General features: G+C 37.6%; 5 protein-coding genes across 9 annotated transcripts; all 5 read right to left on the minus strand.

Annotated features, from left to right (window-relative positions):
* Positions 1-3,634: 3,634 nt before the first annotated feature.
* foxg1a (forkhead box G1a) lies at positions 3,635-5,996 on the minus strand. The gene has a single exon (XM_058399637.1). The coding sequence runs from the start codon at positions 5,760-5,762 to the stop codon at positions 4,542-4,544; it is 1,221 nt and encodes a 406-aa protein (XP_058255620.1). The 5' UTR covers positions 5,763-5,996; the 3' UTR covers positions 3,635-4,541.
* A 5,129-nt stretch (positions 5,997-11,125) lies between these two features.
* Positions 11,126-55,139, minus strand: sptbn5 (spectrin, beta, non-erythrocytic 5). 2 transcript variants are annotated; one of them, XM_058398929.1, is made up of 71 exons: positions 54,955-55,139; positions 53,859-53,984; positions 50,622-50,789; positions 50,376-50,492; positions 50,052-50,209; positions 49,729-49,957; positions 46,358-46,992; positions 45,765-45,903; positions 44,680-44,903; positions 44,351-44,504; positions 44,007-44,207; positions 43,685-43,891; positions 42,984-43,119; positions 42,741-42,877; positions 42,375-42,578; positions 41,790-41,942; positions 41,563-41,693; positions 41,163-41,414; positions 40,753-41,040; positions 40,393-40,627; positions 40,121-40,260; positions 39,932-40,031; positions 39,619-39,789; positions 38,793-38,957; positions 38,229-38,455; positions 37,761-37,947; positions 37,290-37,472; positions 37,086-37,199; positions 36,855-37,012; positions 36,645-36,777; positions 36,260-36,405; positions 35,997-36,111; positions 35,802-35,912; positions 35,510-35,689; positions 33,706-33,909; positions 33,040-33,189; positions 32,624-32,728; positions 31,990-32,166; positions 31,739-31,894; positions 31,428-31,619; positions 31,224-31,319; positions 30,875-30,993; positions 30,627-30,741; positions 28,206-28,319; positions 27,953-28,074; positions 27,711-27,873; positions 27,340-27,528; positions 27,157-27,234; positions 26,817-26,989; positions 26,642-26,732; positions 26,314-26,460; positions 26,090-26,227; positions 25,310-25,566; positions 22,625-22,811; positions 21,802-22,014; positions 21,368-21,564; positions 20,977-21,181; positions 20,658-20,834; positions 20,099-20,254; positions 19,767-19,984; positions 19,488-19,677; positions 19,154-19,330; positions 18,909-19,016; positions 17,800-18,729; positions 17,661-17,726; positions 17,255-17,338; positions 17,023-17,114; positions 16,062-16,175; positions 14,707-14,804; positions 14,520-14,624; positions 11,126-12,867 (listed from the first exon to the last, which is right to left on the minus strand). In XM_058398929.1, the coding sequence occupies exons 2-71, from the start codon at positions 53,982-53,984 to the stop codon at positions 12,734-12,736; spliced, it is 12,261 nt and encodes a 4,086-aa protein (XP_058254912.1). In that variant the 5' UTR covers positions 54,955-55,139; the 3' UTR covers positions 11,126-12,733. The 2 variants fall into 2 exon arrangements, with proteins under 2 accessions (XP_058254912.1, XP_058254911.1); XM_058398928.1 differs by having other exon boundaries at positions 54,949-55,139.
* A 146-nt stretch (positions 55,140-55,285) lies between these two features.
* On the minus strand, positions 55,286-73,188 carry ehd4 (EH-domain containing 4). Its single transcript, XM_058398930.1, has 6 exons — positions 72,801-73,188; positions 68,761-68,937; positions 66,420-66,517; positions 60,634-61,046; positions 58,939-59,103; positions 55,286-58,336 (listed from the first exon to the last, which is right to left on the minus strand). Exons 1-6 carry the CDS (start codon positions 73,028-73,030, stop codon positions 57,779-57,781), a joined length of 1,641 nt encoding a protein of 546 aa, XP_058254913.1. The 5' UTR covers positions 73,031-73,188; the 3' UTR covers positions 55,286-57,778.
* Positions 73,189-79,283: 6,095 nt separating this feature from the next.
* traf3 (TNF receptor-associated factor 3) lies at positions 79,284-92,988 on the minus strand. 3 transcript variants are annotated; one of them, XM_058399565.1, is made up of 12 exons: positions 92,606-92,988; positions 86,754-86,971; positions 85,831-85,882; positions 85,631-85,735; positions 85,141-85,299; positions 84,651-84,731; positions 84,453-84,527; positions 84,143-84,235; positions 83,786-83,926; positions 82,865-83,042; positions 81,866-82,459; positions 79,284-80,928 (listed from the first exon to the last, which is right to left on the minus strand). In XM_058399565.1, exons 2-11 carry the CDS (start codon positions 86,966-86,968, stop codon positions 81,888-81,890), a joined length of 1,671 nt encoding a protein of 556 aa, XP_058255548.1. In that variant the 5' UTR covers positions 86,969-86,971; positions 92,606-92,988; the 3' UTR covers positions 79,284-80,928; positions 81,866-81,887. The 3 variants fall into 3 exon arrangements, with proteins under 3 accessions (XP_058255548.1, XP_058255550.1, XP_058255547.1); XM_058399567.1 differs by having other exon boundaries at positions 79,284-81,058; XM_058399564.1 differs by having other exon boundaries at positions 79,284-82,459.
* Positions 92,989-95,225: 2,237 nt separating this feature from the next.
* On the minus strand, positions 95,226-106,912 carry rcor1 (REST corepressor 1). 2 transcript variants are annotated; one of them, XM_058399516.1, is made up of 13 exons: positions 106,069-106,912; positions 105,911-105,970; positions 103,725-103,805; positions 102,454-102,506; positions 102,125-102,286; positions 101,760-101,878; positions 100,795-100,873; positions 98,948-98,998; positions 98,377-98,574; positions 98,198-98,275; positions 97,957-98,014; positions 97,516-97,762; positions 95,226-97,107 (listed from the first exon to the last, which is right to left on the minus strand). In XM_058399516.1, the coding sequence occupies exons 1-12, from the start codon at positions 106,223-106,225 to the stop codon at positions 97,518-97,520; spliced, it is 1,341 nt and encodes a 446-aa protein (XP_058255499.1). In that variant the 5' UTR covers positions 106,226-106,912; the 3' UTR covers positions 95,226-97,107; positions 97,516-97,517. The 2 variants fall into 2 exon arrangements, with proteins under 2 accessions (XP_058255499.1, XP_058255498.1); XM_058399515.1 differs by having other exon boundaries at positions 97,524-97,762; positions 106,069-106,911.
* Positions 106,913-114,309: the final 7,397 nt, after the last annotated feature.

Below are 114,309 nucleotides of genomic sequence, written 5' to 3' on the forward strand. Positions count from 1 at the left end.
AACAACAACAACAATAATAATAATAATAATGTTTACTCACCAAGGTTTTCTGAAGGAACAGTATTCGCTAATATTTTAAATCAATTTGACTTGCACAGACTTAATATATTACATTTGCCATGTGCACTCGTTCATTCAAAGTAAAAAATAAATGTGACTAAATTTGACATTCAAGAATAAATAAATAACATAAAAAAGCCAGACTTTGGCCGGCCTGAATACCAAAAATAATTTGTTTAATTATTGGTCACTAACCTAATGGACTTGAGTATGTCTGATTTCTGGACTCAGTGGAAGAAGCGATGGATTGGAATGACACCACTTTGCACTTAAACAATCCGAATTCGTCTGGGGACAAATTGTTTGTTTCACCCGACAGATCGGTGCACCAACTCATTAAAATGATTATTTACGTTCTGTCGGGTGTCTTCTAAAATCGTTCATTAAAAAAGTTGATACAAAAAAGGAGCAGTTGAGATCTAGTACCCTGCTGCTTGAATGACAAAAAATACTAACGCGCATCTACCTTTGTATTACGTTTGAAGTGCGCGATTTTATGGCATTGAAGGTCATGTCCATACTGGCTATCTAAACAAACCTAAAATTAGTTATTATTATTGGCTCTGATATAAGATCACTCAGTGATCCTGAAACCAAGTCTTATCCTTATATAAATAAGGTGACAGTTTTTTTTATCTTTATTACAGATATACGTATAATCATAATTGTCATCATTGTAAGATGTGCCTTCTGACCGTAGCATATAAAATATATAAAATGAAGAAGAGCAACAGCACACATAATAATAATAATAATAATAATAATAATAATAATAATAATAATAATTGAAGTTGGTTTAATTTAGATAGATAACAATATTGTTAATGTAGCTTATATTATATTATATTATATTATATTATATTATATTATATTATATTATATTATATTATATTATATTATATTATATTATATTATATTATTTATGCATTAACCAAATTAAAGATGTCCTCAGTAGCCTTGCATCTTCATTCACACTTCTGTTAAAAATAGCTCCATATCGCTAAAAAGCAAGTTCCATTATGCATAATCCGTATCCATTATTGTTTGTTTGTTTTTTAAGCGTACAGCGTGCAGATTTATTTACATGCCATGGGGGTGAAACTTTGTGAGACGCATTGTAGGCTAGGTAGTGGTGTGAGGAGGTGGATGCCTGCAGCACTGCGTGTCATTCTAGCGCCCTCACTCTGCTCAGCTCGTATTACACTGAAGGAGGAAACGTCCATTTACCATTAAGGCAGGATTTACGTTGCTTACAAAAGTTCTCAACTCTTATAAACGGTTCTGATAAATGCCCCCTGTGGAAATGATCAATTTACATTACGCTTTGTTTCTTTAAAAAAGTAATCTTGGTAATCCGTCACTCAGGGTTAGAGACTGTTAACATTTCATACGGAAATTAAGATTTCATACGGATGCAGCCTGTAAATAAGCTCCCCGTGTGACAAGCTACAATAGATATGTGCGCCAGTAAAAGGCATCGGCTAAGAAAGTGCACATGAAATTTATTTGAAGCACCAACAGCTGCAAAGCCTCACAGGTGATGGTGACTTTCAAAAGTCGTTCGATATTTTACGCAAAGCCGTTTACACAAACCTAAACTAATTATTTACTGCTTTAAATATTTAAATTTAATGGGCCATGCTCCAATTTATAATGATAAATGCCGTATATTAGTATTCGCCTTGTTCAGAAGCTATGTAAGATATATCCTATGTGAACCAAAAATATTTAGTAGACCTATATATATGGTATTTCTCATTACACAACCAAAGAGTGTATTTACCTATATACATAAAGAAATGCTACATCACCCACCGCTCTCAAGTATCAGAAAAAAACTGAAAAATATTCGTACTATCGATTTCCAAAAAGTCTGAATTATAATCTGCAAAATCAAAGTGCAACACATCTTCAGGCATCAATATTCGCAACCACACACTGCACAGTAAGCTTACTGTGCTAAACACAATAGTATCGAGTTTATACACTAACAGCTGAGAGTACAGAGATCCAGCATTTCCCCATGCCTTAGGATAAACAGGATAAAAAATTGAAACCTGAAGTTGGGTGCGACTTCTAACATCATATAACAAACATTATAAAATACCTATATCGCTTCATTAACTCGCCTAAATGTACTAGACGACAAGCTTTCCACATGTAACACTTGTATTAGCTGAAGACCCGATGAATCGCTTGCAAATCTGTGCTGATGCTTTGTTTCTTAACGCCACTTGAGATTCAGGTATGAACTGATTGTTTATTGTCGCGGGGTGAAAGCGAACTTCCAGGCAGATGCGGCCTAATTAAGACGTCAAGCACAGAGGACAGCAATCACTGCTTCAAGATCATCGCTTTGTCCTCATTAAAGCCCATTGAAACAAGAGCAAGTGAAAACTCCATCACTGTTCTCAATTTCCTTCCACTACTAATGCACTGAATATGTCACATTATACAGTGTGCACTTTATAAAGGTGCGTGCATAGGCCAGGCAACTGAACTGAAATTATTATTATTATTATTATTATTATTTGTTATTATAAAAATATATTATTATTATTATTATTATTATTATTATTATTATTATTTGTTATTATAAAAATATATTATTATTATTATTATTATTATTATTATTATTATTATTGTCACTCGAAAAATTGTTACTCGGTCTGCTTTTTAATATTATCATCCTATCCGCTTGGTTGCCGAAAATGTGTAAAATCGAGACCATTTATATTTCCGCCGTAAGGTTCAGGTGTAAATGTAGTTCCTTTTAAAAGTAATAGACATTTTTATGATTTACAGAATTTTGTCTCCATTATCCTCGTTTTTCAGTTATTTTTCAGTTATGTCTTATGCGTGGTCACCCCATTTAACATTCTGAGTGATAACATCTTGCAAGGAGATATTAAATTCCACCGCTCTTTTGTGAAAAGCAGTGAGGTTCTTGCATTACAGCTGGCCACATTCAACATGATGCCTCTTTAAGAAATGGACAAATTGCTGTACATATAGTGCTGAAAACTCGTTGTTATTACAATGCTCACTGTCAACAGCTCTATTGTCTGTTGACAAGAAATACATATGATGATTCTTACAAATAGACTGCTTAGATATAAAAGTTAAATGAAGTACAACAAAACATTACAAATTACGGGGACATATTACTCGAATTAATTTGTCAAATAGTCGCAAAAGCAAGAAAAAAGGTGAAGCGCATACGAACACAAAATCTTTGTGGTCACGGGGAGCTTTGATGTTCTCGATTTAATGATAAATTAGAGATATTTCATTCCCTCTGTGATACTCTGGAAAGTGGCGAAGGCATTTTGACGGACTTATTTCGATGATTTTGGGAGAGGCCGAATTAAGAAAGCAAAATTCCCTCAGCATACCCGCAAACTGTCGCTTAAATGTCGGTTTAGAGACCAAACAAGTATTAGAGACCAAACAAGTAAATGTAAATTTTACCTTCAAAAAGGACAAAATGATCGCGATATATGGACGAAACCTATTTCTTTTATTTTGTTAGATTTAACATTTTAAGCGACAAACACGGGCATATAGACCACAAAATCACAACCATGGAATTTAAAGACGACATAAACATTCACTTAATATTTTATGAGGCATTTACTCAACACGGTTACACTTCGCAAAGTTAACCTATAATTACAACAGGAATTGACATTTCACTAATTACAAAAAGCATGTGACCTGGTGGTGACCACATACATTAGCCTAAAAAAGATGCAAAACACAAGCTAAAAGCATTCATTCATTCTGCTCCCTTTAAAACTGTCCGTCAGATAGTGAATACTGAAAAAAATTATTTCGATACCCATTCTTTGGTCTATAAAGAAATTGTACTTTAAAAATATGTATAAAAGAACGCATTATAAATGCATTTATTTCATTAACAAGAGCCTTTGTAAGGACAAAATAACAAGGAGCCATGGATTCGAACGGGTATTCTGCACTTAGAGCACATTTATTTAAAAAGAAAAAAAAAGAATGATTTGTGTTAATTTTGTAAAATCATATTTCACCAGTGTGCCCATGATACGTGTAATACTGCAAACATGAAGACTGGTGGTTGATGCGATGGTATTAGATATTTTTAACATTTAAAATTAAACAAATCTGCAACCACTATTTAAATACACATTCTAATGTAATTTTACTGCCTTTCCAAATAAAAAAAACGACGCTTCACCCTCTTTTTTTAAAACAAAAAAAATCTTGTCACATTGCACGTTGCTGACAGTGGAATAATAAACAATCTCGCGACACCCGACTTTTTCGTGTGTACAGAAATTAAGGAGAAGAATAATACAAAATACCTGGAGTTCGGCCGCTTGCATTTTTCCTTTCCCTTCTCAGTCTTTTTTTCTTTAAAGAATATTTATATATATATTTATATTACAGTGTGAATGGGGTGTAAAATGTTCACTTACAGTCTTCATCCTTCGGGATGACAGTTAGTGTATAAGGGGATTGGACGTAGAGCCTTGATTCTGATGTGTGAAGTAATCAGACAGTCCGGCGGAAAGTCCCGACGAGAAGCTCGGTAGTGTAGGCCTTAACGACTCGCATGGGAGAGACGCGGCCGCCTGCGGCGACGAAGAAGAAGCGGTGCGGGAGCTCATCGACGTGCTGCCCTGCGAACTCATGGAAGGATGCGGCACATGAGGAAAGAAATAGCTGGTCTGTCCCGCCAGCAGGTTCACTGAGCATGGGTTGAGCGAGTACGTCCCTGAGCAGGGAACTGAGAGGCCGCACGGCACAGATGCGGCCAGTGCGGCCGCTGTCAGGTGATGCGTGGCGTACGGGATCTCTCCGTTCACGAGTCTGTCCACGCTCAGGCCGTTCGAGGCCGGGAACGAGTGGTTGTTGCTCAAGCCGTTCTGCGTCAGCATGGTGCTATAGGACATTGGGTGACTCGGGTAGGCCGAGGAGGTGCCGTTGTAGCTCAGGGCGCCGCTTGCCCTGGGATGGTGCAGCGATAGGAAAGGCGACATGGGCCAGTATAGAGAGCCAGCTCTATCCATGAACGTCAGGCCAGTGGAGGTGAGCCGTGCGCCGCGCTTGAACGCCAACTTGGCCCGCGACGTGGTCGATCTCCGCCGAAGTTTTCCTGTTGTGCCGCCGATGAACACGTCGTCGCTTGAAGGGTCGAGCATCCAGTAGTTCCCTTTGCCCGGGTCATCGTAATGCCGCGGAACTTTGACAAAGCACTTGTTCAAACTTAAGTTGTGCCTGATGGAGTTCTGCCAGCCTTGCTTGTTTTCCCGGTAGTATGGAAAATTTTTCATAATAAACTCGTAAATGCCGTTCAGCGTTAACCGTTTTTCCGGACTTTGCCTTATGGCCATCATGATTAAAGCATTATAGCTAAAAGGAGGTTTCTCGTACTTGCCGTTTTTCTTTTCGCCGTCTTTTCCTCCTTCGCCCTCTTTGGAGTCTTTTTTTTCCTCCTGTTTTTCCTTATCGTCCGTGCAAGTTGGTTCAGGATTGTCACTTTTAGCGCAAGTGTTCTCCGACTTCGCCTCCTGTGCTATAGGTAAAGGGATTTTCTCTTCTTCTTCAGAGATGGTCCTGTGGTGGTTGTCACTCTGAACGGCTTCAGGCACCAGGCTGTTTATACTGAACGATGATTTGGGAATCATTTTCGCTTCTTTCCGTTCTCCCATATCCAACATCACACGTAAAGGTAGAAAAAGCAACCAGCAGCAGTAGCAGTAGCAGCAGCACAGTTGGATCTTTAATCTCTAAGGCCGACCGGTAAAGTCCTTTGATTAAAAAAGAAAAAAAACACCACAACACAACAGCTATTTCATGTTCCTCCCAAACGCATCGATAAGAGACGGCTAGCTACAATTAATTACGGTGCCACAGACACTAAGCTGTAAAAAAATTGCTTGAACCTTTACAGTCTGCAGCCAACCACAGCACCATAAGTATTAAAACGTCCTCCTTGGCTGCAGCCAATCAGCGTGCAGCTCTTAACGGCCGCTCGAGCGCGTAAGGATACACACGGAAACTCGCGCACACAGTCAACAGCGAGCTCGCATTTCTGCACCAAACCCCTACCATGAAAAACACACCACATAACCTCGATCCGTTCCGCAGCTTTAGATAATTTTAGAGTGCTGTTTCAACACACCCGCACGCCCTCACATTTGTTTCCATGCCGCGTGCGTGTGGGGGTGGACACAGAGGTACTACTTCCTGTATCGGACATTATTTTTTAATACAGCGCGTGCATGTACCTCCCTGCAGTAGCATAATTCATAATTTCACTGCGCGGGCCGGGCGGCAGTTTTGCTTTAATTTGGTACTTCTTCCCAGAGACATTATATCATAGCACAGCAGCTTCAATTTTCTTTACTGGAAAATTCACACGTTTTGACGCACGTCATTTGTTTATCATCAGCAGCACGTCGTTACATTTAGTATAGCCTACGCAGAGATTTTGCCTCTGTTTGACAAGAGTGTGTGTTTACACTAAACAATATCGCGTGGTGTTTTATATAACATCCTCCATGATTTCCAAGTAATAACAGTACACCTACTAAATCTGCCTAGGTGCAGAATCGCAGAAAATATCACCGATAATCATTTCAGTAACTGACATATAAGTATATTATCGGTACTAATCGGACATAATGACGTTTCATCCTATAGTCCACAATTTATTTGATGTTTAAGTTAAATTTAAGTGCTAACTGTAGTTCAAGCAGCATGTTAGAAAAAGCCAGAAATGATCGAACGACGTAGAATCAATTTCTTTGGTATTTGTTGTGATTATAAAATAAGTACTCACAATAAATGCTTCTTTGAATTTTATTTAATTGAATCAATATTACTAATCAGGCTCATTAGAAACCCAACCGATCGAAAAGTTTTTTCTTTATTTTTTAACCTCTGGCTACAGTCCGACGTAGCGGAAGGCAGAAGACAGTAGTAAAAGCCTTTCCTACAGCTTTTAATCCCGAAATTTGAAATCTAAATACCAAATGTTGGGTTTCCATATCAGGAATGCATAAAGTTCTCTTTATATGAAGACTTTACTAAAAAAAAAAAATAGGGACGTCAGTGCAAATCTAACTGGCTTTTAAAGTAGTTATACATTTATTCATTGAATTCCATTCAAATGTATACATTGTGTTAAAGATGCTGCAGGGTGTTTCATTGGCACATACATGAAAGTAAAAGACACACACACATAACAAACATACACACACACGTACGCACGCACACACGTACACGCTCTCCATGGTCCAACAAATTGTCCACACACATGCACGCACACAAACAAAGGATACACGCCCGGATAGTACTGCTAAATGTAGCTATATATAGATGAATCAGATATGCTCGTGCGTTTTTCGAAAAAGAGTTTATTTGACATTTGATAAGATTATATTGTTGATATACGCTTTAGATGTATAATGTAGAATAGATAGGAACTTCTTAAGATTTTAGCAGTGTTCACTAGAAAACTAAAATATGAACAACAACAGCTACAATCATCATCATCATCATCATCATCATCATCACCATCATCATCATCGGAAGTATAAGAAGCAGAAGAAGTAGAATAGGAACGCCTAAATTATCTGTTGTTTTTGGAAGATCATATTTTATTATTATTATTATTATTATTATTATTATTATTATTATTATTATTATTATTATTATTATTACAGTTGTTGCATATTTGTATATATATTAGAGTTACGACTTGTGTACAATGAATAAATAATTCCTCATGTAATTTCAATAAGTAAAAAACATAGTCATTTCAGATATCTTCGCTTCTTAATTTTGGACGTTGTAGATTGTCAGAAGACTTTTTCCTGCTGGTTTGTGCAGCAGCGCGTGGAGCATTATCAGAATATTTACTCAAAACAGATGGCTATAAGCATTCTTTCAAAGTTCAAAACAAATCAATAACAGCATGGATGTTTATGATTGCGCCCACATGTTGCTTTACATATCGACATCATTTGTCACCTATTTGACTCGGTAAGACAAAACATTTAAGAAAATCTTATTCGAGTTTTTATTGGCCTATGGGCTGTGTACCATGCTTCCTATAAAGCACAACACATACTTTTAATTTATTTTACCTCTTTTTGACTCTAAATAACAAACCATTATCGCATACTCGTACCGATGTAGACGATGTAGTAACGAACTGTAGTTAAAGAAATAGTCTTATATATGCCTGCATTTCTTTTTGTCAATATAAGTTGCTTTATTCCGAGGTTGTCATCTATTCTCATTGTGCCCATAATTCCCAGTCTTAGTTTAGACGACCAATGGATTTCTAAACACATCTAGAACATATTTTAAGATGTTAAACATTTTATATGTCTAAATATGTTCGGTGTAAATTGGCTATTTATTATTTTATTATATCATGCATATATATATATATATATATATATATATATATATATATATATATATATATATATATACATTTTTTTTTATATATATCTTTATATATATATAATGTTGTATGGTACTCAAAAGAAATTGAGTACCATAGACCTATTTGTTACTTTATTCCTGTATCATTGCGCAAATGAAGAATAATTTTGTCATGTGTGTGAAAGCAGTTACTTACTGTTTAACTAAACTAAATAGTTGTTTAAAGTTGTTGAGACAAACTAGGAAAAAAAATATCACATAAGTGCATTAAATAAACAGAGTCACCGTCCAGATCAGTGAACATACTCTAAGGCGCTGAAGTGATAACGCCTCTGTTAGTGGGGAACATTTAATAGTTTATAAATGCAGTAAGGGCTCCTCCTAGTGGTCAGAGAATGAATGCATGTCTGACGTCGAATGTGTATCCTATTGGGAATTATTTAAAGGAGGTGACTTTTCTAAAATAAGTCTAAAAAAAAAATGCTGTTGGACTTACAAATAATGCTATATGTAGGATTTTCATCCCCACTACAACGAAAAGCTCAAGTAGCATAAGAAATGTTGTCAAACGCTCATACAGGATTAAAACTGCAAGTAGTGTAAAATTACAAGTGTCACTAACTAATATATTCTCTTGGCTATATAACATCCTAAATTAAGACGAATTCGTTGACAGTAATTTATAACAGCAGTAATAGCAGTCTGATTTCTGGCTATTTTAAAGAATTTGAACGACGTTGGGCTTTTTGTTACTGTTCGAGAAACGTGCCCATAAACACCATTAGTTTAATATGTTATTACAATATTCGTGTAAAATATACATTCAATTTAAACATAGCTTCATAAAATAAATTACACAGATTAAGAACAGTTGCTAAAACAACAGTTGCTACAAAACCTTAAATTATAAACTTATGCTTGCAAATGAACGCTTTATCGGCGAAACCAAAAACAGCTACAATCGGAAGAAGAAGAAGAAGAAGAAGAAGAAGAAGAACAACAACAACAACAACAACAATAATAATAATAATAATAATAATAATAATAATAATAATAATAAGGAGGAGGAGGAGGAGGATATTCGCAGACGATAGTTAGTAATAGTAATAGTTAGTAATAGTTAATAGTAATAGTAATTTTAATCAAAGATATTTTTGTCTTTTGAGTTGTGTTTTTAAAGGCTAAAGATACACATCTGATAGCAATATGTATAGACTGCTCTTATAGTGAAGGTGTGATATTTTTACTTCATGATCATCAGGCTTTATATGTAATGTGAAATGTAGCGGTATATAAAACTTAAAAGATGCTACAATGGCGTCCAACAACAGCTAAGAGTCGCATCTGAAATGCGTCAGAAAATAAAGCTCTAAGAAACTGAATGCTAAGAGATTTTTAATCCGGTTTAAATATGTAAAATAATAAAGATGTAGCCTAAATTATTAGAGTCTCTTCCATGTAATTAGTCTGACAGATACATAGATATAACAGATACACGGTCTTGGACAAACCACTGGAACAAATTAAAAGCGTTGCCTTTAAATTGCGGTGTGTATTGTCTTTGGCGCCATCTTGTGCTAGAGCTCATTAACCGCAAAAGTCTGAAAAACCTTTCAGGCCAGGTTCATACCATCAATTTGTGTGGAGGAGAGCGGGCCACTTTCCCGTTTTCTCTAGTTTGTGGGAAAATTACTTCGGGTTCAAAGCATTTTTCTTCCGTCACATAATAATAATAATAATAATAATAATAGTTATTATTATTATTATTATTATTATTATTATTATTATTATTATTATTACTTAATTAATTAATTTTGTAACATATGTCTGGAACAAAAATCTGTGGTCTTGTTTTATGAATAAAATATATACTTTTTCATTATTTACCCGAAAAGAAATGAAGTGAAATGTTAGAATGTGCCCGATTATAACATGTGAGGGATGCACTGTAACATGACTAACATAAACTATGTAAAATAAATAAATAAGATCACAAAAAGGTGGTTTGTTTAGTTGTATATGTATTTACTTATTGCTTAATTATCTGTCTGTGTAGGTTGTGTAGTTTAGTCATTCATGATCCTTTTTACTGTTTTACCATCTGTTTTACCATCATGGCAAATGCGTTCTAGAGGTACTGTGAAGTAACCAACAGAATGGTTCTCCATCGCTTTGCTCATTTTTTTAAGTATGATACCTGTATGGAGTGTCCCTAAGTAAATAAAATCACAGAAGAAAAGTGTGAATTTACACGACTAACTAACTAAAGCCCTCACAACTGAGATTCGGACCAGACTACTTCATTCAGCAGGCTATCTAAACAAGTAGAGAATATAGAGAATTATAATTGAGAGATTATAGATTAAAATGGTGTGAAGTTTCCTCGTTTTAAATGAACAATAAGCACAGAGCTGAAAATGAATGTAATTTTACTTATGCTATGGTAAAATGAAAGAGAAGAAGCTGGTTGGGTAAAGATTTATTTTCTGTAAGGCTACACTATAGGCTACATGTCGAGATTAAGAAAGAGCTGAAGTAAAAGAAATCAGAGGCAGCTGCAGGAAATGTAAATTTTTATTCACATTTAGTTTTATAGCAATAACCTTTCTTATATGTTAATGGTTGTTATATGTAGTGGGTTTTGGCCTGGTAAAAATATTTTTTAACGCTAATTGCTAATATTAATTAAGGCCAAAAGTATGGCTGAGATAGACTCCATGTATTGGAAATTCAAATGTATTGGAAAAAAAGGTTATATTAAATAATTAGATATTTATCATACACATTATATATTTATCATATAACACTGCTGTGACCTGGTTTAAATTCCCCGGAATCAGCCCTGATAAAATAGGAGGTTTGCATCAGGAAGTGCATCCGGTGTAAAAGCAGTGCCACATCAAATATGCGGATCGGGTGGTCCACTGTGGCGACCACGGAAAGGGAGCAGCCAAAGGACAACAGCAACAACAACATATAACGTTAGCAATACCATATTTTGGACTGCTCCATAACTAATAACAGGTTTTCTGTGTCTTATCTCAGATTATTAGCTAGTACTGGAGTCATAAATGTAAGTGAATATACAGATATGATAACTTCTTTATGAATTCTGCATTAATTGTTCATTGTGAGGAGGGCAAAAAAACAACAACAGTGCTGCCACTTGTCGCCACTCTTAACAGTCTGAGAGCCTTGCAGTGAAATTGGTGATGTGAAATTGTACATCGCACACTGCAAACATAGACCTAGGAAAACAACAGCACAGACTTAGAAGAATACTTCTAGTTTAGGTGCACAAATGTTTCTCCCCCCACAAATATCTCTAACAAGTGTGGACAATTATACCTTTATTTGTTCTTTTGTTTGTTTGATTGTTTCTTCTTTCACAGATGGGCAAAGACAAGTGTTTTTTTTGTATATTGATTTAAACAAATCAACACTGACAAATGTGTTACAATCATGCAGGATCTCCCCTACCTCTTGTCCCACACACTGTAATGTTATAAATGAACTCACAAAAGGGTGATAATTTCCTGAATATTTAAATCCGGTGTTTGGGAGCAAGAGAAACATTAAAACGTGTGGTGCCAGAGGGTACACTAAGGAATAAAAGTGCATTTTGTCACAAAAGGGGTGGCTGCTGTTCAATAGCATAAATAGTTTACTTTACTAGTTAAGGTATGAAAAATGTAACATATTCACAAGTCCTATATGAGTCTTTATTTAATCATATAGGATTGTAGCATGCATGTGGAACGTTCACAATGATTAGGCTTTTGTTCTTAAGAGATAACTGATAAAATCTAAATCAACAAGCTAAATCAGTAAAAATCTAAATCAGTAAAATCTAAATCAACAAGCGAACTTCTATAGGTTTATTCTTTCATTAACATTTAATGGGAAGAATTAAGATACACAGCACTCATTTCAGTGTACACTAAGTAGTCTAATGTATAAGAGTGATCTGAATTCCAGTTAGGTGGAATTAAATTTGTAGTAAATTAACCCTAGGCATTACTTACAGTCAATGTGCAGAATGTATATAGAAACAAAATTACAGTTAAAAAGTAATAATGACTATTGTGAATAATGACTATAACAACTAGTGTGATTCTGTATAGCTATTATTGTTCCCGTTACATGTCTTGTAAGAAGACCTAGTCATCAATGAAACACCATCAATGAGTGGATTTTGATGGGTAAGACAATTTTTACTGAACAGTATAAATTATATTTTAAATAATTTTTTGAAGACATTCTTGTTTTTAGACTTTTCTTTGCTTCCGCTCTCCTGCTGGTTTTGTGGGGGAAGAGGTGGAGGGAAAGATGGGGGTTGGTTCTTCCTCAGACCTCTTAAACTCACTGAAAGTAAACAAAGAAAACAGCACTCATCATTAGAGATTGAATTCTATTCCAGTTTCCTAGTTTTGTCTGCACTGCCAAATGTTGCTGAGAAAGCATTCTGAAAGACTCACATGATCCAAAGTATAGTGCTTTTAGTCTTCACATAGTTACAACATTAGACACATTACATACTTACATCTACTGGTGTCTTAAAATTCAACTGTCTTATGGCACTAATATCTCAATCAAGCCAGTTAACAGGACTGTACTTTGTCAAATTGACAAAATATATTATACAGCAATAGTTATAATTGTGTAAATTAGTTCAAAATGTACTTGAATTTTAAGTGTATATATTATTTGTATTTTAATTAATCTGAAGGCATTTTAGCCAGCCCTAAGATTTGCCTTAAATCAAGCTCACACTCTGACTTAGTGGACTTTAGGAGCAGGACAATGAAAACTGTTTTTTCACTTTATAATATGAAACGGTTCAGTATTCAATATTATGATTTAATCTCTAAAGTTTTCATCCTTATGTGAAATGGTTTTTCTTTCATCCATTTTGCCTTACCAGTATGGGCCATTCCACATAATTCTTCTGATCTAATTATTAAATTGATCAAAATTGATCTTTACATATACAGCATACATATATAGGCCAAATCAACCATTTGGTAATTTACTTAAAGAATGAAGAAAGAATGGCCTAGTCATATCAGAGACACCAAAAACCTGTAGTAGATTTTTCCATGGTACAGAAAAACCTTAACAGTTGGCCAGATCAAGAGCACTCTCCAGGAGGAAGGCACATTTACATTTGCCTTTTTACTTCCTTCCTTATCCTTATAACTTACATTTATCTAATTTATACAAATGAGCAGTTGAGGGATAAAGGCAATGCTCAAAAGGTCAGCACGGGCAGCTTGGTGGTCCTGAGATTAGAAATTACAAGTTTCTGATCAGCAGTCAAACATCCGAACCACTGAGGGACCACTTGCCCATATTTATGCCAAAGTCAACAATCAAAACCTTCAGCATAGTAAATGCAGTAAATACAGTAAATTCCTAGATGTGGCTACATAGATGTTACTAGATTAAATAGATGTAAGTAATTATTAGACATAAACTATTGGTAAATCTCCAAAGCTTGTACATTCTGGAACAACATGCCATGAACAGAAGACAAGATCAGCTTGGACCAGTGTGATGGGAGTTTGGAGAAGGAAAGGAACTGCTCATGATCCGAAGCATACCATCTTATGGCGTGGGCAAGTTGCTACCAATGCAAACTGCGCCTTTGTATTTATTGTTGATGTGAATGCTGACAAAAGCAGAATAAAAATGCACCATGATCAAACCCCTCACTATATGTAGTGTGTCTATATAGCATGATGGACCTTTCTCAGCACAGAAAATCACACTGACAACGTGTTGCACTACTTGTACAATTTTATCAAGTCAAGCAGTGTTTTAAGGTGAATGATTAAACAAAGAAATTCTGAAGTCACTGAGATAAAAATACTTTTAAAAAAATCATCAATAGAAAAGCATTCAAATATGCACTTTTTGGGATGTCAATTACAGTGTCCAGTCTAAGTCAGTGTTACAGAAACAAAGCCTGCATTCCTCCTGAATCCCAAGTACTGATGCTCTATTTTTGAGCCCACCTGAGTCCTTGCCCTCTCCTCCATCTGGGTAACGATGTTTGTTGTAGTATGTGTGTGGGGGCTTGGGAGGTGGTTCCTTCTCCTTCTCATAACTCTCTGTGGAATCTGTTCATAAACTCTGATTAGAACACACCTAGTAGCAAAAATGCTTCGAAAGTCTTACAGGCTGCTTACCAGAGTTGCTTACCTTTTTCCAGCTCTAAGGTAGAAACTTGTGTATCCGGTTCATCCAATAATTCTGAGACATGATGCTTTATTGTCTCTGTCTTTTCTTCTCTGTGTAGCCTGAAAGAAAAACTTATTTAATAGCAGTGGTAAAGAACTAGATATACGATATATATACTGTATATGTACACAGATCAACCATAACATTATCACCACCCGCCTAATATTGTGTTGGTTCCCCTTTTGCTGCCAAAACAGCCCTGACCCATCAAGACATGGACTCCACTAGATCTCTGAAGGTGTGCTGTGGTATCTGGCACCAAGATGTTAGCAGCAGATCCTTTAAGTCCTCTAAGTGGTGAGGTGGGGCCTTGTTTGTTCAGCACATCCCACAGATGCAACACCTCAAACGCCATGTTGTGCTCATCAAACCATTCCTGAACCATATTTGCTTTGTGGCACGGCACATTATCCTGCTGAAAGAGGCCACAGCCATCACGGGATTACCGTTTCCATGAAAGGGTGTACATGGTCAGCAGCAATGCTTAGGTAGGTGGTACGTGTCAAAGTAACATCCACATGAATGGCAGGACCCAAGGTTTCCCAGCAGAACATTGCCCAAAGCATGACACTGCCTCCGCCAGCTTGCCTTCTTCCTATAGTGCATCTTGGTGCCACGTGTTCCCCTGGTAAACGATGAATACGCACCCAGCCATTCACATTATGAAAAAGATAACGTGATTCATCAGACCACGCCACCTTCTTCCATTGCTCTGTGGTCCAATCTGATGCTCACATGCCCATTGTTGCCACTTTCGGCGGTGCACAGGGGTCAGCATGGACATCCTGTCTGGTCTGCAGCTATGCAGCCCCATACGCAACAAACTGTGATGCACTGTGTATTCTGACACCTGTCTATCAAAACCAGCACATCTTAAGCAATCTGAGCAACAGTAGCTTGTCTGTTGGATCGGATCACATGGGCCAGCCTTTGCTCCCCATGTACATCACCGCCCATGACCCTGTTGTCGGTTCACCACTGTTCCTTCCTTGGACCACTTTTGAAAGATACTGACCACTGCAGACTGGGAACACCCCACAAGAGGTGCAGTTTTGGAGATGCTCTGATCCAGTCACAATTTGTCCCTTTGTCAAACTCGCTCAAATCTTTATGCTTGTCCATTTTTCCTGCTTCTAACACATCAACTCTGAGGACAAAATGTTCACTTGCTGCCTGATATATCCCACCCACTAACAGGTGCAATGATGAGGAGATAATCAGTATTATTCACATCACCTGTCAGTGGTCATAATGTTATGGCTGATCAGTGGATATTACCCATACTGAATGTGGTACTTCCATATTTGTTTGGTTACCCAGTATTCTCTGAGACATCCCTCTGACCGGTGCAGTTCTGCAGCTCCTCCAACCACTTCTGCTGTTCCTCTTGAGAAGGTGCAGCAAAGAGGTAGTGACTGCCGTCATTCAGTCTTAACCAAAGGGATCACAACAATTATATGTTTTTTCCCCCAATTCATCACTACACTACTTGTTGTAACTTTTTCTTCAGTTATAACTGTGATATGGGAAACTATCATTCTAAGAATATACTTAGGTGACAGCAATATTTCATCTCCAAAAAAATGGGTTTTATTTGTTGAAATCACTCAATAATGTACTCAGAGCAAAAATGATCATGATTCGTTAGTTAGGTGTTTTTAAGTATCTTTACTTGAGTTTTTCTTTCACTTATTACCTTGTCTCTACTTACTACATTTAGAATAAACAACTGACTTTTTAGCATCAAATCCAAACTTTAATGGATCTGACACACTCACAGGATAAGACTCTATATATTATATATACTAATTATAATATAACTATTGCTTACCATTTGTATAATAATAGTTATCAAGAAATTTCACAAAGATTGTCCCTATAATAGCATTCTACTAGTTTTTTTCCACAGAGATATTATATATTGATATTGTTATAATAGTTATTATGAGACACTAGCAATAAGGATGTAGTTAGTTAGCCTTAGCTAATGTTCTATATCTTCCTTCATGGGAAAATTTTTGTTTCATATAAAATCAGGGTATGATTTGAGGTAGGCATCCTTCTTTTATGTAAATTTTTCTTGTCTGTTATTTTACTTTTATAAGAGTTCTACTTTGAGTTAAGAAAAAGCATTGGTAGCAGTATTATAGGTTTAATGACAACTTCAGTTTTTGCTCTGAGAACACATTTCAAAACCTAAAACTCTATGTCTCTGTATCTGTCTGTCAGGTTGCATATATGATTGATCAGAAGGCTTAAGACAACTATTTTACATACATCAGTTTGAAGGTGTAGTTCTTTCTCCTGTAGTATGGGTTATCTCTACAAATTGCTCCAGCCATAGTGAGAGGTGGCCATCGAGTACAGTTCTGTAAAGTATGTCAAAGTTAGTGATAATATCAATGCAGGGGTATGGTAGCTAAAAATGGGGGCTTGTTGGTTTATAGGTAGTTAATGAGCGGTAATGTGTTTCCATGTTAGCTATCATGAATTTGCTATGTATTCATACCTCTCCAGCAGCATTCTGATTGTTAAACAAATTCAGTGTCTCTTCTTCCAGTAGTGCATAGACAGTTTCCCAGTGATCCACACCCTGATCCAAATCCACACACCACCAATATTCAGTTAATAATACACCGGATATATTGTAAGACTATTTATAACAGGAGTGTAAAATCTTAACCACAAAGGGCTGGTGTAGGTGCAGGTTTTTATTCCAGTTAAGCAGGATCTTCACTTGATTCCACATGTTTAATCAGTTGTTTTTTAAATAGACTCAGGTATAGTTTCTTGGTTGGTTAGAATGAGCACCGGACTTTTCTGGATGAGACTGGACACCCCTGATATAAAGTCCTCAAAATGTCTAAATTGTCTTGTAAGCAAAATCTCCATTTTATATCAGCTGAACAGCTTACTTTAATTCCTCCTTGTTTCAGTTTAATATCCAGTGGTCCCTCCATCTTGACCAAGCCTGCTCTGACCTAAACAGCACAAATGAAATGTTCAGAGCAAATATGCAATGAATAAATAAAAGTGGAATTTTAGGAACCATACCCTGTTAGCTAGAGGAGATGATTCTTCGGAAGCTTCCTCCGTAAAATCCTTAGCTTTCTCAGTGGATTTCCTCAATGTGGGTGGTGATGGTGGACAAGATTGTGGAGGTGATGGTGGTGTCAAGGTGGAGAAAAGTGGAGGAAGTTCACTCACTAGTGAAACAGTATTGATTGCTGCAAGTTTTCTGGGCTTGGCTACAGGAGCGTTAAGATGTATGGATGTATGAGGTTCCTCAATCTCTTCATTTGATTCAAGGTGTATGGAATCTGGAGGTTCCTCTATCTTTTCATTTGATTCAAAATGTAGGGATTTAGGAGGTAACTCTCTCTCTCCATTTGATTCAAAACGTATGGATTTAGGAGTTTCGTCAATCACTTTATTTGATTCAAGAAATATAGATTGAGGATGTACATTAATCACTTCATTTGAAATTGACAAATTCACTTCTGTGGAGTGGTCAAGAGGGGAAGATTTGTGGGAAAGATTTATGCTACCTGAGGTATTTACTTCATTTTCAGGTATAGATGTGTGGTCAGAATTTGTGCTGGGAACTAGATGGGGTCTGTAAACAAGGCTTGAATGAGATGTGTTTTGTGACTGAGAAGAGTCAGGGGACGAGTCAACAGAGGGTGTATTGGAGGTTATGTTATCGCCACTGTTGCTGGTGGTCTTCTGGAGCATAGATGCCACTCGAGGAGCTGTAGAAGAACTGTCACCCTTGCCACTGCTGTTTCTCCTCAGCTGTGCAGAGGTCAGTTTTATACCCTCTCTCCTTCCACTGCTGTTTCTTCTAATGATGTGTTTGGCTACAGAAGGCTGAGAAACTGAGGGAGGATGATCAGAATGGTTTCTTTTGAGAGAATTCACACGGAAAGGCTTCTTCCTGGAAGCACTATCTTCTCCATAAGTCTCTTGCAGCCTCTGCTCTTTCTGAGAGATCAGATTTTGTTATAAATTTAAGAGAATTTGTAAGAAAAGTGAATTACAAGACACAAGAGTCTTCCACCTTATATGTATAAAGGAATAAGTAGATATCTTGCAAAGAGTAATGATTTTATTAGTCTCTTATACTTATTTTTAAGAGCTCAACTGATCGTCTTTCTTTTTACCTCAGTTTTCCTGTTGTGTAAGGTGTTAAATCGGTCACTCTGAGCTTGTATCATTGCTTCCAGATCCTCCTGTTTTTTCATTAGCTCTAGAACATCTGAAACAGAGTCCTGTAAGACAAAGCAATCAAAGAGTGTTATAATTAGATTTAACTGATTTAGATAGTCAGCAACAAAACCTTTCAGCTATATTATCCCTTGGAAATAAATGATTTCATACTGCAGAATGTCTGTATAAGCATCCTCACCCCATAATCTTTGGCAGTGAGCACATTCTCATATGTGTTCAGCCAGTGTTCAGCTTGCTCCAGCTCTCTCTGCAACTGCTGCAGCTCCAGTTCCTCCTGATACAAATCTCTTCTATCAGCCCAGCCCTGTAGAACCAGGACTTCCATATCCTGAAGCTCTGCTAGACGCTCCTCCACCTGTATTTTTTTAAACCAATAAAGCAAACACAGAAATACATGCATATAAGTCAAAGGTCAAATTTCTTAGCTTTGTAACACTCATCTGTCTTGGTGTATTGTGTAAGAGAAACGTTGTTTCAAGACTGAGTGCTTTGTGTATTTTTTTTAACTACACCTCTTCACTCATGAAGTTTCTTTCCTGCATTAGACGCCTCCCTTCATTTTTCACCATTTCAGATTTGTCAAGTTGCCGCTCAATCTGGGTATGATACTCCTCGTGCCGTTTTATTAGCTGTGCCAAGTCTTTGACCTCACCTCTGAGTCCCTCTCCTGTTACCAGAGACAGTGACTCCCTGAGCCATGCCCTGTGGAGGTGTCAAGAGTATTTGACAGGTCCAATATCATATTATGCTGTAATAATATACAAAGTACAAAAAAATGAACAATGACTTACATGAGCTCCCTCCAGTCAGTAAGATACCTCTGGACAGCCATGATCTGCTGAAGTCTGTGTTTGCACTGGCTAGCTTTCTCCAGGAGGCTATCCCAGTTTTCTTCCACCTCCTGCATTCTCTCAGACAGACTTTCCCTCACCTGGGGACAGCGTCTAACCAGAGCCCTACCCTCTTCTTTTCTGCGCTGCATATCCTCTTCTATCACCACCAAATCTCTCTAGAGAAAGGAAATTGAATTATTTCACTACATCAAGATTTCACTTGTTTAGAACTTGGTACAGTGTTTATAGTTTCTCTTAGGTAACGATATATAATGATAGCTAGCCAGTACCTCAAGGCCTTCATGCTGTCGAATAAGAGCTTGAACACTGATCAGGTCGTTTTCCATGTCCTCTGAGTCCAACATAATTTTCTTCTCACTTATCCAGCTCTTCAGCTCATCCAAGTCATGGTCAAACTGGTGAACCTCATGGGCTGATTGTAAATTCTGTGGTAAATAATCAATTTTCAAAGAGCCATTTTAAGAGTATGCTAATAGTGCTAAAAACATACAATTAAGAGTAATGTCTCTTCAGATTTTGGCTGTTATTCAGCTGGATAAATATTTTTATTGGTGTAAATATTTTAATTTGTCCTCATTGTGTCTTTTAAGCTCTCTGTCAGCTTTTCATTTTAAGAAGTTTTATAGGCACTAAAGGCAAATCTGTTATGCCATGAATGTGTGATGTACTTTACAAATATCCATGAGTATGAGTAAATCAGAGTTCCCAAAGCTTTTGGAAATCTGGTGAGAAATTCCATTGGTTATATCTTATGAGAACCTCTACATATGATTTTTTTGCTGAATGAGGAAAAAATTCTAGTCTTTCAGAAATGTGTTGGACATTTACCTCTGCTCGTGTTTCCATAGCCTTTTGTAACTCCTCCCATAAATGTATTAGATCTTTCTCTCTCTGCTCAGCTTCTGACGATTTCACTTGCTGTTTCAGCTTTTGAACTGTGGTCAGTTTGTTCTGACCCAGAGTGTTGACTTCACTGGTGAAATCTTCAAATTTTTTCTGCAGGGTCTGGCAAAATTAAATAAGCAATGTCAGAGAATCACAACTCAGCAGGGCTTTAGGCATAGTAATTTGAGTTTGTACAAGTTTAACCTTTATAAACTCATACCATTGGTGACCATTGTTTTATAAAATTCACAAGCAAAGGTACCTCCACATCTTCAAGATCTTGGCCAAAATCATCTGACTGTGCGAGGGTCTTGTGAGAGATAAGCCAGCTTTTGAGGTCTCTGGTCTCTCTCTCAAACACATAGAGATTGTACTGATCCTCCAATGATGCACGGTAATCTGAAGACAGCTGCAGCAGATTTCCATACTGCTTTTCCATATTTGTGACACTCTTGCTCAGCAAATGGCTGCAAGCGCACACACACACACACACACACACACATAATGTCTTAATGAATATACAACTCCAAACAATGTTCTATAGTCAGTACCATGGATTTAAATCTTACATGGCAATCAGTTTAAGCTAATTTTTACACACCCACATACCAGGATGTAATAAGGCTGTTCTAGATTTGTGTTAAAGTCTGTACCTGTTGGGATGGCCACACTTTTCCATATCAGCCCCAGTCTCCTGCAGGGACTTTACTTTCACATGCTGGTTGACTAACTCCAAGTCCACTGCATCTAACTTCCTGAGGAGTGCCTCTGTGGCCTCCTCATTTTTCCCATAGTCTCTGGACTCCAGGACTGGCTTCAACTCCTCCATCCACAGCTCGATCTCAGACACCTGTAGAAAAACAGAAGGTGTCTAAGACAACCTAAAATAACCCTTAAAAATGTCTATTAATATATAAAGTAATTCCCTAACAATATATATTTGCAGCTTAGCAACTCAGCATTACATTTTAAGTCTTTATAGTGCAAAATAGTGCTGGTTAAATGTCATTATTTTTCAGCAAACGGGGTAGAATTATAGCTTAGCTGGATTAATTCTTAGACTGTTAATAATATGAACTGGACACACCTCTGAGAGGAAGGTCTGGATTTTCAGGGCTTCTTTTAGCAGGTGGCCTTTATTCTCAGACTCTTTTTTCAATGTGTCAAAGAGCTCCTTTAGATCAGCCAGTCTTTCACTGATCTCCTGTGAGGCAAAGTGTCTCCCTCTTATCAAGTTCCGTCCTGCCTCAAGTACTGCCTGCACCAGAGGGGTACGACCTGCGATTTCCTGCGTCATCACCTGAAGAGTACAGCAATCCACACTCATAAACTCACCATGTGTGTTTAATATTACAATGTCTTCTTTTCAAGAGAGGCACACCATTACAGCCATATGTACAGATGCAGGTTTATACTAGATATTTTCAAAGCTTCTTAAATTGGATTTGTTCTTATTAATTGTACTAATCATATTATTTGGGATTTACCTCTCTGAGAATCAAATCTGCACTAATACTAGTCTGAAATGTTGGATTGATGTTAGTTTGGTATGCAATCCACTGAATTCTTTTATGCAGTGATTTAAGAAGTGATCCTCGACACAGCACAAATTTCTGCAGATTACACAACTGATGCTATACATTACATGGAAACACTAGCTTGCACAGATGATTTAGTTGAATGGTCAGTACTGGATCAGTATCAACCAGTCTCAGATCTCTGATATTGGTTTAAAAGTATGTAAAATATCTACGAAATGCATTTTACTAGTGAAAATTTTAAATTATGTATGTATATGTCATTATTAATAAAGAATTTCTTGCAGCACTCATTCAACTACATCATATATGCTGAATACACCACAAAACCTATCCCAATAACTGTGAGCTGTAACACAGTTAGACACTGACCTGGTATTTTTTGACTGCTGCTTGTGTGCTTTCAAGTGAAGTGCCAAAGTCCTTTGAAGCTGTTGCCTGTAGCTTATCCTGAATCCATACCATTTCATCTTCGATGTCCCGATAGAACTGAAACAGTAGCTGCCATGATTCCAGAGTATCTCTACGAGTCTGCAGAGGCTCAGCCAGACCATTATACCTGAAAAAAAGGGATAAGTCAGCAATTTATATTTCTTTGCTGTTCTTTACATTTTCATTTTGTTATGTGCAGAGGTTCTGTTGTGTCACACTGTGCTTGCTTGTTTGCTTCCCCCCATCATCCAGAGTCTCAGGGTGCCTTAGAAACATTTCCCCAGACTCTCAAGTCTATGTTATGAAAGTTTTGCACAGAGAATGGTAGAGACCGCGTGGAAGGTCTACCACTGATGTTCGCAATAAGAGAAAGTGTTCAGGAGTCAGTCGGATTCTGTCCGGCAGAGTTGCTCTCAGAGTTCTACATCTATGCCTGTACTTGAGTATGTGACTTCTGTTGAAGAACGTCTGCACCAAGCTTCTCAGTTAGCTCAGACTCATCTAGCAGAGTCTCAGTCGAAGATGAAGACTATAAAGAGTGACCTATGAGTTTCAGCCTGGTGAACTTGTATTAGTCCTACTTCCTGTGCCTGGAGCAGCCTTGCAGGCTACGTTTGCTGGCCCTTACATTGTTGAGAAAAAACTCAGTGACCTTAATTATGTTGTCAGCACTCCTGACTGTTGATGTAAGAGTAGAGTGTCATGTAAATATGCTAAAGTCACACATTGCATGAACTACAAATGCTGATGCTCCTGTTAAACCTGTGTCTACAGCTGCTCTGCCTGTTGAATGTCCTGAAGATGATGGACTGGTGGACAAAGATGTTCAAACTTTGATGTAAATGCAGATCCTTCAAAACCACTGAATTCTGCAAGTGTGCACTCAGTCACATTTAACTGAAGAACAGAGTGAAGCTGTTTGTGATCTAATTGCTTAATTTCCTAATCTGTTCTCTGATTATCCTTCCCAGACTACAGTTTTGAGCCATGATCTTGATGTTGGGGATAGCAAGCCAATTAAACAGCAACCATATGGAATAAACTCAAAGAAACAGGAAACCCTGAATATAATGTATTTATTTGAGCATGGTTTAGCTATTCCTAGTCAAAACCCATGGAGCTCACAGTGTATTCTAGTGCCCAAGTCTGACTCTACATTCAGATTCTGTACTGACTTTTGTAAAGTCAATTCTGTGGCCAAACCAGACTCTTTTCCTCTTCCAAAAATGAAAGATTGTGTAGATAAGGTTGGTGTTGCTAAATAGGTTCCCAAGTTAAATCTTCTCAGAGGTTACTGGCAAGTACCATTAACTTCACATGCCTCTGAAATCTCTGCCTTTGTCATTCCAGATTCTCTGCTACAATACACTGTTATGGCTTTTGGCATGCAAAATGCTCCTGCTACTTTTCAGTGACTTATGAACCAGGTATTGTCGGGAACGACCAATACTGAGGTATACTTGGATGATGTTGTAGTCTTTTCTAACACTTGGGAAGAACATCTTAATCAGTTGTATGTGATTTTTGATTGGTTGAACAAAGCTTCTTTGACTTTTAATTTGGCTAAGTGTGAATTTGCCAAAGCTACAGTAACCTATCTTGGTAAATGTGTTGGTCAAGGGCAAGTGAAGCCTGTTGAAGCCAAGATAGCTGCTATGGTGTTTTCCACACCCAATAACAAATGTGAGTTGCACCATTTCTTGTTGGATGAGTGGCTACTACAGAAGTTTTTGTAAGAATTTTGCTGCTATTGTTTCTCCTCTCACTGATCTTTTAGGCACTTCCAGGAAGTTAGTGTTGACTTCAGAGTGCATGGAAGCATTTAATGCTGCAAAAGATCTTCTCTGTACAACCCCTTCTTTCTGCTCCAAATTTCTCTGAGCAGTTCAAACTGCAGGCTGATGCCAGTGCTACAGGAGCTGGGGCAGTCCTGATGCAAGAGAATGAAGCTGGAATTGACCATCCTGTATCTTTTTTTTTTTCAAAGAAATTCAACAAGTCAGCAAAATGATAGTCTGTTATTAGCGCTTCAACATTTGGAAGTCTACCTGGGTGGAAGTGATGCCCAATTATGGTGTATACAGATCACAATCCATCTGTGTTTTTGAAATGTATGTGTAACACTATTCATCGATTAATGAGTCTTTAGTTTGTCTTTAATTGTACAGAAATACCATCTTGACATCAGTCACAAGAAATGAGCTGACATCATTGCTGATGCCCTGTCTAGAGTTCATGCCTTGGACATTTAATGAGTGTATTGTGATTTTGTACTTTAGTTTACAACCAATGGGTGGTTATAATCTTTGGTGGGGGTGTTGTGTCCAGAGCTGTAAGTTTCTGTTGTGACAAACTATGCTTCTCTCTCTCTCTCTCTCTCTCTCTCTCTCTCCCCACAGAAATAGTATCCTTAACTGAGGTTGATTGGAGCTCTGCTGCAATTGGGTGATGGGAGAGAGAGTATTTAAACTACAGCTACCCTCAGACCAGTTGGTTGGTGGTGGCTAGATGGTGTATGGCAGCTGAGGACCTGTCCTTACCATAACATGTTCAAACCATAACAATTTTCACTGTCAGCAGACCTTTATCTTAAAAAAAAAAAAAATGAAGAAAACCATAAGGTACCTGTTGGCCATATGCCAAACTTGTTGCTGGATCTCCCTAGCCTGAAAATTTCCTTGAGAGCTGAGATCTTTGGCTGTGTCCACCAGATTCTGGACTTTTTCCAGATGTCCATCCACCACTTCCTCCAAGCTTTGTAGAGACTTTAGTAACCTGCTGACTGAGGCCAGGTCCTCCCCACAGTCTGTCTGACCCAGCTCAGCTTCAACTGAATCTAGCCATTCCTCAACATCATCCAAGGAGCGTAGAAACTGCAAGGCCTGGAGGATACAGAATAAAATGGAGAAGCAGTGCACAATAATAATATGCTGTATTACTTACACTATATGGCCAAAAATATGTGGACATCTGACCATCAAACTGTATGTGGACCTTTTCCAAACTATTGCCACAAACTTGGAAGCCCACATTTATTAAATACAGATTAAATACATCTTACCAACTTTCCTTTACTACCTAAGAGACCTACATCAAAACACAGTTTGCCAAGGTCAGCATCAATGCCTTGAGACTCCCTTAATAATAAAACCATGAACATTGTTTTAAATCCAGCCATGAAATCCAGGCCTATGTGTCTGACCTGGGGGAATGGAGCCTGAATTTTTTTGTACACACAATTTGTATTTCAAATAACCCGGTTACTTCCGGTGTGATGGTCTTAATAATTATAATTAATATGAACAACTTGTATAAGTAGTATACATAATTCCTTCCGAGTAGATAGTTAAAGTGCTGAATCCATTGAACTTTTTTCCTCATACAGACTCAGTCCTCATTATGTACCTTATATGCTTCCTGTAAACGTGATTTCTTCTCCTTGCAGTTGATTAAGAGCTGCTCCCAGCCTTCATTGAGATCCATTATTCTGGGTTTTATTTTGTCCTTGGCTGGATGACCACTAGCTAGCATCTTCTCTCCTTCCTGCCAATTAAAACATAATTAACATTATATTGATACAGCATTTAAGAGTTTTACTTAAAAATTATAATGTTCTGATTTGCTCTTACCTTTGTTAGGGATTCTATACAGTTGTGGTTGGCGAGGATCTCAGCCTCAAAACTCTGGTGTTTCAGTATCTTGGCTTGCAAATTGATGGGCTCTCTCCAGCTCTCATCCTGAGCCACTGATTTCTTCTTATTCAACCATGAGCACACCTTAACATTGAACAGATATTTACATTAACAAGAATATGTAGGATTTCAAATTATTTGGTAATAATAATAATAATAATAATAATAATAATAATAATACATTAATAGAGAAATATGGAAAAGCATATTTATTATGATGGCTTTAAGCAGAGAAAACACCATTTTTGTTTCCTCATTGGCATACCTCATAACTATCTTCCAAAAATTTTTGTAGCTGGCCTGATTCCTCCAAAGCTTTTTGCCGGGCTTTACTTGTCTCCAGCAATCTTTCCTTTCTGGAAGAAAAAAAACCCTTGTGGCCATACTGAACTGCTACATGAGATACAAATGTTTTTATATAAAAAAGGGTTACAGCTCACCTCCGCTGAATTGCTTTGCTCCTCTTTGTGATGTTGTCTGAGTCATAATGCTTTTCCTGTGTAAGTTGTTGAGCATATCTCTCCACATCTTCTACCAGTTGTAGTTCAGCTTCTAGGGAGTTCTCAAACAAAGCATGTTTCCTCTGCAGAGCCTCCACTTCTAAGAAGGAGCTCTAAAAGGACAATTGTGTAAGAACAAATATTAAATAGTTTTCTGAATCCTAGAAAGTAGTCTTTTAGTAGTTTAAATTTTCATATTCTTTCATTTTCATTTTTGAAATATTTAGTAATTTATAATTATAATTATAAACTGCTAATCACTTTCTAATAGATCACTTACCCCAACATCATCATTAGCCAGAAAAGCTTCTCTGTTGCTCAACAAACTCTCACTTTGCTCCAAGTTACCAAGAAATACCTACACTCAATCAAATCAATAAAGATGTCATGTTGATTACTTTTCAGGTAGAAGCATATGGCAATAACAGTTAGCAAATATACTACAATACATTGTTTATAATACCTGAAGCTCCAGAGCTTGGTCCAGTGTTATCTTCCTTTCCTCCCATGCTTGAATAAGGCTGACTTTAGCATCTTCAAGTTTGCTTAGGGCCTTTTTGATCGCTGCTGTTTTACTATGACTAGACTTCACTAGGTTCTGTCCAAAATTCTTCACTGAATCAATTCGCTCACCACGTGCATCTATCTCTGCCTACAGTCATAAGAGCCATTTTTTATTTAAAATCTGGTTTTAGGATGTTTACATATCACTTTCTTTCATGTATGTAATATATCATGCATTATTTTTTAAAAATTTATTTGTTTATTTATTTGTATGTTTGTTTGATTGTATTAATATATTTCTTATCATTAAGTAAGTTTGGGAGTCTTTACCTTCCAGTCTTGGTGCTCCACTTTGAGGCTTTCTGCTTCAGCTTTACTCTTTGGCAAGCCCTTCTTTCCCATTTTTGCAGTCTGTTTCAGTGTCCAGTCCAGCAACAGACGTTGGTTAGCTTTAAACAGCTGGAGCTGGTGTGACTCCTGCAAATCTTCTTTCCTATAATGACATTTAAATGAATCCAATACAGTTTGTTACAGTAAAATTGTATCCTAAATGATATGATGTCTGCGCTCACCTTAGTTTCATCTCCTTGTCCAGCTTCAACAAAGTGTTGCTTATTTCTTGCTGCTTCTTACTCAGCTTGTCAGAAAGATCACAATGAGTTCTTAATCGATCTTTGGTCTCTTTCTCCAGCACCTGGTTTAATAAAAAAAAAGAAACATCTTTTTGGTGAAATGAAAACTGTGGCCAATTTTACAAAAAAGATGAGTGTCTTCATGATAAGACATCAATCATCTTGCTTGTACTAAAGCCCTTGGAATACTCACAGTGCATCTCTCGTGGATAACTCGAACTTCTCGTTCCATCTCCTCATGTCTGCGTATAAGGTTCTCTACACTCTCCACATCCTCTCCATAGCCCTGACCTTGCAGCAACAGCATCTGCAGCCCCACAGAAAGGAAAATAAATGCTAGGCTTTGTTTTCAACAGGACTATGGATGATGTTTACCAGGTGAAAAATGAACTGAAAAATGGCCAATTTTGAATGCACAGGAATCACTAAGATATATATATATATTCTTAAAGGCTATCTGAATATATATATCTATCTATATCTATCTATCTATCTATCTATCTATCTATCTATCTATCTATCTATCTATCTATCTATATATATATATATATATATATATATATATATATATATACACTATATTGCCAAAAGTATTCGCTCGCCTGCCTTGACTCGCTTATGAACTTAAGTGACATCCCATTCCTAATCCATAGGGTTCAATATGACATCGGTCCACCCTTTGCAGCTATAACAGCTTCAACTCTTCTGGGAAGGCTGTCCACAAGGTTTAGGAGTGTGTTTATGGGAATTTTTGACCATTCTTCCAGAAGCGCATTTGTGAGGTCACACACTGATGTTGGACGAGAAGGCCTGGCTCTCAGTCTCCGCTCTAATTCATCCCAAAGGTGTTCTATCGGGTTGAGGTCAGGACTCTGTGCAGGCCAGTCAAGTTCATCCACACCAGACTCTGTCATCCATGTCTTTATGGACCTTGCTTTGTGCACTGGTGCACAGTCATGTTGGAAGAGGAAGGGGCCAGCTCCAAACTGTTCCCACAAAGTTGGGAGCGTGGAATTGTCCAAAATGTCTTGGTATGCTGAAGCATTCAGAGTTCCTTTCACTGGAACTAAGGGGCCAAGCCCAGCTCCTGAAAAACAACCCCACACCATAATCCCCCCTCCACCAAACTTTACACTTGGCACAATGCAGTCAGACAAGTACCGTTCTCCTGGCAACCGCCAAACCCAGACTCGTCCATCAGATTGCCAGATGGAGAAGCGTGATTCGTCACTCCAGAGAACGCGTCTCCACCGCTCTAGAGTCCAGTGGCGGCGTGCTTTACACCACTGCATCCGACGCTTTGCATTGCTCTTGGTGATGTATGGCTTGGATGCAGCTGCTCGGCCATGGAAACCCATTCCATGAAGCTCTCTGCGCACTGTTCTTGAGCTAATCTGAAGGCCACATGAAGTTTGGAGGTCTGTAGCGATTGACTCTGCAGAAAGTTGGCGACCTCTTCGCACTATGTGCCTCAGCATCCGCTGACCCCGCTCCGTCAGTTTACGTGGCCTACCACTTCGTGGCTGAGTTGCTGTCGTTCCCAAACACTTCCACGTTCTTATAATACAGCTGACAGTTGACTGTGGAATATTTAGGGGCGAGGAAATTTCACGACTGGATTTGTTGCACAGGTGGCATCCTATCACAGTTCCACGCTGGAATTCACTGAGCTCCTGAGAGCGACCCATTCTTTCACAAATGTTTGTAAAAACAGTCTGCATGCCTAGGTGCTTGATTTTATACACCTGTGGCCATGGAAGTGATTGGAACACCTGATTCTGATTATTTGGATGGGTGAACGAATACTTTTGGCAATATAGTGTATATATATATATATATATATATATATATATATATATATATATATATATATATATATATATATATATATATATATTCAGATAGCCTTTAAGAATGCTGGATCGGCACACTGTAATAAAGTTATGATTAAGAACTTTAACAGGAAATGTAAAAATATTTGTAAAAATAAATATAACCTCATTTTAAATAATAAACCTTATCATTGGTGTGGAATATGGTGAAGTATGGCAAATTAGAGGTGTCCAGGACAAGAGAGCTTGTGAACACACACATGCACATAAACTGAAGAATCGCAACAATCTGATCCAACATTTTTCTATGCACAAAACTTATTAACTTGCACTCTCTGTATATTTCAATATGTGTCTATTCACATATACTCAATATGTTTACATTCTGCTGCTTTTTATATTTTTTATATTATTTTACATGTATACATCCTGTGACATTTTGATGCCCTCTTATTATATGCAATTCCTATGCTTATTTATATCTATAAAAATAGTATTTACATACTTATTTATACCGTATACATCACAATAATCTCAATAATCAACCTATTTACCGCTATTGCCCTGACGGCTTTTTTTTTTTTTAAATTTCATTTGTAAAATGGATGTATAGTTTGTGTATCATATAAGAATTGAACTGCAAGAACTACTCTAATTTCTTAATCTAGAATCTTAAATCTTGAAACGTCACTGGCATTGAAATATGGTCCAAACAACATAATTTACAAAACCATAGCACTGATTTAAAAAAAATAATGTCAACAAAAAGAAAACAACTGTACCTTTTCACTTGCCCTGTCCCTGACTTCCTCAAGATCACGGATCAGAGAGTGAACCTCCAATGCTTCTTTTAACTTCCTCTTATAACTGCTTAGGTTTCCATGGAATTTATTCCATCTGTCGGCAAGAGCAATAAGCACAGAACAAATTTATGCTAATGTATATTTGCTTAAACTTGAAAAGCTTCTAATGATGATGAATGGAATTTAGAGGGAGTTAGTTAATATTATACAAATGCATGCTAACTGACCTCTCATTCAGTTGTTGTCTGCGCTTCTTTACAGTGGCCATCTCATCACAATTCTGTCTCTCAAGTCGAGCTGCCAGGTTGTTGATGGTCTTAATATGAGCATCATCTACAGTCATATCCTGACAAAGAGGGATTAAGGACATGCAACCCACAATGTAAAACTTCATAACTAACTATCATTACCTTCAACACATCAAAAATGGAAAATGTGAATTAGAAGCCCACATAAACACTTAACAGTTATGATGCTTAAGACTTAGCAATTATTGAATACTCTTCTCCACCTCCTTCTATTACTACTAATGCTACTACTAACATACTAACATAGACTCCACATCCTATGACTTACCCCATGGCAGGAGCTTCTGTATTCACTTAGTTTCTTTAGTAGTTGTTGACAATGTTCATAATCCTCCCCAAGATCCCCAATATTAATCATGACCTCCTACAGAGGAAAGTAAAGTTAGAGAGAAGACTTATTAGTTCATTTTTTGTCTGCTAGATCTCAGAATTTATGGTCCTCATGCATGAGTCCAAAACTTGTCTTTCTTACCTTCTGTCTGATCCAAACCTCTACCTGCTCCACTTTCTGAAGGAACTCAAGAAAATCACGGTGGCCTTCTAGAACTTTCCCCCGGGTGGAGATGGCATCTTTCAGAGCTTCCCAGTGAGAGATCAGAGAAGTGATGCTTTGTTTTACCTCCCTGGACTTTGGATGATGAAGAGAGATCAGCTCTTCTCCTGTCTGAATGAATTGATAAAATAAAGCATATGAAAATAGAGTAAAAGCTAGAGATCTGTCATTAGTACACACAATTGGATACCACAATATCCAAGTCATCTGGAATAAACTTGGAGCCTCACCTGCTGGACAGATTCAATTATTTTGTCATGAGCCAGAATCTCTGCTTCAAACACCTGGTGCTTCTGCAGTAGCTTCATTTTGGCTTGAAGGTTGCTCAGGTCCATTTTGGAATCCTCCTGCATCTTCTGCATTCGCTCAGACACCCATTCCTCAGCCTGAGTTACAATTCATAGCAGATGAATTGAAATATTATTGAACTACTAATAATTTAGTTGCTAAAAGTGAGGACTGTGATATTAGACTGTGATACCTCAGAGGAATCCCGAGTGAAGATGCAAAAAAGCCGTGAGAGCTCAAGTTCTTCCCTACGTTTCATGGACAGATCTCTGATGCGTTCTCTTCGTGCTCTGAGAGAGTTCAGTGTGTTTTTGTAGTTGCTTTTTTCTCCTTTGCTCAAACGGTCAGCTGATTCGTGAAGAGCAACCATCTGCAAAAAAGACATTCATTGATAAACCATTATTTCTAAACATATATAAAGCTATATTGATATATTATGACATACTGAAGTTGGTTAAGTCTAAAAGAACATCTGGTGAGTTGTAATTGTAAAAAAAATATTAATAATGCTTAATGTTCATTAGATCCTTATCCTGGCCTAAATAACAATTGTGTGGTCCTCACCAACTTCTCTAAACAAACTAATTACTTCCAATAACAACAAAAAGATAACAGATTTTAATATGTAGTCATTTTTCCTCAAAAAGTAAACTAACATTCAAAAACTAAGAAAAAAGGAAAAAAGACACCCTCCTTATTCCACAATCATTGTGCACAGTGTTAAGTAGCCAGGTGTTACTAATAAAATGCCTAAGATTACTTAATCATAAGTTATAAGTCAATTACAGAAATAAATGACAATGAATAAAAATGATGATGCTACTAACTTTGTCTTCCTGAGCACTAAGAAGTTTTTCGAAGGCTTCATGGCGTTTGATTAGAGTGTCTGTCTCATCCACCGTTGATCCCAAATCACTATTTTTCAGCTGAACCTGCAGAAAAAAAAGATCATTTTTCAGGAACCTCAAACACATAATAAAACTGTGGATCTTAAAACTGGAACGAAAAAAAAGCTCTATCATGTTTCAACTGCATGTATCAGGTCATGACAACATATCCCCCTTTTCTGGCTTATTCACTGCGTTCATGTCCGTACAGGTGCCTTCATTATTGAAGAAATTGCCTGAAGCCTCTGCCAAGTCTTTTTATTGTTTGAAAATGTTTGTTTACAGTAAATAAGTGTAAAACAAAAAACATCTGAGGCCTAAACTACAGTGAATCTCAAGTGTATCTGAGTTTTCACCTCTTGGGAGTTGATGATCTTTTCCATGTTTTCAATGTCTCTGTAAAACACTTGTTCCTGATAGGTGTTCTCCAGCCATTTCTGCTTGGACTCCCAATTAACTGTCAGCCTCTCTCTTTCATCCTTCAAAGCTCTCAGTCTGTCTTCAACCTGGAAAATATTTATAGCCTTTATTTAAAAATGTTTACTCCTTAACTTTTATGCATTTTGTATAGGATCTCTGAAATGAAACATCAGTGTATAGGTATAACTTAAAAATATGGCAAAAGAGAACTCTTTTTCACCCAAATAAAACAATAAGTGAGCCAACTGACATATTAATATGGAAAGAACTGTGTATATATTTTGAATCTCCTGTAAATCCCTGCTACCTTATGCACCCTCGCTTTATTTCAAGTTCAAAATCTATTAACATGTGTTTGACATAGCTAACATTAGACAACTTAGACATTAGACGTATTTAATTCTATTAGGGTTTAACAAAAACCTTAATACAAATTTGGCTATGTGGACAGCAGCATAGCTTGTAGTATTTTTACAGTGTGCCCCACCTTGCCTAACATTGAAATGGTGGAAATGCTTGTTGTCCTGTGTTTTTTAAGGGTAAGGTTCATTTTAACATGAGATAGCATTTTTTATATAAGAAATGATAAAATGGATATTCACTTCCTGAGGATTGGGAATATCTTGCTCCAGTAGTTGTTGACCCATAGCTACAGCCTGAGCATATGTCTCTTCATGGGCTACGATCTCAGCCAACAGCTGCTGATGCTGGAAAAGCTGCAGGTCACATGTGGCCACATCGCGAATAGACTCCTCTGCTTTCATGCCACTCAGTACTTGAGAACACCACAGAGAATAATCCTGTACCTAAGGATAAACGTGGCAAAGAAACAGAAGTGTGGTACCTGGTTACACCTGCCCTAATGCTGGTCCATGTTCCTAATATGAATATTAGACTTTTACTAGCATATGTGCAGTCATTCCCTCATTTTCCTCACTTTTTTCTCTCTTGAATTTAATAAGACAAAATGCAGCTTGACTTTCTGAGAAATGCCATGCGATTCTTTAACTCAACGCGGGGTGGGAGAAGTCATTGCTGACACTACTCTTCTCTCTGTACTGGACTGTACAATAAAACACACACTACATACAATACACTCTGGTTTATACAGAACTCTCAATAAACTGAGATTTGACAGGACTCATGAACACGCAGTTTTTGCACATAACATTTTTTGCACATCGACTAGGTCTGCAACCTTAATCACTTGTTTTGCACATTACTTATCTTGTTTTTCATCTCATTCTCCATATTTATTCCTAAATCTCTGTATTTAGTATTTTTCTGCTATATTTTGTTATATTGTTATATTCTACTATATTTTGTAATATTTTATATTTTTGTTATTTGATATATTTTTTGTTATATTTTATATTTTGTTATTTGATATAGTTTTTGTTATATTTTTGGACCCTAATTTGGGTATTTTAGTATTTTTCTGCTATATTTTGTTATATTGTTATATTCCGCTACATTTGGTAATATTTTATATTTTTGTTATTTGATATATTTTTTTGTTATATTTTGTAGCCTAATTTGGGTATTTTAGTATTTTTGTTATATTCCTTCCTATTTTATCTATTACCTGTGTTTGTGGATACTGCTGGAAACTGTGAATTTCCCTTTGGGATGAATAAAGTATCTATCTATCTATCTATCTATCTATCTATCTATCTATCTATCTATCTATCTATCTATCTATCTATCTATCTATCTATCTATCTATCTATCTATCTATCTATCTATCTATCTATCTATCTATCTATCTATCTATCTAAAGTGCATGGTCTGTCCTGGACAAAGGGAGACCCCTCTCATAAATGTTAAATGTTAATGCATATAAACTTTACCTTATAAACATTTTGTTTATTCGACAAATAGACATTGTTTATTAACACTTTGTTAAATAAGAACACATTTTTAATCCATATATTATTAGGTTTCAAATATGTAGAGCATTCCCCAGATTAAATAACCAAGTTGTTAAAAATGAGATTCAATAGAACATCCATCCATCCATTCTCTAAACCACTTATCCTACACAGGGTTATGCAGAGCCTGAAGAGACTCAGGGTACACACACACTCACACACCTTTTCACACAATACAGACAATTTAAAAATGTCCGTCAGGCTACAGTGCATGTCTTGTGATTGGAGAAGTACACCGGAGGAAACCCCTGAAGCAGGGAGAACATGCAAACTCTGTGCACGCAGAGTGGAGGTAGGAATCAAACCCCAAACCTCTATAATAATAATAATAATAATAATAATCTGATTCTAGTTATATTCAGCCTTACCTCCAATACAATTGCACTAATTGCACTTTTACCAAGTACAACATAAATCTGTGTGTGTGTGTGTCTGTGTGTGCGTGTGCGTGTGTGTGTGTGAGAAAGAGAATTACTGTCTTGAGGAAAAAGTAATGCTGTTTGGCAAGCTGTAGCTCATGCTCCCTCTGCTCCATACACATGCGAAACTTCTCCCAACTTTCCACCACCATTTGCTGTTCCTCCTGAATCTTTCCTCTTAGTTCTGGCGAGCACTGGTCTAAAATGGAGTCTGCAATATCCAGTAGCTCCTGCATCTGTACAAATACCAAGCAAAAACAAATAAGGAAAATATAAATGGCATCAAAATCCATTCAGCTAATACGTTTGATTGTACACTTGGTGGTAAAAAGGGGATGTTCTCAGTACCTGCAGCTCATTTCCCACCAGCTCATTTACTAGTGCTTCATGTTTCCTTAGCTGCAACTCAACCCCCCGCAGATCTTTGGCGATATCGTCAGGAATGCACTTGTACCTGTCCTGTTGGATTGCAAATAGAGTCAAAGGTTACCACAGGAACTGTTGTGTGTAAAAGGTCACTGCATTATTTTTGGGTTTCAGTACCTCTATGTGTCCAAGGGCATCAGTCAGGTCTTTGTAGACCTTGTAACATTCCTCAGATTTATGCAAATTCTCTTTATGACTTTTGGCCAAATGCTGCAGTACATCCCATGATTCCCTGATATAAAGTAATAAAATTGATAAAGTCATAAAATCTTGTAATTTTCTAAAATGACAATTGTAATAGAATATACCATATTTTATGCAACTGATAGTTTACAGTTTTAAAATAAATAACGTGTGCTGGTGAGATTGTGTGCTAGTACCTCAGTAGCCTTTGTTTTTCTTGGATGAACTGATGGTCAGGATGGTTGTTCTTTATGAGTCTGTGAGCCATCTCTTGATATGAACGCATCCTCTCCCAACCCACATCCAGCTGCTTCAGGAAGACTTCGAACCTTCTCTGCAGGTGCTGTTATAGATAAGGTGACACTCAAGCACATTGTTGACATACATAAACATCTGTCATGTGCTTTAACCCAGTTAACGAACTCTATTGGAAGGGTTCTTTTTAAATAAAGCTTATTGTCAAAGTCACTGCAATAAAATCCACAAATTAAGTTGGTCCTGATGATTAAATTTTTTATGTGTTTTTGTAAACTTTAAAACCATTTGCCATTTTCTTTTTAGCTCGCTCACAAAATATCTCACCAGGACATGCTCATAATCAGAGCCATAGTCATCAGATGAGGCAAGTAGCTGCTCCTGTGATATCCACTCTTCCAGTTCTGAAGACTCTCGCTTAAATTCATGTAAGTGGAGGGCATCCTGGAGCCTTTGCTCTCTGTTGCAAAAAGTATACAGTATAAACAATGTACATAACATGTTGGTTCACATTTTTAAACTCTAGATGGCGATTACCTTACTGCTGCTGAGTGCTGTAGTTCAGTTAGCTGAGTTCTAATGTGGCTGTAAGGTCTCTTAACCTCCTCTAAACCCCATGCATGTACAGCCTGGTCCACACGAGACTTTAATTCATCCACCTGGGCAGAAAGTACCTCGATCTGCCCCTCCACAATCTGCACACATAAAGTAGCATCAACCCATACTGTACTTATAAACATACTAACCCGGGTACAGCTTTTTACTTACTTGATGCTGCTTCATGAGGCTCTGTGTGGCTAATTCATTTTTGCCATACTCAGTGCTGACCAAAGCTGATGTTTCAGATAAGCAGACTTCCAATTCAGCACAGTCAAGCAAGATCTGCATGTAATCACATATAATTAACGAAAAGCCACACTTTATCATGAAGCAAATGGGGATATCTATAGTCTGCAGAGGTGTGGCGGGTACCTGTTCTCGTGTGAGTGCTTTGTTGAGGTGGGAAGAGCGATTTTCACAAGCATCCTCAAGTTCTTCCCAGGCTGTAGACAAATGCTTGCACCTTTGTTGCACTTCCCGATTGCCCATGGCTCTGCCTCTGTCCAGTACACGCTGAAGATACTGCCTGTGGGCGTTAACCTCTGCTTGCAGCTCCTGTGGGGTTTCAGAAGAGGTTTTTATGTGAAGAAGCATCTCTTAAACAGAATTACGGCAATAACCTGGGAAGTCATTAATGCATTTTCTCTAGACTGCGTTTCCTCCAAGACACATGGAGACACTGCATATTTACAAACTGCTGCTCATACTACATCACAGGCCAGCTGAACACACTCAGAAAAATACACTAAAAGCCCCCCTCTGCATACATGGGGTCATGTTAACATGCATTTGGGAGCTCCACGAATGTATTTTATTATGTGCCATTGCTGCAATCTGTTCTACCTTGTGGTTCTGTAGGAGGCTGATGGCACCAGCCAAGGATTTGGTATAGCTACTGGTATCTGTTACAGGCTCATGTTCAGCAATCCAAGTAAGTTCCAAGTCCACATCATGGTAAAAGCTGTAGAGTGCCACATCTTCTTCTAACTGGTTTCTGCGATGATCCAGGGGCTTTTCTAGAGACTTAAACCTATCAAATTTAAAAAGAAAAATGGAATAAGTTACGATAAGATAAAATAATCCTTTATGCATTAAATTTGCAATACTTGATAACTTGAACGAGACTGTTATATCTAGCTTAACTAATCCGCAAATGAAAAATAGTTAATGAATGTCATAATATGCAGGTAAAATTACAACTATTCACTATTTAATAAGAATTGACAAGACTATGATCAAATTCTTCAAAAAATAACAATGTAAAGCATTCCTTAAAAGCAATGACCGTAGAACATTAACAGAGCAGCTTACAGTTTCAGGTACATGTCTGTCTCATGAAGAATTCTCTGAGAGTCAAAATGGTTTGTGGCCAGGTGTTTGGCATGGGTGACGATGGAGTTAATTTTGTCTGCAAGTTCCTGAGCTTCCTGCTCAACCTGCTTGTGTTCCTTCAGGAGCACTCGACTCGAGCGAAGGTCATGGCCTTTAGGTGCATGCTGCAGCATCCATTGAATTTCCTCAATTTTGACTTTTGCATCCTAAAATGATGTGCTTAATTTATTATTCTTTCAAAGCACAGCAGTCATATTAAATGAAGGGAAGTTTAGACTAAGGTGCATTAAGGTGCATTATGACTTTAAACTGTCGGATTATATGCATATTCCATGTTTGTTTCATCAGTCTTTCCAAAACCTGGAGTTATGTGCATTGGAACATATTTATTATTTTAAACAACATTTCCTGTCAGAATATTAGCATATTGCAGAACAAGATACTGAAAACAATTGCAATTTATAAAAATGTATAACAAATAATACCATTTATACCAATTAATAACATTTTCTATTTATACCAGCATTAGTAGCTCAAATTTACCTGAAGTAACTCCATGAGTTGTTCCTGTTGGCCAGCTTGTCTTAGCTTGTCCCCTCTATCTTCCATTTTTCTTTCAAGCTCACTCCATCTACTTTGCACTTGCCGAGCCTTTCTCCGGATGCTCTGACTGTTATAGTGGTCCTCAGACAGCATCTCTTCTCCTGCCTTTTCATTTAAAACAAACCCAGCACAATTTATAGACATGCCTTGAACTCTAAAAAAGCACAGATGAACCATTAAGACCATATTTGTTTAAAAATATCAATGCCTGATGGTTTAAAATGCAAATGCTTTATGAGATCTTAATGGTGATTAATATTATTACATTCATTTTACGATCACAATCACAACAGCAAACTCTTTGTTTCTGTGTATTGTTTATATTCTCTTTTTATGAAAATGGCCTCATTTGCTTTTGGTACTGTGATAAAATTATGCCATTCTGGACAAAAATTCATACTGTTATAGGAAAACTTGCAAGTTTGTTTGTGCTTGGAATCGTACTTGCTGAACATTGATGTGGCGACAGTGTTTGATTTCCTAGCCAAACATCTTTTTCTAATTCTGGTTTATCTGGCAAAAAAATGTATATTGTTAATTTGGTTACTTTGATACTCTATTCTTTATGTACATGATATTGCTCTCTGTCCTGTATGTTTTTTCCCTCTAATCTCTTTGTAAGGATGTCGATTGTTTGTCTTAGGCTGTATATGTTTATCTTTGGATAATGAAAAAAAATGATGCATAAAAATATAATAAAAAAAACCAAATGGCTTCATTTTCCTCAAAAGAGGCAAGAATAAACATGTTTATTAAACATGTGTACCTCAATTAGTCTGTCCAGACGGACACGATTGGCTTGCATCTCCTTCTCTGCTGCCTCATGCCTTTTAAGTTTGCGCAGGATGTTGGTTGGGTCTCTGTATGATTCATCCTCGGCTATCTTAAATTTCTCGTCCATCCAAATTAGTAGCTCTTCTGCATCTCTGTAAAATTCCTGTCACAGACAAGAAAATAAGCATTATTATATGAACATTATTAAGCTTTAGAACTAATTAGTGATGCCTAGTGAATAGACATTGCTGCTCAGTTCAGTGAACATCTACTTGGCTCTACTCTATTTTATATCTTCTTGCTACCTGGTATGTTTTGGAAGCGAGTAATTCGAGATTTCTTTGTTTGCAGCTGTCTTTAAGCTTCTTGTTTCGTTCCTCAATGGTTTGTGATCGCTGCTGAATCCTGAGGGAACATATTAAAATATAATAGCATATTTTATAAATACACTAAATACAGTAAAACAGAATTTAGGAGTGAAAGTTTATCCTCACTGTTTGGAGGCAAAGTGGCATTGGTCAATCAGCTCCTGACTTCTGTCTTGAAAAAGACTTATATTTTGGTCAAGAGCTACTAGCAAACCATCAAGCTCCTCTTGGCGGCCAAGCAAACGATGAACACCATCCACAGAGTCCTACACACACACACACACACACACACCACCCTCATCATCAAGCTAACATAAAAGCAGTTTGAAACAGTGTGGTTAAATATAATTATTTTCTTCCCTTCAAATTTTGCAGTAGGCTGTTACAGGTGATCTTACCCCTAGTTCTTTGACCTTTAATCTGGCTTCATGACCAGCGATTGTAGCTTCTATTCGATCTGCCTCTTTGTTCCACTTCTGGAGTTGAAATGCTTGCTCTAACTGCTTGTTTCGACTGGACCAAAGTTTGTCCAGCCTGCTACATTCCTGGGTCAATTGATCCAGTGTTTGTTGGATATCCTTGCCTCCAGGTGATGCTTCCAAAGATCTGGCCAGCTTCTCCATGCTTTTCAACCTGAAATAAATTATCCATTATCACCAATATTTTTCTCATTTTTTAAATATAATTTTGCAATTATATTTTTTAATCCCTTAATTCTATCTTTATTTATTTATTGATACAGGCACATATTACAAAACCTTGCTCTCTGCTGTTCAATCTCTAGCTTCAGTTCCTGATTTTCATTCAACAAGGCTTGAGCAGAGGCAATATCAGAGCTGTTCTCTTCTTCAAGCAAGCGCTCTTCCACTGCCTTTGCCCACAGCATCCAATCTCTAGACTCCTTTTTGAAGAGTTGTAGGCGTTGAGCTTCCTCTATAATGCTTTGCCTTTTTGCAGCCTGGCCCTTGACCTGCAGCAGCAACTCTTCTAAAGCATAGACCTCCTCCATGATAGCAGCACTCTCTGCAGGGCTACAGTCACGCTTCCTGTAACATATTCAGGGCAAGCACAATGAAGGGAAGTGAAGAAAATGATAACTGCAGGATTATTATATTATGTACTAAAAATGTCTATCATTAGGTTTTAAGCTTTAACATTATGTGCTCACATTATGGCCACACTCTTTAGGTATTCTATCTTCCTCTCGAGGGCTTCGATCTCTCTTTCAGCTTGGGCCTGACTCAGTTCTTCAGCCTGCAGGGCTGATGCTGAGGTGCCCACACCAGATGTATCCAGCTGGACCAGTTTTTCCATGAGCTGAGATTTGGCATCTTCACAAGTATGCAAGAAGGACTTGATATCAGCTGAGCTGAGCAGTTCCTGAGCCTTCTCATCCTTAAGAGCTTGTATGTGCTCCCACCTTAACATTCAAATGTTTTTTTTTGTCAGTACAGCATTGCACCCTCTGACATTTTATGGAAGTGTTAAGGACTTTCCTTAACTAGCATTAAGTTTTCATCCCATATCACATTTGTTGTAAAGATGTATGCAAAGTCATTTCCTCCTACCTCTGAGTGACCTGATCATATCTGGACTGAATCTCTCTCTTCTTGCTGTGCTGATTTTTTACAAGTTCATCACCCAATTTAGTGATGTCATCAAGCTGCCCCTTCCCACTGGCCAGCTCTGTAAGAAAATTCTTTTTGTGGAAATAATGACAGATTTAGTACAATGATATCATATATTAAATTGCATACATATTACAAGCGCTATCTGTGATGCATTTTACACCCACCTCATATTTGGCCTGAACAGCCCCAGTATCATCAGAATCAGAGCTGAAAGTCTTAAGAATGTTCTCCTTGTCCTCCATCCAGGACTCAAACTCCTCACAGGCATTATAAAACCGGTGTAATCGAGCAGTTTCATCCAAGATCTTTCTCTTATACTACAGATAAAATAATATTCAGTGACAGTCTAAAACATAACATCTTAACAATGGTTGATTTTGAAAAATTTTAGGTTCTCTGACATTCTTAATTCTGTTGTGTATCTTTTACCATTTCCTAAATACTGATTATTTTTAAAGACAAATCTTTCAGTTGATATCTTCAATTTATTGAATTTATTTATTGAATTTATTGAAATCTTTCAATAAACTGATTGTTTGATATTCTGAATACTGAATATTCTGAAGTACAAGAATTATATGAATATGATTTCTAGCTATTTGAAAAAAATACATGTCACATTATATTCTGTTTTGTCAGTTTTCTGTGTTTTGAAGATTTGAAGATTATATTATGTTATGCTTTTTTTTTTAAATAACTTTTATAAGTCAGGAATGTATGTGTTTGGAGGTTTGACTGTCTTCATTCACCTGCAGTAGTTGGCAGAGATTGTTAAATTCTTTTTCTAAGCTGCTCTGTGTATTTTCTATGTTGTCTTTCTGGAAATGAGGGTCTGGCAAGGACGAGGTTGAGATTTCAGCAGTACCCCGGCGCATAGAGCGGGTACGGCGTGGCCGGCTCACTTTCCGAGTCTGGTTCTCTGGAGCTACATTAGTAGGTGCAGGTGGAGCTTGCTGCATTTTCATAATTCAAATTGCATGCAGAAATAATGAGTTAATGCATTAGGACATGTAGGACATGCATAGATAAAGTATTATATAAACAGATAAAGTGCATAGATAAAGTATCATATAAAATCACATAATGGCTTTGTAGTGATTAATGGAGTGACTTACAGATGAAGAAAGCTCTGTAATGTATGTAGAAGGCACCAGCTGTTCATTTCCATTACTATCTCGCACAAGCATTTTATCGTCTTTCTCTTTGCTGAGGATTGTCAGCATTTCTCCCCGATCCCAGGTTAATTTCATCCCTAAACAAAAAGGTTCATGCAAGAAAAGGCATGCACTGTTGATGTTATTATTGTTGCACCACCACAAGTATCAGATTAGTACTTTAATAATGCATGGTAATCGTACCTCTGTATTTGAACCTAATTTTGGCCTTAAATTCTTGTGTCTGTGGTAAGGCCTGGGAGCGTTTTTCCTTCACCGACTCCCTTTCATCTCCTGATGAATCACTGTAGTGGACCATTTTGGTCTGCTGAGGTTCTGTCTGAATGAAACCAAAAGGATGATGGTTACCTTTCTTTATAAACCTTGGTATATAAAAGAAAAAGCAAAACCAAGAACCATAGACAAAAAAATTCTACTGGTGTGGGTCACTGAGGCAAAAGTCTGAGAAGTCCAGTCCAGACTTCTCTGTCCCTGGCCACAGATTCCAGCTCCTCCTAGAAGTTCCCAAGCCAAATTTGAGCTAAGTTCTCCAACAGGTCCTGTTTGACATGCAGCTCTATCAGTAGCCACCAGGGGGCATCATTATAACGTGCCCAATATGACCTGGCTCCTACTCTGATTTCCCAGATTGCTGAGCTCCTCAGCCTGTCATAGAGAGTAAGCCCAGTAACCCTGTAGAGGAACCTCATTTCCACTGCCTGAACTCTCTATATAGTTCTCTTGGTTATAGACCTATAATTTTGACAGACTGGCCAATAAATAGAGAGCCTAAAATTGAGCTCCTGCTTCACCCTCCTTGGTAAATTTTAAATGCATCATGGAACCCACAAAATATTTGTAGTGTTTTCATAGAAATTGCTAACATTCTGATGATTATTACTCACTGTTAGTGGAGCAAGCTGGGCAGCACTCTGGGCTTGCTCACCAAGTCGCTTAACCTCTGAAGCATATGCACCCATTTCCTTCTCCAGTCTCTGGTGACGCTGGAGCAGGGCAATGGTGCTCATCTCATCCTTTCCATAATCCTCATCGGTTAGAAGGGGCTTACGGTCATTAAGCCAGGAGTTTGCCTCTGCTGAATCAGCAAAATACTGTATGGAAAATAATTTTGAAGGTTAAAACTGATTCTGTAAGTATATAATAGTTAAACATTTCTATATAATAGTTAAACATTCTAGTCGTTGTTTTAGAATCAACAGCTAGAACCTGTTTGATAACACTGGCTGCATGCAGTCTGTTTTTGCGGTTTGTAACTTGGTCCCTAAGCTGCTGCCATTGTTTCTGCAAGGTCCGGATCCATTTCTGGATATCTCTCTCGTTCGGGTGTCTCCCTCTACACAGTACTTGACCCCTGGACACAACTTTGGAACACAGAGATTCTTGTGACTGCACTTCTGCTTCCAGTGTCTGCAAATAATTTTAGAACATGTGCATTTGTTAGGAAAATCTATACATTTAAAAACAACATAATTCACATGTGAAGAGTTAGTGTTCCCCAAATTGCAGGGGGCATTTAGCATTTTTGCATCTTATTATTTAACGGGTCAAACCTTATGGTTTTGAATGGCTTGTTCAATCTGACTGAGATCTCTGCCTAATGATGCTGCTTGCACAAGAAGCCACTTTTCATAGATCCAACTCTCCACTTCTTCACAATCATGGAAAAACTCAAATAGCTTCAGCTGTCCTTCCAGGGCTCTCCTCCTTTAAATAGATATATTATCGTTTAAACATTTTATTCTCTAACCACTTAATAGCATTGATTTATGTATACAGTATTGTTACAAATCATTATGTTAACACCAGACTGGAGAACAAGTTGCAAAAAGTCTCACAATGGCTATAAATGACAGACTTATTTCAAATTTAAAGACTTTACCTGTTCTGGCTAAGAGTCAGGATGGAGTTATACTGGCTATTAAGCTCTTTCACTCTTCTCTGAACCTGTGAAACATCCACATGTTTCCCTTTTAAGGCACTACTGCTGATGGCACTCAGTGATTCTCCAAGAGAGCTGATCTTAGTGTCCAACAGTTCTTGTTTCTGGAGTAGATCCACCACCTCTGGTAAATGCTTCCCCAGGTCAGAAGACTCTGCCTGGACCTAAGAGTGAAATAACACAGCAGAGTGCACGGGGTGTGCGCTTTGCTACTTTGCTTTTCCATGTGTAACATGTTGAATCACTTGCGTTTTAATAAAAAAAATTTTTTATTATGCAGTATATCTAAAAAAATCTGCACACCCCTGATGTAAAAATGTAATCAAGATAATTCACTCATACAGTCATCCCAAACCATGCTTCAGAAAGTGTTATGGACTGATGAGAGGTTAAAAATGTTTTGAATAAAATCCTAAAATATATGTTTTGCATAAAAACAAGACAGCTTATCACCCAAAGAACACCATACTCATGACGAAGAAAGGTGGTGGCAGTGTCATGCCCCATAGCTGCTTGTATAGTCGAGTGACTCATGGAAAGCCCCACATACCTATTTTGAAATAAAATCTGCATTCTTCTATTAGACAGTAAAACATAAAATTCCAGCACAATAACGACTCAATGAATAAATCCGTGTAAAATGGCTTCAGAAGAGGAACATTTTGGAATGGTGAGCTACAAAAATCCTGTAGAATGTCTTGAAGTGGGCTGTTCACAGGAGATCTCTTCTGATAGATCTGGAGCATTTTTTATGCATGTGTTAAAAGCAATCAGGAACCAGATAATTGAAAGTTTCTGTTCAAGTTTTTTACTAAAATGTTTCTGTTTGTTTTTTTACTTGAACTGTTGGTGACATTAAATATGGAAAAATATGTGACATGATTTATCTTGCTTTCATTTTTTACATCACAAAAACCTGCGACAGGGGTGTGTGGACTTTTTTATATCCAGTGAATTTACTGTAAGGAGTGCCGTATGTTTATTAAATGAAATGAGAATTAATCATAAAAATAGTAGAAAAAGACCTGTAGTTCCTTGAGATCCAGAGAGATTAATTCTGTGTCCTTGAGGACAGCAAGTGTGTTCACCACATCTCCAACAGAATCTCTTTTCTGATGCAACTGCTGGAGCAAAGCCTGCCATTTTTTGGAGATATTCATTTGCCTGTTGTACAGGCAAATGAAGGACACTGAAGACATGTTTTTCATTTGCTTATAGTGAGCACAGATAGCTAGCACACAGGTGTTTCTTAGAGCCACTGCTTAAAAAAATAAAAATATGATTAATTAATTAAATAAATAAATAAATAAATAAATAAATAAATAAATAAATAAATAAATAAATAAAGTTGTAATTATTTAAGTGTTTAGACAAAAAGTCATATTACAAATAATATTACAATATTAACATGATTTGTATACAATATCACAATAATTAGTACACAATATTTCTAATTATATATCACAATAGTTTAAGAATATAAGAATGTAATAATACTATGGCTTTATTCTCAAAATACTCTTGCATTTTTATCTTTTAAACAGTGGCCCAAAATCACCATCAGAGACAGTAAAGTAATTGTATTGTATGTGACAAATGATACACTCTGTCAACACACCTGAAGATGACTTGTTCCTTGCTGTGATAATTCTCCCTCTCAATGATGGCTGCCATCTCACTGAGAGCCTGAAAGCGAGGCTCACGAGCTAACACATCAGTGCATAAGGCTTCCAATTTCTGGGCTGCAACCTGGGCTTCTTCCAGAGTCTCCAGTCGCTTCAAATCATCCTTCTGAACCAGCTGCAATGTGTCCTCCAAGTAGCCCTCCCTGAGTGCTGCTTTTCGGCCAAACTTCTGTGCCAGTTGCTCTAGTTGCTCCAGCCTCAAGAGAGCATTCTGCAGGTAGCGCTCCCGCTCATACTCGGCCCTCTCCAGCAGGGTCCAGGTCCTCTCAATATCTCCTAAGGTCTTGCCTTCTGGAGGGACATAGGCACGCTGATTGTTTGCCATCAGCTTTGTACGCAGGTTGAAGAGGTGGGCTTCAATAGCACCTCTCTCCTGGTACTTAGGGGGCTTCTCCACAGTGCGGAATGTCTTAAAGGCAGCCACAAGCTGCTTCATGCCTGGCAGGGAGTTTGGGAAAGAACGGTCATCTAGCATCACTATTTTGGTCCTGATCCATTGCAGTAGGTCAGAGACCATGAGCTCATATTCTCTTTTCATGTCATCCAGCTCTTTCAGGAGGTCTACAATCTGGAAGCAGATGAATGTTGAATGCAAAAGAATGTTCACATTTTACAGACTGACTTACACTTCAGATTTTATTATCAGTATTAGTAGGTTAGTTTCTTGTAAAGAGCTTTAGTTATAGTAGAGTGATCTGAACAAGTAATGCATAGGTACATCTAGGCTACATGTTTTTATACAGTTTGGCACACCAACATTTAAGGGTACTTAAAGCTGGAGGCAAGTATCAAAGCAAACAAAAAGCAGAGACTATATACAAGAAAATAACAATAATTTTCTACGATTTCACTTTTTATATTTTACATCTATATTTTACATATATATACTGTACATCTGGTCCCTTTTCATTGATGGGTAATGTAGAGGGGCAGACAAACTGTGCAAACTGACAAATATTCAATAAATTTAAAAAGTCTACACACCCCTGTTAATATGGCAGGTCTTTGTGATGTACAACAACGAAACCAAAATAAATCATGCCAGAATTTTTTTCCACCCTCAGTGTGAAATTACAACGCCTAACACATGAAATAATCAGAAGAATTTTTGGCAAAATAGGAAAAACAAAAAATGTACAATAAGCTAGTTCCATAAGTGTGCACAACCCTAAACTAATACTTTCTTAAAAAAGCGTTTTTGCTTGTTTTTTTTTATATATATATATCATTATTATATCTGTATTTTAATTTATTTTATTCTATTCTTCCACAGGTAAGAGCCTGGCACATGGCACATCTCGACTTGCCAATATTTTCCAACTTTTCATGCAAAAACATTCTAGATTGATCAAAGTGTTAGGGCATCTCCTGTGAACAGCCTGCTTTAGATCACCCCATGTGAAGAAAATTCTCCAGAAACAACTGATCTTTATTTGGGGTTAATCAGAATCATTTCATTGATTACAGCTGTGTGATAGTTACTATGGATGGATGGATGGATGGATGGATAGACAGACAGACAGACAGACAGACAGACAGACAGACAGATAGATAGATAGATAGATAGATAGATAGATAGATAGATAGATAGATAGATAGATAGATAGATAGATAGATAGATAGATAGATAGATAGATAGAATATAATTAGTTCATTCTGAACATAGCCACATCATTATAAAAGAGAAAATGAAATGACACCGATTCATTGTAACTTTATATATCCTATTTTACCCTGAAGTATCTTTGATTTTGTTTTCTTTGCTTTTCACTTAATTGCCATACACTGTAAGGGTGGTAGAAATTTCTGATATGATTTATCTTGGTTTCAGTGTTTCGCATCACAAAAACCTGTCATTTTATAGCAGCTCTATTTGAGTGGATACACATCTATACACTGAAAAAGAATAGTGTGCATTCTATGAAGATGAAGAAATTTGTTTATATGTGTGTGTGTGTGTGTGTGTGTGTGTGTGTGTGTTTCTGCTTTGTATAATATTTCGCATTTTCAGATCTCTAACAAATCATAAAGCTTTAAAAGATTTTCTTATTTATTTTGGTCACCTGAGAATAGCACAGATAATGCTATTGTGACTAAATTACTACAGTAGCCTCCAAACTCCAACTGAGTGTGACAGTATTGAAGCAGTCTTCAGTAACAACAAAATAGTACACTGATGTCTAGCTACTAATACACACCTTTCGCAGTGCAGATACACTCCTTTGTGGCTTAATAATGACCTTTCTCATAGTCTGCCATCTCAGCCACTGATTGCTGAAATTTCCAATGAGAGACATCGTCAAGTAATGACCCAGCTGGCCAAACTGGAGCCAAACACGGCGTCTGTCTCGTCTGGTCTCAACACCAAACAGCCCCCAACTCTGACCCAGCCAGCCGCAGCTGCTGAACCGACGTGTACGCCATTATTTAATACACCTCTGTGACAGCTAGTGTACTGTTCTATTCACACATAAGGATGTGGTGGTGAACAATCTTGTCATCCTTTTCCTGCATGGGCAGAACAGGACACTTCTCACCGCTGTACCTCTCCATGAGTCCCTGGCCAGCGCTAAAATAGAATCTTCTGCCCTCTGAACTCAAATCCGCCAGGTGGCCTCCAACTGTCTGCTAAGGGGTATTTTTCTGTCATGATGCTGAAATTTGATAAACACTATTTCAGTATCTTGCTAACTATGCTGTAGAGTGGAGACTTACTTCCTCACTTGTGTGTATTACCAGAGCAGAGCTTATCTGATTAGAGCCAAAGCTCCTCCCTAACTTCCCTGCTGTAAAATCCAATAATCCACAGTCTCTCTAAGTGCAGCCCTCACAAAGAAGCATATATGGAGCATTAATACTTGGTGTGTGAAAACACTTGTCAATGTGCTTGCTTTGGGTTTGGATGGTTGCAGGTACACAAGTGCAGTGTGCTGTATAGGTCAACCAAAAACAAATAAATTGTGTATATTCCAAACAAGCATGCTTGTATCTTAAGCATATTTTTGTCATAATATGTATGAGTTTAATTATCATTTACTATGTGGCATGGGTGGACAGCAGCACAGTAGATAGCATGACACCGTGTCATGGTCTTTAATTCTTTTAACCCTTTTAACCTTTAATTTCTTTTAAGTGGTGTTAAATGTGTGACTGGACTGGTGAGGGGCAATAAAACCAAACTGCACACATATATTAATATTTTAAATAGCAGCTATGAATGCACTGATTGGGGAAATTACAAGTTAAGGTCTATTTCATGACATTTATTGGAATATATTTCATGACATTTATTGGAATAACTGACCTTGGCTATCCTCTTCTGGATGGTTTTCCCCTGTTTCATTTTTGAAAAGTAGTGGTAGTAGAGTGAGACATAAGTCATGATGGACTTCTCATCAGGATGTGAAACCACTATGTCATCTATGTCAAGTAGCTGCATGATGCCAAATTCACTTTCAGCTAGGCTAAAAGCATGTCCCAAGTTCCTCCTTGCTTCATCTGGATGAAGTCGATTGTAATCAAATAGATCTGACCTGTTAAAGAAAGCCAACACAGAATTAATTGATGAAGTAGAATCTATGTGAGCTTTTGAATATATTGTGATGTTCCTGTTTTTATTAACACTACCGGTGAGCATGGATGAGCGCATTGAAGGCCAGTCCATCTCTCCAGCTGCTGGAAAAGTCCTGAACATCCACATAGTTATAGCCAGCAGTCTTCCGTTGGCACCATATGAGAAGAGCTTCCTTGGCTGAACGCCGTGCTAAGCTGGCATTACCACTGTCCTGGAACAGAACAGAATCAGGAAGTTGTCATAGCAGATAGTCTTATGTCAAGAATTAGTCACAAGATGGTAGCCAAGTCTCTTCACCTTTGTGTTTGTGCTTAACAGAAACTTTCATGTGATACTTGTGAGCAGATTTACTATATGCATGTATTTTCATTTACTACCTCATCAAGATTAATCGCTCCAATCTGAAAACGAAGAATGATGATCCAGATGAGGCCCAGGATTAGGGTTCTGTCCCCATCCACAATGTTCTCAGGTCCAATCAAGTCTACTCGGATCTGAAGGGAAAGAAAGGGACATTTTAAAGTCTGTCATGAAGAAAACACCTACATTAAAATTACTGATATAGAATCATTTGTTTCCTGCTTTGTGTTTAAGAATTATTCATTTGATTCTGCCCATGGTACCTTAGTTTTGAGAAAGTTTATCGCAATGCTATTGTTCTCCAAGCAGTGTACTCTCAGTGTGCGTCGACTGGGAGTTGGCAGCTTCTCCCTGGAGATGAGCTCCAAGAGTCGCACTAAATGGACCCCAGTTTTGAGCTCTGTGTACACATCCTCCAGGACAACTTTTTCCTGGACAGAGATATATCTGTATTACTTCATCAGCACAAGTCAAGCCATCTGTATATAAAAGGTGGAATTAAATTTTCAAAGTTTTTGCAACCTGTAGGTTTCATTTACTTTTGTCATATATTATTTCCCTGATATTTCCCAACATTTCTTCAAATTTCTTGATGTATTAGTTGATTTAGGAAGCTAGGACAGATATGCGGAGAACAAGCCCGTTTGTAAAAATGACAACATTAAAGGTTAACCTTTGTGTTTGTGTCAGATTACAGTGACTAATGAAGACCTGAAACCAATATTCAAAGTCTTAATTCACAGAACAGGTTAAACTAGCTCCTTGTATTTTCCAGAGCTTCCAAGGTTAGTTGAAGCAGGAAGTATTGTGTGCTTTCCTCCAGGAGCAGTAGGCAAGGTTTGAATAAATGCATTTGGCTAGTGGCCACCACGCTCTATTCCAGCATGATTCACACACTCCTCCCTTTGTGCCGGCTCCACTCAGAGCCTGCCAACCACTCCCTAATGCAAGAGCTATGGGAGTTTAGTATCTGACCAGATCTTCTCTGAACTAACTGGGAAAACTCGCAGAATTCCTCAGACAAATGCATGTTTGTGTGCATTTCCTGGTTTAGAACTATAGTGAAAAACAATCCAGAATCACATATAAACAAAAAGGTGGACATTTAGTAGGGGTATTTGTTAAGCAGGAACTTCAGTATGTAGAGTACAGATGTTTCCAGTATCACTGGACAGGTGCTGTTTAAAGGGACAAAGCACTTACTGAAGATGAGTAAATGAATAATCAATCAAGTGAAAGTAATTTATATATTACAATAAAATCAATCAAGTGAAAGTAAAAAAAAAGGAAATTATTTTGGTGAAACATGAACTGAATGAATTAGCTCATCGCACAAATTAACCCTTCCTTATTTGTTTTGTTGCTTTTATGACAGCGTATGTACCGCATTTAGTGTTGACCCTCTTTGCAATGTCCGCATCCTTCCTGTCTTCAACATTGCTGAAATGTTTATGCAAGACCTTGAGTTACAAGCTATATCCTCTCCTCCTTGTTTTATGTTCTTCCTCACTGAGATGCCACCAGAGGGTTACATAATTGAACTTACAAAGGAGTTCAAAGGTTGTTTACCCTGATTAACCTTCAGCATTAGAGGAACTAATGTCCTTATTTAGAAAGACGAAGGCTTATGCATTCCATCACAGTGAAATTCTTTCTTCGAATATCCCAACTTTGGGGGCTGGGTTAGAGCGTTGGGTCAGCCATGATGCAGTGCCCCTGGAGCAGTGAGGATTAAAGGCCTTGCTGAAAGGCCCAACAGTGCAGCTTGGCAGTGAACCCCAACCCTCCAATCAACAACCCAGAGCCTTAATTGCTTGAGCCACCACTGCCACCACTATAATACAGAAAGTAATGCCATAGGATGCATGCTTCAGGGGATAATCTCACCTGTATACTGTAGTACACAATATGTAATGTAGTCATGCATGCTGCTGTAATCTTAAAGACTTTTCTGTGTTCATGCCAGAACTGAACATACCGCACATCCTTTATTTCTGTTTAAATTTTCTCTTTTACACATGTATACTGTAAGGATTTACATATAATCCAACTATCAGGTGTCATCCAGAAGAGGATGGCTTCCTGTTTGAGTCTAGTTCCTCTTGTTTTCTTTCTCATGTCATTTCAGGGAGTCACTATTGTCTCTAGTTTGCTCATTAGGGATATAAATCCACATCAGGATTCCTGTAAAGCTGCTTGGGACAATGCCTCTTTGTGAACTGCATAGTAACAAACACATTATATAATACATTATATACCTCTAATTAGCTGGTAATGTGTTGGAGATTAACTCAGTGGAAGTTTAGACTTTCCATTTGATTAAGACTGACCTTAAGTGCACTTGGAAACATCTAGCAACAAAATTTACTGCTCATTTACATATTGATCACATACATGTTTACTTATATGAGATATGATAACATGAATGATAGTCATCATGTGTGAATGTGTGTGATTACATCAAAAGAAAACAGGAGGCACAAGACTAAAGTGATGTTTGCTTACATTATATCACTGTAGATAACTATCATGTTATCATGACAAAAAAAGATAAGTGGCCTAATTCCATGTGTTAATTGTTTCTGTTTGAAAAAAAGATAAAGGATTGGTCCCAGTAACATATGATGGAAAAGCAGTGAAAGCATTCAAATGGGTAAAAACATTACAACTAGAGGACATATTTAGGTGTGCATAAAGTTATATGCAAACGTTTGCACAGCCCATATTTTGTTGCTTTTTGAAGTGAAAAGAATTAAACACAATGTCTGTAGCAAACTATGTATTTGTTGATATTTGAGGAACATAGAAAATGTGAAAAAAAGTGTTTGTGGCATAAGTGATGTTTCCTGTGGAACAGGCTGCCACACAAACTATAATGGATTCACCCCAATGATCAGCAGTTGGCATAACTTTCATGATTGATGCCAAAGAGTTCAATTTTCAGTCTCAGAATGCTCAGACTCCTGCAGGTCCTTGCTGTCACATGGAGATTTTACTTTACCTTTCTGACCAGCACACAAGCAGATCTATCTGAAAGTTTCTCATTTTGTGGAAACTGTGAGCTGGCAATGCTTTGCTCTTTTTCAGAGCCTTACTCTTTGTTAGGCATGTTTTACATTTACATTTCTGACATTTGGCAGATGCTGTTATCCAGAGCGATGTACAAAAGTGCTTTAAAGCCTCTATAAATGAATACATTAACACTGGTTCAATAGGTCACAAACTTAGGATACCATTAGCCTAAAAATTGAGTTGGATTTTTTAAAATATAAATATGTAAATACCACATATAACAATGCAGAGGTTGTGTTTATTTCTTTTCATTTCAAAAATAAATAAAATATGTCATTTGGCTAGAAGTGCCCTAACTTTTGCAACTTTTACAACTGTTCATAATGAACAAATGAATCTTTTTTTTTGTGACTATGTTACATATGTTGCGTCTGTGTTAACCATGATGTTGCAATGAAAAGGCATTTTAAGATTGTTCTTGTTCATACCCCATTTTTAGAGAAGACGCTGTTCATCCACTTAGTGTAAGTCTTTTTCTGGACGGCCATGCGCTGCTGCTGCAGCTCCCGAATGCGTCCATGCTCATACTCGTCTACATCTGCCGACTCAGACATCTGTGAGATCACAGCAAAGTTCACAGAAGTAAGTAGGTGACAAAAGAAGTAACACCAATATAGGAGAGTTTGTTTAAAAACTCATCATTAAGTGATAAATGAAGATCTGTATATTAAAGCTTTTTCTTTTTTTATAAGAACAGTTTATACAATTTCAGTATTGCTACTGATGCTAGCATTCTCTTAACAGAATTATGGCAGATCCATAACGAGGTCTTTCTTTGGTCAGATATTCTTTACATGCTGCAGTATTATGGTTACACACTGAATGGTGAACATATGAATTTATTACCCTTACATTAAGTCACAGGCTGAGCTTAATTATTAAACTTCACACTTCACACTGCATTTGAGGCCTTCACTGTTAAGTCTTTACTTTACTGTGCTAACTTTATTGTGAGCAGCGTAATAAAGAAACATTTTACAGTTAATTATACCAAAAACAATGATCATCAATGACATCATTTTACATATATTACATGTAAACCCTTAGCATAATATTCATCTGTTTGTTAATCACTCATGTGATTCTGCAAGCCATATTTAAATTGATGCAAAAGACAATAAAAATTCCTGCTATTTTATTTGACTCCTTTTACAGCCAGGTTTGAGGTGAGTCAACAGAAAATACAAAACTGGTAGCCATTAAATGAACAGTGAAGTCAGACTTATAAGGTGTGAACAACAACAACATTTATCCAAAATATCCAAATTCAATTCTATATCTTAATATAATGTAATGGACAGAATATACAAAAGTTAGTCTTTATCTATCTAATAATCTAATATTAGATCTAATAATCTAAAATGATCAAAACTTAAGCGTAGCAAGCGTGTTCAAAATGTTGTGCATTATATATATATAAAATACATCAATATGTTAATATCAATACATACCAATACAACTTCACTTTTAGAGCTACTATTAAAAATTTAATTATTATTTATTTATTTTTTTACAAACCCTCACAATGTCCTCTTCTGAGCTCCTAGCCTAAGCAAAGCGTCGGTTCCAAGATGTAGAGACTGTCATGATTTTACCCGAGCTCCTTCTTGCAGCTTGATCAGTGAAGCAGTGAACTGAACTTTGAAGCCACAAGTAGTGAGTAGTAGATTGACAGGGAGGGCAACTATCTCTCACCTGACTCTGTTAATAGAGAGGGATAAAGGTTGCACATCATATTTAGCACAGCATGCAATTCAGCAGTGGCACTTTTAAGGAAATACTTCAGCCATAAAATGATAACGCAGATCAAGTGAGCATGTGAGGTGAAATCCACATCCATAAAGATCACAGGAAATCATGAGGAAAAAACAAATTTAATTGTTAAATATTATTCTTCATATTCCTTTATTTTAAACAGGAATACATCCACGTTATTTCTTTACATTCAGTGATGAGCTAGACATTAAAATGCCAGTACAAGCAACATGAATAGTATTAGCAAAGAATCACAGTCATTTTGAAATGAAAACCATTTCAAAAGCTAAAACAAGTATAATTACTTTATTTCCACATTATTTGTAGAGAAATGCACAATAAACTTAGACAAATCAGGTTGCATAGGCACAGTATTAGAATGATTAAAATGAAATATTTATGAAAATCAAAATCATCAAATGTTACCCATTTAGTTATAATAAACTGCATCAACTGAACAAGTATTTCAATGGTTAGTAAGCAGACAATGAGACATTCTTTATGCTTTAAACTTTCCCCCTCAATACAAGCTAAATCTGTTTACTTAAAGCTGAAAGTGTTCTACATTACGCACATAGACAGTGATGTTAATGGCTGGAATAGACAATTTTCTGTGTCCTCAAAGAGCTTATCTCTTCATAAACACAGACTGCAAAGAGAAGTAGTCAGTTGAAGACAAATATTTGTAAAACACTGTAAAAATACAATATTTTGTCATGTAAAATTGGGCATTGCTGTGCTGAGGGATTACTGTTAATAACAATGCTTTGGAGCTACAGAGTAGGTCGGGGTGTAACTCTACACCACTGAGCACTGAGCATCTGGTGTGATGTAACACTGGAGGGAATTATAACACCAACAAAACTGTGTAACAGATACAGACTTGCATTAAATAAAGATGAGGACCAGTTAGCGTTGAACAATTATCCTGTTAAATGTACAAATCACACTAATTTCTCATGAGACACTGAAGCAATTGTGACTCGCTGAGATCCATAATACACTAACATCAGCAAGAAACGATGTCTGTTTAGTGCAATTTGCTTTTTTAAGTCTAGATGAATATATTTATATCTTAATATACATTAAAGGTAATTCGATTTCCATTATACAGTTTATTATCCAACACAACGCTTCACCTGGACCAACAGGCATGAGCTGGAATCCCATTGCAACACTATCAGGAGCAACTGATTTTTAGCATTAAGAGTTATTAACAATGTTTTTTGTTGTTGGTAAAATATACACTGTAATGTATATAATGACTTCAGAATTTAAGCTTACCAATTAAAACCTTCAGATGAACATTGGCCCTTATCCATCAAAGTTATGTACGGTTAAATCTGATTGTAAATCAGCGCATGTAAATTACACTGCCAGTTTCCTCATTCCTTAGCTTCACCTCTGTTGCATCTGTGATCAAACTCAGTGTGCTTCTAAATCTTTTTTCAGATTTTAGGAATATACAAAAAAAAATAATTAAATATTCAATATCAGATGCAATTAGATTTATTTTGGTAGCCTTTCAGCATTTTCAGTGTTTGATTAAATGATATGTTTCATGTGTTACCTAGACTGAGTGATTGATCTGCAGAGACAAATGATCAGTATCTACTAATAAACCATCCCTTTCACACATCATACCTGATGACCTGACAACAACTTCAATAAAAATACATTATATGACCATAAATATGTGGACACCTAACTCATTCTAAACCATAAGTACTAATAAGGAGAATTCTAAGAAGATCTTTTACTAAATTTTGGACCATGAATGTAGGGATTCGTACCCGTTCAGCCACAAGATTACAGGAGGTTGGGCACAGATTTCTGGCAGTAAGGTGTGGCATGAATTCGGTTTTTCAATTAATCCCTAACATGTTCGGAAAGGTTGAGGTCAGGGCTCAGTGCAGACCCTACTCAAGTCTTCCATCATGTTTTTTATGGACCTCACAGGAGAACTGTCATGCTAGGACAGGTTTGGGCCTCTTAAATCCAGGGACTGGAAATTTTAATGCTACAGCATACAAATCCTATATAGTTGTGTTCTTCCAACTTCATCGTGACGGTTTGGGGAAGATCCACATACGAGTGTGATGGTCAGGTGTCCACATACCTTTGGATTTATAGTGTGTGCATGCTGTGTGTGTGAATATGGTATCCCATCTACACAGCTTCTTTGTTTGCTGGATAATTTACTTTGGCTGCAGTTATGGCACCGTTAACTCTCTTAAGAATCACAATATTTAATCTGAAAGATTGTTGTTGATCACTATGTGAAATGTATGTGTAGAGTGTGAATTGTCAAAAGCAAACTGCTTTCTACCAAAATCTGAGATCACTCTTTTAAAAAGTAAATTCCTTTTGTGAAGTGGTCAGGTGGTACACATGTTAAGAATAACATTAGTTTGTACTTTTTCATAAATCTGTCCTAAGGCACAATCGTTATAAAACAAAATTTGCAACGGAAAAATGTTATTTATTGTTATCCACATTAGCATTTAGTTGAATCATTCCATTGAGACTGTGAATTGTTGAGTAATGTTTATGTATGAACAGATGTGTTTTTGCTGTGATCACATTTGGGGTCTTAGTCGTCCTGATGATTGTACAAGATGTCTGCAGTGGGGTTCTTTCTGTGGCCAGGGGGCACAAGGTGGGGAGGTAACTCTGAAGGGAGTTCATAGCCCTCCAGTTTAACCTTTATGAGATGCTGAGCCAAGGCGAACTCCTCATCGTCCAGCATGCCATCTTTGTCACAGTCGGCCAGCTTCCAGATCTTTCCGAGCACGGTGTTGGGCAGTCGTGAGTTCATCATCTCCTTCTTGGCATTGACACCGGTCACTTTGCCATTGATGGGCATCAGTGTGTAGAAGATCTCATCGTACCGTGGCTTGTCACGACTCACAATCCAGTCTTCAGTATCTGCTCCAGCACTAATGCCCTCGCCATAGCCGTGGCCGAATGGTCCATCCTCAGAGCCTTCGAAAGCCCCGCCCATCACCATCTGAGCTGGCTGTTTGCCTTCCTCCTCTCGGATCATGTTCATCAGCTGTGCAATCTTGTTGCTTAGCATCTTGTCCACTGATTCAATCAGCTTCATTTTCAGGGAGGGGAACTTGCTAAAGTCATAGTGCATGAGTTGTTCCTGTACAGACACATGTCAGACAATGATGCTGTATTAAACAATTCATAATATCTGTATTAAAATAACATTTATTGATGTGGGTGAACGATTCAAGGTTTTTTTTTTTCTAATGTATTGCCTCTAAGTAATGTTCTATTGACTATTCCTGTGTTACTGAAGCAAAATTAAAACATGCTGGAGCTGCAAAAGAAAGAAAAACGAGCCAGCATTGATGTGGTTCTTTTTTTAGCGGGCTGTAAACATGCTAATCGATGTTGGCCCTTAAATGTAAATCTATTTAGAGTCCACTCAGTATCTTGTAAGTGCTGCCTGGAATCTGTCCAGTCTTAAGTGTCCAGTCCAGTCTTATTCTATTCTATTCTATAATCCACAGCTGGCATATATGATGCTAACCTAGCCTGATAAACTGGTATTGATCAGTTGTTTTGGTGCATTGTTGACCTTAATTCTTGTTCTCTACCTTGTTATTTCTTTTTCTAATTAAATAAAGGGTGGGGCGATGACCTCCAGCTATGACATAATGGCAGGATGTTTCTCATAAATGTGGTTTAGCAAGAAAGTAATTCAATTATAGGTCATGGGTGATTGACTACAGGATTTACCTGCATCTTGTTGACGTTCGGGAAATCTCCAGGTGAGATGTGGTGCTCTCTTTGCAGCATTTGATAAATCTCAGGTAAGTGTGCAATTAACTCTTCCTTCTTCTTTTCTTTCCCAAACAGAGAAGGCATCTCCTTTTTCAGATAGCTGATGATATAAGCATGCACCTAGAGGCAGAAACATTATTCAGAGCAACATGCTGTTATCCAAAAATCTATATATACTGTATATAATTGTATTGTATTGTATAGGTTTAGGATCTGATGTTTCATTCTGTGATATATTTCACAGCACTATTTTATAGACAAGCATGTAGGCTTTTCATGAGGCTGGATTGTTAAAAATAAGAGAAAACTACAGTGATCCCCATCCAAACAATCAATATCATTATATTCTCAATAGGCTAGGATAGATCTCTGTCCACTTCTCTGTTTCATATAATCATATTAGTCCAAACTTTTTATTCTGTTTTTTTCTTATTATTATACTTTTTTCTTTTGTTTGCATACCTTTAAGCTTAAAAGTATGATGTCTTAGGAGCTATAATCAAGAAACAAATTGTGAACCACAGAGGCTTACAGGTAATTTGAGTAATAAGAATGGCCATCAAGAAAATCAATTCAGCTGTTCAGTATACGCTGTTCTATCTTTTGTCTAAGTCATTGACTATGAATGCTCAGATTAAAAAACAACCTATAATACACTACCATCAACACTGTAACAGTATTTCTTTTATCATCAGGAAACTGTCAGACATGGTAAACTTTGCCATGCACTTCTCCCGGTTGGTTGCAAAATATAAAATTATCGGCTGCTCCACCTTGGGACTGCTGCTTGCCTAGGAAATGGTCAACAGTGACTATGTTTACACACCTCTTTCCTGAAGGAGGAGGACTAAAATAAGGCCACACTTGTTCTTTCAATAAATGGCCAGTGGCCAGAAACATGAGTGGCGGGAGTGGCACATACTAGAAGAGTGGCAGTGCAGAAGAGGGTGGAAGGTAATGAGAACAAAAACAGAGCTGCACATTTTCTACACTGGTATACGTCATACACATCCCTCCTACGAGGGGAAAGGGTTACACTGGGCCCTTTCAGGGATGGTATTGTGCATAACTTCCCATACATGCCTTTCTGCATTTTAGGAAGGAATGCAAGCAGAGCCAGGATTCCTGTTTGTCGGGCAGTTTGGCGGAAGAGATAAGACGTGCTCTCACCGGCAGATCCGTAAATGGATTGTTTAAAGGGTACAGACTTAAGTGGCGTGCTAGACTTTTTCAGACAGCATGCTGAGAGCTCACGTGGCACAGCGGGTGTGTTTGCTTAGTACAGCTGGCCAAAAACAACAGTGTCTGAACTCAGGTCAGATTCAAGACAAAACAGCCATGACATGAAGCAGTGAAGGTCAATAACATCTGTAATCATTCCAAACATTTCCACTGATATCATTTAAAAATAACATCAAGATTTCCTTCCTCACCCAAATGCTCATTCTTGACAGCAATTATTTATGCACAGACCTTACCATGTGTAGCAAGACAGTATGCTCAAAGAAGTTACACAGGCTACCAATTATCTGTATATGGTGTAGAGATTGTATAAAATTATATGGACTGTACTGAACACCATACAGATTTGCGATTCTACAGATCTGAGAGATACAGCAGTGCTATTACAGCTGATTAAACCTAGCTGACCTTGGCTAGTCTGGCTCTTTTGATGAGGTCATTGAGCTTGCGCAGGGCAGCATTGCGTGGCAGGGCCTGGATATCCCGGAAGAGGTCCTGTGCTTCAGCCTCAAAGAGCCGGCGGTTGTCTGTGTTCTGCAGGGGCTTGGCCCAGAAGGACCCCAGGTACACCCTCACCACCTCCGGGGTGTTGATAACTTTGCCAAGAGACCACATCAGGGCCCCATAGACACGCATCAGCTGTTGTGTGTCCACCTGGTCAGCCTTGTTTAAAACCACACGGATCTTGTCGTCCTGGCCACGGAAGGCCTTGATTGCCTCAGAGAACTCGTCAGAGATGTCCAGCTTGTGGGCATCAAAGAGGAGAATGATGCGATCTACACGCTCACCAAACCATCGCAGAACTTCCGAGAAATCGTAGCCTACAGAGGAGAGATGAGACATTGAAGCATTTTTGCTTATGTATAGTTTATACATAAAGGTATAATTACCATGATCAGAATAACACAAAATCAGTTATCTGCACTTGAGTATAGTTTTTAGGCTATTCTGTGTAAGGATTCTTATAACAAGCATTACAAATAAGCATTACAAATCTATAAACAAACCATTAGCATATATTATAAAGATTTTCAAATAAAGGGTTATCAACGCAAGCTTGATTTATAGGTGTGAAATGTGCAGCTAGTTCATAGCTAGATAAAGCTAGCTAATCTTGGTGAGTCAGGCACTTTTAATGACGTTCCACCACTAGACCCATTGGTGTTCAATCTGATGATCACTTCGGATGTGTTGTATCCCCATATTGGCTATTTTTTAAATATCAAACTAACAATGGACTAACAAGACACATGACTGAAGAACCTTTGACAATTATACAAAACCATTAATTGAACAGTTCATTAATAGGTTTGCACAGGTTTAATGCAATACCACTAACATCTACTGCGTTTGGTTTATTAATTAGACAATTATCATTGCTACTCGTTTTTTCTCATTGTGCACATTTGAAAAGTACTTCCTAGTAACACTACTACCCATGTAAGTACATCTTTTTTTAAGGGGGAGGACACAGTTTCACACAGCTTTCAGGTGTTCTGGTATCACATCCTGGTTTCTATCAGTCTTATATGACAGTGTTCAACCTTCAACAATACACAAAAGAAACAAATACAGCAAGATTATCTGGCAGTTATTCAGTGCATCTGTTGCTATATTCAGTTCACTGTGTAATTAGGATGACATTAGCCTGTTAAAAAACATGGGTTTCATATTACACATGGGTTACATATTAGTATAGAAATGTTAGGGAACACTGCCAAGGACCTGTGAGGGCAGAGCTTTGGAGTGTGGGAAATACTGAGGCTGTTCCTTTGATAAAGATCAGGGGAAACTGGTCACCTTGCCGGCCTTTATATTCATTACAATAAAATATGACCATGTATTAATAAAAACTCTTTCCATTTAGGAAAGTAATGCAAGTTGAACTTGGACCAATTCGCCTCACAACATGCTGAAAGTGTCGTGGTTTGGGGGATGTTTTCTGCAGCAGGACATGGCAGGGTGAATGCAGATGTTTGCAGTGAACAACTCCTAATCAGCCTGCAATTATTATGCAAGCCAATGTGTCCTGTTGCACTGGCCAGCCCAGAGTCCTGATCTAAAACCAACTGAAAATCTCTGGAAAAGGTTATTGCAAAGAAAACCACTACAGTTACCGAACTGTGAAAAAGACTGGAAGAAGAGTGGATCAAGATCACACCAGAGCAGTGTGAGAAACTAGTGATGTCCCACAGCCACAGATGTGCTGAAGTCATTCAAAGCAAGACACATACACATCCACACATATAACCCTCAAACATTTTAGTTGTATTTTTTCATGTTACAATGGTTACTGATCTCTCATTTTTAATCACTGTGTTGTCCTGGGTTTTTGATTATGTGCCTTGGTTATTTTGTAAAATACGTGGTACAGTATTGCAAAAAACAGTGGTATTCCCTATCCATCTATCTATCTATCTATCTATCTATCTATCTATCTATCTATCTATCTATCTATCTATCTATCTATCTATCTATCTATCTATCTATCTATCTATCTATGTGTGTGTGTGTGTGTTAGACAGAGAGAGAGACTTAAACCATGGCATGGATTTTGGTGCCGGATGTGCTAGTTGAAGTATTACAGAAACTACTGTATCCTCTTGGGATTTTCACACAACAGTCTCTACAGAAGGCTGTGAAAAACATCCACTGTGCAGAGGGTGTGCAGGCTGCAACACATTGTTGTTGAAAAAGCTCAGAAGATAATAACCAGACTGGTTTGAGCTGACAGGAAGTCTATAGTAATTCATATAAGCACCCTTTACAACTGTGGTGAGCAAAAAAGCTTCTCAGATCTCAAAACACATGGGCTACTACAGCAGCAGATCACATCAGGTTCCACTCCTGTTGAACCAGAATCTGAGGCTATCAGATTCCAGCAGATCACATCACGTCAGGTTCCACTCCTGTTGAACCAGAATCTGAGGCTATCAGATTCCAGCAGATCACATCACGTCAGGTTCCACTCCTGTTGAGCAAGAATCATGGGTGCTGACTCACCTAAACTGGACAGCTGAAGACTGAAGATTTTCCTCTGACCTCTCTTATCAACAAAGTGTTGTGACTCACAGAACTGTCGCTTGCTAAATAATTTTTCTTTTTCATACCATTCTGTTTAAAATGTAGACAGTTGTGTTTGAAAATCCCAGAAGACCAGCAGTTTCTAAAATACTCAATCAAGCTCACCTATCAAAAACTATGCCATGGTTAAAATGAAAGGTCACAGTTGTTTGATGTTAAGTAGCCTTTATTTGTCACTTTTATGTCATATGTACAACCCAGAGGCTTAACTACTTGAGTTACCACTCACATTAACATTAACTGAAGCTCTTGACCTGTATCTGCATGATTTTATGCTCTGGGCTACTATCCCCTGATTGTCTAATTAGATACATGCATGAATGTGCTGGTGTACAAGTGGTCCTAATAAAGTGGACAGCAAGTACAAATTAGTGACCGGAAGGTCATGAGACCAAATCCCAGCATTGCCAAGCTGCCACTGTTGAGCCCTTAAGCACGACCTTAACCATCAATTGCTCAGTTGTTTAAATTAGATAAAAATGTAAGTTGCTCAGGATAAGGGTGTCTGTAAATGCAATATGATTACAGTTAGAATGTATTAATTCTTAGAATTAAGTTTTTGGTTGAAACAACTTGTAGTGCTACTAAACTCCTAAATCATCAAACATGCATGGAGCATTGTGTCATCATTAGAATTGAGAAGTTAGTGTTGACAGCATGCCATTTCAGCTGATAGACTCAGAACAAGAACAGATGTGGAACGCCCATAGAGTGTTATCCCACAGGTCCAGAACAGTGCTGCGTGACTGTAGCCTGGTGTAATCTGCAGCTGGTTCCACCACATGTACTAACAATTCTTACCCTCCACTGTGCTTGTACTACCCTGAAGTTTCAAGATAAGGCCTGCACACGTTTCTGAGAAGGCCTTGTCTATCAGGCTATGTCTCAGACTTCTCAAAGTATGAAGAACGGGGCTGAATATTAAAAAAAGCTGAGCTAATTAATAACCATTGTCAAACTGTAGGTGGAAATAAAAGGAAAGCAGAAACAGAGCTTATTGAGTTTCTGAGAACTGGTTATAAACTCAAAAAGAAAAAACACATGTCGTTTTGGCAAGGCATGAGACATACAGAATATCCTGGGTTTTTTTAGTCGCCTGTTCTGATGTCCATAGCCTGACTGGAGTACATGGCTCTAGTCTGAATATAGGGATGGGTACATTGAATAAAGCTAATTAAGACAACTGATGTTTGACCTTGTTTAAATGTGGGGTATTTTATACTTTTAGCAGCAGTGATGAAACGAAACTGAACCCAGTAGAATAGAGGAACAAAGATTATCCTTTCTTCAAATGTGGAAGATGTTCTGCTTTTATCAGAAATGTTACAAAACAACGAAACCAATTTCAGAAAGAAAACTGTTTATTATATATATTATATTTCTGGTAATAAAGTAATGACAGTAATATGTATGTATCCTGAATAGAAAATAAGTATCTGGTGCCACACAAACAGCAAATATCATATTGTCTCAGGGGTTTTTCCATGCCACCATTGCTTTGAGACAAACTTGCTTTGAGACAATGTCCATTGTTAAAAAAGTGCTATACAAAAAAATGGAATTGAACTGAACTGAATATAACATTCAAATATGATTTAATCCAAATGTCCTGTGTGTAAACAGCTATATGCCTTTAGCATCAGGATACTCTGTCTAAGTAAACAGTGTCCATAATAGTAAAAACTGTAACAGTTGAAATGATGAATGTAGCCTGTATTTGGGCTTCATGTCTTTTACTTTATATACTGTATGTGCAATATTTACATTCATGCACCCATCAGATTCCCTTCCACTCGATGAAGCCAAGTGGTATAATAATAGTATATAATAATAGTAAATTATATAATATATATAATAGTAAATTGGTGTCTTCTAAACAGTATTATTTGCTTCTGATTCACACTCTGGTGTTGCAGTATTTATTGGACCTCGGGACTGTGGCTGTAAAGACTCCATCATAGTCCATCAGGGTTAAATTCATAAATTAATGGTGGATGTCTTTAATTAATTAAATGAATGCACTTGTTAGTAATATAAAATTATTTTGTGATGGCAGAAATGTACACAAAATCAATTAACCTCATAGAGTAAAGTAATTACTGCACTGTGTGTCTGCACTGTTAAGGGTTTAAAAGTAGAATCCTGTTTTTGCAGTTTCACCAATTCAAATAGTTCTCCATAAATCAGCACAAAAATCTCAAGTTGCATCACAAATCTTGAAACAGGATGTAGCAAAATCAAGCATTTTTGGTCGCAACAATCAGAAAAAAAACCTTTAAGATCCTAGAAGGACCGATAAATTGACATTTTGGACGAAAAGGTAGACTAGAAAAAGTAGATGGTGGGATGAATTGAAATGACCAAATTTGAAATTGTCTTAAAATTGAAGTGAAAAGTTTTGTATGTTTTTAGGTGAGTATATAGGACCCCCTTAATTTACAAGTTAAGCTACAAGTGCATGGCCAGTTACTTCAAGTACAAGGTGTTACCTTGAAAAAGATGTTCACTGTAAGGCCAGTTTAAAGAGTTGAATCAGATGTGTCAAATGAGGAATAGAAAGCAACAACTGCTGACAACAAATGACTTAAATACTTAATACAAGCAGCATTTTTTGTGATGCCAGGCCCACAGGAAGGAAGGCAGAGACGGAAACGATGCCTCATTACAAAGGCATCGGCTTGCATCTGGTGACTGAAATTAAAACTAATGAGTGATGCTCTGTGACTCAGTACTGAGGAACAGCTAGGAATAATGTGAATTGGCCTAGCCTTAAATACTGGTGCAGCCAGTCATCAGCAATGCATGAGTGGAAAATCAGTGCAAATATAACAGCATATGGCTGGCGTACAGGACAGTCAATGACTACTTCATGACTGCCAGACATGGTGCTGCCCTCTAAACCTTTTAAAGTGAAGTATTTACGAGGGCTATGGTTAATGAGTGGACTGTGTATAAAGAAGGGTTTTATGGCAATATAATTATCATATGATGTATTTTATTACGTTATGTATACTTTAGCCGACTTCTACCAACCCACATGTGTGGCCATGTGATCATAAGGTCACTGCACTTAAACAGAAATGACAAAAATGCATATTTTAGCTACTAACCTCTGCTAATACGCTGTTTTTCTCCAGACAAGATGCCCGGTGTGTCAATGATGCTAATGCTCTGCAGGACTTGGTTAGGGACCTGAGAGCAGATGAACCTGGTGGTACATGAAGAGAAAGCATACTAAGTGTTACCAAAGCAAACACAGATGTTTCCACCACAACTGTTTGTTGACTGTATATTGTACTGGGTAATAAAACAGCTAATGTAAAGCATACACCTTCATTTTTTACTTTTACCTTATTTACCTCACCAAAAGTCTTTGCTAAACTCATTTGTCTCTGCTTCTAACTCAAATGTTTATATTATCAGAATAACTAAAATAACAAGGACTAGTTTGAGTCACATCCATACCAAGCACTATAGTCACAAATATAATTGTCTTCTGTATTTCTGAATCCTGAAAAGCAGCTCAAAATAATAATATGCTACATGTCTGCTAACTTTTGCATAAGTTATATGCTATAAAAAGCTAAAACATGGAAATAAAAAAAAACTCTGACATACATTTTATAAAAGAGGAAGCTGCAAATGGTATGAGCTGCTATGTCATCAGAAAATATGAGAGTCAGACAGTTCTTTTAAAGACCTGCTTTATTTATTTCTCTAGAAATGCATCACAATCCATAACCATTTGATCAAATTTCCTGCTTAAAAGGGAATAAAAAAAGCCCTCACAATTTCACTTAAAAACATGCCAAAACATGACGCACAGAGTGGCCCACAGGAAACCGAATTCATTGTTTGAGGTTCCTCTGGAAAAGAGGAGATGTTCTCTGCCAAGTGTGTCTTTGACCTCTATGGCAGTGATTGTCAAAGAAGCATTTACCTATTTCCTCTCTACATAAATATCCATCCAGCAGGGAAAAAATAGCCCGTCCCCTAACTGTCCACATGCTAAAGTTAAACATTAAACAGCTGGCACCAAACAACATCCACTGGCACTCAACAAGAGAGTGACCATTTCCAAAGCTAACTTGTTTATGGAAAGTGAAGCTGGATATAACAGACATGTGTCAGGAAGACCAGGATGGCAGGATGCACTAGAGCACACAAATTTTTTCATTTAAACAAGATTTAATAACTAGTAATACAGTCTTCTACAAGTTATACACCATATTTAATCAATACACTAAAACGGTCGAAATACAAGATCATCGATAGTGAATGGTGACTTAAATGTGTCGTCTGAAGAGCAGTATGAGGTGTATTCTTTAACTGCAAACTCTAAAAGAATGAACAGTGGTCTGAAACTTGGTGTATTGCAGTTTTATGTCATGGAAATGGCTTGTTTTAGCAACAGCTCCGGTAGCTGTTGAACCTGTTACACCAGCTTCCAGCTGTGACTGAATATGCATACCTGTCTTGTGTACTAAAACAGATTCACAGAATTTCCACTTATTTTTGCCCGCCTACTAAATTTCAGGGGAAATTTAAACAGCTCTTGAAAATACCTGTAATTTCCTCTGTACCATGAAAAGAGGAAGTACATTAATACTTCATCTGGTTTGAATTAGGGAAAAGTCTACTTCCACCGTGTTCTTTTACTAAATGTGAATACTCATACATTGTAAAAGAAGGAGGCTCTGTCTGACTTTATCTGTTCTAATTGTCTCTATCTCTATCTTATAGTAGCATAAAATGACAACACTGGTCTATGCGCATAAATCGTATTGAAACAGTTACAAGTAATCACAGCATATTAGATATTGGGCCACAAAGCAAGTGTAAAACAATATATGAGAATATGAGATTAATCAATGATGGGGTGGTGTGATGTTTATTTACCAATAACAATAAACCCTGAAGTGTTTTATTCCTCTTATACCACAACCATGCAACCTTTAGGAACTTTTTATTTAATAACAAACATGGCATTGTACATTTTATCCTTTTATAGTTAATGTAAAACACATCAATGCACCAAATTAGATGCATTTGCCACTCAGGTTATAATAGATAAAAACAGTAATTCCTTCAGTTTCTATTGAAATAAAAATTAATTAAAAAAAAGCTGCTTGTTAATAAATCAGGTACAGTGCAGAACCTCCAGATTTGAGATTTATGCTTCATCACACAGAAAAGTTAGAGGTGATGATTGATGATGATGATAATAATAATAATAATAATAATAATATAGTGAATCACATTTAGTCTTTACAGCAATTCCATGTGTGAATGTGTTCATAATTCTTTACTAACTTTCGATTGTTTCATTTAAGTGTTTATTATAAACATGTTGTCGTTTGAAATTGGTGCATCTTCTCATTCATGAGTTAAACAATAGTATTGGCACCAATCCAGCAATCAGTGGTAGGGAAAACCCTTCATTACCGTTACCTGTTCAGAAAAGCGTTTCCAAAAGCATTGAGTTTCCGGAAAGGCTTCTTGGGGTCCACCACCAGCGCATTTCCAGGTACAACTCCCTCGCTCTCCCCATACATCACAGCAATGAAGCCATCTGTCGTCGGCTCAGGCCCAATCCGCATACCAGGGAAATCCTGCTCCAGCAAATACCTGTAGCCAAAAGTGAATATCACCACCACTCAGTTTAAAGGTACTGTTATTTCTCACTCTGTCTTTTTGAGAAATAATGGTTGTCCTCCTACAAACTACTTAAAAACATTAGAAATTTACTAGAAACATTTGAAATTACTTGGAAATGTAAAACACCCCTGTAAACAGTCTGAGCATGCAGTTATGCTCCTGTATATTACCGGATCTATGATCATGTTTGTAACTAATTCTGGACCTTTAGCAAGGAAACGAGTGTGTGGTAGTAACCGGTATGACTTTCTCATCCACTGTGATTTTATACTGAACAGGAAAGGGAGTAAATACATAGGAAGTGTCATTTATTCATTGTAAACTGCTCTACTGAAATGTATTCATGAGAAACTACTGAAGTAGTTTAGCTAAATATGTTGATGAATTAAGCATTAACTTGCTTTGCAGGGATGGAGTCACATTAGTGTCTTAAACCCTCCAACTGTTAAACAAGATAAAGATGAGCCATGTGAATGCATGATCACATAATGATGGGATAAATTTAATATGTACATAAATGTTAACAGCAGCTGGGCAGAAGCAAAGTTTCTTGATAGGAACACAACAGATTTACAAGAATGTAGTGCAAACTTTAAATGAACACACTGAACTGCTGAGCCTCAAAACTGACAAAACTGGTCACCAGAGGATAATCTCTATCTTACATCATACATGAATACTTGAATACATCATATCTAACACAAATTCACAGTGAGAATAATCCAATTGGCCTATGGGACTAATAGATGATTTTTTTCATGATACACTATATGGAGTTTGTGGACTCCTGACCATATGATGGTTCTTTTCCAAGCTGTTGCCACAAAGTTGGAAGCACACAATTGTTTAGGATTCTGTAGCTTTAAGACTTTCCTTCACTAGAATTAAAAAGCACAATCCTGTTTCTGTGCACAATGCGATGTCCATGAAGGCATGCTTTGCCAACTTTTGGAGTGGAAAAACTCGAGTGCCTCGATGCACAGAGCTCTAAGCTTAACCACACTGAACACCTTTGTAATGAACTGGAACACTGACTGCACCCCAGGTCTCCTCATCCAACGTCAGTGCCTGACCACACTAATGCTCTTATGGCTAAATGAACACAAATCCCCGTAGCCACACTCCAAAATCAAGAGGAAAACCTTCCCAGTAGAGTGGAGGTCACTAGTATAAAGGAATGTAAGTAAATATGGATGCCAATGTCATATGTTCACAAACCTTCAGCCATGTAGTGTATGTTCATGTTAAGAAAGAAGCTGCAAATGTGTTTTTAGTGTGCATGAAGCCTGTAACCTAATTCTTTCCTCAAAATATTCACATATGCCAAGTTTCACTAGTTTGATTTTGTTCTATTTTCAGGAGTCACTTTTCATGTCAAAATAGATCAAATGGCCTCTATGTTTCGGTTTATGAGTGCTCAGGGATACACACACTAGTTTTATTAGCTTTCACATACACTTTTTAATATAGACCAAAAGCTTTAAAATGACACAGGACCTGACAATTTAGCCCTCCTTATACAGACTTGTGTTCAGCCATCATTTAAGCAATTTAATTTTTTTTAAATGCACAATTCAATAAAAAATGTCAGAAGTCTTGTAGAAAAATAATCAATGCCTTGCTGATTCAGAATAAAGCTAAAAGTTTTGGGGGTTTTTTAACATGTCTGTAGTTTACCAGAGTAAAACTCTTAATGAATACTGTTAACAAATTTTATTTATCTGACAAATGTTTTAAGTATAAAAAATATTCTATATATTCCATATTCACCACAAACTTTGCTTTTGTAGCCAGGATAATATTTTGAAATCAACCTATTTTTCATTGAGAAAACGGCTGAATTTGTGTCACATAAAGAAAAAAATCTACATTTCAAATTTCAAAATATATTTTTTTCTGACCTCAAAGACAATTACAATGGCAATTGCATCAAGACATTCCTGAGGGGTCTCCAAGAAGCTTTTTCCAAATTTTCTTGAGTTTTCACAACCTTCTGAGTTCACTGTCGGGAGGAACAATGTCAAGTGCGAACCATTGGTGGACCTTTAAAAGGTCATGATGCCATTACTGCACATAAAATGGAGCCTTATAAATCAGTTGTCCTTGGTAAGTCATTGACAGCCTTCAAGTACCTTCAAGACCTCGCATTATTACTCTTCGCACTGCACCTCGCTCCCTTAGGTCCACTAGCACTGCTCGACTGGTCTCACCATCTCTCAGGGTAAAAGGTAGGTATACATCTAGACTCTTCTCTGTTCTGGCACTGAGGTGGTGGAATGACCTTCCCCTAAATGGACCTACCTTTTCCTGAAGCACTTAAACTAGCTCTTATTTATGTATATATATATATATATATATATATATATATATATATATATATATATATATATATATATATATATATATATATACATAGATATAAACACCAACTCAATTTTAGGCTAATGGTATCCTAATTCTGTAACCTATTGAACCAGTGTTAATATATTCATTGATAGACACTTTGAAAGCACTTTTGTACGTCGCTCTGGATAATTCCTGGAGTGCAAAGATTTCCCCAGAAAGCTCAGAAAGAAGGAGAAAGTGGCTTGGAACAGCAGTTCAGGGCTTCCTGGGCAATCAGAAAGCTGAAAACTATGTGGAGCTGATTGAGACTCTGGTGAAGACCTCGACACAACAGGCTGCAGGATGTCTCTTAAAGTTCATATCCCTAAAGGTCACCTTCATAAATTCAAGCAGAACATGGGTGCATACTCAGAGGAGCATCCTGGACATACTGGAATTTGAACGAAGCCTCCAAGGACAATATAAGGAGAGTTCATCTGGGGGGCAGCTTCATAAAAGAAATTGTAATTGTAAATCTAAAACACTCACTTCTAAATCTTTTGGGGTCATTTTTACAAAACTACTCACTTCTAAAAACAAGTTCAATTTGACTGATGTGTTGTTAATCTGTGACTATGTGAACAAAAAGACAAAATATCACTCATTTTCTCAATGAATAAAGGTCAATTTCACAATGTCACAAAAGCAACGTTTGAGGGAATTAAAAGTCATGTTTTTACTTCATACTTTTGAGACATAAACAATTAGAAGATAATACATGTTACCCAGGAACAAAACATTGTGTTACATAATGTGATTAGTACAAAGTATCAGGTCGCAAAATTACTTTCTCTAAAGTAGAAAATGCAATCCTAATTTTTATAAAGATTTTGGGACTGTGTTTTTACTCTACTTTTTACATCGATGCAAAAAAAATAAAGTATTTAATGAGGGGAAAGGGGGGTGCTGGTTTGTGCGAATAGATGCATTTTAACGTCCTGCTACACTTGTTAAGATATTGCAGTGATAATATTGTATTGTATTGTTATATCATAAGAGTGGTAAAGTAAACGACACATTTCAGCAGTTTCTCTAATAGAAAAGGTGACCAGTCTCTGTTGTAAGGCTTTATGCACTTTAATGAGGTCCTTTTTTAAATAAAGACAGAAAGTTATAAGGTGTGATAAACACTGGGAAACATGGTGGCTTGTAAAAGCGCATGTGGGACTGAGAGGCTACTGTGAGGTGGCTTTTCTTCATCATTGCCAAGACGTGCTGCCTCGATAACCACTGTATACACTATACACGACATTTATTACTTTACATACTTTATTTATTTATTTTATTGGGGGGGGCATATAGGATGTATTTAATATTACAGCATTATATGCCACTGTTTCATTCTGTACAGAAAGGTACAGATTACATTCAAATAGTCTCAAGCATTTAACAGTGCTTCATACATACATAACTTGTTAACATACAGAAAATCTGAAAGATATCATTACCTTATGAAAGTGGTCTTTCCTGTGGAGTACTGCCCCACCAAAAGGACCATTGGTTTGCTCTGAAAATCCGCTTCTTCCAGCGCCGGTGAGTGGAAGTCGTGGAAAAGGTAAGCTTCTTCTAAAGGCAGTAATTTTTTAGTATAGAGACTCTGAAGTCCCTCAGTCACCGTTTGAAACATGTCGCCCTCCTTGTTTCTTCCACCCTGCTCCTTGTTCACCCAGCTGAACATAATGCTGATCTGTTTGTTTCTTTTTTCCCTCCCAACCAGTATTGTGCAACTGTACTTCGCTTTTCCGTAACAAGGGGATAAATGTTCCTCTGTGTCTCTCAGCTGACTGAACCGTTAGCAGCAATGTCTCTCTCTCTCTCTCTCTCTCTCTCTCTGAGCTGGGTTAGCTGTCACCTGAATGCCGCAAGCTCCGCCCACTGCGTGTTTAAATATGAACGTTTCATTAACGGAAGAAAACAGGGGGCGTGTTGTTTTCGCGAGACCGGCGCATATTCTTGATAAATATGAGCCACGTCCAAAAGTTTACGCACATTCAGGCTAGAGACATCCAAGCTCAGTTTGCCCTCAGCTCCCCATACAATTTCTGTATGAAGTCAAATAGGGTACATACTTCATTTTCATAAAAGTTTATTTGAAAATAATATGTAATAGATTTAATTCAGCCTTTATTGACTATGTCAGCATTCCGTAAGTGGAAGAAAGGCTTCAATAGTATTTAGTGCTATTACATTTTAACTTGGATCAAACGCTTGGTGCAACCTTGCGCAAAATACTCTGCAGAGATCTTTGCTCATTCCTCCTGACAAAACTGGTGTAACACAGGGTTCACAGGGTTGTGAACTTCCTTGCTCAGACACACTGTGACAGATTGCCGGACACAGTTAAGACCAAGTTCTTTCTGGCTGTTGTCTTGAGGTGGTGGTGTGATATTTCTCCATAATCCTTCCATCTATTTTCTGAAAAGCACAAATCCCTTCTGACCAAAACACCACAACAGACGAGGTTGTTTAGATCAGGTAGATGGTAACAGCAGTAATAGTAATAGCAACTAGATGAGAAAAGGTAGTGGTAGTATTAATACTACTTACTTAATAGTAATATTATTAATAGTGATGGAACAGCAGTGGTGGAGGTGGTAGTAATAGAAACAGTAAAAGCAGCTGGATTATTTCTTGGCCTCCTTGTAGCAATCAGGCCCTGTAGTAACAGGAGATATATTCTAATACAAATAAATAAATAAATAAACATCAGTGATATAGTTGTTGTTGTTTAAATTAAACATTCATTTGAAACCAGTCTGAAATTGATAATTCAGTGTTCATGATCTGTCAGAGCCAGTTTGTTTTTGTTGGGGGTTTGTGGTCATATTCAACCCAATCGAATAGAAATCCATCAGGCAGTGCTGGTATACATCCTCAGGAGGTTGCCCAAAGTGAGTGTGCTGTAATCCCAAAACTTCTTCATCTATTTGCTGTAAGCTTTCGCAATGATCACATGGGGGTGGATCTGGTGGATCCACACAGAAGAAAGAAAAAAAAGAAGGTATTTACTATCACTTTCTGTACATGGGACTGCATGGCATCTTCATCGGATGAAGAACACACATGCTTATGACCTTTCAGAACCAGTTTGTTTTAGTGGGAGGGTTTGCGATAATATTCAACCCGGTCAAATAAAAATCCATCGGTGGTCAATTTGTTTTAATTGCAACCCTGTTTTATATGTCTGTGCTTGTAAAAATTTGTGGTGATTTGTTTGAGACCAATTTGGATGTTTTTCCTTTTGTGACAGTTTGACATTCTCTACTGACGCTGAACAACTGGTTAGTATTATCTTCCCATTTTCTGGCTCTCAAAATCAAAATTTGTTTAAAGAAATCTTCTTAATTGATTTTGCCACTTTAAATTATCTAATTATCATTATAAGCTTAGTATTTAAAGTCCCAAGTCCTGTGTTTCATGCAAACAAGTACAGCATAGATTTATTTTTAAATAAATAAATAAATAAATAAGTAAATAAATAAATTAATTAAAAAAAAAAAAAAAAAGAAAGAAAGAGAATGATGATTAGTATAAGTTTTAAAGCCCTAGTACATAATCAGCGGGTGCAGGCAGGATGGAATGGGTGGAGAAAGGTGTCGAGAGTTCTGTGTGATAGAAAAATTTCAGCGAGAATCAAGGGGAAGGTGTACAAGACAGTGGTGAGACCAGCCATGCTGTATGGTTTAGAGACAGTGTCCCTGAGACAGAGACAGGAGTCAGAGCTGGAGGTAGCAGAGCTGAAGATGTTGAGGTTCTCTTTGGGAGTGACAAGGTTGGACAGGATTAGGAACGAGTACATCAGAGGGACAGCTCATGTTAGACGTTTGAGGGACAAAGTTAGAGAGGCCAGGTTAAGATGGTTTGGACATGTCCAGTGGAGGGAGAGTGAGTATATTGATAGGAGAATGTTGGACATGGAGCTGCCAGGCAGGAGGAAAAGAGGAAGGCCAAAGAGGAGGTACAGTCTTATGCAAAAGTTTAAGCACCCCTTGATAAATAACAGATTTTGGTGATTTTTTAATTGAAAAGATGTTAACACAGTCTCTCTTGGAAATGGAAAAAATGCACAATATTTTCAGCAAACATTGATGCATAGTTACTTCTTATGCCATAAATTGAACAAAAATAAAAAATAAAAACATTATTATAGCACTGTGCAAAAGTTTGGGCACTCTAAGAGTTCCAGAGTCTCAGATTATTTTTTTACAAGGTTTCAGACCTTAATCAGCTCATTAGATCTGATGCATGGCAACAGCTGTCATTAGTAAATGCCAATTTCAAAGCTTTACAAATACTTTGACTCTTCAAACCTTATGCACACACTTGCGGACACTCAACAACCATGGGTTCCTCTAAGCAGCCGTGTAAGACTCTGAAAATGAAAGTTATTGATGCCCACACTGCAGGAGAAGGCTACAAGAAGATAGCATAAGGTTGTCAGCTTGCAGTTTCCACAGTGAGAAATGTAATTAAGAGATGGCAGTTCAGGGGAACTGTTCAGGTCAAGATGAGATCTGGAAGACCAAGAAAACTCTCGGAGAGAACTGCTCGTATGCTGGTCAGAAAGACAAATCAAAACCCCCATTTGACTGCAAAAAACCTGCAGGAAGATTTAGCAGACTCAGGAGTGGTGGTGCACCGTTCCACTGTGCAGCGATGCTTGCACAGACAAGACCTTCATGGAAGAGTCAGCAGAAGAAAACCTTACCTGCGTCCCCATCATAAAGTCCAACGTCAGAAGTATGCAACAGAACATCTACAGAAGCCTGATGCGTTTTGGAAACAAGTGCTGTGGACTGATGAAGTTAAAATAGAACTCTTTGGCCACAATCAGCAAAGGCATGTTTGGAGAAAAAAAGGAGCAGCATTTCATGAAAAGAACACCTTGCCAACTATTAAGCATGGGCATGGATCTATCATGCTTTGGGGTTGTGTTGCAGCCAGTGGCACAGGAAACATTGCACGGGTGGAGGGAAGAATGGATTCCACTAAATACCAGCAAATTCTGGAAGCAAACATCACACCATCTGTAAAAAAGCTGAAGCTGAAAAGAGGATGGCTTCTACAACAGGACGATGATCCTAAACATACCTCGAAATCCACTATGGAATACCTAAAGAGACGCAAGCTGAAGGTTTTGGAATGGCCATCACAGTCCCCTGATTTAAACATCATTGAAAATATGTGGGTAGATCTTAAAAGAGCTGTGCATGCAAGACGACCAAAGAATATTACAGAACTAGAAGCCTTTTGCAAGGAAGAAAATCCCAAGTACAAGAATTGAAAGACTTTTAGCTGGCTATAAAAAGCGTTTGCAAGCTGTGATATCTGCCAGAGGAGGTGTTACTAAGTACTGATTATGTAGGGTGCCCAAACTTTTGCACAGTGCCACAATAATGTTTTTATTTTTTATCTTTGTTCAATTTATGGCATAAGAAGTAACTATGCATCAATGTTTGCTGAAAATATTGTGCATTTTTTCCATTTCCAAGAGAGACTGTGTTAACATCTTTTCAATTAAAAAAATCACTAAAATCTGTTAAAACTAAAATCCCTCACTAAAATCCCTCAACTGTTAAGTATATTTCTTTTGTATATCCTTGTTAATTCTTTGTTTGTCTTTTATCCAATTGCTAAATCTCAGACGGCTGGGAAAAAAGGCTAGAGCACTACATTTAGGATACAAAAGTCATTAGACTATATAGGAAGATAAAATCTTGCACAGTGCTTTCTGATTCATCACTGTAAGAGGTTGTGAGGCACTGCCATCGTGTGGCCAGAAGGGGGAAAAGCCAGAAAGTGAATGAGAGCCATTTCTTCATATTCAACAGCACGTCTTAAAACATCCATACAGTATATTTAATCCCCTTTGAAGTTCTGTGAATGGTCCATATTTTGATTTTAGGACTTATAGCTGTTTTCCTTATAGCTGACTCCCACAGACTCGTTATGTGACTGCTTGAGAGTTTGATTAGAGTTAGATTTAAAGTTAACATTTTTAATTCACCTCAAAGGAGCTTTACAGATGTATAGAAACATAGAATAAAATGTATATAGTTTAAAGTTAAGTTACTATTTATCCCCAACATTTATCCCTAATGAGCAAGTCTGAGGCGACGGCAAGGAAAAACTCCCCGAGATGATATGAGGAAGAAACCTTCCTTATTTGGGTGACACTGGACAGTAAATGATGTAAATGTAGATTTGTACAGTTATACAGTTTACCCTTTAAATGTTTTCAGCACATCTATTCATTTAAATACAATAATGCTTATAAATTAATTTATAATAATTAATGTAAATATAATGTCTTTCTGCCTAGTGGCCATTGACATACATTGAAAATATTGACTGTGTTTGAATAAATGGTTCTAAATGTGTACAAAAAAATACACTTTTATTAACAAATGTGAAATATACTTTTTTGGTAGTACATCATATGCATTGTTTTTCAAACAGTTTACACCTACAACATACCGTAATGTGAGGGAAGAGATTGCAGAATGGAGTGGGTCATGAGAACATTAATGGGGAAAATGAACCGGTTGAAGAAGAGTTTAGAGACGGGCAGTGAGGACATGCTTGAGTGAAATACAGCAGTTGTGAGAAACTGCTGCATTTGATTGAAGAATCAAAGGTAATAATTAGCACGGGTTAACTCTGTTCATGGGGAATTTTTCAATGAAGCCTGAGGGTGAAGAATCCACAGAGTTATTTATCTACAGCTGTAAATCATGTGACATCAAGCAGTGCTGGTGTGCATCCTCAGGATGGAGTGAAAAAAAGTGTGCTGTAATACAAAAACTTCTTAAGTGGATCTGGTGGATCTACAGAGAAGAAAGAACAAAAGAAGGCATGTTCATATTTTCAATCACTTTCAGGATATGGGACGTGTGAATGCATGGCAACCTCACCAAATAAAGAACCCAAGTGATTGTGACCAGAAATTTAAAGCATCCTTCGTCTCAGCACTGATCAACACTGGGTCCATGCAAAAGAGCCTTCGGGGGGCAAGGTCTCACTCCTGTTCCCAGAAGATGGAAGCAGCTCAACATCATATGTTGGAAAATACAGGCCTAAAAGTTTCTGTCACAAGAATGCCATAAAATACTGTTATGAAGTGTGAACAAGGAAACAGGGGGTGTCCAGTGTTGTGTTGCCCCCTTTTCAGGCTGCATTGGGGGCTTTCACAGCAAGAATTAAGACAGCTTAGTGCCAATATGCACCTCAATTATCAGCAGGCTACATCTTAGCTCCATCTTAGCCTGTACAGCTTTATTCATTTTTCTATTAGTTTTTCAATCCTTACGTATTGTTGACTTCAAGATTCTTTTAATAAAACTGAAATTACTTATTTTAATAAAAAGAGGAAAATAAATTTTAAAGCTGAGAAAGCTTAAATGTTTTTTTTTTTTTAAAGAAGAAACAGAAGATTAGAGTTAAATATTTGCATTAAATGCATTAAATATTTAGGTAATATGTTACATCTAAAAGTTGAGGAATCGGCAGTTGATGCGTATATAATTGTAAATATATTTAGGCAACGGGGGTTAAATGTATTTTATAATCATTACCTGTTTGACTCTGTTTATAATGTCCAGACATGTGGACAGCTGAAAATCTTTTTAATAAAACTATGCAGAACTTAGCAATAAAATTGTGTGGTTTTTTCTGAATAAAATGTCTAATAATTTATGAGTGAAATACGTTTACTAGCTAAACTTTGGGATGCGTTAGTAGTAATGATAAATGCTGACTTGTTCGTTATAGTGCAGTTTTCAGTATTATGAATATGAAATTTCCGGGGGGTTAAAAAAAAAAAAGGGCTTTTTAATTTGTTTAACACAAAAAACATGAGTGATGCAACTGTTTGCTAAACTGTGGATTAGCGAGTTAATATAACCTTATCAAGTGACAACAAAAGAATATGGTAAAATGTTTGTGTATTTAATATTCATATACATTTTAATTACACATACAAAAACCATAAAATGGTTGTGCAAATATTCTTCTTGAAAAATCTGGTTAACTGTAAATGTTTGTCAGCATAGCTGTAGACTTTAAAGGCTAGTATTACAAACGGTGTTTAAAAAAACAAAAAAACAAACAAACAAAAAAAACAATATATTCTGATGCACAGCATCCATCAATATTTAACATTACAAAAAATAATGTCAGAACAGTAAACAAATTTGGGAAATTAGTCTTGTTTAAATTTTGTTGTTTTTTTTAACATGCAAAATTGTTCTGGGTTTAATTTTTTTAAATATTTTTTTCGTGCCACAATGTATTTCATCTTCATGCTTTACAGCACAGGTCCATTACAATTCATTACCTGTATATCTGAAAAGGAAGTTTTCCCACCGTGCGTACACAAACAATTCTACACACACTGCTCTTCTCTGTATAAACATCACTGGACACTCCTTTTAACTAAATAATAAAAGCTTATTTGTCAAATCAATTACATGAAATACAGATACTGGGCCTCATTTATCAAGCTAGACATGAACAATGCTATTCATTCATAGGAGCATTTACATCAGAAATATGGTATTCAGCAAAATCCAGTTAGTTTGAAAAACTATTTATATATATATATATTTTTTAAAAATCAGCATATCAAGGACATTATATGACTTAAATCTGATCATTTGGGTTACAGTTATAATTTGAGTTACAGTATGAGAGACCTTAAGTGTCAATCTCCCATTTATTTTTTGACTGACTTTATTTCAGTTACACACAAATTTAATATGTCAAACACTTTTCATATTAATGACTTGAAAGAAAGCAACCCCCCCCCCAGAAAAAAAAAAAAACTCTATAAATTAAATGAACACCACTAGCCATTCAGTTAGGAGTAAAGAAACAGCACCCTAGAATGGGAGAGGGATGAGTAGTTAGTGTGTGTCTGTGCTAGCCAGGGCTGTACTACTGGAGGTTGTAGCATGGTTAGGAAGAACTCTCTTCAACAAGTCATCATTCTGTTACTTTAATCTCTCCATGAGCTACATTTCAGTTTTGTGGGTGTCACTAAATGAAAAACAGTGGACTGGCATTTATCTACATATTCACTGGAGCATAAATTTTTTTTTACAGGAATCTTACAGGAATTTCCAGTTTGTTTTGCCTTATAAAAACATTTACACACTTTACTACAAGATTGATAAATGAGGCCCACTCATGGATTTGTTACAGAGAACAAACGGATCCCTCTTACTTTTTCTGGCTGAAAGGTAACTCTTCATGCTGGCATCATTACCTAACATTTTGTCTTTCTTCAAGTCTGTACCAGCACAGACAATGACATACTTTTGTTTGATTAGAGGTGAAAACCCTTTGCTCTTGTTGCTCCATCTTGAACACTGTGGCTATCTGAGACCCCCTCTACCCTGGTCATGATCCAAAGCAGAGCACAAACTGTCACTCAAGCAACTGTGCCTACACTGTCTCAGGAATACCAGCCTGAGACCATCAGCCCACTCTTGTGTTTGGTTGATTCTTCTCATCGGTTTCTGCTCTGTTTTCCCCAATCCTGTGACCTCGTAACATCCGTGACGAGCACCGGGCCCTCTGGCATGAAACAAATCACATTCAATAAAAACTGCACTGGATATAAAAAGCCTTCCAAATGAATAAGTGAATGTGCACTGCTATTCAAAAGTTTTAAAATGTTGTTTTTGGTTAGTTTTCAGGGAAAGAGCTGAAAATCAAAGAAAATAATTTGCATCAGTGAAATGAGAAGAAATTTTCACTCTAAAGTATAGTATTTTCTTGAATTCTTGATTTTACTGAGAACAAGCTAGATCTGATCAGAAAATGTTTCAATGATGATAACCAAGTATGTTGATGATCAGCTTTATACTAGAACTCTCTGAAGTCTGAACTACAGGCTTAATGAGCTTCCCCTTCAAACAGGCTGGTCTTTTATAAAGCACTTATTTTGGAAAGAAAGTTTCTTTCAAAGGCTAAAGGTTGTATTTTCAGAACTGTTAGATGCCAGTAGGGCTTTATCATCTCCTGACAATAAATGACGATACTTAGAAAACTGTCATGATGTATCATATGATTATATCATAATTGTGATATCATATCACCGAGCCCTTATGCTGTAATTGTAAAAATAGGCAGTGTGATTCAAAAAATGTTAGCACATATTGGCAACATTTTTCTTTTCTGTTCTTTTCTTTAGAGTACTGTTGTTTGTTGGTGCAAAAGTGGAGGCAATGCAATGAAGTTACATTTAACAGGCTGTAATTAGTAACCCATCCTCATTGTGTAACAGTGTTACAATGCTGTAGTGTCATATAGGTGTTAACAATTTTCTGAATCACCCTGTATTTGTGCTACAGTTGCATTTTTGTCTGTTTAGTGCTAGGCCTTCAGGAGAGAAACCTGACTTTGGACCGAAAGTGACAGTCTAAGGGGTGTGGTACAGACCAATGAAATATTTATTTGAAATATTTAGCACTTTGAGTTTCAGTGACAAGAAAATGACAGTGGTACTGACCAATGGGATAACTGTCCAGGTGTCATGGGTCAGGCAGGTCTGAAGTGTCCACTGTGACCTTGATGAAGATGGTGTCATCTTTGATGTAGGTGCCGTTCTCCAGAACAGTCTGGGCGACAAAGAGTGGACAGCCCGAGGCAATGTTCATCTCCCCTGTTGGCCGCCGGAAGCTGCTGCTGTTTGGGTCAGGCTTGAAGGCATCACCCAAGTGTTTGCGTGCAGGACCCTGGTCCATTAGCATGAGTGTCACTTTTTGGCGAAAAGGCCACGGCAGCAGCGCATCATACTCACCACGCATCACCACGAAGAACAGTGACAGGTGTGTGCCCTTTCCCATGCCATCACCATTCAGGTAAACACGTGCACACATCTTATACCCAAAATAGCCTGTGTAGAAGGGTTGACTATAAAGCGACAATGTTTTAGAAGCCACCGCTTCTTGCTTGCGCCGCTTGTAGTCACGAATCTTCCAAATAAGAGTTCCATTAAAGCTGGCTGTCTCCAGCACCTGCAGCTTAAGGTCCATGTCAGCCAAACGAATGTCATGCACACTGAGCAGCTCATCATGCCGTGACACCTGTGTCTCTAATGTGGCTGGAATTGACACAGAAAAATGTACACAATGTTCATCAAATCACTGAAAAATATCAAGTACAAAATTACATTTCTTAGATGTTTCGAGTGCAGACAGGGATAATCACATTTCTAGAAAGCTTCCAGTGGTTTTACTTATACGGTTAGACTTGTATTTGCACAGGTAATGTTCATTTTTAAACTTATTTGGACATTCATGAAGACCACGATTATAATATCATCTCTTGCAGTATCACTGTTCTCCTGAATAAGGAATGGAAATATGTGACCTCTATCTAAGATATGGACTTGGATGAAGGTAATTTACACACCCAAATGCACTAGCTTGTGGTTGTATCATTAGGTTGTTTAGTCTTCTAAGCATATACATCAGTCATAAAGTTGAAATGCAGAGGCGACACTCACTTAACGTGTGGGCACCAGACCCAGTGCGGACAGAGTCGAGTGATGCTACCACAGAGCGCATACTTTCCACAGCGCCCCTCAGAGCTTCCACTTCCTCACGCATGGCCCTTAATGACCGCAGTTCCCTCAGCTCCATCTCCACCTCCAGCAGTTTCTCGGAGTGCGCGCTCATTAGCTTCTACATGGACATCACAATTTTTGTCACAATGAGAGCACAAATAACTGCTAATAAATACTGCAGTTATTTGGACAGTACCCAAAAACTTTTTTTACCCAAATACAATTATAATTAGATTATATATATTTTTTTAAATTACACTTCATTATTATTTACCAATATAAGTGTAATAAAGTTGTACTGTAATTTACTGTGTAGAGCTGCAATCGAACAGGACCCCAGTAATCGGACTAATAAGCGGAAAAAATATGCGGCATCCCTTAGCAGTTTTCATAAACTGTTAACACTGTGCTATGCACTATTAAGCATAAGGTGTTACTGTTTGTGAAAATATATGGTGGTACCGCAATATAAAAAAGTAAGCATGTAATCAGATCACTGTGAGATGAGTGATGTGAGAGATAATAGCACATATCAGAATTGTACACCAGTTCCAGTGTTGTTTTCAATTCATATGGCACAAAAGAATCTGTTAAACCAGTGAGCACATCATCTGGTTTCTTAAACAAAGCAAGCTATCATTAGCTATCTTTATGTAGCTATTTTTTTTCCAATATACAGGTATGATTGCAAATATTTTATTAAATCTGGCTTTTGTGCAAGGATAAGCTAAAGTTCACAGAAGCCCTATCTTTTTTTTGGCCCTATAGGTTCATAGCTGTATGGGGAAATTCCCATTCAAGGCATGACATGTAAACAAGTATCACGTGACGCATGCAGAGCAAGCAAGAGATGTTTCTCACCTGCATGCTGGATAGTTTCTGCTCCACTTGTCGATATTTCTCCCTCATATCTTTGTACTGTTCCTCCACTTCTGTAAGACGACTGCTTAGACTTGGGAGAACTGTGTATCGCTCCAACAGCTCATTCTTGACATCCTCCACCTACATTTACAAATATTTGTAAGAGAGATTGCAGAGAAACAAAATAGCTGAAAGTCTAATCTACTAATCTTTACTAATCTTTAACAACAACAACAACAACAACGCCCTGTTATCATTCTGAAATCATTTTTGTATTGCCACATATACCTAAATCCAGCCCCTTGCTTTACATTAACGTGACTATGAAATTCAACAGAAATAGCAAAGCTTCCCTACCTTGGCCTCCAGCATATTGCTTCTGGCCATCATCAGGCGCAAGTGTTCTGAGGCAAAGCTTGACTCGTGCTCCCTCATTTCCTGATTCAAACCCTTGAATTCAAAACATGCATTATAAACAATGATTTAATGTGTTATTATGTGTTTTTATGTTGTTATTATTATTATTATTATTATATATAAATTAGTACTACTTATGAACATAGGATATTAGCTTTAAGAATAATCAACTAATTATATAGTAATAAAACTTTCAATTAAGAGATCAGTTTTTATAATACTGTTTTTATTGCCTCATATAAGTTATTACCTTGTAGGTACAGCCAAAACGAAAAAATGAGCATGTGACTTGAGCCTTTGGACAATCTTGCTGGTGAATTGACAGCTATAAAGAGAAAAATGAAGAATAAAAATTGAAGAGAACTGTTTATCACTGCCTAATAAATGCTGCCAGTACATCACTAGACGTTAAACCACATAATTCAAAATGAACAGACTTCATTCTTACCTCATTTCTTAAGATGGACGAAAATGAACAATGATTCGGGCATGATACTGGAAATGCAGGACAAACAGTTTCTTTGTGTTTCTAGTTGAGTGAGAGACAAAAGAAGACAGAAACCAAGAAAGACAGATAACCCGCAGCGTGAGTAATCATTCAAATCATAAGATAAGAAGAAAACGCTTCACCTAGACTTCCTAGGACTTCCCACAGCCCAAAAAAAAAGTACAGTAACTACTTCCACAATTTTAACAAAGCACGTGGACCAGCATTCTCTAAATGCTTTATGGGAGAATCCCCTAAAGTTCCCAGGACTAATACGAAACCAAAATGTCACGGGGCAGTTTTGGCCCAAAGTTAGGGAAACATTTAACACAGAGGAAGAAATAAAACTAATGACCTACACTTTAGAGTTCATTTACAAAAATATATACATAAATCTGCATCTCCGTCAGTTAAAATAGCTGTGACGGGTTTAAGCAGGTTTAAAAAGTACCTGTAGCTCCGTTAAGGCCATTTTGTGCTTGCAGAATTCACAGGTGGTCTCACGGTATTTGCATTTGTGGCTCAAGTGTTCAGGCATGTCCTTCCTCATAATCTTCTCTTTACACAATGGACAGGGCACCTCAAAGTACTCACACATGTTCAAATGGTCCTGATGATCCAAAGTACGAGACACAGAGACAGATGGTGTAGAAGGGAATAAAGTAGAAGACATGGATTCATTTTGGGTGTCAGAAAATCATCATTCCCTTATTATGGAGATTAATAATGTACACAAAAAAATAACAGTGTTAATATGCATGATTTTCAACAGAGCCATTAAACCTGTATGTACAATTTTATGCGAAATGCAGCTGTTTTGTTGTAGACAATTTAAATCAGACATCCATCTTTATAATTGTCTGTTACCATTGTATTTTTAAACAATATAAGACCATCTTTATGAACATCCGAAATAAAGAAGGCACTGCAAAGAAACTTACCGTAACCTGCTGTAAACTCATTTGTTCTTTACATCCATTTTTCGCACTGCGGCAGTAGACTTTCAGTGTCATAATCTCTCTGTTGCAGCAAACATCACGAAATATCTGACCATAAAGAAATAAAGAGTTTGGCGTAAAGAACACAGCTTTCAGTCAGATATACTGTACTGGTAGCAGATATTTAATGGGAAGAGGCTTACTTTATCTAGAGATAATGGCTCCATATCAGCTGGACACACCGGATTTGGTTTACTGAAAGAATAAAAAAAAAAATGTTTGATGAGTGTTATGCAGCAACCAGTGGACAGAAGCATATGCTCTAAGCTCTAAGAAGGTGTTCAACAATATAAATTTTCAAGCCTAAGACTTTACAGCTTTGTGAACAGTAAATAATTATTTTAAGTTTTCTGGAAATAAAAGTGTGTTGAGAGATTTTGTTTAATTAGTTAATCTAAATCATTTTTAAGTCCTTTCATAAAGCTCAGTTACACTCCAAGTACTTTGGTTAGAAACCAGAACACACATGCTAGCTGAAAGCTCTTCATACGGCACAAAATTCTGGAAACTCCAAGCAAACTTTGTGGTGTAAATCAAGGTTTTAGTCATATTTTCACCTCACGTATGTGCTGCAAATTCCCTCCTGAGTATGTTGGTGTTCCCCTACTACACAACACCTACCAATCTGGAAGTGCAAGGGCTATTCTTCTTGCATCTTGAACTGCTGTATCTATTGCATCACAGAGCGGCTGAATGTAGGAAAACACTAATTGCCCTTTTGTGTTTACATGAACAGACAAGTTCTTTAGAAAGGCCTGGGGGCAATTAAAATAGAATGATCAAGACCCAAGCTAGATGTCCCATTTTGTGTTCTTTACACATGAAACTATTTTTTTTTAATATAAAACATATAATTAAGATTAAAGTTCCTAAATACATGTTAAAATATATTATATGGAAACTTCAGGTGGAGTTTATTCTTGTTTATGAAATGCATCCTTAATCCGTGTGATTCCGTCTTTTAAACTGATCACAAAATGGACCAGGATTTTTCTTCCTTAATGACAATAACCACATTATAGTGATAAGATATGTAGCAAGGACTGAAAGTTAGAGGTGTTCAAACCTAAGCAGCTGGTTAATGCAGCTTTCACAGAAGCGGTGTCCGCACTCAGTCTGCCGAGGATTACACAGCACCATGCGACAGTGCTCGCAGCAGTACTTGGGCTCGGGAGGCATGATGAAGTGGTCCTGAAAACCACCACGCAGCGGGAGGAAGGACTGCTGCTGCTGCAGAGCAATCTGCTGCTCCCGCCCATCCACACGGCGCGGCAAGGACATGACCTGCAAAAGTGGACAAAAATAAACGGACAAGTTACCTCCTTTGAATTCGACAACGTTCTTGAACTGTTGAATACAAATTACTGTCCTGATATACATGGAAATAATAAGGCAGTAAAATCATCTTTACAACCAAGAGTAACTTTATTGCATGCAATCTACTACATTTTCAATGGGAGGCTTTTTTGGATTCCGTCTCTGAGCCTTAGGGACAATGAGCTCAGCCTCTTGGGGAACTTTCCAAAAAAGTCATGTTTTGACACCATCATGTTTTGGCTGCTACCTGGAAAGTTTAGAATGTCACTCACTGATAAACATGTCTGATTACTGAGCAATTATTTTGGCCTGTTGGAACAGCATCAGAGACTCATACACCCAAGGTCACTCAGGCCTCATATTACACCGTGAAGTCATATGAAATGGAAAGTGCCCATGTGGAAAGAAGACCGCATTCCTAACCCACAACAAAACCACATCCATCGAGGAAGAAACGGCTCAAAAGTAAGGTGTGAAAATGTGGATCCTGAGAGAATTTGAAATGTCACGAGAATTCTTGATTACATCATTACATTCAGGCCCATGCAGCATTTGCCTCATGGTGCTGTCACTCCTATTAGCCCAGTCTGAATCAGAGCAAAATTTAGATTTTTCATCGTTTTCTTTTTCATCGGTTCGTTTTCTCATGGCTCATAATTAAATTGTATGGAAAATTTGTGCAATTGTGCAGCAAGCTCAAAGAAACCATAAAAATTAGCAGAGCACAGAGCCACCATATAGGTATGTTGATAAAGAACTTATCTTTCTTATTTCTTTTTGTTCATCTGTCCAAATAGAATATCACATTTCCCAAGCACTTACTTCTGTCCTTTGGCTTAGTTTACACCTCACAGCACATTTTTGCAGCTGACATGATGCCAGTCATTGCTTCATGCTGTTATTCACTCCACAGCCTTAATGCTAATAATATGAAGAAGAAAAAAAACAATACCCAAAGTATTATGTAACTGAAATGGCGCAGAAGACAATTAGAGATTAGGGATAAATAGTTATCTAATTCTACATCCGAATTACTATAAAGCTGATTTTTGACAATGTCCAATATTTAAAGAGCAATGCAAAGAAAAGTCAAATTTAGATTTTACAGACTTTTTGGAGCAATGGGAATGTGCAGAATAATAAGCTGAAGAAATAAGTGGGAGAAAAAAGGAAAAATGTTTAATTAAAAAAAAATCTGTAAATTAATTGCTTGCTGCAATGCATCTTCAGTACAGCTTTTGAGATGTGCTGCAAAATATTCAACTTTATCTGTGGGATTTTTCCATTTGGTGTTTACATAATAAAGTGCCTCAATACAGACAACCAACACAGTCAGGCACCTTCTCATAAAGCCATAGTGTCACTACAATGGACTAATGTAATGCATTTTGGCTGATGTTTTTATCCAACATGGCAGACACAGGATACAACTGAGCAGTTAAGGTTAAGGGCATTTGTGGGATTTGATCTCTTAACCTTCTGACCAGTACCTCAGTCTTAACCACTCACAAAAGGTGAAAACTTCATCAACTCCATCTAGATCATTGCTTCTCATGTGCTACTGCTGCTCATTTCCTTCTCTATTTTCTGAAAACATAAGGGTTGGTTGAGGTGAATTTGTGGAAGAGAAGATGCCTTGTATGATGCCTGCTGACTTCCTTTCGTGTAGTTGTAAGTAAATAGATCTAGCTACGTGAAGAAATGCTAGCCGAGTCAATAAGAATTGGCACTGTGCCTCTATGTTAATCTTTATGTATTCAGATCAGGTAGGGCTTGATAATTAGCTGATGAGTCAGCTATTAGAGCACAAAAAAACACAACACCAAAAAGTGTCGAGTGCCATTGTCCTGTTGGCCTGGACTGTAACTAGGATGTCACTGAAATCACACGGCATTTCTGTTTATGTCCCACTGCTTCAGTGTTTCTCTCTTTTACACTTATACTTACTTATACACACACAAACACACACAGACAGACTTCAACTCCAACACTGTTTATAGCTCAGCAGACAGAGACGTTACCGTCGTCTCCTGCACCATTTTCAAAAGCATAAACTCTGGCCTTGCATTGCCACATCAAGCGCTCCTGACCAGCAGCTCACAGCCTGGGAAACCCCTTCATAACACACATAACTCTCTGGCACTAATAATATCTCATCAGAGCCAAGTACCTCACTAAACCAAGCACACAGGAAGATCCCAGCAATGCCACACAGCCCAATACGAAATACCTTCTACAGACACTGCCACAGTAATGCTGTTGGAGTTACACTACAGTGCTTTTAAACAATTTAGTCTTACCACAAAATGGGCGAGCGTATAAAAGCCCAATTCTGCAAAAAAGTTTTAAGAAGAAATAACACAGACCATCATGCAGATCATAGGCTGAAACACTATGAAGCTTGTGTGTTTTGCCTGAAGGCCTTATATGGAGAATTTTCTAAGAATTGTAAATAATGCAAAATCAGCTTTTGGTATGGGAAAGGCTAATCATGCTCGATCACGTTCTGGTGTTTCAGTTCACGAACTGGTTATTTATTCACCATCAGGAAGCACTATTCTAGTCAAGGTAGTGGCAGATCCAGAACACTGGGCATGAAGTAGGAGGATGCCAGTCCATCACCGTGCATAACCAGTCTGCAGACGTTCAGGTTTAGAGCTGGGGAGAGGAAACCTGGAGTTGCGAGGCACCACTGTACTGCCCTGTGTTCACAGTTACTCTACTTAAATATGCAAAGAGTAATGCGAAAATAATAACATCTTTATCCTATGTATGGAACTTCATGGTTGACATGAAGCCATTTCAGATTCAAATACCCTCCCCAGGACATAGAAGCCACTATTACTAGTGTAGCCCTTTGTCATGCTGTAATAAGTCATTTCATTCATTTTGATAATGCTTCAAAAACCAGTGCCATGCTAACAAAATTATACCTCTAGTAGATTCCTGTCAACTTTCTAATAAGGAATTAAGATTTAATAAAATGTCATTCACAAAGCCAGGCGACAAAGCCAGGCGACTGTCTTCCTAGGTGACAAAAGCTAGATCACTCCATCAGCACAGCTGTAAGAGGAAGAGAAGCTTTACATCTGAACGTGTTTCCACAGAATTTCCATTACACACTGCAACTTTTCCAAATGAGGTTACAGAACTGGAATGTAAGTATGTATGCTGCGTGTAACACCTCCTAAACAGCTGCATTGTGAGAAGCATACAAGACTGTCTGCTGTGTCATAAAAAGATGCTTAATCATCTGTTGAGAGAGCGTAGGAACTTAGAGAGAAGCATGAACTACATGAAATTATCTGCTTGATGTAATTATGTGTGTGTGTGTGTGTGTATATATATATATATATATATATATATATATATATATATATATATATATATATATATATATATATATATATATATATATATATACACACACACACACACACACTAATTACATCAAGCAGATAATTTCATGTAGTTCATGTATATATATATATATACATACATATATATATATATATATATATATATATATATATATATATATATATATATATATATATATATATATATATATAAAAAATAGTATATAGAATATATATATAGTATAGTATATTTACTAAACTATTAAAAAACTATTGCTATTACACAGTCACCTCCACTTCATGCTCAAGTGTCCTGAGAAAATCAGTTTTGATTCCACTTCTCTTTCAAGTATTTGCATCTCTCGTTCAGTCTTTCAGTCATACTGGGCTTTTTTTTTTTAACAAAACATGCAAGTACTGCCCCTGAAAAGAGGACATTCAAGCCTTAAACCTTATTTTGCATCATCAAATGACACAGAAATGAATTACAGTCAAAACCATCTTGGGGAAGGCAGTGTATTATTGGCTGACCAATATGTGTAGTTCTCTAGGAGCTTCCAGGAATATTTAAGGGGCTTTTCACCTTGCTGCCTCATTCCTTGCCGTCATTGCTGACAACACACACACACACAAAATGTAGTAAGTACACAATTCATTGCTAGAGATAGGCAAGACTTACAGCCAAATATTCTACAAAGTAAAAAAAACAAAAACGGCATTATTCGATATCACACTGATTCCTCTCCGGCAAATAATGTTAGAGAATATATCTGCCTGAACAAAGTGTTTCTAAACCCGTCTCCCAAATGTTTTTTTCATATCACAAAATTCCACCGCTCAACAAAGATTAACACTCTGACACTTCAGCAGTCTATCTTTAAAAATTTCAAGTAATTCATATTTAGATGTTAGCCAAATGTTTTCCTAGAATTGCAAGTACTGTTGAGAATTGACCTATACATGGCTGAAACAGAACACACTAAATATACGTAACTATACAAAGACAGAAAGAAATAATTCACATCCAGAGCTATACATGGATGTGCCGTCTCACCCAAAGCTCCATATCCGAGTCCAACAGAATTTAACACCAGAAAGAGCTGGCGGTGATGTGTGTAACCCAATCTGCCAAGAGTGTAAGTTCAGGGCTGAATAGCGTCCAGGTGAAGGAGGTTTTCTTTGAACATGTCTGCACTGCCGGAGAAATCATAGCAAAAATGAAACAAAAGTCTAAAGGGGAATATCAGCCTATTCTCGTCTGACCTTTCAACATAAAGGAAGAGATCAAGTGGTAGACTTTCACGCTGTTAACGGGAAGAAACGGCTGTATTAGAATGCTGACAAATGATTGTGATTTGTAAATTAGTAGTGAGGTGTGAAAAATAAAAATAAAAATTTGCGTGCCAAGACAAATGCACCTCTGCTGACACTTGGTCCCAAAGGAGAGTGTGTGTGCTGGAGCATGTCAGGGGACCTTACCGTGTTTATTCTGAGAGTTCAACAGATGTCAGATTCAAATAACCCAGGTTATGAAGTGAGAGAAAAAAGCACCCAGTGATCAAAAGCGAACCCAACATCCTCCCAAAGACTGACAATGCCTCAGCACAAATCATGAATCCAGCAGAGTTAAACTAAGCTGTGTGTCATCACGGTTTTTCCATCAGTAGTTTACAGGCCTGAAGCAGACTTTCCTAAGTCAAAAAGAAAAACACAACACAGCACACTGATGGTGGTGGAGGAGACAGGTTTTCCATGCACTGTAAGCATCCTGGTAAAGGTGAATCTTTTTAGAAGCAGGGTATGGAAGAAAAAAAAAAGTAGAAAATCTTCAGTGAGATGATGACTGAAGAAGAAACTTATCATCCATGAGCCAGAAAACAGACAGTTTTTACACTCAGTAAAAAATGATGTTAGTGTAGAGCTAACTGGAGGCACCTCCACTACAGAGCAGGTCTAGGTTTAGGGTTTTGTGCTAGCTGTTCTGTTTGTTTGTTTGTTTATTTATTTATTTATCCCACTAAATGTTTCTTTTAATCGAACCTCCTCAACTGATATTTAGCTAAGAAGGCCCATCTAAAAAAAGGCAACTTTTGGGTGCTAGCCACATAGCTTTGTGGTTAAATGAGCCCATTGCTCCTTAGGGCTTGTCTTGACACAGGTTGTTGCTAACTAAGCTCCTCGCGCCGTAGCTAAACGTGGAAAGCTAACCGGACTCACAAACCCCAACATTTACAGCACTTACATGAATCAGTTATGGACGTCGTCCGATATTGCAGAACTGTTTTTCGCCTCTGAACAATGTAAGAGCCGGAGCCTCGGCGGCTTGGCCACTTCATGAACGCTCCCAGAGACCGCGAACGTCTCCAACGACTACAATTCACAGAGAAATCCGTCCTCGCTGCTTCTCACCCAGGCTGCGGCCGCCGAGACACCAAACCTTTTCATGGTCGGATGTCCAGTGTGGAGAAAAAAACTGCGCAATCTGGCCCGTGGAGAAACTAAAAATCCACCAGCGCTGAAACCTTGTGCGCTGTTGATGTCAATTCGAGTAACTGGAAAGCCCCCTCGCTCCGACTTCCTCAGGAAATCCCCGTCAAAAAAAAAAAAGCGTAGTAAAAGGACGCCATTGAAGTGAGTGTGAATCCACGAGAGGGCGCTGAGCGCACACGCGCAGTCCACGGCGGAGTTTTAAACAGGGAGAGCAATCTGATTGGACAATTCACCCGAGTCTCACCCGCCCTGTCTCCCTGTGTGTGTGTAGGGAAAAATTAACAGAAAATGCAAATATGCCAAAAATAGTCAAAATAGCTTTTGGCTCTTTTGCTAGTTTTTTCCATCATTGTAATACATTTAAATATATATATATATATATATATATATATATATATATATATATATAGCTCTGGAAAAAAAAGAGACCGCTGCCCAATCTCCAGATTTAAACCCTATTGAAGACCTCTGGAATGTCATCAAGAGGAAGATGGATGGTCACAAACCATCAAGCAAAGAGTGGTGTAAAGCTACCCAACAGTAATGTGAAAAACTGGTGGAGAGCATGGATCCAAAACGCATGCAAATCAGGCTTATTCCACCAAATACTGATTTCTTAATGTTATTTAGCCACAGCATTAACACAATTTGTTTACAAATTATTTGCATTTTGTTTTATTTGAGTTATTAAAGCTCTGCAAATGCTGCATGATCTTGGGTTATGTTGATGTGTTGTCATTTCCTTTAAATATACACTCTAAATAACAATAGTTATATTTTGAATTTAGGAGAAATATTGTCAGCAGTTCACAAAAAAATGAAACATCTCACTAATACATGCACCTGTAAGAAAAAAACATAAGAAACTGATTATTTTGCAGTGATCTCTTACTTTTTTTTTCCAGAGCTGTATATATATATATGTAAATCACTTGACTCAGACTCTTTAAATAACAGAGATTAGCCTTAAACAACATTATACTGCTTCATGTACACATGACCATTGTAACCTCGTACGTCATTAGTAGCTTATTGGCTATTATTAGGCTCTTATTAGGTAGTGTAAGTGACTGCTTTATTTGCGACATACTTCCATATGTAGTACTGGCAAAATAAAGCGTGTGCTTGGCTAAATCTTTGTGCTATGGCTACAAGTAAAACGATAAAAGGTTTTAATTCTTTAATGGTAAACAAATGAATTCATTTTATTCATGCTATTTCAGTGTGTGCCACGAAAAACGTACAGACAAAACAATTCAGTGCATGAAATCCAGCGTGCTGTGAGTAATGCAGGAAGCCGTTCACCAAAGTGGAAAAAACAAACAAACAAACAAACAAACACCAAGATTTCATTAAGTCTTGGACGTCACTGAAGGTCACATTTCAGACGTTCAAGGTAGTCCTCAGTCCTCAGTCACAGCCTAATAACAAAAGATAATGCATTATTAATGTCTGACTATTTCTTAGTGTAAAACACATGTCCATAATGTCACATTTTATAGCTGCACTGTTGCTTTACAGTTTCTAAATTTGATTTAAATATGTACATTGGTACAATAATGATTAACATCCAAGTAAGCAAGATATTAGAGTGGACACACCCTGGACATCCAAGTCGCTTGAATTGACTGGATGAAGGATTATTAAGTTCTTTAGTATTTCTATGACCTCTCTACAAGATTCATATAGTTATATTCGAAATCGCAATAAAAATGAACTTTTAAAACTTACTGGACTTGACAGTACGTTTACTGCTACATTAAACAAAAGAAAGATTACACAAAGCTACAACTGGATTGGTTTGCTTTCACTTTCTATTTCATTGCAATATTTCTGCAGCTGTTATCTCTCTTATTTTCTCTATCATATACCTGGCTAGTCGGCCACACTGATATGAGCTTGAAATTATTAGTGATCTCTGAAATTGTAAGCTTGAAATTATTAGTGATGCTTGATGATTAACCGGACAGCAACGCTTATTAACATACGAGCTTCTGAATAATTAAATACTGCAGAGGTCATCCAGATCATGGTGCCCATTTTCTGCCAGTGTTTTTTTTCCACTGTCAGTCTAGGACTTTGATGTTGTTTTTTTTAGCTTTTCATACAGACTATAATTTATGTATAATATTCTATCATCATTTCGTGAAATGAATATAACATTACAGACGATTTTCGCTGTTCAAATTGTGTGATGTTTAAGAAAAATTATACAAGCTTACCTGTAAGTAGATTCCCCCTATTGTGCGACCTTGAAATAAAAGCTGCTGATTCATTCACCTGTATTTAGTCTCATAACTACATCACTAACTCAAAATGATTATACAAGTCGCTGCAGGATGTTCAGGTCAGAATCATACAATACACATGACTTGGTTAAATCCTATTGGTTTATTCTGTAGCTAATGTGACAAACCGGTTATATGTGGGCAAAATATGTATCATCAGAAAACACACACACTGAAGCATGTATGCAAGCACGCGCGCACACACACAGACACACAAAATCTAAATCAGTTTTTCCCCCCATTTGTGGTTCTGGCACAGTAAGAAAATAAACATGAATGGGGAAAAGAAAACAACCTCAGGACAGACATGACCATTTTTGTCCATAACCCAGTAGCCTGCCTCTCTTACATTTGTAGTGCTTTTTGCATCCTTTTTTTTTTTTTTTTTTTCTGGGGAATATACCTTCAAACTTGGACCAGGTTTACCAAATAATTGCCTGTGCATGCAAGACAGACATCATTTTAAAACCAAAAAGAAAAGCATATACCAAAATAATATTACAAAAATTATAACTATATATAATATAAATTATATATATATATATATATATATATATAATAAAAAAAATCCAAATCCAGCGTACTATCACAGACAGCCTGTATTTAATCACCAGCCCTCGTAAAATCACTTTTAAAGCCATTTATTTGCAATATTCAGATATAATCCTCAACAACTATTATTTGTCCATTATTGTGTCTCTTTATAAATGAATTGCATGAGCAACTTTCTTGAATTGAGAACCTGATATACTATTTAAAATACCAAAATTACATTTAAAAATTTAATCTTAAAGTGGAAGCTCAATATTTTGACCTACACTTGCTTAATCCATTTAGCCATAATTTAATAGATAATTTCTGGTCAATTGAACAGCTTTAGCAATCCCAACTGTCCAGAATCGAAGATGATTTAAAAGAAAGAGGAACACAAACTTGTATTCGTGCTCTAGCTGCAACAAGGCCAAGTCATTGTGAATCCCACAGTGTAGGCTGTATTCTGTAGGGCGTCACTGAGGAAAGCCAGTATTAACGGGAAAAAAGAAGCAGTATGTTGTTTCACTTCTCTGCATCTGTTTGGTTGACTAGAAGAAAATCCCTTAATTATATGCTAAACCTGCCTTACATGGCTGAATAAATAAAAAATACTAATACTAACTTTGCCAACTTCACCAACATATCTTTGAAGGCAGCTAATAATCTTGGTTGCTTGCAGCACCAAAGCTGGCTGTCCTGCCAATTAACAGAATCACAGGCTGGATTTTGAAAACAACCAAAACTGTTCAAATGACTTACAGATTCAGGCATCAAGGTCCCTTCAATACAGGCTCTTTCATAATTGGAAAACCTATTATTTCTTTGAAACAACTTATTAAGCAAATAAATAGACGAATAGCTTAAGTCATGATAGCAATCTTGACAACTCATCTAAAATCAAACATACTAAATATGATTACTGTACAAACTGATGAGGAACAAAATGTATGCAAGAGCTGGATGCTACACTAAAGTAACTAGCAGGTTATGAGGGAGACTGAAACAATGTTTATTGAACCTTCAACAGAAGTCAAGCCTTCCTCTGTTAATAAGATCACAAACCCATCCAGTGTCCTCTGTGTTTCTGAAGGTTCAGTAAATACAGTGCTTAAAGCACCAGGCACAACATCGACCTGACAGAGAGACTATTTCCTGTTGGCAGTGACAATACAAAAGTAAAGACTATCCTTATTCCTGGGTTGGGCCAGTTGAGATTCCAAATAGTAGGACATGTAAGAATCATAGATTTCAGCTGAGTCAAAAGAACAGCAGCAAAGGAGACTGGCGGGAATGGTGGGTACGAGACGGTGCCTCTTCAGCACAACATGCCTTCAACTGGATTGCAGACTGCATTTGGATCCGGAGCATCTGATCTCTCAGGTGTTGGCACTCAGGAGGCAGAGGGGGTCTGTGCTTCTGTGGGCATAGGTTCCTGGACAAAAAAAAAAACACAAGCTGTTAGTGTTCCTTAGATCACCTTTTTTATGCTCTGGTTTGTTCAAATGCAGAACACAAAAGACCTAGATCTTGGTGTATTACGCATGTGCATCCTGTAATGGGCTGAAGACACCAGTTTTTCAAAATATTTTAATTTATAAGCAAAGAAAGAGCTTTTTTTAGGTTTGCAATTAGGTTTAACATTGACAAGGCTTTTTTTTTTTTATTACATACAGCACTACTTCCTTCCTATCCAAACATTTCTTGCACAATTAAGAGAAGCCTCTGGGGATGTGAACAAAAATGTCTCAGTAAAAAACAGTGCTACCAAACTTTTGACAGTTGAAGTATTTTTAAAAACTGTTAATGACAGGATATGGAATGTTTTGTCTTGATTCAAGACCTTCAGACCTCCTTTTGGTCCTCTGGCGGTACAGGCGTGGTGGTGCCTTCCTCAGATGACACCTCCATTTTCTCTTCCTCTGAGCCCTTGGAAGCCTCCACCCCGTGCTCAGCCTCCCACTCCTGCAGCACCTCGTCCAAATTGAAGCGGCGACGGTAGTTTACGAAGAAGTTCTTCACCTGCACCACAGACTTGTTGCCGATGACATCAGAAATGGCCTGAAAATCCCTTCCATACTTCCTTATAGCTGATTATATATTGAAGAGAAAAACAATTATTTGACAGAAATAATATGTAAATACATATTTTATCTATTATCATAAAATTCGTCTATCAATTAAAAGCAAATGCATATCATGTGTGTCACCTTTAAATTCTTCTCAGTATTTCAACAGCTAATAAGCCCAAGTTTGCTCATCTCGAAACACCCTGCAAATTTACCTTGTACAGCAAGAAGCTGCTCCTCTGTAGTCCAGCGTGTGTTGAATTTCTGATTCACCTTTGAAAACAGTGTGCTTAAATTAGACACATAAATAATTAGCAGGAAAAGATCATCATCAAAATCACTGAAGTCTAAACACCTAATAACACTGAATCCTTGTGTGTGCCACAGCTGTGCATCACTTTTTAAATTCTCAAGAACAGGAAGAAATTCCTACATCTATATAAGTAAGATATATACCTCGGGAGGTCGAAAATCCTCTACTCCTGTTTCGAGCGTTTCTCTTAGGGCGCTGTTGATCTGTTTGATGCTCTGGATCTGCAGACAGATTTCACAATCACATACTTAAATGTCCACTCTGACACTGTGCTCATTAAGCTAGGTTAATGTTAAATGAATGTAGAAAAGATAGAACTAACCTGTCGTTTAATGGCAATGAGTTCCATGTCCAGCTGCCTGAGGACGCTGGCTGCGGCTGGGCCACTGCTCGACATGGCAGTCACATCACACTGGTTCAGGTGCATGCCTTTGGGAGGCTTTCTCTTGGCGCGGTGGTGGTTCCTTGGACCTTGTGCTTCCTTTTTAACATGAGCTGGTTTGTCTGTGAGAGGTGCTGGCTGAAAAGTGGGTACAAAACATGTCTTAAATCAATTAGCCAACTATGGTTTATAATAGAAAAAAGAAGCCACTGAGGGAGGTCAAATGTCCTAGAATTTTTTGCCCACTGCCCACTTGTAATAGGGGCACTAACATCAACATTTGCTATTAGGCACTACATGCCAGTTTAAGTCTTAATTTACTCAGTTAGAAGAAAGGAAAATGGGGAGAAAAAAACAGGTACTATCACTTTCATCAGCTGGATAAAAATGCACATGATACTAAAAAGCATGCTGTATAACTGTTACTGATGCACATGTGAAAGGACTGGACTATATGAAGTGCATTTTAATAACAAAATGTATTTAGATTTATTTAAATATATACAGGTACCTTCTGGACAAGTGCAGGCTTTGTATCTTGTTTTTCAAGTCCAGATGGACCCTAAGAAAAACAGAGGGTTAACTAAGAGAAATACTTTATGCACTTTCAAAGGGAAAGGAAAAAAACATTGCAAAATGGATCAAAGGTAAAAGAATCAGACAAGTGTGTGCAGGACTGCAAGTTCAATTCCCAGAAAAACCAAAAAGTACAGCAAGAGTACACCTGAGATCAGTTTGTTCTTTCCATTTTACTTCATACAGTGAGGGAAAAAATTATTTGATCCCCTGCTGATTTTGTACGTTTGCCCACTGACAAAGAAATGATCAGTCTGTAATTTTAATGGCAGGTGTATTTGAACAGTGAGAGGTAGAATAACAACAAGAAAATCCAGAAAAACGCATTTCAGAAGAGTTCTACATTGATTTGCATTTTAATGAGTGAAATAAGTATTTGATCCCCTATCAATCAGAAAGATTTCTGGCTCCCAGGTGTCTTTTATACAGGTAAGGAGCTGAGATTACAGTAGGAGCACTCTCGGGAGTGCTCTTAATCTCAGCTCCTTAACTGTATGAAAGATACTGTCCACAGAAGGAAGCAATCAATCAGATTCCAAACTCTCCATCATGGTCAAGACCAAAGAGCTGTCCATGGATGTCAGGGACAAGATTGTAGACCTACACAAGGCTGGAATGAGCTACAAGACCATCACCAAGCAGCTTGGTGAGAAGGTGACAACAGTTGGTGCGATTATTCCCAAATGGGTCTGGGGCTCCATGCAAGACCTCACCTCATGGAGTTTCAATGATCATGAGAACGGCGAATCAGCCCAGAATTACACTGGAGGATTTTGTCAATGATCTCAAGGCAGCTGGGAGCATAGTCACCAAGAAAACAATTAGTAACACACTACGCCGTGAAAGACTGAAATCCAGTAATGCCTGCAAGGTCCCCCTGCTAAAGAAAGCACATGTACAGGCTCATCTGAAGTTTGCCAGTGAACATCTGAATGATTCAGAGGAGAACTGGGTGAAAGTGTTGTGGTCAAATGAGACCAAAATCCAGCTCTTTGGCATCAACTCAACTCACCGTGTTTGGAGGAGGAGGAATGCTGCCTATGACTCCAAGAAGACCATCCCCACCGTCAAACATGGAGGTGGAAACATTATGCTTTGGGGGTGTTTTCTGCTAAGGGGACAGGACAACCGCACCTCATCAAAGGGACGATGGACGGAGCCATGTACCGTCAAATCTGGAGTGAGAACCTCCTTCCCTCAGCCAGGGCATGGAAAATGGGTCGTGGATGGATATTCCACCTGACAATGACCCAAAACACACGGCCAAGGCAAGGAGTGGTTCAAAAAGAAGCACATTAAGGTCCTGTAGTGGCCTAGCCAGTCTCCAGACCTTAATCCCATAGAAAATCTGTGGAGGGAGCTGAAGGGTCAGCCACAAAACCTTAATGACTTGGAGAGGATCTGCAAAGAGGAGTGGGCCCAAATTCCTTGAGATGTGTGCAAACCTGGTGGCCAACTACAAGAAATGTCTGACGTCTGTGATTGCCAACAAGGGTTTGCCACCAAGTACTAAGTAATGTTTTGCAAAGGGGTCAAATACTTATTTCACTCAATAAAATGCAAATCAATGTAGAACTTTTTTGAAATGTTTTTGAAATCTGGATTTTTGTTGTTATTCTGTCTCTCACTGTTCAGATACACCTACCATTAAAATTACAGACTGATCATTTCTTTGTCAGTGGGCGAACATACAAAATCAGCAGGGGATCAATAATTTTTTCCCCTCACTGTATGTAAACAACTTTTTATACTAAGAAAGGAGAAAAAAAAAAAGATCTCTACCTCTTTTTTTTCCTCTTTGTTTGATTCAAGTTCTGTGTCACCTGGAGAGTTGCAGTTCGTCTCTTCAGCCTCATCATCACTTAGAAACAAAACAAGGAGTAATTTACTTTGACTAAACGATTCAGTAAAACAACAAACTTACATCTGAAAAAATGAATGATTAATGATTACCCATAAAAATGAAAACTGGTGAACAATTGGGAAGAAGGGACCTTGGCTTTTTTACCTTGCATTTTCAAAAATCACACACAAATTACACACACACCAGCCACTTTAATAGGAACACCTGTACCCCTTCTGATTTATGGAATTAACCAAAGAGCCAATCATGTGGCAGCATGATTCAGAGGCACTGAGATCACAAGTCTAATGTTTGATATGAATAAGAAATTTGAGGACTGAAACACCTCTGAATGTGTAATGGGTGACAATGTTCCCTGAAGAAAAAGACAAAAAAAAAACTCTGAGAAAAATACAGAGGGTTTACCAGATGATGTAACCATTTACCATTTAAGTCTCAAAAACAAGAAGACTGGATTAGAGAGCCAAAAACAATGAGAAAAGAAAGTCTGTACATTCCAGAGTATGGACAGAACATAGACATTCTATAAATAGAACAACTTCTACAAGAATGATGGGAAGAGAAGGCAGAAGTGAAATGTTCTGCCACGGACAAGTCAGTCACCTGACCTGACTCTGACTAAGCATGCATTTCACTTTGCCGAAAGCAAAACTGAAGCTGACCAAGCAGGAACCGAAGACCACTGAAGTAAAGACCTGGTAGAGCATCACAAAGGAAGAAACCTAGTGTAGATATCTATGGGTTTTCCCCCGCAAAAAAAGTATTAAAAATGAATGATGGATAATGTTAGTTTGTGTAACACTGACTGTACAGTTATTTTTTTTTTTATAGGAAGTGCAAATATTTCTATGTAAATACAGTCATAAATATATGAATGGCTGACCTCTCCTCTCGATCTCTCTTCTGTTTGCGTGCATGCCGGTCCATGACACTGGTTTTGCTGCGTGTTTTCTTCCAAGAATAATAGAATCGCACAAGGCTTGCAATTGACTTGTCTGGAAGCTGGGGAAGAAAAAAACATTTATTTATCAAGCTCAAATAAAACACTGAACCTGCCACAATTATTCACAGTGATACCCTCATTAATCTGGTTAAGGAGAAATAAAAGTACTCTAGGTCACCACTGTTTCACTGCAGTCTCAGACTTTCGTTAGGGTAAAAACTAAGGTTTAAATTACCTTGGATACAACTTAGGTGTATTTAACGTGATTTCATATATGCACAGTGTTCTTGCTTGTGGGGGCTCACCATTTGTTGAATACGATGGAAAGTCTTGCCGTGAAAGCTGAAACCCTGTTCAAACAGCACTTTGTCCTCTACCGTCCATTCGTCAGGGAAAGGGGTGAAGTTGGGCAGGTCTGCTAAAGACCTCTCTATGTTGTGTTTGTGCCAGAAAAGCATTCCCAATGCCTGTTAAGAAAACAAGGTAGGCAAGTATACCTTCTTATTAGCTAACAATTATATTACTTGAAACATTCGCTTGTATATGGAAAATATTAAAGTGACTATAACTGAGAATCACATAATTCTTAAATGCACTGAAATTTACAAAGCATTATAAATGAGAGTAGTTTCACCTGTTCCATGTTGTACCCATGCTTCTCTTTAGCTATTGCAATATACTCATCCACTGTTGTAAAAAAAGGGGGGTGGGGGTGGAAAAGGAGAGTGAAGTCATTTATCAATATACAAAGCAGAAGCTTATAAAGTGAGTTATTATCCTGTAATTCTGGACAAAAGTCCACTTTTGTTTCTGATGAATCTACAAAGTATACCTCTTATGAAACAGTATAAATAGCTTGTCACAAAGTTTTTGTAAACTTGCAAAAATAATACACACTTTCGTGCCAGTCAGATTCAAGATTTCAGTTTTAGTCTGAAGTTTAGAACAGAATGGCTCAGTTCCATGGCCGGTTTATGTGATCGTGCTCCATCTTATACCTTACTGTTTCTATACACGTCCTAAACACATAATCTAATACAAAATAAATTATATTAGTTTTTAATAACCATGTTTAACAAAGAAAAGTATAATTCTTGATTTGGTGATGTTACCAGACTTTTTTTTCCCTAAAGACACAGTCTTTAGGACAGTTTACATTCTCAGTAAAAAAAAAAAAAATTATATATGTATATGTATATGTATATGTATATTATATATATATATATATATATATATATATATATATATATATAAAAAACATACATATATATATATATATATATATATATATATATATATATACACACATACATACATACATATATATATATATATATATAAATAAAACAGGAAGGGCAACAAAGCGAAAGAGAGAGAAAGGGAGAGATACTGGTGAGGGAATGACTGTTTATCACAGCTATAATGTAGGTGTGAACAGGAACTAAAATCTTTCTTGGACAGTCATAACATTAAATCGAACTCTAACCTGCTGAAATGTGGCGCATGATGTTCAATAATAAATTAAATGTTTCAAACATTGGCAAACCACTGTGGTATAAGCAGATTAACACACTCCGTGACCATGCTGGTAAACACAATAATGCAAATGTTTTGGTACTATCACACCAAATAATCAGACCAACCAGTCAAGCAAGAATATTGTCTCTGAGATCTGTGACCAATTCCTTTGACATACACCATCAATTGTGGAGCTTTATATTTTCAAACAATGTTCGATCGACTGATTAATAAATCAAGAAAATGAGGAACATGTACATTAAGAATCAGTATTTTGATTGCTGCATACATTTCAACTCTTTTTCTGCTCATTAACTGATGCTTAGCACTACTTACACACTTGTGGCGTGGATAATTTATATAAGCACAGAGATTACATCTACTCACACTTAGACTCAGACAGAGTCTGGTTAGGAATCCACACCAACATTCCCAGATTCTCCCTCTCCTGGCTCGCCTTGGCCACTTCTGACAAGGAAAAAAAACGCACAAAAGTGTCACGTATAATAAAGAGGAGAAAAAGGATCTGTTATTTCATTAGGTTAAGTTTAATTTAGAATTATTTAGTTTTGTTCTTGCTAAAGACTGTTTTACCTTGCAGACTTCTAAGATCCCAATAGAATGTTGGCTAAACTCTAACTGACTGTGATAAGGTGTTCTCAGTGTCCGCTTATACAAATAAGATCCTCTTGTGAGGAATGCGTATGTCAAACTGAAACATTATTCAAAGTGAGCGAGAGATCATAAGGATGTTTTACTGCCCATTAGCATCTTTTCATTGGTGTTTTTTAAGCAAGTGCTATTGCAGCAGTCACATTCTCATAAAAGATTTCTGACACTGCTTTGTCGCTGACTTTGTTTTCAATGGCACTAAATCAGCTGCTGGTGAGCATGGCACGATATATGTTTTATGATCACTGACGTGGGAACTAAAAAAATAATCTTTTACTATGTGGTTTTGTCTGCAACAGCAATATCAGGGTGAAAGTTGTCTTAGTGTGTCAAGTTTGCTGTTTGCATGTGGTGTTGTGAAAAGATTTGAAAAGGCTACACTGCAGTGAATTGCTCTATGACTATCCTCTAACCTATTAGTTAAGTTAATATAATATAATACGATATATCCTAGATTAAAAAAAGAAAAATCACACTTGGCTTGATCAGCTGCCAGATCACAGGCTGAGCTAGTCAAGCTGGTTGACCATCTTTGCAAGCTGCCAGTGTATTTTCCAGCATCCTAGTTACTTCATTCAAATGATTAATAAAACAGCTGACATTTTCTAACTGCATTGCTATCATGGACTTTGCTTTAAAACAGTTTGCCTATGTTGCATTCTTAGCAGTAGTTTAGAAACTGGTTCCATCTACCAGTTTGACTAGTTCAGCTCAGCACACGTTTCTTCTGGCAGCTGCTAGGACCAAACTGCATATTTATATATGACCTTCTACTACTGCACACTCACTACACTTTATTAGGAACACATGTACATTCATGCTCTTATCTAATCAGTTAATCGTATGGCACCAACAAACAATCAGAACGATGAAAAAAATGTGGTCTCTCTGACCAGTGACTTTAACTATGGCATAGATGTTGGTACCAGTCTCTAGACTTTACACAGAATGGTACAAAAAACAACAACAACAAAAAAAAAAACACCTGAGTGAGGGGGAAAAACACCTTTCGAAATGAGAGATCAGAAGAAAATGGCCAGATTGTAAAATGGCCAATGTGTCAGAAAGGGCACTCCTGTCAACAAAGAAGAGAAATCTAAAAAGAATCTGCAGAAAGTGATTATTTCAGTTACCAGACTTCCTACCACAACCATGCCACGGTTAAGGTCAAACAAATCACATTTTCCCCTTTCTGATGTTTGATGTGAATATTAACTCAAGCTCTTGACCTGACTGTATGTATATGTGCTGCTGCCGCATGATTAGATGTTTAGATACTACTGCAAGAATGTTCACATGATTCTAGTGTGTATAACAGACAGACAGACAGACAGACAGAGAAAGAGATAGATGGATAGATAGATAGATAGATAAATAGATAGATAGATAGATAGATAGATAGATAGATAGATAGATAGATAGATAGATAGATAAATAGATAGATAGATAGATATGTGTGCCTCCAAGTTGCCATTAGTTTTGGCATGTTATGTTGTGATGATCTGGTGTCTACATACTTTTGGCCCTGTTCTTCGTGGTACAACAGAAATGACATTTTGTTCTTGTTTTTTTTTTTTTTTTTACAGGAAACACAATTTAAAAAAAACACCTGACTTTATTTCAATAAATATTAGACACTCCAATGTATTTCAAAAAGAAACTCTTTTTATGGCAGATAATGAAATGCCATAAAAAGAGATGTCATGAACATACAGGTGTCTTTTTTAAAGTAAATAAGAAGTCCACAGTGACGAGTTTTGGGTAAAGAGAGCAGTAAATGGTGCAGTGTGATGCAGATCTGATGCAACTGTGCACTAGTGAAACAACGGGCTGTGTTCGAGGCTAGCGCGCGCTGTAACCTGCTCTTTAACTACAGCTCAGAAAACTCAAGCACACTTTACCGGGGTCGTAGTCTGGAACTACAGCCTGAAACTGTGGTCCGACTCGCATCCCTCCAGCACCTTATCACAAAAAAACAAGGCAAAAAGTCAGACTCTAAACAGGCTGTAAAAGTGTTAGAACTTGTCCCGAGTGATCGAGGCTACCAACACTGACTTACCGTGCTCGTCATCACTAGAGGAAGGCGAACTTCCTTCCTCCCAAGAATTGTTACTATTGCCGTTCGAAGTAAAACTTTTCGTCGTGTTGTTCACCGAATTTCTGCCTCTTCTCTTCCCCGATATCTCCGTCGTACCCTTTTCCAACATCGCGGGCATCTCGATGCACGGCGCCGAACTTTCGCTACGTCTCCGTCTCTCTCTCTCTCTCTCCCCCTCTCTCTATCCCCTTCGCTCTCTCCCTCTCACTCACACGACTAGCTTAGCAAGCTAACAGGCTAAGCTAAGTAGATACTGAGATGAAGGCTAATTCGCGGCCTCGCTGTCAAAAACGAAGTGTGAATATCAACTTTAAAAAATTTGCACAAATCCCCTCAGACAGGAAGACAAGCAGTTAAACAACGAACTGTGAAGTCTTCAAACTGCAGCGCTGCCTTTCTAAATGGCTAGCTGTATGAAGTTAGCAACACCAAGGCAGCTAAGTTCCCCTAACTGGTGCGAACAATATTAAGTCTATAGAACTAGCTAGCAGGCTAACTGTTAGCACTCTGTAAGCTTCAGACAGAGCACTGATAGCGAGCTAGCAAAGATAGCATCGGCTAATGCTAATTTAATTAATCATTTCGCCCAAAATTACATTGGAAACATTCGGAAACACTTTCGAGAAGAGATTACTTTCCTTTAGGACACGCGTTAAGGTCCAGGGTGGAGGAAAATGTCGTTTTGCAATAAAACGCAACTGTGTTGAATAAAGTATGAGCCTCTTCGCACGGAGAGAGTAGGGAACTTCAGTTCTGCACTTCCACACTACTTCCACAGTAAAGAGCCCTACTGAGATCTGAATGAGCGAAACGCACTCAGTCAAACTGCTGACGGGGGAGAAAAAGGGAGTGAAAAGCGAGGGGGAGGGAGTGAAAAACCTACACAGACATAGCCAAGTTCATCAATAAGCGATCCGTCAGTAACTTAATGATAACTTCATAAATCAATGCGCATTAAAGCCACCTAAAACAGCATTTAGTGCACATCTCTACATCAGAGTGCAAAAAATACACCACGGAACATAATGGCTTGCTGCTCTGCTGTGTGCTCACTGCTGCTCTTACCCTTGAAAAGCAGGTCATATTCGGTCAAAAAACCCCCTCAAAAAGCCCCTGAACATTAAAAATCAAAGTATCTCAAAGCTTTCTGTACCCATTGCTTGTTAGAGTTAAGGAGACCAAGAGGACAGCATACCTTTAAAAATATATATATATAATTTAGTCACTTCCCAGAAAACCATGAACACTTTCTTGATGACTCGGACACTACTAGTCTTATGTTCATCCATTTAATCCCATTAAATACTCTCTACAGCTTATAAGCCTTCCACTATATTGCAGCTTGTTAGCAGCAAACATGGTTCCCTCACACCTTCCTGTGCACAGTTTCCTTTTCCAGCCATCCTGTATTTGAGTACAATTACTGGAGTTTATTCCATTTTAAAAGCATGAAAGTCTATAGGTATGTGACCGACACATTTACTGGGATGATTTAACATCTTGGGGTTGTTCACTGTAGCATAATTTTAGCATTTTACCATTCAGATTAGTCAGATGCCTCATGGTAGTGCCTCTTGGGCGCTACTGATGCTCCTGACCTTGGCTCAAATGTTTGGCATAACTCCAAAAACACACAGAATTTTGTGATATATGATATCATTCTTGTTAAAGGTGAATGCAGCAGTCTAAAATCCTACACAGTTGACAGCAGGCTCTTGTTAAACTTGTTAAATTCTCTTTAACTGATTTGCTAAGCCACTGCCAGTTTTGTTTAGAGTCACCGGAGTGTGCTACATCTCAAACATTATTGCCTGCTGTGTAAATCAGTTAAGCAATTCATCACGCAGAGACATTAAATTGGAAAAAAATAATATGACAGAGACCTGTCTAGGTCATTATATCTATTATATTTACAAGCCACAGGTTTCAGGTTTCAGTTTAAGGTTCTGAGCTATTAATCCGAAAGTTGGTATTTAAAGTACATTCCCAAGACTGCAAGAGAACCACGTGCAGTGCACTTGAACATCCCCCAGCTCAGTCACTCATTCATTTATCTTCACTAACTGCTTTATCCTGATCAGGGTTATGGTGGATCCAGATCCACACTGATAAAGGAAAGTGCATCAGTTCATGATTATATCTCACAATTGAACCTGGGACCTCAGAGGGGTAACATGTCCACCATGCTGCCCCAAACCCCAACTTCGCAAATGTCTATTGATCACAATTGTAAGTTGCTTTAATTCAAATCTTATGCAAATAAATACACATGAATGTAAAATAATAGAAACAAATCGTTAGTTGATTTAGAATAGAAGGGCATTGTTAACATCCATCCAGCTTGAGCATTTTAATCCATCAATTTTTATTACACATTATGGCTGTGCCACATCAGTTTTACATTGAATTTACTGTAAAATGAGATGAAACATGACTGCCATGAGAGAGAACCACTGCTGGACCCTTGAGCACAGTCTTAAATGCTTAGTTGCTAACACCAACTATAAAGTGGCAAATGGATGAATGTTGACGTAAAATAATGAGTGTGTGAGACTCGAACTTTATTGCTAACCGATAAACCAATAAATTTAAACATTAGCCAGTAATAACTAAAAATAGTTACACAATAACTGAGAGTTATTGCATTAGTTATTGCAAAGTAGCATTAGTTCATGTCAAATTTCGTCTAATTTACAGTAAACGTAATGCTATCCTTTATTATAGAAGCACGTACCTGCTGCAAATATTTCAGAGCTAAATTTCAGCTATAAATCGCAATCTTATGTCCATAAGTTGCATGCCCATCATAGTATGACAGTAGCCTGTATTACATTTGGTCTAATTCAGTGTAATAATGATGGGAGACAAAAGTTCCATATTTTAGACTTCCTACAGAGGAATGCCCAACCTGATAAAGATTAATATTTATTATTTATTGTGTTATTATTTAATATTTACTACAGTCCACCATTGACCATGTGTAAACATGAAGGCTTTAATTATATTATAGTTGTAATGTAAAAGTTTGTTTTCCACACTCCCAGGCTAAAAACATTTCAACTCAGAACAGTTTTAATGTTTGTTTGTATTTAATATAACTGAAATTTATCATCAACATTATATTAATACAGTAATATAACCAGGACAATTCATTTTGTCACTATTGTACTGTTCACTATTTTGTATATTTTTTGTAGTTAGACGGTTGGTTTCTCTCACATTAAATATACACATGTTGTCTCATATAACAAATGTCATTAAGTTGCATCATACTATACTAATGTGAAGACACATTTTAGAGAAAGAGAAATATTACATAGAAAACTGTCTGCATAGAGATACCATTAAAAGAATGAGAGAATGTATATTTTGTTTGTTCTGTGCAATGTAGTGAAAAAATACAGTGTGCAGAATTTAATTCTCTTGTGTGTGTTTTGTACTCTTATCCATTTTTCGACAACTGAGCCAAAAGATGTTAGGTGCCTTGTCCTTAGGGGACTTTCAGTCATTCTTGATTCAGTCCAGTTCTTGAAGAGCAGCTCTGTGAGCAACTTTATTTTGCAATTTACAAAATAGTGTCCTAACTGTTTGAAATAGCTCATGTACACTGGATCATTTTTACTTGCTAGATTTGCATGTTGTCAAGAAATGCAAAGTGTTAATTTATTGGAGCTTATTGTTAGCAGACACTAATCGATTAATAAAATCAATAAAATAATGTCTGAACTAAAACTGTGTATTTGCATTGTGTAACTACCAAAACAAACACTGTTCTCCTGGAAACGGCATATATTCAGAGTTAATTCCAAAATTAGGACTGTGAAAGATCGTAGTCCTCCAGCCCTGTTTGTTTCACCAAACTCTTTACAGCCAGGCCCTGCAAGAATCAGACAAACCTCTATCTTTAAACTAACACAACAATTTTACTTTTTCTGTTATTATCTTAATGATCAGGCCTCTTAAATATTTCAGTGGGAATTCTTTATAGCCTTGAGGATAATGTACCCAGCACTTCCTCAGCTGAACCCGTCAGGAGTACAAGTTATCCTGGAGACCAGGCATGTCATTGATGAACTGAATGAACTACCTTAGCCATTGTCTAATGTTTGGTCTAATTTATGCACTGCACTTGCAGAACCCAAAAAGGTCACACTAAGGTCATGCCAAACCTGGGCAAAAGTGAGCTTTCATCTAAATTACAAAAGCTGAAAGTCAATTTGCTGTGCAAGACACATTTATAATTATTGCTTAAATGCTCTTTATGTTCCTGTTTTGTTGTGTGGCACAATCAGACTGCAGTGATATATTTATCTCCTAGTACTGTTTTTATTTAGTGTTCCATCTGTTCAGAAATGTGTTTATATCACATTCTATATCACAGTCATACCAATCAGGCATAACATTATGACCACCCACTTAATATTGTGTTGGCCCCCTTTTTGCTGCCAAAACAGCCCTGACCCATTGAGGCATGGACTCCACTAGATCCCTGAAGATGTGCTGTGATATCTGGCACCAAGATGTTAGCAGCAGATCCTTTAAGTCCTCTAGGTTGCGAGGTGGAGCCTCCATGGATTGGACTTGTTTGTTCAGCACATCCCACAGATGCTCAATTGGATTGAGATCTGGGGAGTTTGGAGGCCAAGTCAAGTTGTGCTCATAAAACCATTCCTGAACCAGTTTTGCTTTGTGGCACTGCGCATTATCCTGCTGAAAGAGGCCACAGCCATCAGGGAATACCGTTTCCATGAAAGGGTGAACATGGTCTGCAACAATGCTTAGGTAGGTGGTACATGTCAAAGTAACATCCACATGGTTGGCAGGACCCAAGGTTTCCCAGCAAAACATTGCCCAAAGCATGACACTGCCACTGCTGGCTTGCCTTCTTCCCATAGTGCATCCTGTTGCCATGTGTTCCCCTGAGGCACATGCACCTGGCCATCCACGTGATGTAAAAGAAAACGTGATTCATCAGACCACACCACCTTCTTCCATTGCTCCATGGTCCAGTTCTGATTCTCACGTCCCCATTGTTGGTGCATTCGGTGGTGCACAGGGGTCAGCATGGGCACCCTGACTGGTTTGTGGCTGTGCAGCCCCATACACAACAAACTGTGATAAACTGTGTATTCTGTCACCTTTCTATCAGAACCAGAATTAATTTCTTGAGCAGTTTGAGCAAAAGTAGCTTGTCTGTTAGATTGGATCACATAGGCCAGCCTTTGCTCTCTACATGCATCAGTGAGCCTTGGCCGCCCATGACCCTGTCGCCAGTTCACCACTGTTCCTTCCTTGGACCACTTTTTATAGATACTGACCACTGCAGACCGGGAACACCCCACAAGAGCTGCAGTTTTGCAAATGCTCTGATCCAGCCATCTAGCCATCACAATTTGGCCCATGTTAAACTCACTTGTCCATTTTTCCTGCTTCTAACACATCAACTTTGGGGTCAGAATGTTCGCTTGCTGCCTAATATATCCCACCCACTAACAGGTGCCATGATGAGGAGATCATCAGTCTTATTCACTTCAGCTGTCACTGCTCATAATGTTATGCCTGATCAGTGTATAATTATTGCTTAAATTCAATTTCAATTAAATGCAATTTATTTTGTATAGCGCCTTTTACAATGAACATTGTCTCAAAGCAACTTTACAAAAGAAGAGAAACAGAGAAAGGGGAGGGGAAAAATGAAAATAAAAAATAACTAAACTAGAAATAAGAATAAATTATTAAATTTAATTATTAAACTATTTTATCCCTATTTTATCCCTAATGAGCAAACCTGTGGCGACGGTGGCAAGGAAAAACTCCCTGGGATGGTATGAGGAAGAAACCTTGAGAGGAACCAGGCTCAGAAGGGAACCCATCCTCATTTGGGTGATTAATGTGCTTTCTACAACAGCAGTCAATGGCCCATGAGGAACTATTAGGTCCTTGTAGTTTCTAAGGTCATTATAGACACTAATACTTTGCTGTCACAAGCTGACAGATGTAATGGCAGATCTGTGACAGTGTGAAAGTCCCCAGGTGTTCATGTTCTTTATGTTCCTGTTTTGTTGTGTAGCACAATCAGACTGCAGTGATATATTTATCTCCTAGTGCTCTTTTTATTTAGTGTTCCATCTGTTCAGAAATCTGTTGTATATACACTACCGCTCAAAAGTTTGGGATCACTTGCATATTTCAGCTTGATTTCAGCTACAGAGGAAGACTCCATCAGCCAATCCATCTTGTGGGAGATGCTCCAAGAAGCATGGGGTGAAATTTCATCAGATTATCTTGAAAAATTGACAGCTAGAATGCCCAGGCTGTAATTTCTGCAAAAGGTGTTTTTTTTTGTTTTTGTTTTTTTTTTAATAAAGGCAACGTTTGAAGAAAACATTCAACATTTCCATCAAAATCATTATTTCTAACTCTGACATGTCAGCATGTGCTGTTCTTTTGCTATATTTTCTATTCAGACTAATTTCGTGTGTTTCCTTGGAAAACAATACAATTTTTAAGTGATCCCAAACGTTTGAGCAGTAGTGTACCATATATATGGTTCTCCACTATCCTAACCAAATTTTAGTAGTTTCAGCAATCTCCTAATTTGTTTCCTTTGCTTGATGCAGGCCAATAATTCAACCCTTCTGAAACAGAGTAACATCTTTTCCACAACCACAGTTTTTTCCTTCGACATGGCTGTTTAAACAATGAGAAGCTATTCATGGCATCAGTTAGGGTTAAATAACTTGCTGCCAGCTGAAACATTTTAATCACTGCAGTAATTATCCAAAGCTCTTACCTATTTGCTAAGTTAAATCCAGGTGGTGACTTTTTCTTTTTTGGCAGAGTATTTTTAAGATGATGTGGCAGATTTTATATTCTGCAGTTGAATTCCACCATTACATTTACCCTGCTGCAAATGTAGGATCATTTATTTATTTATTTTAAAAATTAAGTCTATTTGAGACATATCAGCTTTATGGGCTGCTGCGAAATATCTAACACTGCTAGAATAAAGTATTCATTCATTGTCTATACCCGCTTATTCCTAGGGTCACGGGGGTCTGCTGGAGCCTATCCCAGCGCACATAGGGCGAAAGGCAGGGGTACACCCTGGACAGGTCGCCAGTCCATCACAGGGCCACACATAGACAAACAACCACTCTCGGCAAATTCAGAATTACCAATCAACCTAATGTACATGTTTTTGGACTGTGGGAGGAAACCAGAGTACCCGGAGTAAACTCACACAGGCACAGGGAGAACATGCAAACTCCGAACAGAAAGGCCCCAGCCTGTTCAACCCCGGGATTCAAACCCAGGACCTTCTTGCTGTGAGGTAACAGTGCTAACCACTAAGCCACTGTGCTGCCCAGAAGAAAATATAATATTAAAAAAGAAAAAATGCATACTAATGCAGTTTTATTCCGCTTTCAGTGTTCAAATGAGGTTTTAAATCTGGTTTACATTATTCACATTAAGCAACATGTATAACATGTAAATGCAAGAAAATAAATGCAAATGCAAGGTTTTTTTGGTATGCTGTCTTTTGAAAAATATTTATTTTTGTGTTTATTAATAAACTTAAATAAGGAAATAAAGTTTTCATAGCTTAAAGCTTTGATTTTTATGAATACAATAAAGAAAACAATAATCATAATTGAAACAAATAGCCTGGACTGAATTTACAGCAAGTCTTTAGCAAACTAAAATGAACCTTTCCTTCCAGTCCTCTCAACATATGAGTTGGTTCTATTCAAATAGATCTATGTTGTTTATTATGTCTTAGTAAGTAATCAGTTGCCTTAATTTATTTAAGTACAATCCACTTCTCAGCGTTTACAGTGTGGGAGATAATTTGTGCCTCTGTGGTCCCATGATTTTTATATTTGCTCATGTTGTATTGAAATTCCTCCTAATGAGGAACCAGACTTGTGATGAAGTCAGAGGTCTGCTACCATTATAACTCCTTATTATGATAATTGGCCAATCAGAAGCTCCAAAAAGTCATTAGATTAATTCAATTCAATTCAATTTCATTTTATTTATATCCATAATGAGCAAGCCTGAGGCAAAAGTGGCAAGGAAAAACTCTCTGAGATGATATGGGGAAGAAACCTTGTGAGGAACTGAACACAAAAGGGAACCCATGCTCATCTGGGTGACACTGGAGGGTGTGATTATAAATAATGTCCTTTCTATAACTGA

The sequence above is a fragment of the Hemibagrus wyckioides genome, linkage group LG09 (assembly GCF_019097595.1).
Source record: "Hemibagrus wyckioides isolate EC202008001 linkage group LG09, SWU_Hwy_1.0, whole genome shotgun sequence".
In the NCBI taxonomy this organism is placed as follows: Eukaryota; Metazoa; Chordata; class Actinopteri; order Siluriformes; family Bagridae; genus Hemibagrus; species Hemibagrus wyckioides.

Excerpts from the sequence above, each read along its gene's own strand:
- traf3 (XM_058399565.1), bottom strand. The coding sequence starts at position 86,968 with ATGTCCTTGCCGCGCCGTGTGGATGGGCGGGAGCAGCAGATTGCTCTG. Across the intron at positions 85,736-85,830 it reads AGCCATTATCTCTAGATAAA|ATATTTCGTGATGTTTGCTG; the intron begins GTAAGCCTCTTC and ends CTTTATGGTCAG. Across the intron at positions 82,460-82,864 it reads GTCTGGTGCCCACACGTTAA|CCACATTAGAGACACAGGTG; the intron begins GTGAGTGTCGCC and ends TGTCAATTCCAG.
- foxg1a (XM_058399637.1), bottom strand. The coding sequence starts at position 5,762 with ATGTTGGATATGGGAGAACGGAAAGAAGCGAAAATGATTCCCAAATCA.
- sptbn5 (XM_058398929.1), bottom strand. The coding sequence starts at position 53,984 with ATGTCTGAGTCGGCAGATGTAGACGAGTATGAGCATGGACGCATTCGG. Across the intron at positions 46,993-49,728 it reads TCCAGAAGAGGATAGCCAAG|ATTGTAGACCTCCTGAAAGA; the intron begins GTCAGTTATTCC and ends ATCTGCTTCCAG. Across the intron at positions 36,112-36,259 it reads GAAAAACAAAGGCTACTGAG|GGAATCATGGGATGTACTGC; the intron begins GTACTAGCACAC and ends ACTTTATATCAG.
- ehd4 (XM_058398930.1), bottom strand. The coding sequence starts at position 73,030 with ATGTTCAGCTGGGTGAACAAGGAGCAGGGTGGAAGAAACAAGGAGGGC. Across the intron at positions 66,518-68,760 it reads GGAAACGCTTTTCTGAACAG|GTTCATCTGCTCTCAGGTCC; the intron begins GTAACGGTAATG and ends ATGTACCACCAG. Across the intron at positions 61,047-66,419 it reads AAAACAGCGTATTAGCAGAG|GCTACGATTTCTCGGAAGTT; the intron begins GTTAGTAGCTAA and ends TCTCCTCTGTAG.
- rcor1 (XM_058399515.1), bottom strand. The coding sequence starts at position 106,225 with ATGCCCGCGATGTTGGAAAAGGGTACGACGGAGATATCGGGGAAGAGA. Across the intron at positions 103,806-105,910 it reads AGTTCCAGACTACGACCCCG|AAGTGGCCAAGGCGAGCCAG; the intron begins GTAAAGTGTGCT and ends TTTCCTTGTCAG. Across the intron at positions 100,874-101,759 it reads AAGAGAGATCGAGAGGAGAG|TGATGATGAGGCTGAAGAGA; the intron begins GTCAGCCATTCA and ends TTTGTTTCTAAG.